Here is a 118,369-nt window from a genome sequence, read left to right as displayed (position 1 = left end):
TGCCGCCCCCTGGACGCTTTGTCTCTCAGGTGGGACAATCCCAAGTGTCCTTTGAGTTTGTCTGTCTAAATTAACAACACAACAGTTCTTTATTAATCCAGTAAAACGGCCGATCGACTGAGGATCAATTTCCTTCCATGCCTGCAGTAGGATGTGCCCACTTTATACTGTATATCAGCTGGATCCATATTTATTATGACAGGCGGAGGGGGGTTTGATTTGATCAATTTACTGTATTATGTGAAGTGTGAGAGACAAAGACATTGGCTTCACTACCAAACAGCTTGGCAGTTTAGTTTTTTTTTTTTTTTTAAATATAGTTATAGCCTACATGCAACTATAATAAAACGACACTGTTCTCATATTTAACTTACTGGCAATGCTGCATGTTGGATTTTATGAACCATTAACCAGAACCGTATAAACACATTAAACTCTGTTGGAAATAATCACATTTTATACAGCAGAAGAGATCCACAACATGTGTGGCTGCAGAGGACCACATACACTTCCAGAGGCCCCTCAGTCACACTGAGCTGCATTAGCATGAATGCCTTTTTTCCCCCTAATGTGTATGCGTGTCTCCTCCGCAGCCTAATTGTGTTCCCTAGACAGACAGTAGTCCAGGGGAGGAGGTGCAGGCAGCAGTATGTTAATGTGTCAGTGAGCCAGTGTCGCTGCAGGGCAGAGGGGGTGGATGGCTGATAATGATGAGATGTGGTGGGATGGTATGTGTGTGTGTGTGTGTGTGTGTGTGTGTGTGTGTGTGTGTGTGTGTGTGTGTGTGTGTGTGTGTGTGTGGATGGTGGTGGGGGGGGGTAGTCAACTGCTCATCCCTTACATTGTCCCAGGATCCCCCACTGGCGTCACGCAAGAGCCCAACTGGTTCATAGGACTGCGCCGCTCTTTTAAAGGTAGTCTGGAAGTAATCAGTCAGGGGAAAAGGTCTGTCAGAGGGATTGTGGAAGTGACTTCAGACACACATTGTCCCCCCCTCTCTCTCTCTCTCTCTCTCTCTCTCTCTCTCTCTCTCTCTCTCTCTCTCTACATCTTCCTGCCCTTCCCTTGTGTGTGTGTGTGTGTGTGTGTGTGTGTGTGTGTGTGTGTGTGTGTGTGTGTGTGTGTGTGTGTGTGTGTGTGTGTGTGTGTGTGTCTGAGTGACTATTCTCCAGACTCCAGGAAGTAGCCAATTTTATCTAACCGTTTTCCATTTCAGTCTGGCTGGAGGAGTCTGTCTGCAAAGTGGCCTGAATAAAGTTGCAGGACGGAGTTTTATTTGACACGGTTTGAGCCACAACCCCTACCAAGCACAAATGAAAATGATGAATTAATGAATGGTGCATTCAGCTGCATGGGCTAATTATATAGTGTTGTGTTTCTTCATCCAAAAGGGGTTGTGGACTTCTTACTTATGAGTTCTGATAGATATAGGCTATTAATATAGGGACTGTATGAAACGTATTATAGGGTGCTGAGGGGGCTGAACATCAAGTTTCATCACCTTCCACAAAACATGTGAACGTATAACATTGCTAACATGGTATTACTTGTTTAATCATGTAACCCAATTCAAACTGCTCTAAATGGACCTTCTGATTGTGCCCTTAAATAAAACTGTGATGCAGGAAGAGAGCTGAACTGCGCCCGCATGCTAGTCATTTATATGCAGTCCCTCAGAGGTGGATTCAGATTATATAAATAGTCAATGGAATGTCCATTTAATATTTCCTGTTGTAGTGGGACATTATGGGAAATGTTGCAAATCAATGAGCAACACAGCTTCATGGCTTAATTGGCTTTTTATATGATTTTTGCCTAAATGTGATGAAGTTCCTTGACTTTTCAGATATTACATTTGCTAGATTTTCTGAAAAAGGCATTACTGTCTGGTTGTTTTGTCCATAAAGTGTTTCTAAATGTATTTTTCAATAAAATGTACAAAACTGCATTAGTATACATTGTTATAACATTATAAAATTCCTAACATATTATATGATGTGTTGTTGGGACTTTTCCCATTGAATAATGTTGCATAGTTTATGGAAGGATTTACTTTCTATGAATTTGAACATTTTGAGTAAAAAATGTAATTTTGGATTCCAGCATGAAATATGTAATTGCCCTAGCTAAAGTCTATCATTAAACCCACATAGCTGATTCAAAAGAGGCCATGCAATGTGGTAAAACAGCCTTATAGCGGCAGAAGGATGATCAATATTCTAGATAGCAGTCTTGGCCTTTACTATAATTTATTGACACAGTGACTGCCTCCAGACAAGGGGTCATGCATATGCAATTAAAGAGGCTTACTCTGTCTGAACCACAGTGATCAGAATAGGCTGAAGATTGCACACAGGGATTTCCTCATTGCTAAGATAAGGACAATAAAAATAGTTTAATTAAAATGATAGTGGATAATTTAATTTTTCACCACTTTCACATCTGATATCATGTCAGGAAATCGTAAAAACGCATACATTGGTTAATGTTACTGTGTAATTGAACAAATTAAAAAGAATCTGGGGTGAAAAGCCAGAAGCTGGATGGGCCTTTGTTCTAAATATATTGTGTTTAAAGAATCTACCAATGTCTCCAGCTGTGGTTCCACCATAATGAAAGAAAGAGGGAAAGTGATGTCCTGTCCTAAAACCTATTGTGGAACTAAAAACCCAGAATCACATTATTGGTTGTAGATTTACCTGCCTAACACTCTTAATACCCGGACTTTCTGTGAATGGTTAGGGGTCAAAGGTCATGTCACATTTTAATCTCCTCTCGCTGTCGAAAAAAGATATTAAAGAGTTTTATCCTAAGTCCGAAAATGTAGTGTTATTGAACAGTCTCTACCCGAAAGTAAAAAGGAACAAAATATAATCCGACATCACAATAAACAGCTGCCATTAACAGTAAAGCCCATCTCAAGAGTCCACAAAGTGAAACATTACGATGTCAAGTGAACAGAAAAGCTCAAGAACATATTGGTCAATGACGTTACACCTCAGGGTGCAGGAAGAGATGGATACTATGGTTTCAAAATCACAGACATTATCTCAACAGCAGGAGAGGGCATTAAAAGAAAAGCAGTAGGGCAAAAGATTATAATCGATTAATCGCTTGGTCTATAAAATGTCAGATATAACAGAATAGTTTAAAAAAGCCCATTGCAATTTCCAAAAGCCTGAGGGCATGTCATAAAATTCTTTCTGCAGATGCAAGAGAAAATACTCACAATTGAGATGCAGGAAATAAGAAATGTTATGTTGAAAAATTACTTTAGCTATTATTAAAAAATCCAAATAGTTGCTGAATCGTTTTCTGTCCATCGGCTAATTGATTTCTCAGCTAATGGATTTAGCGTTTAAACAAAACAGCAGTAAAATGTATTATGAAAATGATATGTATACTATGGATGAAAAAAATAATAATAAAAAAAGCTACTCTAAATTTATGCTGAATGCAAATAAATCCTAGATCTGCTTTAATCTCTTAATTCAAAGTGTTCAAAGCACTGACAGCAATGAATCATTATTTCAGAATTAGTAATACATTCAGTCCCAATACTTCCATATAAGTTACATGATATATCCAACATGGATTCCCAGGTTTGTTATCTCTAGAAACAGTACATACGCATCACAAGGTTAGGGTGCCTTTAATGTCAAATCTAACTGCAAACATGAGGGAAATTAGCATTAGCTGTTTTACAAAAATGACATTAAGGAATATAAATGTGTGTCCTAAGGCAGTGGTTCCCAACATGGAGGCTACAACAAATATCTAAGGGGCCGTGCTATTATTAATGACATAAGCAGAAAAACTATTTTAGCTATGGAAAGTATGACTTTAAAAAAAAAATGTCCTGCCTTCATTGTAAAATACTGGATAGTTTTACATCTTCAGACCGTGAAAGTTTCAACTGTAACAATCTGAGAGGCAACGTTGTTCTTTGATTTAACTGCTCACAACTTATAGACATTATACATTCTATCTTTAAAACTAGACTATGTAATTTTTGAAGGAGAAAAAAACACATTCTTCATCTTGCAAACTATAAGCTGAATTTATGAGCTATAAAACGCACCATTCTCAGCTCAAATCACGCAGTGGTTTTGTTGTTACAGCCTTATTTGGTCTGGAATGAACAGTAGCTTGGTGGCAAATGTTAAGTTACTTTAGGAAAGTATTGCTGTGGGACTTATTTTACTGAGTGACTTCGGTGACTTTATGACCCTTCTCTGCTTGTGCTACTGTTACAATATATTTTATCAAGTCACACATAAACATTTCAAAGGGTTTATCACAAAAGTAAAACAAGAATTAAACACTCCTCATTTCCTTTTTGAGAACTTAAACCACTTAATCATACAACTTAATCCATTTCAATTTTAGAGGGAGCTCTGAATCTTTCCAACGATTCATTTTTCATTCTTAGTGAAAATATTCTTTTTAAAACGTATTGTATTTTAAGCGCGTACTTAAACCTTCCAGGTCAAAACTTCAAACAACAACACCTACGTTTGTACTTCTGTTAGGTGAAAGATGGAAACTGCACCAGAAACACATCACAGACTGCAGACGGCAGTCGATCAATAAAAAGAAATAACATAATACAATATTAATCGCTTTATATCGATCCAAACTTTTCAAATGGATCAAACTCAGACTGATGCATTGTGAAGAATCAATGTTTTTATTACACCCCTACATAACCTAATCATACATTTACGTACTTGTTAAAAATTAATATGTAGCAAACCAGCACTAGCAATTAGCCGAGTGGATATACCAACCATAGTTATATCAGAGGTATCAGGCCTTTTGCTGCTACCCTTACAGACTAAACTAGTGTTTTATTCATGTTTCCCTTCTGCAAGAACATTTCTTTACCCAGATAGATAGACTTATGCTTTATTGTTCCCATAGAGGACTTGGACTCCACGAGCACAAGCAAACAAAAGACATTAAATAGTACAGAAAAATGCAATACAGGTAATAAAAAAGGCTGCTCTCATACAGCGTTCTAAGCTAAACCTACGAAAATGAACGCGCTGTTATTTGTAGATAAGTAATCTTGAACCAGGATGTATAAAGACCGCAAAACCCCACACAGGGCAACAATAACTGGTCATTCAACCAGGAGACCGCTGTTTGTGCCCCATGTGAAAGAAAAAGTCTACGTTGAATTGTTTGTCACCTAGAGCACGCCAGTAAGTAGCAGTTATTCCATACCTGATCACATTGATAACCTGATTCAGCATGCGTATTCCAAGTTTACAGTGTTGACATCAAGATACTTATAGGACAGAACTTGTGTAAACTGGACTCTGATCACAAACTTCATTGGGATAAAAAATGATCTCCTCAGTTCTTTTGATCCCAAAGATGTCAGTGATCACAGTCCATTTTATATTCACGTTTCTTTAGTCTGGTTTTTGTTCAGGGATTCAATTTGTGACATTTTATCAACGTAGCTGGAGGCCTCGGTGACCCAGTTCTCTTTATAGGCCATTAGTGTGAAACAATTTTGATCTGCACACGTGAAATTGGTCTACATTTAAGAGAGCCGTTGCCAAATGGATGGAACAAGATGTCTCAAATATATTTTATACGTGGTCTGGATGTTTTTGTTGACCTCTTAAATATTCTCCTTCTTGTTTGAAACATCAACATACTTGGTAGATTGCCATTAGATGTAATGAGCACATTCATATTCCCCAGTGGATTAACTTTTTCCATTTTTGATACTCTTCAAAAATGTCTGCTTTGCAAAAATGACACAGTGTAACTCTATTACTGTTCAAGCTTTACAAATAAAATAAATGTTAGTCATTGTTTGTTTAGGTTTTTGGGAATACTTTGGGTTTTATATTCAGGGTTTTAAAACTTTGAGCTGGATGCTAACGTTTTCATTTTTAGTCGTGTTAACCATGTTCTTCATCTTAGCTCAGCTTGTAAGAGTGCTCCAATTTGCACTTAATAGAAAGGAAAACTGGGGCTAATGGGAAAAACAATATTTTGGCAGATATTTGACAAATAGAGTTTTAAAGATTGCGCTATATCAAAAGTTAGAGGATCACCAAAGTTATCCAGCCTTGGATCTAAGTACACAATTTGAAATCAATTTATCTAATAGTTGACCAAAGTGGTGGACAAGCTGACAAACAGACCGACATTATCTTCCATAAAGCAACACTGCTAGCACGGCAAAAAAAACAAAACCTCTTACCTTCCATCCTATATCAGCTCCTATCCTGTGATATGTTAAGACGCTCCATGTCAAAAGGTCTTCAACTTGTAACCTAGAAAAAAATGGAGCAAAGTATCGCAACAACACAAAAATAGAAAACAGTACAAAACATAGATGGGAAACGCTACAGTCGAGCTATGTGACTTTTAAAGCCTTTCCCAGGGTGCGGTGACAAGATATTAGTCACGTTCTGTAACCTGTGATGACTAAATTTAGGTTCGCCGGTATCTTTTCAGACATCAGGTGCACTATACAGCCTGTCTGTCTCTTCTTTATATCTCTTTTGTGTATTTCCATTGACGGTCCAGCCCATTGAAACTGTTTTCATTCCAATGAGGATTTGGAAGGAATGACAGTTGGTGTTATCTGTGTTTATTTTTGTCTTTATATCTAACTCTTGGTGCTGTTCTCATGCTGTGAACAAGCTTCCCCCTTCCTGTGACCTAATCCTAAAACCTTTGAGCCTCACGACCTTCCATCGTTACCGTGGTAATCTGTCATATTAATTAGTTTCGTGTCACTAGGGGCTACCAGTAGTTGGTACAGAGCCACTCCAGCAATCTGGTCTCCAGTGCCTTAGTTTTTATATCATTCAAATGACGCTGATCTGGGTGTGACCTCTGCATCTGGAGCCATGTGGCGCTGGTACACTGGAACACAATCTCACCTAGACCTTGAGAAGAATCAGCCTGAAACCAGCCTGTAAAAAAAAAAAAAGAAAAAAAAAGAATGAACTACCCATCCCAGAATCCCATGCCCCGTCCATCTTCCTGCTGTCACCTGAAACGGGAGCCCTTGGTAAGGTGACCCCTACACCATGATGGAACAAGGAGGGCCATGTCACTTTGTGAAAACCTCCCCTCAACCATCTGGCATGGCAATAATAGAGCTGGAGGCAGGTGAGCATCGGTGCAGAGAAAGAGAGTCTGGATAATTTGTCCTGGAGCGTTCAGCCTAACTGTAACCTACCAACGACCCGGGTTTAAAATGGGCCATTCTTTGCATCGAATAGCTCCCATTATATTGTCCTTGAGAATGAGAGAATTTTAGGCATGAAAATCAATACAATAGAGACGAAAAAGGCATGAAATTCTCTTGAGCAGTGGGAGCTCTGGCGACACAGTGAGTGCCATTGTGCCGTAAACTTTTCCCCCCAAAGTAGCTTCATGCCACTGATTCTGCTGCCTCTGCATCTATGACCACAACAGGCAACAATGAGACATGGGTAAAATCGAAATTCTGAGCATATCTATTGCCTTCATGGTTCTCAACATGGAGACGGCTGAGCTGGTTGCTCGCAGCTAACGGTGCTTACAGCGCAAACAACAGAAACAGTGCTGACGGAGCTAACAGTGTTTACCTAAGATGGGAACCGAGGTCGAGTCTAGATGGTAGCCTGACAGCAATAAGTTCCTTAAACTTGCATTTTCTCCAACTGCCTTCGGAGGGCAATTCCTCTAATTTCTCTGGATGCAAGAATAAGTCAGATTGTATAGAAGTCTTTTGGAAGATGAGGTTACTTCTCACTTAATTTATTTCCTCAGTAAACATTGTTAACATAGGTTTATGGTCTCAATCTCTAGTTTCAAGTGTCCTTCAATACAGCATGATGTTCATTTAGTAAATTATGGTCCATTTAGAGTCAAGTAGACGATTAAGCAGGGTATGCTGCAGGGCGTTGATATCTCGTCTTTGAAAGGTTGTTACCCCAAGTTTTAAAGGAATAGTTCAACATTCTGAGAAATACACGAATCAGATGAGAAGAATCGAATATATTCCCCTTTATGTCCATATTCTTACCTGAATGGTACAAGTAGTTGACTTTGCTTAATAACCATGTGACACTGTGGTTGTTTTGATTTCATATTTTTATTTAAACTCCTATTTCCAAAGTAATATCGCCACAAAATGACAGATGTTGTCATATTATATGTAATAATATAAAGCCAGTTTTCCACCCTGGGAAGAATCATGTAGAGTACCACCGTTTTTCTTTCATAGTAGTAGTCATTTAAGTAATACTACTATTTACATTTGGGAGGGCTGAAAATGTAAAAAAAAAAGAAAAACATATACATGAAAATAAATAATTTAATACAAAGTCTCTAGTTAAACATGCAAATAAAGTTACAAATCAAAGAGTCAAATCAACTGTAATTATGCACAACAGGACATGAGGTTCAATGACTTATCCTAGTTGGAGTACTTGCCTAGCATCAGGAGAAAAAAAGGAAACAACTAAAGACACAACAGTCACATAAACGAGATGGAAATCACATGAACAAGAGCGATGTGGACTGCTTATATTATCCAGGAACTGAACTTAAGCCTTAATTATAGTGTAATTTAAGGTGGGTTATTGGAAAGGGGCCATCAAGCAACACTGATGTACTGAAATCTGAAATCCATGCATGTTACAACAAAACAGAAGACTTTCTGTTGGTGATCACCTTCTTTCTTTTCTCTGACCCTTATCTAAATTTTATTTCACAAACACAAATATTTTATACAAACCAATTGTATCCAGAGAACAATGTTGGTCAAAATAAAAAGCAAATTCATGAGATAGTTAAAACTCAATATCATATAAGTTATTCATTAATGTATGTTGTGGGTCTTGAATATGAAGTTGATACTATTTCTTAGCGTTCAGTGCAGCAGTAAATTAACCAGAGCAGTGTAACATTTAGGTACGTGTGTTTTAATTGACCTTTTCTTTGTAAGCAAGAAAGAAAAAAAAAAAACGGATTATCCAACGCCGGTGTCCTGAGCTCCTCAGAATAACAGAACATTTTACAGAAGACTTGTAACTCTGCATGTGCTGTGGAAGCAGGTGAAGCTGCTCAGGTGTTAAATCGGTAATCCCTCCAGGACTGACCTCAGGTAAGCGGTCGCTACTGTGTGAACTGTTAACCAGTACAGATGAAGCTCCACAGTGTTGAAGCAGAGGATTCTTTTATGATATGAGAAGAGAAAAGAAGTTGTGCTGCATAAAAAGAAATACCAGTCTGTACAAGGTCGAGGCACTTTCAAAGCAGCGTGCACATACTATAAAGGGCAATGCGCACACACCCACCCACCCAAACACACACACACGCACTCACACACTCACACACATGCCGTCAGTCCTTATTTTTTTTTTCCTATACTGAACGGGGATGAAGACACAGGGAAGTCTGTTGCAGCAGGTGTTTCAGCCAGAGTCCATGCTGAACAGCTCGATGCCATGCGGGCTCCAGTTGAGGCCGACTCCGGAGTTGAAGACCAGGGACCAGACGTAAGGGATGAAGAAATCCTCCGGCTGGTCTTCCTCCACGTACTTAAACTTGAGCTCCGGAAACTTCTATTCACACAAAAAGACAAGCAAAAGATGAAAATTGGTGGGATGATGCATGATATAATATACAAAATGGGGTAAAATCAATCTGGAAACCGTGGCTCTGCAATCGAGACAGGATTTAAAAATGGAAAATAATCATGGTGATAAACATTTTATCCGCTGTTGCATTTATTGCCAGATAAAAGGTCAGATTAGCCCGTTCACGTACATCCTCTACCAGGAATGTGTATGTGCACATCTTTCATTGGAGACTAGAGTATTGCCCGTTGACGTTGCCTTGGATTGTGACAGAAGTTGAGCACGGGTCTACTTTTCTCTAACGTCTGCAGCATCTCATTGAAATGAGTGAGAGAGCTGCAGTTTTTCACACAACGCTACTGTTGTTCTGAAAAAAAAATGAGACGTCAACACCAACAAGACATTGCTTTTAACCACTTTGGATATTTATAGAGGGCTGTGGCCACCACGGCGACATCTCCACCGCTACACAGGTAGGTTAACTTGTTCAGGCCTCTCAGTAATCACTCTTCATCAGCTACAGTAGCTCGCTGGCCGATGTAATTCCATCCGTCTGTGAGGTAAAATTGCTTACAGCTGACTGCGGGACAGGTATCACTCTGCGGTCCGACCACTAATCTCTTAAAGGGACGGCTAATGTGCTAACATCGCCCTCAAGACCCGAGCGGGCGACTGGATATCGACGGCTACGGACCGACTGTCGCTCAGTGCTTGTTCAGAAACTACCCAGAGACGGATGAGAAAACAGACCTCAATACCAAACAAGTAAATACATAAAGAACAAACTAAAGGCAATCTAGTAAACTAAAACCAAACATAGGGGTGTAACATTACCGAGCAGTCTGTCAGCCATGGCGACCTTATTGTTTAGACTTGTGGGGAAGTGCTGAGTAACCTGATTACTTGGTAATAGCCACTCAGGCCTTCAAGCCTCAGCCTGTCATGACTGAAGCTTGGCTTGTCAATGGACAAAACACTCACTGAGCGGGACGAGGAGAGGTTATCAAGTTCATACTGTCGGGCCTCGGTGTTCATTATGTCCGGAGATAATCCACCAGGAAAGAAAAGAGACAACAAACACATGTGGATGTGGACTGTACGATCTTGTGCATACTTATTATGTTGTATATGAATTTCAGAGCTGAAAAAGAACGAGTTAATTGACAGGAAATTAATAATTTTCCAATTTTAAGCAAACATTACAAATAGCATAGCAGTTTTTTTTTTGTCTATGATAATTAATAAATATCTTTGGATCTTGGGAACTTTATTTTATTCTTTTCTGACAGTTCCTGGACAAAACAATTAATTGGTCTCTATAATGCTTAATAAGAATATCGTGAAAAATGCCCATTATAATTTCCGATGAAGGTAATTCTTCAGATGTCTTGTTTTATTCAACAAACAGTCCAAACCCCCAAAACTGTCATTTTCTAAACATATGGGGAAAAAAAGAGACGCAGAATATACTTACATTCATCATTCTTACTTACATTCGAAGCAAAAAAAATTGATTATGGAAATTTTTACTTGATTAACGATTGATACAGTTATATTTGATGAACTTTGATGAACAATGACTTGAAGCCAACATAAACCCACCCAACAGCAGGTAGGCAGCAAAAGCAGAGCATCAATAATACAAGCGTACCTCATTATATCCTCCTGTCTACACACGCATGTATATGCGCACACGCAGCCAGTAATCAGTCTGCGGTGAAAGACAGACGCTGAGGGCCTTTATGTGACGGTCCCTGTCCGGGTCTATTGAGCCCTGGCTGGCTCTATTCACGGCCACACTATCGGTATCATTATGACACAGACAGAGGGGCTGCGGGGTCACAGGCCATATGCCAGGCTGCTGAGGCCAGACCACACACACCACCGCCATTGTGATGGCGAGACACAATGCAGGAGCTGTATTATCTGGCTGGTATTTGTGTGTAGGTGACGGACGCGTAGGCAAGCTTACAAACTCATCAAATGTTCATACAATGTGGAGATGCTACTCAAGCCAGGCTCATTTTTACTTGCTGGCACAGAGGCTTTCATTTTTTACGATGGAAACTATTTTGTTTCATTTTATTAGCAGCTTTGTTGACTCATAAGCACAAACAAACTAAAACAGGAGGCGGTTTAGCTGATTAATGTCCTGCCATTATCATCTTGATGAATGAAACATAACTAGTTATGCTAATTATACGTTAAGATAATTAAAGCATTAATCAACAAACAATGCCATGTCGACAAACATGCGTGTGGTATTAAAATCGTTTCCATGAGCATTAAGAAATCAGAAGTTCCCCTCATTAATTTGCATATATGAAAAAAGTGCTCCAACAACATTGCAGCTTTCCTTAGTAGCAGGACATTAAAAGAACAATATCTCAGTTTATATGTTCTCTCAAACTACGACTGGATTGCAAAGGCGTATGAGAGGCACTTCATCGTGACCTCTGACAGTTCACAGTTTACAGTAAAAAGCAAAACAAATCAGAGTTTGACTTTAAGCACACAAATGGTCTTTTCTCAGCCACTATTTGAATGCTTTGTGAATACAGTAGTAATAGAACATCTTAAAAACAAGGATGTTCTTCTCACAGGCCTCTCTGGTTTATTGTGTCATGGAGAGGTTATTATTGGGAGATAAAGAAACACATAAATGATGAACCTAAACGGCAGGAATATGAATCCCCCCTTCAATGGCAAAGTATGTGAACACATACGAAGAATTTTACTTTTCATTTTCTCTCAGTGTACTCACACGGAAATCAACAAAAGGGACAACGAGACCAAAGCTGGACAAATAAAGAGGTAAAGAATAGACGGCACTGTTATGTATACAGGTATGTGACAAATATGTATGTATGAATCCGACCATTTCCTCCAGATATAGAGCACAAAATGAGAAACTTGTATCACAATGGCCAACATTTTTCCACAGACTTCTATATTGGACAGAACCATCAAGGGATTTGTTGCAACGGGAAGTCTTGGTTATCACTACATGCCTCGCAGCTAAAAAAAATCGGAGCATCTATCACAGCATCCTTTATATTATCTCTGTCTATATTGTAGCTTCCTCTCGGTACATATCTCCTCTAGCTCTTCTGTTGCCTCCTCTCCCTCCTCCTCTGCTCTGTTTTGTTCTCAGTCTGGCAGCTGTCTGGGCCCACTTGGCCCGGGCTCATATCAGTTAGTTATGGGTCCTGGCGGGTCAGGCCCTCGCCCCTGAACACAGACTGACTGGCTGGCCTCATATCTGAGCACAGGACTCGGTGTTCCCGTCCCGCCTCTGCACGCTGCTGTGCTGTGCTGTGCTGTCAGAGCTCGGTCAGACAGAGAAGAATGCGGCTAGGGAGCAAATATGAACTCACACAAACACACACGCACACGCACACGCACCCCACACACACATAGATGCAGGTACATAGACAAGAACTGAAAATACTAGTAATTTCAGCCTATGGTTCACACACTAGTGAAAAAGAAAATCCGTCCTAATATTTTCTGATAGGTTTGTTTCGGTCCACTGTCCTCATTTTTTGTCCACACCTGAAATATTATAATTTAGGAGGTTGAAGCTTCTCAAATTTGAGCATATGTTGCTTTTCCCTGCTTTCAATGAACGTTAGTGGTGTTTCTATGGGTTTTGACTGGTTGGTCCCCCACTTTGGTCCAGACTGAAAGATCTTGGTACACACAATCACATCACTGTCATGATTAACGGTAATGACATTGGCGATTCTCTGACTTTTCCTCTCGTGTCATCACCAGGTCCAAATGATTTTCAAAACTTTGCCTTATGACCAAATAGCAGCAAAACTAATGACATTCACTTCAGCTTCAGTTATAAATTGTGTTTAATTCTTATCAGAAAATGTTAATTCTAAGCATTGTAACTCAGCATGATTGCATTTTCATTGTGAGCACATTAGCATACTGACATTAGCATTTAGCTCAAAGCACAGCTGTGCCAAAGTGTAGCCTAACAAAGCTGTTAGCATGGCTGTAGACTAAGTCTTGTTAATTTATTTACATTTTATAGACAAAATTACTGATTAGTTTTGAAATTAAATAGTTACAGCCCAATACTTCATACATTGGTCTCCTTATTTGGTTAATTTATGAAATGGTAATGCAACAACTCCCAATATGAAATCATGTTCAAATATCGAAGATTGATAGGAGCAAGGCTTATGTTTAAGGAGCTAAAATGTGCCAGTATTCCCTACTATATTGTTAATAATCTTAATAATATTTCTACAGGACCATAGATCGGTTATGAAGACAAGTTTTTTGAAGTTACTCCGTGGTTCAGAAAGCAGCTTTAGAGAGACTTCAGTGTGGGAAAAAAGGCCCAGGTAGAGTGTAACAGCTGGTAAGCACCTCCCACCCCCTCCGGCCCGTCCTGAGGAGCCAGAGAGTCTGTGGGCTATCACTGCTCAATAAGGCTGATTTCAGCTGGTCAGGCTACACAACACATTCCATAGGAACAGTCCATGAGAGCCTCACACACCCTGAAACAACACACACACACACACACACACACACACACACACACACACACACACACACACACACACACACACAACACACACACACACACACACACACACACACACACACGTACACAAAGAAAGAGAGAGAGACGGTTGAGTGACGAGGCGCTGAGGGTCATCCCCTGGGGTATCAACCACCTTTTCTAACCTTTTCTTTCAGTTGACACCTAATTTACATGACTACGTATTTGTGTAAGCACTTAAAAATGCTTTAAGTAAACAAGGTTTCTTTTGTAGCCTTGTGTCTACAATGTTCCCCTCACCTAAAACAACACGGTTGGTAAAATCTAAATAATATCATTTACCTAAAAACTGTCAGCTCCTCCCGACAAACAGAATTCAAGGCAGCAAATTTAATTTATGTGTCCACACTAGGGTGAAAAAAATGCAAAAAAAGACTTGAGTCCACACCAGTACTTTGAGTTTGTGAAAACTTGAAATGCAAAAATAATAGAAAATTACTAAATGTCTTTTTCCTTATGTTTATACACCAAAACTGGTCATTACAACCATCCTCTTTTGCATAGTTTTGACTATTTTTTCAGACAACTGCAGGTTAAATCATTTGGTCAAGACCCGTGAACATCACCCGTTGTCAAAGGTTAAGTGTATGTCCAACTAAGGCAGTTAATTTAGTAAATGTGTCTTTTACTCTCATGGTCAGCCCTCTGTCCTAACTAAAATGTCTCTCTCGCCCAAAAACTGTCTCCAGAGTGTATAAATCTTAAAATGCTGACTCAGTAATTGTATGTGTACAGGGGAGACAGTGCTTTTGCAGAACGATGACATAAACTCTCCAGTGATGGCCGGGGGCCATGTGGCAGTTAAGTTGAGAAGGATTCTCTGACACCTCTAACTTTCTTTGTGATGGATCATTTTAAATGTCGAAATAACCGAGCACACGGTGCAACTGTTGTCTTTAGCCTGTATGACTTCATCATGGCAGCACAGCAGCTTGAGAACGACTGCTGGTTAACAGGTGAGACGACTTATAAGCAGCGTTTATCAATAAAAACACAAAGATATGTAAATGAGCACAACTACATTATTAATTCGGCTGTATTTAAACACAGTTTAGGTTATAACAGAGGTCAGGAGGACACTCTCTATTCACATTTGGCCAGTTGTGTTGAAGCTAAGTTAAGACATTTTCCGTTGTCTCTTTCTTTGTGATCACCAATTTTAATTGCTGATGTTTGGTAAAGCACATATGCTGTCTTCAACCTGTATCCAAGTAATATTACCAGAGGCCCTAGTCACCAATAAATAATGATTTGTTCAGCGGAGCTATTTGTTGGCTGTGATCTGAAAATCTATTTTTATGTTTCACTGTGGACTCAATTAAAACAACCTGGAAACACTAAGACGGACAGACGCAAATCATTTACACATTACTGCATGGTTATCCCGACTCTACTCAACTCGACTCGCTCTTTTTGTGGTTTTCCCATTTCAAAACACTTTTACCAAAAGTGCGTCGAGTCGAGCAGAGCTGTACCATACAGAGTAAACACGACATCAGTTCACTTGCATACCTGTCTGCAAATTTTGGAACTATTGGAGTATTTTTATCAATGTGTTGACGGAATTTTATTGCTTTTGGACTTATTTCAAATATTTGCATGTATTCATTTAACTAAATAGCTGCCTGAGCCATCCAGACTACAATGCAACATTGGCATCTTCAGACTTAGTTTCCAGCTTGATGTCGAAATGGCTTCAAACTCAGGAAGACAAAATTCAACACTATTTGGTAACTTATGCAGCATTTTTTGAAATGCACTGCGCTGCTACTACATGTGAAAGTGACCACAGTATAGAATAACTTCACTAATGAATGACAAACAACTGAATAATGTGCTCAATTTGTGTTTCTTTTTAGAGAGGGAAAGCACCCTCTCATCTCTTCCTTGTCAGCCCTCTCCATGCACACACACACACACACACACACGCACACACACACACACACACACACACACACACACACACACACCTGATTGAGACACCAATACTCCTAAGAGCCTTTACACAGTAATTACCAGCTTATCGATGATTCCACACAACATTAATCCAACTCATGGATTTTTTTTCGCGTTTGGAGCTGTACGGCGGAATGAGCTCATAAAATGAGGAGGAAGCGAGAGCTGGAGGGACAGCTGTTTGTTTGAGGGATGGTACCATGCAGCGGCAGGGACTTCTCCCCGAGGAGACATTGCCCAGATATACTCTTGGCTTCATGTCACGCTGTAGAGCTTGAAAAGCACTCAGGTGGTGGGGAGTCAATGTGAGAGTCAACAACACCGAAACAAAGACACACACACATGCACATTCTAACAACAGCTGACTACGTGTGTGTGTGTGTGTGTGTGTGTGTGTGTGTGTGTGTGTGTGCTTCAGGTACAGCCCCCATGCTGAAGGACGTGGCGGGGTTATCCACATGGCTCCATGCGTAATAATACAGCTCTTTGGTCGATCGTTACATTCAAGGTGCCCAAAGAGAGTGGAGCGTAGACAGACACCACATGGACTCTGTGGCCATGCACCATCCCTCTTCCACATCGGCCAGCGAGACAAATGCCTTGCAGCCAGCCGCCAAGTATAGAACATGAAACACATGATGAAACATGCAATTAAGAGCTTCAGCGCTGGTGAGGAGCGGCGCACGCGCGGGGGGGACGGGGGACGGGACGGACTGCTGGTTACATATTTCCTCTCTGATTAATGGAGGAGCACTGGAAAGGGCGGGGGGGGGTTAGCGAAACCCCCAGGAGTGTAGGGAGTGTTGGGTAACGAGGCACGGTGGCAGATTTATAAACCCCCGCTCGGCCCCAAATCCCTCCCCCAATTTTACGTGCCCATGACAAAGTGCCCCCGAGCCCCCCATCCCATCTCCTTGAAATGCCATTACATGTTCGCATGCAGCCGGCCAGCGGAGATGGAATGAAGATGGGCATTAATGCTAATGAGAATTGGGCTTTAGCCTTTAGTTTCATGTCCCGATGGCTCTTTCCATCTTTCCCCCTGCCTCAGTCCATATACCTATCCCATACCTCTCCCTCTCTCACCTGTCCAGACAATTTAATTCTCTTTTCCTCTCCTTCCCCAGCACCAAATCAACCATAACTGCCAGACCTTGACAACACATTGCACCCTCTACACATTGCACCTTGATGTCCAATATGTCACACTTCTTTTTTCTTTTTTTTCTCCAGCCAGTCTCATTTTTCATTGTTCCTCGTCTCAAGGCTCGTCCATTACATCCAACCCCCTGCTGTGTATCTGTGTGTGTGTTTGTGTTTGTGAGAGAGAGATTTACCTTCAGTCTGTCTGTGGGCAGGGCCTGGGCTCCTTTCATGATGACTTCCTGAACCCTCTCGACAGACAGGTCACTTCCAGCCTGCTCCAGACGCTGACTGAAGAAGCCGATCACCTACAAGGTCACACGAGAGGAAAGGGCCAATCACAACACAGAAACAAAATTTGCCAAAAAACATTTGGGCTAATAGAGATGACTTGTAAAGCATACAGTTCAACATTTATGGAAATACGTTTATTCGCTTTCTTGCATTTTGATAAGAAGACCAGTACCACTGTCAGTTAAATATGACACATCGGTTTTTAGACACCCCATGTCATCAGCAAACATTGGGTTCACGGATGCAACGGTATTAGTGTGTATGTTGCCTCATATGTAAAAAAGAAATTAAAGAGCTATTAATTACAGTAACTGAGTCTGGTGCTCCGAAAAAAAACTTGCTTTTGTCCACAGGGACCACTAAAATCAACACTAAATTACTGTTCCTCACTTATTGGAAAAAGATGGATAAAAACATGATGTCAATTTTTGATACGACTCCAACCCAAAAATATTCTGCTTCAAATCGATATTTATTGGTGTTTAGCCTTTTCAAAGAAAACATTTTCACAGCTGTCATAAAACTGTTTGTTCTCCTCTTTGCTGCACACAAAAGAGCCCCCCCCGGCGAGTTATAGTCATTAAAAAAAGCTGTTTTTTGGGCGATGAAGACATGTGAAGCTTCATGAAAAAACTTCAATAGATTTTACAATCGTTGTAAAAAATGACAGTCGGTACAGCCCTAAAGAAAACAAACCATAAAAGCCGTTATATTGTTATAATATTGCTACAATTCTCAAGTATCACGATTGGCCTAAATAATCCAGTCAGAGTAGATCTCTGGTCTAATCTAGTTTTACACCATTAGATGCTGTTTCTGTTTCTTAACACACAGGATCTCATGTCCTCTTGATCTCTTGAGGTTTAACATGAACTCTCAGTTCTGTCATGAAGCTCTTTGACTCTTCTAATGCTGCTGTTTGGGGCTGTCACATAGATGTTGCAGCAGCCACACCCTTTATGATGACACTGGGTGCAATATGGAGATTTAAGTTAGAACAAAGTAGCATCATGCTACATGTAGAGGGCTTCATTCTGTAAACAGCAGCAATGGTGAATGTTCTAACAAGGTATGTTGTTAACGTAACATGTTGACTGAAAGACAAACCGTCCGTCTGATTTGAGACTACCTTTCACATCAACAGCCATCAAGACGTATCCATGGGTTGTCATGTTTCCTAGCAACAGTATAAAAATGTGTCTATACTATACAGGGATAGGGAGCTACGTAGAGTATCATTTATATGGCAATGATATGAAAATACTGAACGAGAATCATTCTCAATATTAGCTCAGCTAACAAACTAAGAAAGCACATACATTCATAGTGTATTTCACATTTCAAATGCACTATAGGGTTTGAGCGTGTTTCATCCCACTTAAAATTAACACTTCTTTGGAGCTCAAATGATCTGATGTCTTCTGGGTTTAAGCCCAAAGAAGACATCAATGAAACTATATTTTGTGTTTCCACTGCTGTGCTAGCTTCTTCCCCCGGAGAAATGTTTGATATTTGATCATTAAAAAAACCCAAAAAACTAGGTATTACTGATTCTTTTTAAAGCTCTTATTTGTCTAACCAACAGTGGAAAAAAAACACATCTACAGGCAATGTTTTCTCTGCTCATGCTCTGAGGCTGCGTTAGAGAATTCAAACACACCAGAGCCTACATGCGCAAAGCACGTGTGTGTGCGTGTGTGTGTGTGTGTGTGTGTGTGTGTGTGTGTGTGTGTGTGTGTGTGTGTGTGTGTGTGTGTGTGTGTCTATCTAATACTAATCTCTTCATTAGCTCTGAAGGCCTCCCATATGGGGTTAATTTGGAGGAGCAAAAAAGCAGCCCCTCATCCTGAATCTCATGCTCACACACACGGATTTGCAAGCACAGGGAAGACTTCGGCGAATTGCCTCAGGGATACTGACTTAACTGAGGGATTCTAGATAGCATGCTTACCTCATACTTATGGATAACAGCAAAACCCATGGCTATGTATGCAGCAACCCCCCATCCCTCGCACATACATAACCATGTACACCAAAGCATCCTCTCCTACTCTATATGACAAATATAGCCATGAATGACAGCTTTCTCTCATGCTGTTCCTTCCTCCCCCAACACTCAATGAATATTTGACACATAGCCTCTCGACACAAGGGGACTGATTAATTCATCAATACTGCTTAAGCTTATGGGGGCTCAGCGTGACGTACAGTCCAACTGCACACCATGTTAACGATGCAGTTCACATATGTTCCAGCGCTGCCTGGCTTTTTGAAACTTTCCCTGCAGACTGAGAGGACATTCAGGGAGAATCTGTACAACCTTGATCTATGGAATAATTACCACAACTCAGCCACGAAAGTGAAGCGCTCCCTGGCTCAGGCTTCTCACTTCTGATATTCAAGTGATTATCAGGAGAAAAAAAAAGAAAAAAAAAAAGAAAAAACTTTGACTGACCGTGTCCAGGTTCATCATGATGTCCTGGAAGGACGGGTGCGTCCTGAACTGCTCAAAGAGCTCCCTCTTGTAGAGCAGCGCGTACACCAGGTTCGGGTTGTGGTGTAGAGAGCTGCACAAGCAAGAGTTGATGATTTCCAGCATCATGCGGATCACCTCCTCAATCACATTCAGGTCCTGGGCCTGGGGGGGGAGAGAGGGAGGATGTAAAGGTTAATTGGTTTCCCACAACACTGGTTCCACTTGAAATGCGTTTTTTTTTTTTTTTTTTTTTTTTTTTTTTTTTTTTTTTTTTTTTTTAATGATTGCTTCCTGATTGATCAGCGGGGGGGGGTTAGGGGCAGAGAGGTTGAAGAAACAGGGAGGAAGAGAAGGATAAAAGTTGTCAGCCAAGGTCTTAGTGAGGGACAGATAGGTGACTTTGAAAGGCACAGATCGGGTCATGTCACAGTAGGTTTCCTCTCGGGGCAAAGACAACTGTCGGTGAGTGACAGGTGACAGTATGGGACGAGAAGGGTGTGGGAACGAGAGGATGACAAGGAAGGTTGAGTGGCTGACATGATGAGTTATTTACAAAGTTCTTCACACAAAGTAGGCTTGTCAAAAAACTACAGATCACAAAGCTGTTGAAGGCAGGACCGAGAGTGTGTTACGAGAGCTCAAATCTCAAAGGCACATTAATAGGAACAGTTTAGGTAAATACACCTTTTTGTTTCTGAGATAAATGAGAGAATCAATACCACTCTCATGTCTGTACGGTAAATATGAAGCTACCATCAGCAGTCAGTTAGCTTAGCTTAGCACAGAGACTGGAAACCGCTAACCTGGCTTTTCAGCCACTGAGGGACTCAAAATAAAATAAATGCTTAGTCGCATTTGAAATTTAAGATGTGTAACAAGAAGGATCTTTGAGATTGTGTGTGTCCAAATTTCAGTTTATTCCTGCTATGAAACCTTTAACTTTTGTAGTGTACCATTAATGGTAGCTCATAAAATAGTAAACTTACAGCCTTATATCAATCCTCTCAGAAGTTTTGGTAGTTCCAAGGAAATCAGTATTCTTATAAATGTGGAAATCTAATCAGTCCATCTGCTCTACTTGGGAAATCTGCGGTTTAAGAACAGCGATTGCATCGTGCATTGTTCTGTAGCGTTCTCACAATAATGTGTCTACAGAGACAGACGGACAGATAGACAGACGCCACCATGATGAGATAACGTCCCACGCGGCTTTGTCCATTGTGGCACAAAAAAGGAAATGGCAGAGAGACTGTGGGAAAATGAATCATCTTTAAAGAGATAAAAAACCAACCCAGCAATGAATTGGTGAATACAGTTCAAGAGAAGATGTATGATTTCCCAGGGTGTGACAACTGCTGGCGCTCTGCAAAATCTATCATGTACTGATGGTATATTATAGATAAGATGCAGACAGCTTCCAAACCAATCTGAAAATACAAAACAATGTAACCTGCTTCATCCCTATGAAAACAAACACTGTTTGGTAGATTACCGTTTTTGATTTGCCAAAAAAGCAAAAAAAAACAACATTATGACTTCCTTACAAGAATTAATAACAAGTTATGTTGTGCAGAACAGAGCGGAAAGACAACAGCTAAGAAGAAGCTAACACAAAAATGCAGACTAAGAGAATGCAGAGAGTCAAGAACATCCAAAGTAGCTTACCTTAATGCCATAGTGCACTAATGAAATAAGTCAGATGGTAGAACAACCAACACTGTAACACACATTGCAAAGATTCCCCAACCCTGATCCTGGGTCTGTATGATTAGCAAGAATGGTCACTGTCACACGTAATCTAATAACGATATATAGACAAAAGGCCCCCTTTTTACATCAACAATTTTATTAGAATGTCATCGACTACTTTTTTAAGAAATTGAGACCAAGCTTTGTACAGAGCGGGACATTTTTATAATTACATTATAACCAAAACGGATAAATCTTTAATGAGCTAATATTGGTCTATTTATCTTAGTCTTTTACATTGATGGCAACGTTGCACTAGAAGTCCACTAACAAGTGGACATGATGTTTTTCTCCACGACTATATCATACAAATGTATTAAAAGATTTGTCTTCATAACTGCCGCTCTACTATATTAACACCTGTCTCTATGGCGACAGTTCAGCAGAGATGCATAACTTTCCAGCAGCTTGTGGGCATCAACTACTACAAACAAGTGCAGATGGTGTACTTTCGATCATGATGTGGAGGTTGCTGAGAACGGGAGGGTGACATTTAAAACTAGTAAAAGAAAGCAAACAAAACATTATAACTACACGACTGAATCGTTGTTATCATTGACAGGATTGTGAATTAAATAAATAACTCCTTTAAAAGCTTAATTGACCAGATCAGCTAGTTGCTCCCAAAACTTGAATTCTCATCTTTGCTTTACAGGAAGCCTCGCCTTAGACAGTACTCATCAGCAGCTTCCTCTGGGGTTACATCCTGCCTCGTATCAGGCTTTAAATGAGAGAAGCGTATTCCCCTGGAAGTATTGCAATTCCAGTAAAATACATTAGAATGAGGTGCTGACCAAGCCAGTTTAATCTTTAATGTGTATATGTATGAATCAGTAAAGCTTTTTGGTTAAAAAAAAAAAAAAAAAAAAAAAAAAAAAAAAAAAAGATGAGGCACATTTACAACCTTAGAAAGAGTCATAAAGATCATTCATAAAATCTGTTCCATTACCATGGAAAAACAACTTTCATAGAGAAGAATATGGGCCTTTATGTTCACCAAAGTCAGACTTAAACCTTAAGGATTCTTTTTCTATGACAGACATCATTGTTCTGATGACGACCCTGTTTCGACCAAGAATTTTCTAATACCAGCTAAGACCAGATTCAAAAACAGCGGCTCACTGAGGCTGCAACGGCAGGCTGATCGGAAGCAGAGATTCCACCTCCAATCTGGGCAAACCATCTGTAACAGAACTGCATGTGGTAGCATTTTATGTTCCATCTTCGGTGCCCTGCTTCGAAAACAAATCCCTATCTTATAAATAACTTTGCTTTCTGTGAGGCCTTTATTCAAATTTTTTTATAATAAGCATATGCACATGAATGAACACACACACACACACACACACACACACACACACACACACACACACACACACACACACACACACACACACACACACACACACACACACACACACACACACACACACACACACACACACACACACACACACACACACCTGAAAGTAGCCAGGGGGATTAGGATGATTGTAATAAAACTGTATGCTGTTGTTCGTGGACCATGAATCAGGCCTGCCACACTGATGCAATAATGCACTGCATTGAATATATCGCCAGGCCGGCGGAGGAGCGTGCACGGCGGTGTGTGGCGTTTTCACAGGCGGGCCTGAAGAGCCAAGTGGAAGGCAGAAGAGCCGGCTATAATGAGGATTGATTGTGTGTCTGGAAGCAGAGGTGGCTCTCTGGGCTCGACTCCACCGCCTAGCTAGACCTGCTCCGCTCTCCGCGTTCTGCTGTGGCAGCCCATAATTAGACAGAAAGCGGGGACAGATGTGGAAGACAACTGAGTGGGAGGAAGAGGAGGACGACAGCTACAAAAATGGAAACATAGAAGAAGAGAGTTGAGGTGGGGGCGGGAGCGGGAGGGGGTTTGATGGAGGAAGTGAACGCGATGAAGAGGAGACAAAAGGAGGAGAGGAAGGCGGAGTGAGAGTGAGGGTTGCTTCGTGTGTTTGTTCTCCGGCTCTGCACCCAACTTAATGAGATTAGCCTGGTAGGGAGAAGAAAAAAAAAATGCCACACTGGGGAATTCAGGTCACATGAAAATAGGCTAACTAGACGTCTGCCTGGCCCTGTGTGTATATTTGTCAAGTGGATGAGATTAGGAGGTCCATGGTCTACTTGAAACCCAGACAGGATTTAAATATATTGGCTCCTCCTCCTCCTCCCCTCTCTGTTCTCTTGCACTTGTTTTTCCCCCCAAAGAACACCTGACATGTGTTTTTTTTATGTGACTGCTATTAAAACCATCGCAGCCTTTTCTTTCCTCATTTTTTCCTTTTCTGCTCCTTCTCCTCCAGTCATGTGCTATTTTTTCAGCCTGCTGCATTGTCATTTAGTCACCGCCACTCATGCCACTATTTAAATGTCTTCTCTCCGCCCAGGAAAACACAGGCCTCAGACATGAGCTATATCATTAGTCTCAATGATCCTGCCCCCATTTCACTTGTTTCTCCATTTACACAAGCCTCACGGGAAAAGGCTGCGAACGCGCCTGTGTGTGTGTGTGTGTGTGTGTGTGTGTGTGTGTGTGTGTGTGTGTGTGTGTGTGTGTGTGTGTGTGTGTGTGTTTCCGTCTGTCTGATTCTGCTGCTATTACTTCAACATGCTGAGCACAAATGTGTTATGTCTGCAGGTATGTTTGACCTTTGCTATCTGTCTGACAAGGGAAATTATAGAATTTGCAGATGCAATCAGTGGCTGGGAAGGACATTGTCGGCACTACACAATCTGTTTGTTTGTGTGAATGTGTGTATGTCTAGGCGTCCTATCATATCCATGCGTGTTGTTTTTATGCATGTTTTTCTGTGTGTGTGACAGGGTGTTTAGAGACACAGACATGTAAATCCCTGTAAAGTAGGGGCTGGCATCATTAAACCAATAGCTTAGTGATTCCCTGGCTGGCCCCACTGCTCACTGCAGGCTGTTGCAGGGCAGACAAACCAGACATATTAAGAAAGAGGATCGACAAAGACAAGGGCATGGAGATAAACACAGACTGATACACAGAAAGACAAACAGAGAGAGAGCTAAAAGCCACACCTAAAAGACAGACGTTTCCACGCTGTCACAATATAAACCACTAATCAGAATTAGAACGAATATTTGTTAATCCTGGATGCAATGTTATAATGTGGGAGAAAAAAAAGAGGGAAGGTAATATAGATGAAGTAAAGCATGAACAGAGGGGTAATAAAAAGCACCACGCAGACAGACAGAGAGGGTCAGACTGGCTGAGTAGCAGCAGCCTCTCCAGTCTTGTGGGAGTTTTTTTTTATTTTTATAAATAGGTCATTGTCTGACCTGCATTATGGTACCATAGCCATGTCATAATCACACCATTTTGTGGAGCATTGTGCCCAGTTCAGCCTCTTATTACCACATAGCTTCACAAGAAACCCTTTGTTGCACACACACTCACAGAATTAGGCAAAAGATAGTATTTGCCTCCAGAACTTACAGCACCAACAATGCCTGTCTAGGATCTGTTTAGGAAAGATGGCTTTCGACAACTGCTGCATCACTGTCTGTGTGGAGGGGAAGTCCAGTATATTTGCAACCAGACACCTTATTATCGGTTCACACAAGCTCTCACATATTTGGCCATCAATCACAGCAGGAGGGTGGGCAAAAACAGCCCTAATGTTGACGGTGACGCAAGTGATAAGGATGAAAAGAAGATGACGCCGAGAGCTGCAACGGCACTCTTGGCAGATAGGTGGGCAGTGCTAATTGATGGGCTGCTAGCTGTGTGCTCTGTTTTGCTACGCATTGATCAGGGGAAAAGACCAAGGCACAGCAGGGCTGCCCAACCTGCCATTTGGAGACGGACAATCATTAGGACCCCCAGAACACCTGCTGCCTGCAGAGGAGATAAGTTAAGAGGCTGACGGATAAATACAGAGAGACAGGCTAACAAGTAAACTAACAACAAGGTCTAGCATCGCCTTCACTAGGCAGGTGAGGAATAAATTGGGAAGATAAGAGACTAAAACGGGTGGGGTCAGTGAGTAAGTCAGCTCTCAGCAGGATACTGACTTAATGAGACGAACACAAGGAAACAGACTCATATTGAGACTGAGAGGATAATATAATGAGCAAGGAGCATCAGTCTAAGAGCTCCTCTTTTACGTTTTATTACCTCAGGTACTGGCGAGACAATGGACAATAAAATATGATACAGGAAGTCCAGTGTGATCCCTGTGTTTGAAAAAACGATCAGACACCAAATGAGGATGAGGAAGTATTTTTTGCTCTTGTGGAAAGTTATCACAGTGGCAATCAGTTTATCTTTCATCGTGGTAATCGTGAGGTAAACGGTAGAAATATGGAGTTCGGTTACAAAAGAATCTACCAGGAATGTGCAACCTGCATGTATTTGATTGGTCAACGTGGGCAAACAAAACATCTACATTTACAGGTGCTGTTTAAAAGGCAAAAGTCTAAAAAGGCAAAATTCGAAAAGATTGAAAGATCCACACATTGTACTGACAGCTCCCATTGTCTACGAATATTTATGTTAGATAGAAGCAGTGCTGATACTAGAAAAGTGAGTAAAATGCTAGTTTGCAGGGTTGAAAGCTGCTTCGCACTACTTCTCCTACTGTAACAAGATTCATTCAGAAATACTTGATATAACAACCTAATATTCATCATGTCATACTGCTATACTTTAGACCAAGAGTCAAAATCTTCAGCTGTAGGCAAAAGCATTAAAGGTTTGAAAGTTATGAAATGATGAAAAAGTTAAATGTATAGGCACCCTTTACATTCCTCATTTCTCTTTCCATTTCTCCCCTCTGGGCATTTTCACATGAATTGAAAAGAAGCGCTCTCTTTGTGTGTGTGTGTGTGTGTGTGTGTGTGTGTGTGTGTGTGTGTGTGTGTGTGTGTGTGTGTGTGTGTGTGTGTGTGTGTGTGTGTGTGTACTGTAACTTCTGATCTCAGGGAAGCACTATGATAATGTACATCAGTCATGTGGGGGGAATTGGTTCTACATCAAAAGACTATAAAGAAATGTGACAGGATAGTTCACACTTCAATCTATCAATTCCTACTTTCAGGTGAACCATGTTTGAAGGTAAGACATTGATCACTGCCCTAGCACATACCTTTGTCCCAGAGTTCCCATCAGCACCGTAAAATTACAGGCAAAGGACATGGAAGAAAGTCAGCGTAGGGCTGGGCGATTAAACTGCAATATTTAACAATCTCAGAGACTGAGAAGGAGAAGTTGAAAATTCATGAGATTCCCATTTGTGATTGAACCATATTGAGGCTACACTGAACGTAGTCATTTCCTACAAAATATGCAGTCGGGAGAAAGATCAGGAGAGGACAGAAAAGTACGGGAAGAGACACTTTTATCAGAAACACATTACCATACATACATTAATATATTTCCATGGAACTTTTCCAGAAAACTTAAATGTAGTTCCTATAGGCAGTATATAAACTTTTAAGAAGGTTTGTAACTTACTATAAAGGAGTCGTAAGGAGTTTTTATCATTATATTTGTAAACAGATAATAAATGACAATGTGTCTTGATAAGAGAATTTATAATTGTTTATAAATATTGTACATTTATAAACACAAACAATATCCTCGTAGCTGCTTATAACTACATTATAGCGTGCTATAAACAATTTATTAAATGTTTATACACCGCTTAAAAATGCTAAATATGGGTCGTTAAAGTAAAGATCTCTGTATATTTTTTATTACTTTTTCAAAGAAAAAAAAAAATGATAATTTTCTGATGTTTGGTTGGTTGATGTTATCTGTTAACCTACATATATATAACCCAGAGACTGTATATTTATCAACTTAAAAACACAATTTTCTCGTCACCTATGTGCTATTGTAGCATTAATGGAAAAACTGTGGATTTTTCAAAACAATTTTGTAGCCTAATAAGAAAGTGGCAAATTCCTGGAAGGCCAAATGATAAACAGAAGGCATAATGTTTATTATCTGTTGAGTTATCCTCGGGCTCTGCCGTTTCCCTAAACAAAAGGAATGGTGCTACAAAGCTTAGGCATGTGTCTACTCCGGCTATTAAAAAGAGATCACAGATTGTGACTCAACCAGCGCACATAAACACATAGACAGGGTGGTCCAACATGCTTCTGGCTCTGTCTGTTGGTGTGTGTGTGTGTGTGTGTGTGTGTGTGTGTGTGTGTGTGTGTGTGTGTGTGTGTGTGTGTGTGTGTGTGTGTGCTTTTGGTCTCTTCCCAGAAATGTGCAGCAGTAAACAGACGAAGAGGCACAGATGTAACATTACCACTACCACTGGCTGGGAGCATTAACAGTGACACACAACGCAATGCAATGCAACACAGCTCATACTTCCTCTCTTTTTCATGTTTGCTTGTGTGTGCAAGCATATACTGCATGTCACTGCACATATCTCAAAGGGGCAAGGGAAAAGATGAAAAAAAGAAAAGAAAAAACATGCAATCAGAGATACAGAGGCTGCAGAGAGAGCAACCATGGGGCCCCCAGAGAGCTGGCCTGCTTGGACTGGGAGCCTCTGGTGGTCCCCCGGGGGCTCAAGGGGCCCTAACCCTTCACTCTTTCTTCCCTGACACTAACCAGACACAGCAGCACAAACACATACAACGATGGGGGGTGTGTGTGTGTGCTCTGTGTCTGTATATATGAGAGAGAGAGAGCTAGACGCAGACATCAAGAGGTGGAGAGAGGGAGGGAAATGGAGGGGGAGACAGAGGAAAAAAAAAAAAGGGAGACATTAACACATAAGCAGAATGCGCTCGGCTTAAACCCACAGATTCGAGCATTTGACGATTTTTTTTTTCTTCTTATCCTCCTCTCAGTCTCTCCCTCGTAAAAGAGAGCAATTACATGTCCAGGACAATCCCACATTAAACAAACATTAGTTCTCTCTCCAGAGCCAGACTCGGCCAAATTACATTGTTTCCAGATGCATATCGCAAGCCCACCCTCTCTCCAAACCCCCCTCACCTCCTGCTTGTTTCTCCATCTATTGTTCTTCGTCTCTCCTCGTGTTCTGCTCCTCTTTATCGCTCCCTATAGTTCCCTAAACTTCCAGAGTAAAGATGAGAGTTTGTGAATAAGACCAGAGCAGGCTGCTTTCAATTACACTGCCACATCCACTACTACCGGAGGAGGAGAGGAGGGCCAGGGATGTGGAGAAAATAAAAGGAGTCGACGCAACTTCATTAAGATGCCACATCCTCAAAACCTATAACTAACCTAGGCCAGTGACAAGCTATGCATGAGGTTTTATGTAAATCATGCTGATGACAGAGGGTAGAAACAAATGGCTTGTCCGCTAAGTCTTAGCTTCTAAATAACATTTTCAACCAATGTCTTGTATGGAATAACCTTTCATATTTGCAATTTTTATAGCTGTTTTTCTTCCATCTATGATTCCTCCATTTCTATGAACAGATGAGACGACAGATATTTGCTCAATATTTAGTCAACATGCAAAAAGACAGTTTAAGTCCTCATTGTCACATACATTCAAAAATCAACCAGCGTAACCATTGATGACAGAATCGGACTAAAGTCCACAATAGAAAATTCACCCCAGCATAAATATCTGCTCTGTTGTATATTTCAGTCTTCTTTTAAAGGATCCGATCAGTAGAGCAGAAATGATCTTCAGAAAACATAATCTGCTGCTATATTTGTAATAAATAAGTAAAAATAGCAATAGTCTATACTCTCAACTGTGAGGATGTGCTGCTTTCCTTTGGTATATGTGATGGTAAACTGAATATCTTTAAGTTTCTTGGAGTGTTTCTTGGACAAAATAAGCCATGTGAAGATGTCTCGTTTGGCTCTGGGAAGTGGTGGTTGCTATTTTCACCATTTTTTCTGACATTTTACAGAACAAACAATTAATTAATTAATTTATTAATAAAACAATGCAGATTGATGATGAAATTCTAAGCAGCATCCCTACTGATTTGAAACCCTCTGTGAATGCTGTGCTTTGAGCTTAATGCTAACTTTAGCTTTCAAAGAAGCTCACAGTGACATGCAAACATGTTTTGCAGGTTCACCATCTTAGGTAAGCCTTTTAGCTTACAAATATTTGCTTATTAAACAAAAAGTACAGCGGGGGATCATGGTAATGTCGTTTGTTTTGCTGCGATTTGGTCATAAACGAAAAGTTCACCCTCAGGTCCCCAACCTCCTGAACAGAGACCTTACCAGAACTTACCAAATACTCAAAAACACCACTGACTAAGACCAAGATGTTGTTTACAACCAAATACGTGAGAAAAGCCAATTGTGCACTCTGCTGTCCAAGACACAATTAAGCTGAATTTATGTCTCACGGTGTTTTTTATGTGTGTACTCATGCTCAGAAGGCAAACATTACAGCATGTTCCTTTTAATCCAGAGATGTCAATAAAGCGGAAAGTCGACCTCTAGCTGTGAACAATAAGCCACGGCAACCCTTGTAGACATGGGATCCAATGTCATACGAGTTAGTATAGTCTAAGCTGAAGGATAAACAGCCGTATCAGAAAAGTTGACCAGCTCTGTCTTAAAAGTCTATGACCTAGACTGGATGTCAGACAATTTTCTAGGAACAAAACACTCATTGTAAAATTCCCATGAAATAATCCTTTTGGAAATGTGCCCAGCGCCCTTGAGCAACACCCAAAGCAGGAGTAATGTTGTGTAGTCGACCTCGAACTTTGACCTCCAAGTGTGTGTTCATGTATTTGTCTTGTTATTGTTGTCACAATCGTTATATTCACAGAGTGCACACTCTTATGCAAAACAGCTGAATGGAATGATATCTTTAACAGACAGGATTTAATGAAGGCAAAGTAATCTCTCTTTATGTTTATCTTTTCCGTTTTCACTCATATATGCTGGGTGTTTATGCATGCGTGTAAATAAAACTGAGCATTAAAATAAGCCCCGAAGGCAGGAAGCATCAAAACAAAGCTGGATAATTGCATTGTATATGTTTTCATAAGTGTGTGTGTGTGTGTGTGTGTGTGTGTGTGTGTGTGTGTGTGTGTGTGTGTGTGTGTGTGTGTGTGTGTGTGTGTGCATAGATGTCTGTTTTTAAGAGGGCCTCATCAGACAGCCGCAGCATGGTTGAAGGAGCACTCAAATACACTCACGTTTCCACAACACCTAGGGGCATCTATGGGGACCTCCGAATACATCTCCATTCCCCAAACACACACACACACACACACACACACACACACACACACACACACACACACACACACACACACACACACACACACACACACACACACACACACACACACACACACACACACACACACACACACACACACACACACACAGAGAAATATGTTTACGCACACACACTTATCTAGGACCAAGCAAATCTAATGAGACAGCGAGACTGAGATGTACACAGACAAACCCGAGGCAGAAGTGCCTGAGCACAAATACAGACGGTTATACAGTCAACAGTCAACAGAGTGTACTCAGGTGTGGCGTCCTAACAAGATCCATAGATACTTCATTGCATTGGGATGTGACGCACACAAAATGTATGGTCACATTTTTGTTTATTTGATTAATATATGATGTAATGTACTGTTAGTTAAAATATTCAATGAAATAGAATAATCTATTATACTAACTTCCTCAGAAGTATATTTCAACCTATGGCCAATAGGTGGCCGTGCAGCGCTGTGGTTTAGTATGTGCGCGCGCAACGTCTTCCCATAGCCCGGGAAAACTACCAATGAAGACGCCACAGAACTGCCTGCTTCTTCATTTATTCCTGTTTTCACAGGTTAGTAATATATGTAAATACAAAATAAACACGATTTAAATAGAGACCAATGTTTATAGAACAATTGTTAAAATTTGTGTTTCATTTATTTGTTTCACGTGAGTTCGGTATTAAGACTGACTGTCGGATCACACTTGCTAAATGATATGTACATTTGGTTAAATGCTCCTGCACATAATAATATTTGTAAATAATGAAGTGATATAAATCTGTATGTTCAATGAGTTGTGTCACACTGAGTATGTTGGTTTAATGTGACCTGTTGTGCCTGTTTGTTAGCCTGTGTTAGCGTCGTTCGTCGTATTGTTAGAGCGGCGCCGCCATTGTTAAAGATCCTTGTTGTCACCTACACCACAGTAGCTGTGGGTCCATTTTTGCTGTTGTGGAACGGTTAGAGAGGGTTTTATGCCCAGTTGTCCCAGCTAAATTAACTGGATGGAGTGATTAAGTGGGATAGTGAATATATGAATGTGTGAATGTTGCTTATTTAAGTTGTTGTACATTTATGTGATTTTGTGAAAGACAATGCACTTGAAAGAAATATGTAATAAACATAGCCCGGGAAAACTACCAATGAAGACGCCACAGAACTGCCTGCTTCTTCATTTATTCCTGTTTTCACAGGCACACATCATCTGCACACAGGCTCTCTAGCACTGAGACCTGTAACAGATTTTTGGGGGCTCGTCCGGGATCGGCAGTGCTAGGTGATCCAACAACTGCTGATCCAGTGATACATGAACCTTGGGCCAGAGTGACGCCACGTTGCCAGACGAGGGGTACTACGAGTGTGCGGCTGCCAGGGTGAGGGAACCAGCAGAGTGGAATCCAAGCCAAGAGAGCGCAACTCTACAGTGTCAGGGCGTCAACAACGTGCGGCATGTCTGACAACGAGAGAAAGAGACTTGTTTGGACAATAAAGAAAGGACTCCACAGCCTGACAGCTGAAGAGATCTTCAAGCTCGCTCAAGACATTGAACCAGTTGATGAGCTTGAATCAGATAAGTTGGATGAAAATGATGAGGAGAGTTGTTTTGAATATTTGTCTGCTTATATGTCTAGCAACTCCCTATTGATGTTAGAAGATGAGGGTATGTCATGGTTACTGGACCTGAAAGATAAAGTAGACCAGATTATAAACACAGTCCACACACCTTCATACTCATCTAACTCCAGAACCGAGGAGCAGCCCACCCAAACCAGTAGGCTACACACTGATCACTCACCTCACTACATTCCTCAGTCCAGCACAGAACAGCACACACACGCAGGTGAGACTATGATAGCTTTAAGAGACCTCCCACTACTACAGCGTAGGGAATTTAAAATACATGGAGGGCAGGTAGGGGACACTGCTTCAGATATTAGCTATAACAGCATCTGCAAACAAGTAGACGAGGGACTGAGGGAGCGACACACAGAGAATGAGATCATCAGAGGAGTGCTGCGCATCATTAAACCAGGAAACTTCAGAGATATGCTCACGAACAAAGAAGAAATGACTATCACAGAGCTAAAAAGTTTCCTCCAGTCTCATATTGGCGAGAAGAGCAGCACAGAGCTTTTTCAAGAACTGATGTGTGCGAAACAACATGAACACGAGACACCTCAGCAGTTCTTATACAGAACAATTGGACTAAAGCAGAAGATAAGATTCACATCCAGACAATCCAACTCTGTGGTAAAGTATGATACCTCCACAGTACAGTGTGTGTTCCTTAACACCATCTACCAAGGTCTAGGTGAGAAACATGAGGATGTGAGGCGAGACCTAAACCTCTTCTGTCCGACTGCACCGTGTCTGATGAATCCCTACTAAGGCAAGTTATCAAGACTACAAGTGAAGAAAGTGAAAGGAAGTGCAGACTGGGTCGCAGCTCCATTCGCAGGGTGACTCAGGCCCACAGTACTCATGCTGAACCTGAAAAGACAAACAAAGGCGATAAGAATACTGAAACTGAAAGTAAGGACAAGACAATTCAGAGACTAATGGCCCAGGTCGAGGCCTTAACCCAGACCATGGACTCATTCAAACAACTTAGGACACAAACACAGGCGCCTCAACAGCCATATTCACCCATGTATAAGTATCCCACAGACAACGCTAGGTCACAGAGGAGACAAAGACCCTTTGGATGCCCTCAGTGTATAGAACAAGGTCTGCCTAACTGTAGCCATTGTTTCGCTTGTGGAGGAGAAGGTCACCGTGCTGTGGGTTGCCTGCAGAAGTCAAAGCAGTCGGGAAACGGGCCTCGGTCATGGCAGAGGGACGACCTGTGACCGCATTAAAGACCAAGTCCTATGACAGTGATGTTCTGACGTCAAAATCTGCCGATGTCAGTTCAGTCGCTTCCCCTCAGCTGTCCAACAAAACACAACCAGTCACAGAAAAAGTAGCTCCACTCATAGGACGCAGATCCCTGCTAAAATGCAGTGTGGCTGGCTATGCTGTCACAGTTCTGTTAGACACCGGAGCAAACGTGAGTATCCTTGATCGCACCTGGAAAGATAAATATTTACCCTGTCAAGATATTCGACCTCTCAGTGAGCTCATTGACCAGGAACTGGATGTGCTAGCCATCACAGGAGACGAAGTACCCTACGATGGATGGGTTGAGGTAATAGTCAACCTACAAGGCAACAACGACCCTGACCTGTCTATTCGAGTGCCTTTCCTGGTGAGTCGTTTACAGCTAGAAAGACCATTGATTGGATTTAATGTAATTCAAGAGCTGATCATGGGACAACAAAGCAGACCCAAAGTCTTGTCTATCCTCACCAATCTTCTTGCTGGGGCCATGGAAATTGACAGTGTCAAAGCTGAGGCAATAGTGAGTTTTGTACAGACCGAGAGACCAGATGATGAATATACTACTGTGAAGGTCGGTCTGAGAGGGGCCATCATCCATCCTGGAGAAATTGCCTATGTCAAATGTCAGGTCCCAGACAATTTTCATTCCACTGACTCGCTTGTGTTATTTGAACCCAAATTCAACAGCTTGCCATTAGAGAGGCTAGACATCGGTGAGGGGCTAATGGAAATTTGTCAGTCTGACAGGCCCTATGTTGAAGTGCCTATAGGAAACCACACAGAGCAGGACGTGATCCTGCCCAGCAGGACAGTTATTGGCAGTATTGAGCCTATTGAGAAAATAATAGAAGTAGCCAAGCCGGAGTGTCACAAGAAACATCAAAACCCAGTACATGGTGCTGACTATTCATCCACAACTAAGTTAAGCAATGGCAACTCAACCACACTGTGGCACCCTTCTGTTGACATAAGCCATCTAACAGAAGAACAACAGAAGGAAGTCAAACAAATGCTGTATGAAGAATCTGGAGCTTTTGCTCAGGATGATGATGACATCGGATGCATCCCCAGTCTCCAAATGGGCATCAACCTTAAGGATGATATTCCTGTCCAGCAAACCTATACATCAATTCCAAAGCCACTCTACAAGGAGGTCAAGGAATATGTACAGGATCTGCTCGCTAAAGGATGGATAGTGAAGTCAAAGTCACCATTTGCTGCTCCAGTGGTCTGTGTTAGAAAGAAAGATGGGACACTCAGACTGTGTATTGACTACAGACGACTCAATCAAAAGACTGTGCCCGACCGACACCCCTTACCTCGCATTCAAGACCTAATCGACACCCTTGGAGGTAATAGCTGGTTCACCATTCTGGACCAAGGAAAGGCCTATCATCAGGGCTACATCGCTGAGGGGTCTCGTCACATGACAGCATTTGTCACACCCTGGGGCCTATATGAATGGGTGAGGATCCCATTTGGCCTCTCCAATGCTCCAGCTGCCTTTCAGAGAAGCATGGAGGAAATGCTGGACAGTCTGCGGGATGAATGCTGTATTCCCTACCTGGACGATGTCCTTTGTTATGGCGAATCCTTTGGAGATCATGTTGAGGGGGTAAGGCGGGTCCTGAGAGCTCTGCAGCGGCATGGTGTGAAGCTCAGACCAACAAAATGTGAGCTATTTAAGCATGAAGTCAGATATGTTTGGTCTCCGCAGAGGGAGTAAGGATAGACCCGAAGGATCTGGATGCTGTCCTAGCTCTGAGGGAGAACACGGTAGGAGATGTCAGAAAGCTACTGGGATTCCTCAGTTATTATAGGACATACATCCAAGACTTCTCTCGCATTGCCAAACCCATCTATGAACTGCTGCAGGTAAAAGGGAGCACAGCAGAAAACCAACCGAGGACACAGAAAAGAGGGAAAGGTGTCCAGCTCTCTTCAGGTCCCCAGTCAAGTGGACGGTGGAGCACCAGGGTATCCTCCACCAGCTCATTAACACGCTTACCAACCCACCTGTATTAGCATACCCTGATTTTGACCTGCCCTTCACAGTACACACCGATGCCTCAGAGCAAGGTCTAGGAGCGGTGCTCTACCAGCGCCAGGAAGGAAGGCTGAGAGTCATCGCCTATGGTTCAAGGACTTTGTCTCCAGCAGAGAAGAACTACAGGCTTCACTCTGGCAAGCTTGAGTTCCTCGCTTTGAAATGGGCTGTTTGTGAGAAATTCAGGGACTACCTGTTTTATGCGCCCCACTTCACAATCTACACCGACAATAACCCACTAACATATGTCATGAGCACGGCCAAACTAAACGCTGTTGGTCACAGATGGGTAGGTGAACTTGCGGACTTCCGGTTTGATGTCAAATACCGACCAGGAAAGAGCAATGTTGATGCCGACACCCTCTCCCGTCTACTACTGGACATTGACAGATATGTGGCAGTGTGCACTGAAGAATTGTCTAAAGAAGCGGTATTTGCAACATGGGAAGGTAGCCAGGCTGCCGAGAAACAAGACATTGCTTATGTGGCAGGATAATCTTGCACAAGATCCAGAACCACATGGGATGGAACATCTTTACCATTAACCATGATGAGCTGGTCAAAGCTATCATTTTCTTCAAAAGCTGAGTATATTTCAACCTATGGCCAATAGGTGGCCGTGCAGCGCTGTGGTTTAGTCTCGCGACTCTGGAGTTGTATGTTCGCGAGCCAATTTTTCCCATAGCCCGAGGAAAACTACCAATGAAGACGCCACAGAACTGCCTGCTTCTTCATTTATTCCTGTTTTTACAGGTTAATATATATATGTAAATTAAAATAAACAATTTAAATAGAGACCAATGTTTATAGAACAATTGTTAAAATTTGTGTTTCATGTATTTGTTTAGGTGGCAACGTGAGTTGGTATTAAGACTGACTGTCGGATGCTAACGTTAGCTTAGCTAAATGATAGAATAGCAGTACATTCCCCTGGGTTTTCATTTATTCCTGCACATAATAATATTTGTAAATAATTAAGTGATATAAATCTGTATGTTCAATGAGTTGTGTCACACTGAGTATGTTGGTTAAATGTGACCGAAAGATGTATATTAGTGTTGTGCCTGTTTGTTAGCCTGTGTTAGCGCTCGTTCGTCGTATTGTTAGAGCGGCGCCGCCATTGTTAAAGATCCTTGTTGTCACCTACACCACAGTAGCTGTGGGTCCATTTTTGCTGTTGTGGAACGGTTAGAGAGGGTTTTATGCCCAGTTGTCCCAGTTATATTGACTGGATGGAGTGATTAAGTGGGATAGTGAATATATGAATGTGTGAATGTTGCTTATTTAAGTTGTTGTACATTTATGTGATTTTGTGAAAGACAATGCACTTGAAAGAAATATGTAATAAACATAGCCCGGGAAAACTACCAATGAAGACGCCACAGAACTGCCTGCTTCTTCATTTATTCCTGTTTTCACAGGCACACATCTGTATTCAGGCTCTCTAGCACTGAGACCTGTAACAGGGACAACATCATTTTCACTGTATTCATTTAAACTCTACTTCTAAGTCACTGCTGTCGTAGTGTTAAGATTTCAATTTCAGATAGAGACTGATGTTCTAGAGAAATGTTCAATATTACTTTGGCATCCAATTTTATGAAAGCTCAATACTTTCATTAAATATCATTCTACAAGTGGAGACTCTATTTCCGTACAAACTGTGTGGGATGTGAGCTGCAAAAGTAATGAGAGGAAGACAAAAGGATTGGAGTAGACGGAGCTGCAGACTGCGACTCGATGCTGGGGACTTAAATTTGAATTGAAAATGTAGAAACAGCGTCAAACTGTGCACCATATCCTCAAATGAATCCCAGTGAGTACCTAAACTGGTCGACGCTACTGGTGCCAGTAGCGACATGTGGAGTTGTCTCAGTGTGTTTTACAGCAGACTAAGAGAGACATCAAAAAACATTTCAAAATCTGTGACTGTATTGCCTATTTCTCACCTTAAATGTTTTCAGACGAACATTTTATTGAACTGTTTTGCTGTAAAATGAGAAAGTTTGCTCCTGTTAGAGGGCGATGATTGGTATTCATTCGACCGTTTTCAACATGGCAGCTGGGTCACAAACTTTCTCATTTTACAGCGAGCACACTAAAACATGTTTCTGAATACATTATACATAAAAAATGGGCAATACAGTAGCATTACCTTAAATCATATTTGATCAGTGATGCCTAGTTTGATTGGAGTTTACCGGCAGTGATTGACAGCTGTGTTAGACAATCCTCGGCTCTGATTGGTTGGTTCAGGCGTGGTGGAATCTTGCAAATTCAAGTAGTAGGCAGGGTCACCTGATTTTTTTCCCACAAATGATCTGCCTCATGTACTACTGTCAGGATTTAGTGACAATTTGAGCCAATATGATGAAAATTTATCTTTAAAGTGTATTTGTTATCTTGTGATTATCAATTTAGTTTTCTTGTGTTAAAACGTAATTATTCAATTATATGTAATCTAGCTTTGGCAAAAATACACCTGGAACATTCCTGCCAATGAAGCTTGTTTGAATCTGAATTAGAGAGAGAGAGAGAGAGAGAGAGATAGAGAGAGAGAGAGAGAGAGATACTCACATAGTCGGGCAAGGCTGTGTTGTCTCCCTGTCTGCCTCTCAGAGACTGTGTTGCCTGCTCCAAAACCTTGTTGTGCTTTTTGGAAAGCAAAGCAAACAAACTGCAGGAGAGAAACAGAGAGAGAGAAAGAGAGAGAAAGAGAGGGGAAAAGGAGTGAGAGCGTCAACCACAGATGAATGATACACTTCACAAAATAATCAAAATACACAGTCGTCATACTGCACATGCTAACCAGTAATTAATTTGCTGTAAATACTCAAACAGTGCTCTTAACTCAGTGTAACTGAAGAGAGAAGCCTTTATTTAAGACTGATCATTATTGGAGACAGATCTGTTTTGCTTTATAAATGAGGCCTTTCAAATAAATCATAATAATTAGTTCTGGAATAACAAAATAATCATGAAATTGGCAGGAGACAGCTTAAGAAATGATGTGTCAAAATAATAAACGTTAAGTTTATCATCAATTCACAATCACAACTCTGTTTTCCGACCTTGCTTTTATTTGACCTGCACAGGTCACAGGCTGGTTGGTTACTTTTTGAAAAATGTCCAGGATTTGTACCAAGTGTGTGTTTGTTTGTTGCCATTGTAGGCGACAGTCTGCCATTTGACCCACAAGTTAACTGCCTTGCCCTACCCTTATTGTGTGTGTTTGTATGCGTTTGTGTACAGTTATCTGGATGGGATTGCATGATTGAATGTGATGGCTGGACATGGACATGCAGTACATCAAGAGTCCTAGAGTATGCTTGGGCAACCTTGGGTAGCAATAAAGTGGGTCAATACACACACACACACACACGCACACACACACACACACACACACACACACCATTGTAGGCACAGTGTTGACGCCACCGTTAACTGATTCACTCAACATGTGTGATCAAGCAAGAGACTTGATAGAAATCACTTCTTTAAGGTAACTTTTTAATGCAAAAAAACAACTGGCTGTCACTTTGAGTTGTTTTTAAACTCTCAAAGCTAAAATAACAAGTTTTACTATATTGATTTGACAATTTTTTTTTATATTTTTCTTTTGTTGACCTCTTTATCACATTTCTTTTTATGGATGACAGGTTTTTTTCTCAGAGTCTCATATTGTATTCATTCGGTGTTTATCATCATAATAATTAGTGACCTTCTGTTTTAATTACAACATTTTAATAGTCTTTCCAGGCCCCCCCCAAGGCTGTTGAAAGTTTAATTTGTGTGTCAATCAAGAAATAAAATTACAGAATAAATTAAATTCAATGACAGCAAAGGGCTAAAGGAAACTCAGTTAAGCCCCTCAGAGCAACACCTGTCCATCCGTCAGCACTGGAAAACACACAAAGAAAAAGTCTCAGCATTTATTCTTTCGGGCTAATTGGCCAAATGATAGCTGAATGGAGATATCTGAGCAGCTATGAGGAGGTCTACTTGTTATCTACAGACCTAATGTCAATTAGCCACAACTACTTAATGGGACCTTTTGTACTATCTAGTCAGCTTTTTTCAATTTCAAATGAGACCACCGGCCAAGTTCCACCTGGGACATTTGCCCACAATAATGTCCCTCATCGGGGCCGAGGCAGTGACGGACGCGGCCCGGGAAACGGGGACACAAGAGGATTTCCACACTGCTGGCCTGATCCCAAAATCAGTTATGAGGCCGAAGTAACGACAGATGTGGTGTCCCCCCCCCCGACACACTGAATATGTATAGGCGCTCTGTTTCTACCAGTTCAAAGGATCCTTTTTTATCTGGAAACACACAGTGAGTGGATGTGTGCCGTACATATAAATCTGTAAGTGGACATTTGTACGTTACACATTAATGTGGAGGCTTGCATCAGTGTTCAAAATGATGTTTCCGTTATAAATGTGCTCAGATTTTGAGAGAATTTGGGATATTTCAAAAAAAGTCAATAAGAAAGTACATTTTGGTTATTTATTGTAATATATGCAAGAAGATGCACAATAAAGATTATATATTCAATACCAAAAATGGTATTTATGTCCATAAAATGAACTACTATGTCTTTTTCTTTTTTCCTTGTGTACTTGTGTGTTTGACCAGCAGCCTTAGTGATTTAGAGTGGAGGTGACATGCAACAAGGGCCCTGGTCTGGACTCAAACAAGGGGGGCTGGGTTATGTCTACCGTCAACACCCAATCTATATTTATTCTTTCATTTTTGTACGTTATACTACAGTGCAGGCATGTAATGGAGAGCAGCAACGTGGCATAAATACTTCCTCTACAGTAAAAGACAAAAGGAGGAACCACCTGTTTCTTTCAGACGGTATCACATCTGATTAAATATGCCAATGGTTGCTTTTTCATTTTACGCTTTTTTCCCCAAAACAACAAAACAACTAAAACCTTTACATATTTCAGAGATGAAATTTGCGTTCAAATAAGTTTAGGTAAGTTAACTGTGGACTAGAGCTGAAACAATTAAAAGATTCTTAAATATTATATAGTTTTTTACAAAAGGAAATGAACAGTTTACTATTTTGATATATTCTTTAATCATTCTAGTGATTTTAAAGAAAACATTTAGGCCCCAGCTTGTCCAATGTAAATAAGAAGTCACTGTTGGCCAAGAAAACTAGTAATGGAATCTTTTGCTATTTGCTGACATTTTCAGACCAAACAATTAATCTAGAGAGTCATTTGTGGATTAATCGCACAAACGAGGATGTGTGGTGACGGAGGAGACTGTGGATACGGAGCCAGGAACAATGCAGCAGAACGGGAGTATTGATTGTGGGAGGGAATGAATAGAAATCAAAAGGGAAAGATGTGAGGTGGTGGTTGTGATGGTGATGGAGGCAATAGAAACCCATTTCTGCCTGTAAATAAACAGCAACAACTGAATTAAGTAGCAGAGTTCAGCACTGCCTGGCAGACAATTGCTAAATTCCTGTCAGGAAATTCCCTTTATCTAGCCAGTTCAGCCCAGCCTGGGGCATCATAGTCATCATCATTATCATCATCATCATCAGACATGGAGTCAGTTGCTCTGTATCACTACAGGACAGACGTGTACACATTCACAGACGGTGTTCCTCTCTGACTCAAAACACCAGAGAGTCACCGATACCAATACCGAGAGAGAGAGAGAGAGAGAGAGGGAGAGAGAGAGAGAGAGAGAGAGAGAGAGAGAGAGAGAGAACCAGGCAGCGTGATAAGAGGATCCTTGAGTGTGCGTGGATGTGTGCACGTCTTCAGGGAAGGAAACATTCCTTCCTGTGTGTCTGAAGTTCACAAACAGACATGAATGACTTGATGGTTTGAACATTGTCCTCTAAAGTCTTCCGTCTCCTCATGGGCCAAATCCGTCCCCTCAGTTACATAATGTTATTCTCTACACAGGCACACCGCTCTCTCAATATTTCATTTCTTAGTCTCTTCTGCTGTACTGTGTAGTTACTATAACAATCTTTAAAATGAATAAACATTCTTGTGTGTGAACTTGAATTGTTGTCTTTGGGCAATTTCTGTCTCTCTTTTGGCGTCTTTGTTTGCCTCACAGATGAATATTGTGTCAAAGCCTGCCGCTTAACTTGAGGCAGCATTTGAAGTGATACACACAACTTAAATTGCTGATTTCTGTACGTGAATCTACACAAATGTCAGAAGGCATGTTATCTCCTGTGCTATACTCTAGATAGAGCAGACTTTATTCACATTCAAGCCCTGAGGAAGGCCTCTGGCTCAAACACATTAACTGCTTTGATGGTGTGCCAGCTTTTCCCGCCTCATCAGCTGGTTTATATATCTTAAAACACACAGTTTCTCTCTCTGAGATGCAAATTTGTTGTCTTTTTTATTCAAAATTGTCAGCCAGAAAGGAAGCACATTCTGCACAGTTAGAGTTGGGGGTCGGAGATATGACGATGCTAAGAGACTTGCCATACTTTTTATCATGTGGTAGTATTTCTTTTAGCATCCTTAGATATATAAGACCATTCCTGGAAATGTTGCAAGTCAAAGAGCAGGACTGTTTCAAGGCAATATTCTATATTTATATGCCTTTTGGCATATAAATATAGAATATTGTGATGAAGTGTGTTTTCTTGTAATCTGATTTTGTGGTATTAAATTCACTGGATTAGCCACAAACAGGCCTCCCGAAATATTTTGATATAAAAGGTGAAGATCGAGATTCTAACGTTACATTTTGTTTCAAACCACATGTGCTATTCTACCAAGGTAAAGAGTAGAACAAGAGAGAATAGGTTGGATGGACAGTGGAATAATGGAGGATAAAAGCTACCAAATAAAATTCTAGCATCCTCTTTTCTGCTCTGTTGTAAAGTTACAATATGTCCTCACCTGATGATGCGCTGGGCAGCGTACTGGTGGAGACATCGAAACTGGGCTGACATGTTGGCAAGTGCAGCAAGACAGTTGGTGTGGAGGTACTTATCCTGGGGAGGATGCACACACAAACATACATTTAACCTGATGTGACTGTTAAACCGTAAATTACTCTGTTATTTAAATCTTTACAGCAAAAGCCATATGTGGATTCATTACTCATTTTAGGTTTCTGAATGCATTGCTATTTACTTTGCAAGTGCACAAACGGTGTTAACACATGCTAAACTTACCCTTGTCCGGGTCATGTTGAACTGGATGGTGCGGATGACCACCAGGATGAGCAAACTGCCAAGCGAGATCTCTGTCAACGTTCTCTCCGAGTACCACGTGACGTTCTTCAATACCTGAGAGAGGGAGAGACCCACAGGAATGAGACATATCTGTTGAAAACATCAGCAATTATTCACAATTATCGCGAGTAAAGGAAGGCTGCAGTGGCAATGATTGAAATGTGAACATTGTGTAATAAAGTGTTTCTACCCACCACCTCATGGATGGAGCGGTTGAAGGAGTCGTCCTCTGTGAGGATGAGAAGGATAATGAGGGCCATGTAGACGTGATGAGAATTTCTGTCCTCCACGTGGTAAAGGATCTCCAGGATGGGTAACACCTGAGAGGAAGAGTGGGAGAGCAGGAGGAAGGTCTGAGCATGTTTGTAGATATAGGTGCATAAATGACATTCATTAAACCCTTGTTACCAGATTTCACAATTAAATAGCGTGAGGAGACAAAATTGCTAAGTGAACTGAAAAGCTTTGTTCTACAAAGAATAAGGTATGCACAATCAAAAGTGTGTCCTTTGTATTCTTCTTCTCAGGGAAAGGAAGCTTTTGTTGTTTTGCCAAGGGGCTTTGTTGAAGCTTAATCTAACAACTAGCTGAGTAAAATTGTATTAAGACAGTCGTACATTGAGCCTTGTTACTATAACAGTGTTTCCACCTGTGGTCCAAACTGAGTACTAAGTAAAAGGGACAACAAAAGAGTAAAAACAGCACTGCATATGCTAGTTTAAATTTACATTATTTACCAATTCATGGCTGCTACACTGTAGGTGCAGGCCGACGTTATATTCAGAAGTATCCAAGAACAGATGGTAAAAGCCACTCGCTAATGACAGCACTGTGCAAAATTGAATTTTCAGAATCATACTGTCAGAGTGAAAGCAGTAAGTAGCTAGCATGGTGAGCGATGAACCCACACGGATGCAGTGTTAGCTCATTACTCTGTCGTGCAGCGGTGCTTTATTGTGGCTAGACTCATTAGGAGCCCCCCTACATAAAAAACTCAATCTAGATCTGCTAATGATGCTATTTTACGACAGCAGCTATAAAAAAAAATAAAAAAAAAAGGGGAGTAACACAGAAAAGGTCATACTGATATATGTAAATGAATCTAATTGACCTGCAGTTTTAAAATATGACTGTAAAATAGCTACATTTCTTCCACATGTTTGGTGATTGCCATTTTCTGTTGCAATTAGTTCTGATGCCTTGTCTTTTCAAACCTGTTTAAAAGGCTAAATCAAGTATAATATAAACTGTAACTCCTATTTCCACTCCTATACAATAAAACCAAATTATTTACTGTTACGCTGTGTGAAAGAGCCTCACGTGTGACGGCCTACCCATGCTCATATGTGATACCATCTGACATGCTGAGCTTAAGATTGATTTTCATTCACTATATGCCTCAGTACGTTCACTCTGCTGTAAGGAATAACTGGCACTGTCCCACACGGACAGAATAGCACCAGCTGCCACTGCATACATCCTCGCTATTTACTGAGCCATAGCATTGGTCCTAGATGAAACGATTTCATGGCCATACCCATGTGTGTTAGGAAGGGCCGCATAATGGGCTTTAATGAGGGATTACCCAGTCACACAGTGTTCTTGCTCTCTGCCTTTGTCAATAAACTACACACAAAACGCCATTTGAGACGGGGATAATAAATGTTCACGCATGTGCGTTAATTAACGACTGTCAGCCTTGCTGTCCTGCCCACCAGATTGTCCATGTCGGTTCTGGAGAGCATGTATGTCCTCATGTTGGGGTTCTGGTGGAGGAGGGTGTACAGCAGAAGCGTGGCCTGGTCGGAGCGCTGCTGCTCACACAGCGCCGTGTACAGACTGTTGAAGTTGATCTGGAACGTGTGAGGTTGCTCCACGGACAATGACGACGTGTCTATATGAGTAAAAGTAAATATGATCAGGATTATTATTTTATCAGGTTACTTTAATACCCTCTGGTACACGTAATACACAACTTTTAAATAAGTAAAATGGATAAACAAATGTATTACCTTGTGTGTTTCTGAAACAAGTGATGGCCTGGCGGTAGGGGTTGGGCCAGTCAGGCCCATCTGTCAGATTGGCCAGGACCAGCAGTAACAGAAGGCTCTGATTGGACAACGGTAACGGGTTGTGCTCCTGGTCTATCCCTACTTTGCTGCCGGCTCCACCTAATGTGAAGACACTCCACAGCCCACCTGGAGACAGACAGACAGACACACAAATAGTACACAGTTAAAAAAATATACACACCCAGACATCTAAATATACACTAAACATGTCTTATGTTTCCTTCCCTTTCATTTTCATTTTGCTGTTTTATTATATAATTCTTTGATTTCTGGTCAGTTCATGCATTTGGGCTAACTTTGTTCATTTTTTCCAATTGTGTTACATTCAAAGAATATTTCAAAATATTCAAATATTTCCTGTTCTAAACACACCTCTCTGGCTTTAGATGTTCCCGTAATTAATCATTGACCTGTTCGGACACTGACAATTATAAATCAAATTTAAAAGACCCACCTTTTTGCGCTTTCTTTTAATTTAGTCTGAGACTTCTCTGATTGCTTTTGTCAAGTCCCCTCTTAACTTAATTCTAACATCCTCTAACGACTTATTCATCCATTTTTTTTATTTTTTTTTTATTTCTCTTAACTTCCTATTTTATTTAATCTGACTATTACTGTTTTATTGTATCTAACAGACTCTAACACATAAATATGCTTGACTTGACGTTCTCCAGGTTGAATTTCAGCAGAGAGAGTTTCAACACCGGCTGGAGAATTGCAGATCTCTGTTTCAGTTGAGCAGATGGGTGGATGTACCAAGTTATGAAGAACAGTCCGGTTGTGCAGTCAACCTTTTTATAGAAAGCACTGAAGTATTCTCACAACTTGCAGCTCTTCAGCCTCAAACCGATTTACGCTTCATAGGAAAAAACGAAGGCGAAAGCGTATTTGTGCAGTCAGACTGATGTAATCAAGGCCAAAATGAGCACAATGGAGTCCCACTCGATGCTTTCGCAGTACCTGAAATTTGAAACAACATAGACGGCGCCACAGAACAAAGAGAAACTGGAACGACAGGCCAACTGGAGTCGGGTTCGTTTTTCTTGTTGGGGGATGAGAGGGAGCTGAATTTTCCTACAGAGCCGCAGAAGTGCTGGTGCTTTCAGGCGTCATGAGAAGCACGGGAAGCATGAACACCAAGGTACACACATGACAGCCCCTGGCTCCTGCGCGTCTAGCCACACAGAATGCACGGACCAAGCTCTGGCGAGGGACAGTGTGAGTGTGTTGCAGGTCAACACTGATCAAGCTACTGAATTTGAGAAGAAAGCCCAGTAGATTTGTTGCCATCTAGTGGCTAAGGATGGAAGAGCAGATGGACTTCTCTGTCATCAAGCCATCCTGATCCATCCAACTATGACACACTCACATCATCAGTTGACTTGGTTACTGAACCAAACAAGATTTAGTCAATGAAACAAGAAGAAATAAGTTGGAGTCAGGGGTGACATGCTTCATGAACAATGACATCCTACTGCATTAAAAGATTAACTCAAGGAGAACACGGGAGGTCACGTCTCAATGTTCGCTTTGTGTTCCGTTTTAAAAAGGACACCGAACAAAGGAACAACTTGTGACTGCTTCAAACATTGATTGGTTTCAACCTCACAGACTCTTCATCGCTTATGCATGACCTGCCTTAAGGTTTCTTTTTGACAACTTGTGACTGTGTCAAATTCTTAGTGATATCTGAGGTTGACACGCTGGTTTGCCTCCAAGTTCACTAAGGGCTAGTAAAAAAAACACTGAGTCTGACTTTGCGTGGACAAATGTGTTATGTAATTCCATTCAGAAGGGGAATTAATTTGTTTATATTTGAGCAAAAAAGGGACATCAACAAACTGCGTCCACAACAGAAAGAAATCCCCTAGAGAGAAATGACATCATTAGTCTGTCTCTCTTTCTCCACAGGAGAAGTGAGTGTGAGAGAAAACAAGGTCCTGAGGGGGGGGGGCAAGTTGTGACGGAGGCCTGTTCATCTCTTCACTGGCACCACGGTGACTAGCCCAACAGTGTCAGGGAGCCCGGTCTGGCAGCCACGTTTCCTGCACTCTCGCACACACACACACACTTTATTACTCACACACACACACACACACACACACACACACACACACACACACACACACACACACACACACACACACACACACACACACACACACACACACACACACACACACACACACACACACACACACACACACACACACACACACACACACACACACACACACAGCTCTATTTTACCTAAGCGGGTGCTGTTTGTTATCCGTCTGGCACGGTTCCCTCGGCCTGTCTGCCTGCCCACCACATAAACCCAATAATGCTACGCTGCTCAGGCCTGCTATGGCCCTGGCCAGCTGCCCAGTGGAAAAAGAGAAGAAGGAGGAGGAGGAGGACACAAGGAAGGAGGCAAGGGAAGGAGAAAGTGGGGAAAAGAGAAAGTCACACGCGGACACAGAGAGGCTAGCACGCTGAAATCAGAATCTGGGCTCCAGGACTTCGGGGGCTATTAAAGGCATCCTACCATGAAACACGCAACACAACTGCACCCACAAAGTCTTATTTCACTTGAGCCTGCATTCGCAACATCTCCGGAAAATACCCGCTTCCTACAAATATCTACTGGTCTCCTTAGAATATTTACACACCGTAAATGTTTATTATAAGCCATTAAAACACATAAAATAAACTGACCATAATACAAGCTTCTGCAGCAAAAGATGAGCTTTTAATGTTTGAATAAGCCTTGGTTTGAGGACAGAAGGCTGTGTGATGTCTTACATAATGACCACCACCACGAGACACGACTGCTGGCACTAAATCAACTTTTTATATTCAAACCGAAATATCATCACACAATCAAATATATGCAGTCTTTTCAAATATTCAGACGCAGATGAACCATCCCTTCTAAATCCACATCTTCCCCCTGATATCTACCTCAGCGGACAATAACCTCGTACCAAATCCAGATTCATATCATGGGTATTATCAAACACACACACAATTTGCTCCGGTAATGCACTTTATGCTGCTGCTGTTATTACACTGTTGATTGGGTGAATATCATTAGCTTACTTTCCTTGAGAAGCGCTGCAGTACTTCTTAGTGTCAGTGTGATTTGAGCCCTTTACGTACCCCAGTAATAATTTGAGGAACATTCACACATTTTTCAGTGACATCGATTCATTCTGTAAATCTACTTACAGTCACAACACATTCACATTTGCACAAATGATCACTCCTTTATGCCTATGATTCTGATACACAGTATTACAATGATGGGTAAAAGCCCATTTCAATATGACAACCAGAACAGTCGATAAGTCTAGATGAAATAATTGGGTTTAAATATCTAAAACAAAAATGTTGTCTTAATACAGCTCAGTTATCTAAGGAGTAAACCCTAACTTTCTTTGGTGGTAAATTTAAATCCACAACACCAAGGATAAAAAACAAGACTATGTGGCTAAATGCTAACATAAACATGCTCCCAATGACAAAGCCCATATACGGATGTTAAGCAGGTATAATGTTGTACATGATCCCCATCTGAGTTTAGCGTGTTAGCATGCTAATATTTGCTCACTAGCATTAAATACAAAGTAAAACTGAGGCTGATGGGAATGCAAACGATATATTATGGATAGACACAAAAATCCATAACACATAAGACTGGAGGCAAGGGGGAAACTGCTAGCCTGGCTTAGAACAGGTCATTTTCTTCCACATCAAAAGACATTGAAAAACTGCTGATTTAAGACTTTGCAACTAAATAGTTACCATATACAGAAATACTTTCAGTCTTTTGAGCCGTTAATAACTGAGAAGGTTTGGGTTCTTTTTTAAATATATTTCTCAGGATAAGTGAAAGCCTTGACTTCTGGATGCACTGAAGGAGAAAGGCAGGGGATGACAAATGTCTTTTAAAAAACTCAGTGCAAGTCAATAGTTTGTTCATTATTGTTGATATTTCAGTCTAATCCAAAGTGGTGGAACATCTAGCATGGCGAAATAAATGTATCACCAGTATATATAAATCACCGAAATAGACTTAATCTCTGTGAAAGAGGGTTAAAATCTGCATTTTTAGTTCACTTGTGTCACAATCAACATGTGCTCTAACATCATTATGAAGATATCAGTGGCCTTTGGAGACACTTTAGCAAACGGAGCTGATTTGGGAAATATTTTCTCATAGTAACAGCTGAAAACAAACAGCAGACAGAGTGTGAACGCCTGGTGAACAGAGACGGACAGAATGTGCTACTTACTTGCATAGCAGTGAATGAAATATGACATCAAGGCTTCAGGCCAATGCCTCTGCCAAGCACACAGATACTGTACACACACACACACACACACACACACACACACACACACACACACACACACACACACACACACACACACACACACACACACACACACACACACACACACACACACACACACACACACACACACACACACTCACACACACACGCACACACGCGCACACACACACACACACACTAGATGATTATCCAAAAATGCACATGGGGAAACATGCTGTACAGACAATAAACAAACACACCATTCTGATAATCTCACTCAAATGAAAATATATGCTCAACGCATTTTCATCCAAAACCCTTCTAACAAAAACATTAAAAGCAAATGAAAACATTCCACAGACTTTGCTTTGTAACAAATGCTCAGAGTCATAATAAAAAGCTTGGGCTAAAGTGTCAAATGAATCTTCTAATACACTTGCCCAGTGTGGCGAGCCAATGTTGTGTTAAGTGTGCTATACTAATAAGGGACCTAACCCACATGCAAGATGTCTGTGTTTGTTGGGCTGTCAGCAGTAATCAATAGAGTAGATTGGGTCCAACGCCTTTTACTCTAAGAGAAGCAGAGTGACCGTTAGCTTCTTGATGGCAGCAATGTGAAACATTAGGGTTGGACAAGATTTATCTTAATTTCTTGGGTGTGTGCTTGCAGGCAGACTGACTGGCTTAAATAGTGTGTGTTTTTGTGAGAGCGAGAGAGAGCATTAACAATTACAGGAAAACACACAAAAAGTACACGGGGAGTAGAGTAAAGTAGAGGAAAATGTAGGGGAGGAAAGTAACGTAGTAACGAGTTAGGGATGCACCTATTACGATATCGGAAATCAGGCTGATGCTGACTCAAATAGCAGAATCGGATATTGGTGACAATGTGGCCGCTCTATTTAATTCAGTTCGACCTTTATTTATTATATACAGTATATAACACACATAAAATAATGATCCCAGTCTCTTGCACATAATGGAGGCATACAATTTATAGGAGGAGAGGGAGAGGAGAAAGGGAGGAGAGGACAGGAGGAAGGGAGGAGAGGACAGGACAGGAGGGGAGAGGAGGGGGAGAGGACAGGACAGGAGGGGAGAGGGAGGGGAGAGGGGAGGACAGGACAGAACAGGAGGGGAGGAGGAGGAGGAGGAGGAGACAGGACAGGACAGGACAGGAGAGGACAGGACAGGACAGGACAGGAGAGGACAGGACAGGACAGGACAGGGAGGGGAGAGGGAGGAGGGAGGACAGGACAGGACAGGGGACAGGACAGGAGGGAGGACAGGAGAGAGGGGAGGAGAGGACAGGACAGGACAGGACAGGACAGGACAGGACAGGACAGGACAGGACAGGACAGGACAGGACAGGACAGGACAGGACAGGACAGGACAGGACAGGACAGGACAGGACAGGACAGGACAGGACAGGACAGGACAGGAGAGGAGAGGAGACAGGGGGCCAAAAAGTTGCGAGTTGCCAGTCCGGGTGATAATCCTCCTGCAGACTCTCTACAGACTCAGACAGCAGAGTGTGTAAAAAGCAAGACGGGGACAGACATCCTATCCTCCCACGCAACAACATGGCGACGGAAATTAAGCACTGCTTTGCTTTGCCAACGGCCAGTGCTTGTTTCTGGGGGAAAATCCAGACCGTCTATGAATATGAGCGTGTAGGCATGAATGAATATATGTACATGCCACTAATATGAGGAACATGATTTCTATAAAAAGAAAGTTCATGTATAGAGGATTTTAAGAAGTGTGGAGCCTTCTGTTAGACCTTCACTGCTTGGTAAATGCAGTTTGTAACACAGGTTTTTCTGCCGTTATAACAAAGAGGACATTAAAACTGTTAAAAAAGGTATCATGACGTAAGATGACCTTAATAAAAAATAAAAAAAAAGCTAAGTTCCCCATTAGCTGGCTGTGAAAGAAATGTAATTGATATTTACATTTACTATATAACAACACCCCTGCATACGTCCATTTTAAACATTCAAAAGAATACGTGTACTTTGCCAATCCCTGGTGACCGTGTGCATGTACGAGACAGAGAGACGGAGAAAGAAAACAAGTGTTGTTTCTGAGCTCTGAGCATAAGAGCGCTTGTGTCTTTGTTGGTCTGTGCGTGTGTGTACAAGGGAGGCGGCTGCAGACAGACAGGCTCTAGGGGATTACAGAACGGTGCAGGGCACCATAACTCCTCGGGGCCGATCACTGGCCACAGACAGACAGGCTGGGTTGAATGCTGATGGCTCACTGATAGGAATCTGCCACCAACAACCGACAAAGACCATTTATCTGTGGGGGGGGGGGGGGGGAACCCAGCCCTATTCTCACACTCAAACAAACATGCATTCAAAACACACACACAAACACAAACACACACACACACACAGAGCATATAACCAGTCTGATACACACTTACTCGGTTCATTTTTGACTCATCACTTTCATCCACACTGCCATGGCTGTTATCCAAGCATGGCTCGCACTTTCATTTATCAGATTAATCATATATCTCACTCATTGGCTCCAGGGAAAGAAGGAAAACAAATATTTTCTTTACTGTCTGGCTCTTATTTTTTGTAATTTGAGCATCATTCCTATCATTTCTGATGATGCATCTACCCACAACATAATTTTGATTTGGGGAATGGAGCGACATCACTTCAACAAAGTGCAAAAGGGGCAACCAACAGTGATCAAATAATGAGGAAGACTTACCATTTGCACCTATTAAGGGGGTTTAAAAGAAATCTAAGGCGTCACAAGATGATTAAAAGGATGAGAAAGAAGAGCACATATTTCTAGAACACCATATTAGGTAGACTGTTTTCTATTTTCTTTGGAAAGACTGGATCATTTTGCATCTTAAAGCCTCTAAAAATCCTTTCTCATTTAAATGAAACACTCTTTAAATGCAAAATCACTCCATAACCTGTAACTGGGGGTCATGTCAGTAGACATTCCTTCTTTTGAGGATAAACCACTAAAAGCCATATAGTTTGGAAGAAAACACACATTGACTGGATCCAAAATGCCCATTACAGTAATTCAATGCAATAAAATAAACTGATGCTGGGTCTAAGTTATACCAGAATGTAGCTTTGTAAGCTGCAATACAAAGTTCAGGTAACCATTTACACTTAACTCACTTAACTTTTTACCTTCAGAAAAAAACTACAAATAAAAATGTGGGTCTCTCTACTCTCATTGTGGTGAGTCACTTTGCTCCTTTGTGTCTTTTTGTTTTAACCCTGTGTGGGTGTGTGTACACTTACTTGCCACCCCTGACGCCAGGCCATAAAGCAGGCCTCCTTCAGCTTTTGGCTCAAAGACGTGGGTTGATGGAGGCGGACATTTCTCCTGCCTGATGAAGTTATAGAGGAGGGTCTTCACCAGACGACTGGTTAAAGGCAGACTGGGGAAAAGAGAGAGAGAAAATGGAAAGACATGTTTTAAAAGACAGTCGGAGACCAGGAAATCTTAGGGCATACTTTTTTTGGCAAGAGGTTTAATATGTGAGATCTTCAACTTATAGTCATAGTGTATTAAAAAGCACAAACACAGGACTTGTTCTTCTTACAACTACATGCACCTGTGTGTGTGTGTGTGTGTGTGTGTGTGTGTGTGTGTGTGTGTGTGTGTGTGTGTGTGTGTGTGTGTGTGTGTGTGTGTGTGTGTGTGTGTGTACAGCCGGACAAACAGAGATCCTATTCTCAGTCCACCGGTGTTCATGTCAAGTGTCAAATTGAGACTCTACTCTTCCCTCATCACGTCAGCTCTGTCGAAACGAGTGACGTACACGTAGTTGGCGGTGAACTCGTTTGGGTCTTGTGCTGCGAGAGCATGAAGAGAAAATGACTTCCAATCGCTACTAGACTTCAAAATGCATTCAGGGATACAGCATTTATTTATTCAAGATTATAATGAACGAAGGAAAATGGTGTTAAAACCATTTAAGGTCCAGATCAGACTGCCACTTTTATTTTACTTTCATTTGCATTTAGTAAGTTATCTTGTCTCCAAATTAAAATTTCCTGCATTTTGAAGTTTATTGTTATTATTATATTTTTAAAAAAGAGCCTTTTCCTCAGAATCACAGACGACAAGGTCACAGTGGAGACAGAGGTCTTGTTTAACTAGATTTGTTCTTTTTTCCCCCAGTTTAGTATCAATTGAATGACACATGAAGGCATTGTTTGGAACGTGATGAGTTTGTCTGGAAGCACAGAGAGTATCAGAGTCTGGATGGATGAACAGTAGGCTGGATCAGATGGTGCCAGGAGAAGTTCCAAAAACGATCTGGGCCGGCGTTCAAAAAAAAGGCGTCGACAGATTGTGGACGACCCAGTTACAGAGGCAAGTGAGTGTAACTCGTAGATTGTTTGAAATTTTAGGACATTATTCCATCTTCATGTGTTAATTAAAAATTTTGTAGTTATATTTTTATGCAAACTTGTTGATGGTTTTGTTTAAGATGAGGGTTTAGTTTAGCCATGTAGTTTTAATAGTTACAGTTTGGTGCATTACTTTAATGGAAGGATTTAGTAGAGTATGAACTTGTGTGTGTGTTTTCTCACCATCGTCCCTTCATGATGTGCTGGTAGATTAATCCATCTCGGAGGATGTCTTTGTGGAAGAGTTGGTAGGAGAAGAACACCAGCAGCGTGGTCACTGCTTCAAATAGGATGCTATAGGTGATGTCACTACATAGGAAAAGACAGATGCAAGTAGAGTTAATGCAAATTAACAACTTCAAAAGATATAAATAAACGTGTAAGAATGGTAAATGGTAAATGGACTGTACTTGTATAGCGCTTTTCTAGTCTTCCGACCACTCAAAGCGCTTTTACATTACTAATCATTCACCCTTTCATACCCATTCATACACTGATGACAGGGGCTACCATGCAAGGTGCCACCTGCCCATCAGGGTCTCTCTAATCATTCAGACCCATTCATACACCGATGGCACAGCCTTCGGGAGCAACTCAGGGTTAAGTGTCTTGCCCAAGGACACATCGACATGGACTGCCGGAGCCAGGGATCGAACCGCCGATCCTCTGATTGGAGAACGACCCTGTGAGCAGACTACGCAAGCTATTTTAAAGAATATCTATTATTCATTCTATTTCAGAAAGCAGGTTATTTTGCAGCTTGGACATAATCAATTATTTCGCTATCTGTCTCAAGGTTAAAATAATCTTGTAAAATTAAAAAATAAAAAGTGCAATTTAAAAATATAATTCATGTGTTTTAGGTGACTGAATATCTTACCAAATAGATTTGGTATAAAAATAAGACAACTCATACAGCAAGAGCAGCTTGACTATAGGCTTAAATCATATGGCTTGGTGTAAATAGAAGACACCTACTAACTATACAGACTCTAAGAAACTGAATTGAGTAAAATGTCACAGTATGTGTGGAAAAACAAAAAGTAACTGTGATTGATTTGACTATAACCATCAACTGCATACCTGGAAATATAATTTAAAAACTACTGACATCCATCTCCCTTGTGAAATGAAGCCACAAAAAGAAAGTGAAGGAGTCTGTTAGGGATTTGTGGAAACTAAGATTCACATCCAAACCAGGAGCCCATACAGAGGAAATGAGCCGACAGCCACAAAGTGGAAGTCTTGAAGCTTGGAACAATGAATAATGTTGGAATGCTGAATGTATTTACACAGGAGTGGTTTGATGTCCCGAGAGGACAGAAGAGAGGAGAGAGAATGAAGACGGGTTGACAGAGAGAAGAGGATCAGGAATGACACAATACAGACAAGGGGAAAGAGGAAGATGCTGCGTCAAGGAAATAGCAATCGTGAGTTGTGTTTCTGTGAACTTGTTTTGACACTGCAGAGGAGGATTTTGTCCACAGAGACGTACATACTGTATCTCCGTGTCTCTGCGACAGACTGAGTGGCAGGCGGGAGATAATCCCAGCGTTGATGAGTAAACACACTGAAATATTCAGTCATTAAAGCAGAGAGTGTTAGCGTGCATGCCGCCCACAGGGAGTAAAGGATGATGCCATTTTTCAATCATTATGTTCCCTCCTCTCCCACTCATTGGCAACGCTCCTAATCAAACTCTCATTTCAAGCCTTTTTCCTCTTCTTCCGAAACAACAAACATCCCCTCCTTTCCTATTTTGTCCCTTTGCTCATCCAGTTGCCAGCTCAGAGCTCTAGGACGTCAGTCTGGCTGACGACTCGGGAAGCGAAACACACGGACATCCGGGCCAAACCTTGATCCATAATGGATTTCAGCTTCTCTTGGTTGGTGAATCGAGGAGAAAATGAGCAAGTGGTGCACGCAAAAAGAGAGCGTTACAAACTTTTCCCAGACTGTTTTTCATTAACTGCTTAATGAATAACATCCGAGACACATTAAGGAGCAAAAAAAAAGAATAAAAACGGGGAACTCTAAGATGGGCTGGGCTGGGAAACGGCACAAAATCACCAAAACTCAATGTTTTAATTTGAATATTATGCTGATAGTATAATGTCAAACAAGTGATCTTGAAATATTTGCCCCATGACTTAAAAAAATCAGTCTTTGGAGTGTAACATTTCATTTTACTGAATAAGCCTTGCATGTGTGATCGTTTTAGTGTATGTAAGACACAATAGGGTATTTAATTCAACCTTCCTTTCACATTCAAACACACACATTCTCTCTCTCTCACACACACACACACACACACACACACACACACACACACACACACACACACACACACACACACACACACACACACACACACACACACACACACACACACACACACACACACACACACACACGCACAAACAAGGGAGATACTTACAGCAGGGGCACTTCTACGATCAGGTGGATCAGGTTGGACAACAGCTCCTCCAGGAGGTCCTCGCCGCCTGTTTCTACACAAGAGGGAGTAATTATATGCAACATATACGGCTCCTTCCTGCTCCCACTGTACCAATCCCCCTCTCTATCCTACCCATCATCCATATTTCATGCTCGCTGTACAGAGAAATGGCTTTGAGAGAAATTTGTTAATTTGGACTACAGGGTTTCTGCCGGGTTTGCCAGGTTAAAATTAATTCTTTAAGAATTTTTAATACCACATAGAACGCAATTTAAGACCCTATTCACGATCACACCGGCCAAAGTATGAGAGTACGATGTAAAACCAGGAGAGACGACGAATTATTAAATCATAGTTTCATGTAGCTACTTCCCAGCAGTACAGAGCAATAATTGCTAATGATATAATTAATCAAATTAACGCAACCTGGACATGGATAAGAGGCAGAAAATGAATGGATGGTTTAAACAAATTAACATGATTAATTTATGTTAATGTTATTGCTAAAATTCATACTTTCCAATTATGGGATGATGAGCTTCCTAGTTTCAGAAGCTAGGTACTGATCTGATGGTGCTGAATTAATCTCCAAAAAAAGGATTTAACAGCCTCCTGTGAGCTAATTTAACTGTGGCAACAACTCCCCATTTATGAAATACAGGTGTTAAGGTGTGTCGCGACAGACAGCAATCAGACAATAAAACATTTCATAACTAACATTACGTCTACAGCAGGCGAGATAAACGTTGAAGATTTCTGCAAATTTCGGTTAAGACTTTTCTGCACTGTACTCAATGCATTTAAAGACTTTTCAAGACATGCAGACACCCTTGATTATCTTCACTTTACCACTTTTAACAAGCTGTAATTAGCTCTGTCTTTGTGCAGGCAAATCACAGAACAATATTTTTTTTACAACAATCGACCAAAACAGCAGATCCAACTCTGTAAGGTCTGTAGCCAGCTGCAAATCAGGGAGTGTGCTTCTGTTTGTCAGAATGAAATATCTCAGTTCGTGTTTGCGAGTGAATACTGGTAGCAGGAATAACAAAACAGCCATGGCAGGATAATTAAAATGAAAGAGTGGTATTTTAATTTTTCTCTGCATGTGAGCACCAAAAATGTGTCAAGTTATTTATGTTTACCAAGGTTGTTAAGAGGGCGCACATTTGCAGAGTGTCTGTTTGGAGGCTTACCTCAGACAGGGCTAGTGTTTGAGGCCGAAAATAAAGGTATGCAGGCGGTGGACGCAGATTCAGACTTTTATTAACAGAGTCTCTCAGAGACAGCTGATCCAGGTCAGTAGCTAGGGGTATTTGTGCTCAATTAAAAAGCCAATTTCTTATGTCTCCTTAGGTATGACGGGAAGTGTTACACATTTGACCCTTGTGGCTATATTCTAATAACTCACATCATAGGAGTCAACTGGGATCCAAGCAATTTCAAGAATGTTGCACGAAAGATTTTACAGCAGATGAGTGGATACACTAAACTGACTTATAACCCCCTTTATTTTTGTCTCAGACAATCAGGCCGCAAGTCCCTCCATATGTACAAAACAAGAGTTTTTTTTTTTTAAATATCAGTTGTTGAATCCTGTGACGTTCATTTATTTATGCAATTTGTGGCCCTACGTCAATCTCCCTGTGACACACCTTCCTTTTCCACATTAATCTGTGACGGATTGGGGCTCACCTCCACAGGAGCCTAGCGCCCTCTCCTGGTAGGAGAACTGTAGGTGCAGCTCCTCTTCGCTCATCTCCCTGATGAACACCTTGAGCAGGCAGCGAATCATGAACAGTGCATTGTGGGCCTGCCAGATAAACAGCTGACTGTGGATGAGAAACAGCAAAAAAACAAAACAAAGGAACAGCACGTTCAAGGTCAAACACAGAACTGTGACAGAAATAGATGCTATGAAGGAAATAGTTATGTGCCATCCATTGTTTATGCCCTACATTTACAGATGAAAGCTTGGCTGACCATTTATGTTCTTGATTTAATTTAATGCTTCAAATGTTAACAGTAACAGTAACACATATTCAATAGTTGCTTGGTATATTTACTTGGGATTAAAGCTGTGAATTTTGCCTAATAAATCTAGAAACTGTACCTGAAGCCCAAATATAAATTTCCTTATTGCAAATGAATAAAGCATATGGCTGTTACATTGTAATTGTCATCTCTCACTGATGGCTTCAGACTGAGCAGAACCAGTAGAGAACCAGATTGAGGGTCCCATTTAAAGAAGTGACCCTTCTTAAATAATGACACTACCCTTAACTTCACTAATGGCATCGTATGCATCTTCCGCTGTACTATTGAAAATGATAATGATGATGATGATGATGATGAACAGCTTTCTCAAAACTGCATTACAACCTTCACTTTGACAACCAAGAAAACTATGAGAATACATATGCATTTAATGATACTGAACAAGTAAACTATGTCTGCACACAAAATGGGGACAAAGTTGGGGAGAAACAAATGAGGAGGAAAACAAGAAATGATTGGAAACATCCCGTGCAAGCCAAAATGTTTCACAACCACTAAACACCAACGCGGGCGTGTCTAATCAGTTCCACAAATCGACAATTTGCACATGCCAATTTTGTTTGACGCAGAAAGCGTAGGTTTGTTTATGAGACAAAGAATTGATGGAGAATAAAGAGGTCCCACCCAAAGCATTTTGGTGAATAATGCCACATGTGTTGATGGTTAAACCTCAGCAGTGTTCTCATGGGAAACAACAACCACTTCCCTTTAAAAAATAAGTTTCCCTGACTGCCTGTGATGAAACAATAACTGGCCTGCACTCCCACACAGCGAACACTGACATGCACAGGGTTTATCATTACCTACGCACTCATCTGAATTCATTCTCCCCTCTGAGGTTCCCATACTCACTCTTGGCATTCTGTTGAGATTTTCAGCTCTTTGGTTCTTCCCAGAAAAACTCGAACAAGAGCGCCAAAGTTCCCCGTTCTGGGATTGTTATCAACTTGAAAAAAAAAAAAAAGGAGGAGAGAATTTATCAGCAGCTTTACATTATATGCAGAAACTTCTTAATCTGATAGTTTGGCATGCAAACAATAAGAAGAAACAAAGGTTTATCTCTTTTTTTTGGATTAAACAACAAGAAGTTGATATTTATGTTGATGAACGTATTGAAAAGTTCATTTATTTTCTTTATATCATAAGCAACGTACTGAAGATCTTGGCGAGAGGGATGACAGCCTCTTCCAGTAACTTGGAGTCTCCACTGGTTTAAAGGAAGAAAAAAAAAAAAACAGGGAATAAGATGGTTAGAAAGAAAAGGAGACAATACCTAAAAGATATGCAAAAGAAAAAGGATCATAGGAGCCGAGTGTTTGTATCATCTTCCCTCTGTTGTCACGCTAGAAACCAGCAGTATAACACATCACTAATAACATTTAAATAGATTGCATCTGCATTGGTATAAAAAAGACTTACGGCTGAATGAGAAATACAATATCATGTTAGGATTTACAGCGCAACTTTTAATAATATTGTTACGACCAATTATAAATATATTTACTGATTTTAATGAAATAATGCTATTTATAAGTTTTGATTAGAGTTCAGTGTGGACTCATTTCCTTTTTAACACTGTCCAATGCTGTCATGTCATGCTTGAATGCAGTATGATTCAAAGCACCATTATGTTTTGATAGGAACAAATCTCTGCCCTCGTGACAAAACCTTCTATATGAAGCAGAACTGGCAGGACAAGCTCACATTAAGACCTTTAAAGGAATACTTTTGGTATATTTGGAAATTGATTTTTCACTGTTGGTCGAAGAAGACAAGCAATCTGAATATTTCAAAACGTTGGCTCTTGGAGCTTATGATGGGCATTTAACACTATATGCACATTTTACTGACCAAACAACTACTCAAAACAATAATTTAAAGATATATCAATCATGAAAAATAACAAGGAGTTGCATCACTGACTTAAACCCCTCTAGTCGTCCTGTTTTTTGTGTTGTCAGTGCATATACTGTATGTTGACTTGGGTCTTTATGTCTTGTATTTGTGTTAAATATATAAGACAAATCTTTGATCATGCAGGGAAAGCATGGAATACTAATAATTAGAATAAATACACAGGTGCATTTGCTCTGCTATCACTCAGGTCCAGCTGCAAGAAAGAATTCAGTGTCTTTCTTTACTCCTCAACACTATTTACAAAGGAACTAAATGTCAATCTATTCTCCGCCAAGCAGGACTATAACCCTGTTAGATCATTACTGAGGTGAGGTCAGCAAACATCCTGTCTACAGTTTAATGTTTGATCCTGGTTAAGAATCTTAAAAGACTTTCTCAGGACAGGTTGTGTGCCAAACGCCTTTTGGTACAGCACGCTTTAACTCTTGAGCAGATCCTTTAGGAAATATATAAATAACTGAGACATTTTCAAGAAGCTGCTGGTAAAGTTTTTAATAGTTTGATGTCCTCTAAATTGTTAAACACACTTTCTATAGGACTGTGATGAAAACACTTCCAGGAGAAATATTTTCCACCAATGCCCCTAAGGTCGATTCAGGAAATGTTGCCACTGTATTGATCGATTTAACCTCCAATTTGTTTTCCCTCTTTGCTGGCTTCTTGTTTTGTTTTCATCTAGAATTGCAACTAACAGTTATTCTATTTACCAGTGATTTTTTTTCAGTGTTTCAATGTTAAAATGAATTTGATTATTCTTCTGATGATTTGGTCTATATGGCCTTGTTAAAGTTCTTCACCTTAGTTTCGCTATGAATCGCTTTCATAAGTTTTGCTTACTAACTCTCTCGTGAACTTTAATCATCAGTGTGCAATGCTTCCTGAAGCTCAGAAAAAAAGCAGACCTCATCTTAGTAATTATTTGTACTCACTTTATTATGATAAGAAGACAGAGAAAAATGCATGTGAAAGCTGCAACCAGGAAATGTTTGGTGCTTCAATTTGATAAATTCTTGAACTAATAATCATTGACTCTTGCAACATTCATGTATATACCTGGAAGAATGTCTAACAGAACTTTCCCGTGTGTGTGTGTGTGTGTGTGTGTGTGTGTGTGTGTGTGTGTGTGTGTGTGTGTGTGTGTGTGTGTGTGTGTGTGTGTGTTTGTGTTTGTGTACCTGCTGGTGGGACTGATGAAGGTGAAGGAGATGAGCTGGTTCCAGAAAGGATCATTCTCCGATATGGATTCGGTTCCCACCAGGGCCTTGAGGCTGGGGTTGTCGGACAGGTCACTGACCTGGCTGGTGTTTGCTCCCATCTCTCTCTACTGGCTCCGCTCAGCCAGACTCACCACTCTTCACTGCTTTTTCACCAGGCATATGCCAAATCCTGGGACAGAGGAAATGTATTAATGATTGATGCCATAACATAAAATGAAGAACTATACTACAAAAACAAAAAAAAAGGTTTGTGTAAGCCACTTCACAGAATGTAAGGATTGTAAAGCTGGATTAAGGTTTAATTATTAGCCTCTTTTTGTCCTTTATTTCAAATGTCCTGGCAAAGATTAATCATAAACTCAACACACAACACATCTGCCAATTGTTGTTTTTATCATGCTATTATGCTAAGTGAAAACCTGCAGTCACATTATCCAAGTCAATTTGATGACCATACAGCCTTCCTGTAGATTGTGATTTTGTCAATAAACAGGCACCCAGAGTTTGACTCCTCTGTTAAATATAGGGATTTTTAGTCACCAAAATGGCTAAAATTCCCAGTGTTCACATCCAGGTGCAGTCGAAAGGGCCGTAGAAGATGCAACTAGCACAGAACTGAGATTCAATATAGTACTTCATCACTTGTAAACATAATTACAACCCAGAATGACCCTCAAGTTAGTAGCAGAATTAATTATGTGTCCCTTTGAGCCATGTAGAAATCAAAGAATTTGATAAACAATATACAAAGGCATGCTAACTGGAACGGATAATGTGGATCTCTAATCTCCATCTCCTCTTATTTCTAATACAATTTTTGATTTAATTCAATGAAAGCAGAAATCCCCAAGTTCAATACATTAATTTAAAGAGAGGTCAAGTTGACTACAGGATAACACATAAAGGAACCAGGATGTTTGTTTTGTTTTCTTGAAATGGCACACCTTTAGCACACAGGTGCCAAAGCGAGCCTGCATTTGCCCAAGTAAGTTAGAGTACGCTGTAGTCAACCACAGAGAATGACAGTTAATACCTATTGTAGTATTCACAGAAATAAAAGGCACAAATCTGAGCTAATGGGATGTATATATATATATATAAGATAAGATAAAATAAAATAATCCTTTATTAATCCCGCAGCGGGGAAATTTACAGGATTACAGCAGCATAGAGGATAGTGCAAACAAGAGACATAGTAAAAAAAACAAGATCAAAAATAAGTATTATAAATAAGCAAATGAGCAATAAAAAAAACAGTAAAGAATCCACAGTAACTGAAATATTATATAAACAGACAGAAACTATTATAACTATTGTATTGCACAGTGTACTTGTACTGCAGAGGTTTTTAGTGTCATGTGGTCTACTGGGAGCAGAGCTGGTTGTGCAACCTGACATACATACATACATACATACATACATACATACATACATACATACATATATATATATATATTTATGCCACCAAAAACAAGAATTTGTAGTCATTGACCTGGTCAGATCACACATGGTTTCCATATATTCAGAGTGCTATCTCCTGTGTCTTTAGCTGTCTCTGCAAATGATGCATCTGCTTGCATGAGTTAACCAACTTGCATGACGTGAGCTAGCTCATCCTGTTTCGAGAGCAACATATTTAGTCTCGGCAATTCCGACTGTAAACACGGTGTATTGAAAGTCACACGTTTGCATGAAAGCATGGCTAGGTGAATGACTGCTTCATCACGAGTGGTGCACGGGTAAGCGGCGGTCAATGACTTACTGTGAGGAGGGCAGCTCACATGAACGCTCACGGCTGGTGTGCTATCAGCTGACCGCTTACCTGTCATAAATGCTTCTCGTAGTTTCTGTGCCTCTGTGGATTCCCAGGACTGTTCAGACGCGACTGGTTTCTACACTGACTGATGGTTTTGTCCTTAAGTGTAATTTCCAAACGCAAACCCTTGAAACTCAGGGTGATTTGAGAGTATTTAGTTTACTCTACATACTCCTTTCCTCCATGTTTTCCACGTCGCCACCCCTTGCGTAATGACGACATGTGGGCGTTGACTACGTCAGAGCAGAGCCGTAGAAAGAGAGAGTCGCGTCAAGGGTCGTTCAGACGTTTTATATATAGGTATATATATATATATATTTTATATATATATATATATATATATATATATATATTCCTTTATATAAATGAGGGTGTTGCAGGAGCTCAACTACAAAGAAACAGATATTAAATAAAACATATTATACAATAAAAAAAAAAAAAAATAAAAAATAAATAAATAAAATAAAATAAAATAAAATAAAATAAAATAAAATAAAATAAAATAAAATAAAATAAAATAAAATAAAATAAAATAAAATAAAATAAAATAAAATAAAAATAGCCCTGCGACAGACTGGCGAACTGTCCAGGGTGCACCCTGCCTTCGCCCGTTGACAGCTGAGATAGGCTCCAGCACTGGATAAGCAGGTTACGGAAAATGGATGGATGGATGGAAAATAAAAATAAAAATAAAAGTAACTGTTGTTGTACAGTCTGATGGCAGTGGGCACAAATGAGCATCAGTGGGAAACAAATGGGCGTCATAGTAACGTTTTCACGGTGGCCCTCAGGTAGGGAAAGGTATCTTTATGATTTTATTACTACAAGAAGCAACTCTTACAATGATGTTCTTTTTCATGCCTGAATTTTAAAAACAAATACATTTTGAGCAGAAATAGAAGGTATTTATAATGTAATTATAGTATAGCTTGTGTTGTAAAGTAGTCATAAAGTAGGTTACTATTATACACTAACAAGATTCCCTACATAATACAGTAATAGAAAACATGTTTGGTATGCCATTTATATAATACAGTAGTATAATACTTTTCTTCTTTTTCTTCTTATTAAGTATTATTTTCCAGTAAGTCTATTGTTTCCAAATTGCTGGCCAATGTTAACCGTACCTTGTGTTTTCAATCTCAAAAGCTCCCCCTACTCTCCTCTACATTATCCATCAATCATAAATCAGCTGAGCCGCAACACATATATATATATATATATATATATATATATATATATATATATATATATATATATATATATATATATATACATAGACAGGTGATAGTCAACAGAGTCACAAAGCCTAAAATAATTCAACCCTAAATTAAGTTTTGTGTTTAGAAGTCTTGAGTATGCAGCCTAAATTCGCACTTACTGTATTCATATTTAGCACTTACTGTATTCATATTAGTTTGTTGCACTTATTGCATTCGTATTAGTTTGTTTCTGCACTGTACTTTTGCTCTGGTTTATGCTTTTAGATGCTTGTTTAAGAAAGAAGATGCACTTATGACTTCTGGTGACTAGTAGTTCTCTTGAATACCTATGTTGAATACACTTATTGTAAGTCGCTTTGGTCTGCTAAATGACTGTAATGTAATGTAAATTCATACCAGTAGCGATGTATCACAAAATATCTCTCTTCCTTATTAATATTTGTATTCTTATGATTATTATAATTATTAGTTGTGACTCTTATTAAAGGGCTCTGGTTTTGGTATGTGTTTTTCTTTCTGTTGAAGCCAATAGACTGCATACAGTTGACGCAACGTGTACCTGCAGTACCTCCTCCACACCTCTAGGGGGCGCTCTCCTCTGCTCCATCCGCACGTGTGTTGTTTGAGTTGGATTCTAACACGAGATCCTGCGCGAGGTTTTGTGTCGTAGTACAACATGTCGGCGTTCAAGAGAAAACGTGGAAGACAGGCACTTGCTGGTAAAAAGGCAAAGAAAGCGAAATTCGTAGCAGATGGAGGCGAAGCACCGACAGGAGCCGAACAGGAGAAGAAGAATGAAGTCACCATTCCAGCACCAGTTTCGTCGGTAAGTGTGTTTTCTAAAAGTTAATTAAATCGTCTTGTTATACTAAAACTGCATAAATCCTATCTGGATGAAAAAACTGAAAAATGGTCAAAAATCCATAATAATAAGCGTGTTTTTGTTGGTATTCATCATTTCTCTAACAGGGTAAATGGACAAACAAGGAAAGGGTTCTCATTTTCTCCTCCAGAGGCATCAACTTCAGAACAAGACACTTGATGCAAGACCTGAGGACCCTGATGCCTCATTCAAAAGCAGGTTAGTGCCTTTTGTCACCTATATACAGTATCATTTCACCCCAAAACATTGTCACTTATGTTAAGCAGAGATGTACATTTAATTACTTAACTGCTATAAATAACATGTCTTTCTTTTGTCAGATACAAAAATGGACAGAAAGGACAAGCTGTTTATTGTTAATGAGGTGAGGGTTTTTGTTTTTTAATTCTAAATTTGAACACCAAGTATTATTGCATGCACGCAGCATAACTAAACATCTGTATTGTTTCAGGTTTGTGAAATCAAAAACTGCAACAAATGCCTCTTTTTTGAAGCCAAGAAAAAGCAGGACCTCTATATGTGGTAAGTGTTTGCTCTTCACTCCCTCTAAACTTCTAGTTTTCTTTTTGTAATGAGTGTGAGATAACACATCCAAAAAGTAAATTCAACAATTTTCTTTTCCTCACAGGATTTCAAACAGCCCTCATGGACCTTCTGCAAAGTTTCTGGTTCAAAATAGTGAGTAACATCCGCCCCACAGTGTTAAACTACAGTAGACAACATCTGTCATGTGCCATGGTGAAAAACGGGTCTATGTGATTATCTCCTCCACAGTTCACACACTGGCTGAACTCAAGATGACAGGAAACTGCCTCAAAGGATCCAGACCGCTGCTCTCTTTTGATCCTGTGAGTAGAACTGGCCATAATGAGAAATGCTGTTATTCTGTCAATAATATAACTTTATCAGGAGTATTGTGTTCGTAATTGGGCAGTTGTGCCCCACAAAGACTTGTAATTCCATCCAAACAACACAACAGATGATTTCAATAATCATCACTCTAATAATTGTTTGGTTTTAGGATGAATTGATCTCTAAAATGGCGTGTACAAAATACTAACTAACACACTGTGTCCAGTCTTGGTACATCATTTCCCATCAAAGATCCGAGCTTTCTAAAATATGCATTTATGTATGTTCACAGCTGGTGGATCAGTAAAGGTAAAAACTTGTCAAAACCTTACCAGGAGATGTCTCCTCTTCTTTTTGTTTTCTTCTTCAGAAATTTGACAAGGAGCCTCACTTTGCTTTACTGAAAGAACTCTTCACCCAGGTATGTATACAAAACGCATGCATTGATCCGAAACACACTTTTGGTAGTAACCTAGCAAAGTAGACCTTCTGTTAAAAAGTTTAGATGCAGCAGTGAATGTAACCATAAGCAAGGCTTACTTTGTTTGAAAGATGACTAGGTGTCACAGCTACATTTTTAAATTTAGGAAATACTTAATACTTTTTTCTGTTTCAGACATTTTCCACCCCGCGCTACCACCCGAAGAGTCAGCCTTTTGTGGACCACGTCTTCACATTCACCATCGCAGACAACAGGATATGGTTTAGAAACTACCAGGTAACTATTCTATAATTCTTCACAAAGTCATCCAGGCTCACGTCGGCATTCTTTGTAAAATTTTCATTGTTCTTCTGTTGTGGGTTCAGTGTTTGGATATTTTTGCTAAAAATTCTCTTTGCCACATTCAGATCATGGAGGAGGATGCCGCTCTAGTGGAGGTCGGCCCTCGCTTCGTTCTCAACCTCATCAAGATCTTTCAGGGGAGCTTTGGAGGGCCTACGCTCTTCGAGAACCCGGACTTCCAGTCTCCTAACATGGTAAAAATGCCAGTTTATATTGAAACCCTGTGATGTGCCTGATACATCACCATGCTACGTTATCTTATTACGTCACCTTTCTCGCCCACCCACAGCAACGGAGAGAGATCCGACTGTCTGCAGCAGCCAGAATGCGTGAGAAGCAGATGGTGAAGGAGATGCAGAAAGCAAAGAGGGATGAAGCGAAGGAGGAAGTGGGCAAAGACGTCACAGCCGACGTCTTCCTTACAATAGCTGATGAGAATCCTGTTCAGATCCAGACAGACGCACCCGAACCAAAAGAAGTGAAGAAGAACAAACATAAGGCTTTCAAAAGACAAAGGATGGCACGCAAACTCTAACTGGATGGACTCAATTATGCTGAGTGAGCGGCTTACTGCTGCCCTGATTTAATATTGTCTAAAGCAAATGTGGCAATGCAACAGTGCAGTTGGGTCTCAAGTCCAATGTTGTGAGCTTTGTTAGGTTGAAAATAGACTTGAAACTGTGCAACACGTTATTTAATTCTCACTTTTGAAAGGATTTGAGAACATTTTAAATATGCACGTGTTGTTCAACATCTGTTGCCATAGTTTGTGGAATCACACAATATATGTTTATCTCCCTCCTTCCGGAGGACTGTACCGCTTGTAGCTGGCCTTAAAGGTCTCAGCTTTCAGAATACTGCAAACAATATTTGCCAATTGTTTTTGATAAACTGAAATATTCCATCAATGTAAAAAAAACAACAACTTGTTTAATGATTTTGAGTGACCACTGTTTTTTCAATGTCATGAAAATAAAACAATTTAAACTTTGTCTGCGTCATCTGATGTATACTTGAAACAAACTGTTGTCAAAGGTGTCATTTTACACATTAAACATGTAGGACAGTTATGGTAATGCATAGAGGTCAAAGGCCTGTCAAATGCAGACACTACTGTACACAAAAACTAGACTCCTTGAGGAAATCATCAATGGCTTGAATAATTTATGGGCCATCCAGCTCACTGCATGTGTCAAGAGATAAAATGCAGAAGAAGCTCCAGAAAGTTGATAGCATTCTGTACACAGGACGATTGTGGCCTAAACTGGACTACAAACCATGACTCAAACAACTGGAACTCCATAGTACAATATATACAATCACTGTACATACAATCATTTTCCATATCTGTCTATGACATTATGTACTTATGAAAATGGTCAAACTACACACAGGTACCTAACAACACCAAGTAGAGGACATCTTTCCACAGATCTAGTGGCAATGCTCCACTCAGATGAGTGTTGGCATATTGGTGAGCCTGGATATTTTGTTAAGACACTGCAGCCTTTCCCACTGTCCATTATGCCTTTAAAGTCCAGCCTTTATTACCTGTGTGCACCCATCTGGCTGCACTGCGGCCTCTGGCAGACTTTGCCCACTCATTCCAAGTGACCGGCCCAGCCCTGAAGTTAATTCAACAGACTGTAATCACTCCTCCTCCACCTCCTCATCAGGACAACAGAAATATTCCACAAAGCAGATCTGTCCGTCGTCGTTCCTGACCAGGTACTGCAGGGACAGGAAGCCCCTGCTGTCTGTTCTCACAGAGACTTTACAGGACAAAGCCAGGGCTTTGGTGGACGGCTTCAGCAGGGACATCTTGTACCTGTCACAGTTAACAGGGAGGCCAGCACACAATGTGGAGCGTTAATAAAAGTAATTACGGGCAGATAGAGACAAGAATATTCCTCAGTGTGTGATGTGAAAAACTAAAGCTGAAGCAGCAGGACTGGCCTTTTTAATAGCAGATATTTTGACATGAAGTAGTAAAAAAAAGCACAGGTGTAATTAATAATACTACCACTTATGGTTTCATTGGTGTGGCTCAGTGAGTCAGTAATATTGAACAAAGCAATCATTAATGTTATTAGTTTCAACACTGCTTCCTGATCTGATAACATGAAATGTCTACTGTCTAAAAGTTTTAATACAAAAGTAGTTTCAGTACAGTTAATACTCAGTAATCATCAGTTGTTTTCAGCTTTCAAAGAGACAAGTCCATCACCACTTTACCACATCTCAGGACAACATGAGACAACTACTGGTTTATTTCTCGGGGCTAACCTGTTGGTTTGTGTCTTGTCGCATCGGAACAGCTCCATCATGTCGGAGTCTTTTGGATAATCATAATGGGCATTTCCAGAGTTCCCAAACGTAGACAATCTGGAGAGCAGAACAAATCCCAGAAGTATAAGACAAGAAAAGTAAAAGGAATACTTTCCAAGAGGATGCATGTATTGTAAACATACTTCTTTGGAGTTTTAGCAACATAATCATTAACCAAATGTTGAGTTAAAATTAAACTGTAGAACAAGTTTTGATGCTATAAAAAGCAGTTTCAAGTTTTGACAACACACCTAAAGTACGGCTGGCTGGGGGACATGGTGATCTGTAGCACCTCACTGGTCATGTCCAGCTCAGAGAAGGCTTCCTTCAGACTCTCTGACTGCAGGATCACCTTTGAGTAGAGCCAGAAGTAGACAAGCAGAAATCAATTATTGTTTTTAGAAAGCTTGCAGATACTGTCATATACAGTATATTCCTCGTGGGTTTAATAAATAAGCAATCATTGTTGAATCTACAGAAAAGGTGTATTTTATTGTTTGTATTTGTCAAACTGCCAAATGTATGTAGTAGTATATATAAACATTATATTAATTATATAAAATTGTGTGCGTTTACCTTGTTTGTTACATTGGTGCTGCAGAACTCAAAGTCGACTGGCTCCTCTGGTTCTTGTGTGTTGATCTTGCACACGGTCACTACCCCCCCCTCCTCCAGGAACAGGGTGAGGGGGTAACCGTACCCCCTGTAGCACATCCGCAAGGCTGTTGATACTCCTTCAACACAACAGCACAAGTGAGATAATGAAAATGGTTGAGTCATATCTGAGATGGATAAATCAGTTTTATTTATTCATTGCTTCCTTTATGTGTACCAGGCACTGTGCTTCCTCCAAAGATATTGAGGCAGTCCAGCAGAACTGTGAGGTTGACCTGGAAACCCACCGAATCTTCCCGTATGGTGAACTCTTGGAAGATCTCAGCCTGGAATAAAAAGAAGACACATCTGTTATCCCAGATTCTGATGCTTTTCAACTAAATCCCTCCCTCTCCTTGTGTGTATGCTCAATGAAAAAGGGGGACAAGGATGAGATGCATGTGAAGCAAACACACCTGGATGAAGGCATTGGCTTGCATGCACTTGGAGTCCTCCACAGTGACCTTCAGGCCGTTGGGGGTGGCGCTGAAGATGGCATGGTCTTTGAATGTGATCGCTTTCAGTATGTTGGACAGATTGCGAGCATTATCCAAGGTTGCCACCAAAACGTATTGTTCATCATCAGCTTGCGACTGCGTTGACAGGGGCATTGTGGCACTGACATGAAAACACAGAGAACTCAGTAAGATACTCACAAGAAAACTTTAAAATACTTGTGATAACGCGTCAGCTACTTACAAAGTTGTATTTCAGACTCTCATATCTCCATATAGCTGTGTTTTGAAGAAAGCGCCCCGAACCACTTCCGGTTCTCTTCTTCTTGTACGGAAGTATGTTTCTGCGCATGCGTAGAAGCATTCCAGAGACTTCGCAGCACACACATAATCAACATCCTCTCTCTACGTCGGCAGTACGTGGAAACAGTGGTTGTTTGAGAAGGTGAGAATATATAACCAAGTTAAAGTGTTGTATCTCTAAAAACATTGTTAGGACTGTCGGTTAATTATAATCCCTATTACCTATTACGTTTACCGAATGATAGCAGGGAGCTAACATGAGCTAACACGGCTGATGACGTCAGTGCTGTGAGAGCTGGTGGAGGGAGGCATGTTGCATTTTGTTATTATTGTTTTATGACGTCACAGGACATAGAAACGTGTGAAACCCTGTGACCACTGAGATAAAATCACATTATTATTAAAAAATGTTCATGTGTGTGTGTGTGTGTGTGTGTTGTTTCTCTGCTTCAGGTTATCCACTCTGTGCAGACTGTCTGAGCTGCAGTCATGGTGTGCATCCCCTGTATTGTGATTCCTCTCCTGCTGTGGGTCTACAAGAGGTTCCTGGAGCCTTTCCTCTATCCCATCATTTCACCGATTATCAATACATTCTGGACCAAAAAAGCAGTGCAGGAGACTGCGGCTAGTGACCAAAAAGTTAGCGAAAAGAGTAATGGCACTTGCAAGGTAAGTTGATGGAAAAGTAATGATATAATACCAGTAGAATATAGTAGAAGAATTCTTTCTAACAGATGTGATATTAATGTCAGCAATATTGTCCTGCTCTTGTGTAGGAATACCACACAAATGTTTCAACATCTGTATTCCCAAAACAAAATAATATAGTTTTTCCACAACTCTCCTAATATGAACCACTTAAACACAGCTGATCCAGACACTCTGAATGTATTTTTCATATTGTAACGGACTGAGTGACATATGATGTTCAACTGTTATGTTATCAGGGTTATTGTGTTACAAGAAGAAGTTGTCCAAGTTAAGAGTAAATGTCATAACTCTTACTCTTAACTTGGACAACTTCTTCTTGTAACACAATAACCCTGATAACATAACAGTTGAACATTATATGTCACTCAGTCCGTTACAATATTTAACATAATTAACAGTGATTGAAGAATATTGCGTGATAAGTTGTGTTACACTTGACTTTATCATGAGTCACACTGGTTTTAGTTTTAGAGTCTCTTTAATGATTGTATGTTGTTGATAACAACAGCTTTTTAAAATACATTTTCCTTTTCCTGTGTCTCAGCCTGAAAGCAACGGGGAGGCCACCGCCAATGGATCCACTATAGCAGCAGACAAGAAGACAGATTGACAGCTCTAAATGATTATAACGCATCTAAAGCAGTGTAAATATTCCATAAGTATAATATAGAGAAACTATGAATTAACTTATACTACTTCTTTACGTGGAATGGTTTTTAATGAACTTACATATTATCGTATCTTGTTTTAATGTCTTTTCATTTATATTAGTCATTTTGAGAAAATAGTTATTGTTGATATATTTTCCTTTTTAATCATGAATTGATGTATGCATTTACTATGTTGATTATTCACCCTCAAAAGAATAATTTTTTAAGTCAAACTTCGGTTTAGTAAATGAATAAAAGAAAAGCTTCAAATAAGAAAAAGAATGCTCATTTATTGCCCCATACTAAGCTGTGCTTCTACTTCAACTTGCTCACATCATATTGTAAGTCATTAAGGGACAATTTTGTTTGTATTTTTTATTATTTATATAATAGGTTTTAAGCACTGCTTTTTTTTATACAGTACCAGTCAAAAGTGTGGACACACCTTCTCATTCAACTACTTTGAAGAATCTAAAATATAAAACATATTCTGGTTTGTTGAGCATTTGTTTGTTTACCACATAATTCCATATGTGTTCCTTCATAGTTTGGATGTCTTCAATATTAATCTATAATGTAGAAAATAATTAAAATAATATAAAGAAAAACCATTGAATGAGAAGGTGTGTCCAAACTTTTGACTGGTACTGTATGTTGACCAAAGTACCCATTTTCTTCTGTTTTCCATAAAGTATATGAGCTGTAATTAATTACATTAATATATAATATAACCCTATTTAATCATCTACTGTTATTTTCTTAATTTATGTACTTTATTTGAATATTCTTTCTATTTCTTCTGCCCTGTGCCATATGTCACCACACTATTTAGAATATTCTAGACGGAGATACAAAATAAGGCATAAATATATGGTCTTATACAGTACCAGTCAAAAGTTTGGACACACCTTCTCATTCCAATACTTTGAAGAATCTAAAATATAAAACATATTCTGGTTTGTTGAGCATTTGTTTGTTTACCACATAATTCCATATGTGTTCCTTCATAGTTTGGATGTCTTCAATATTAATCTACAATGTAGAAAAAAATAAAAATAAAGAAAAAACCATTGAATGAGAAGGTGTGTCCAAACTTTTGACTGGTACTGTATATCAATAATATCAGCGTTCATTAATGCTGCAATTTCATTGGCTGTCACCATAGGCGACAGGCCCCGCCCCCCACATGGCAATATTGTTTAATTTGCAGAATGTGACCTCTGAAAATTATGAATATTGTTTTTCAAATGTGATGTTTGTACGGCAACAAAACTTGAGATTCGCAGCCATTAAGAGGACGTGAACAGCATTGAGCCCAAATGTTTTTACTTTTTTTTCTCCGGTAAGTTAATGTTTTATTTATTTATTTATAATTAATATTTTTTCACGCAAAATATTAATTAAAAAAACGTATTTATTGATTTAAAACGTATTTGAGATCAGAACTACGTCCATAGCAACACATAGTTGTTGTTCATAATAATGTGTAGTAATATTATATTATTAAAAACACTGTATGTTTTACCATTTTGTTTTTAAAATGCTAAAGCTAATGAAGAAGGTTGTTGCGTGCAAAACATCATGACTGCATGAAAAAGGGTTAAATGTACTGTAACATCATATTGCTCACATATTGTAAGTCATTAAGGGACACTTTTGTTTGTATTTTTTATTAATATACCTATATTAATAGGTTTTAAGCACTGCTTTTTTTAATATAATTTGATTTAACTGGGATTAACTAGTAATTCAGATGATTATACTAATCCTAATCATAATGTAACATGTATGTCATGTGATATAATGTGCTCAGGCAGTCCCAGGATTTTAGAAATAGGATTTTGGGTCTGCATATCACACAACCTACAACCCATCTGAAAAGTTTAACCAGAAAATAAATGCATGTATATTTTTTGTCAGTTTGAAGCCTTGAAATAGTCTGCTTTAAATATACTGGGTCAAAAAACAACTGCATTAGCTCATAAAATATATATACTGTGTGTATATTCAGAAGTTAGTTTAAATGTAGTTGCATGAAGAGGGGGCCTGTGAAGGAAGGTGCAATTCTCCCTGTCACCACTAGAGGGCAGCATGGTATAATAACCTGGTTACAGTATATTATTATAACTAATGGCAGTAAACCGGCATTAGTTATATTGTAATATTTTTTTTACGCATTTTTTTAATTAATTTAAATTTAATTTGAGATCAGAACTACGTCCATAGCAACACATAATTGTTGTTCATAATAATGTGTAGTAATATTATATTATTAAAAATGTTATATCATTTTGTTTTTAAAAATGCTAAAGCTGATGAAGAAGGTTGTTGCGTGCAAAACATCATGATGACTGCGTGAAAAAGGGTTAAATGTAGTGTAACAAAAAAAAAGACCGTTTTTTAACAGAATTGCGTTGCTAGGCAACCGCTTGGGAGTTTGTTTACTTCCTGTCAGCTGACGTCATTCGTCCACAAGCGTGAAATGCTGCACACACATTCATTTGGTTGGTGTTAAATTCACAGGGGCATTTTTCTGCAATGTCTGATATACTCAATACATGAATTTGTCTTGTATTGGAGTATTATTATATTGCCATTTACCCAAGTAAATAATCTGAATGCCCTCATCATATATATTTAAATAAAACAAAATAATAATATATTCCCTCAGATAACTCTAGCCATCCAGATAACTTTGCTTTTTTTTTTTTGCCGTGAGGCTTTTATTCCACATTCCTTGATATAATGGAGGTGTATGGGAATTTGTGTTGGGTGCACATATTAGTGTCAGTGTCATGGTTATGAAGGGATTATCCACAATAATGCATAATAATTACATAAACACTTTTCAGCTGTTTAGTTTCAAATATTTATCGATAATTTTCTAAAGCAGTTAAAGTTTTAATATTATAGTTTAAATTCCTAAGCTAATGAAGAAGTGCCAAACATATGATGAGCTCATAAAATACCATGAATGCACTGCTATATGAAGTAGACTACACGGCATAACAGTAAAGAAAATACTTGCCTGCTGTTTTTTTCTTCACTTTAGCCCATTCCTCTCTGCACCTCTCTCTTCTTGACCAGAGTCCCGAGTATCTATTCTGTGCTCCAACTAAATCATGACTGAGGTGACGCTCCCCATACCTGTGCAAGCAGGTCCCAGGCCGGCCTGCTTCTCCACGGAGAAGGAGCAGCTGCCGTACCCGGCTCTGGCCCCGGAGGTCTTGGGCTGGTTTAAACAGACCACAAGACCCCGCAGTTGGTGTCTTAAAATAGCCCATTGCCAATATCCTTCTCTTACTGCTGGAAGTTTAACGTTGTCCGACACCTGGCAAGCCCAAATATGTGTAAAAATAATACAAATGTGAGTAAGCTTGAGAAGATATACAATTATGTATATTTCAAAGTAAAGGCTACACTCACCTTTCGCTATTAATACTTTTAACATTGTTTAGATTAACCATTATTAGTCCCATTAAGTCTTTCTAGTATGTAATCATCTATCCTCTGTTGTTGCTAAGTTTTAGGAATGAATTAACATGTATACATTTTGACCCTTAACCTCCTTCCTCCACATGGTTGGATTATCTGTCCGTACTGATGATCCTCCTCAACTGCATGAGTCTGGGCATGTACAAGCCCGGTGCAGAGAGGAGCTACAAACTAGAGGTCAGAGTGACACCTGCACCCTTCATTAAAAAGTCTCCATCCTTTCTCTCTGTGAAAACACACGCTGCATATTTTAGTCTAAATAAAATATAACACAAAAGGCTAACAATAACCTAAAATGCTAATTTTATATACAATACATTCAATGAAATGTCCCTCTGTATTTGTGGCTTAACACAACAGTACTCATGTTGCCATTTATGTTATCATTAGCATTGTTGTTTCTACTTTGTTTAACGGTGAACTTTTATTTTATTCTGTATTGCCAGATTGTGGATTCCTTCGTCTTGGTGTATTTTGTCCTGGAAATGCTCATCAAGATGTTGGCCAAGGGAGGCTACGGCTATGAGGGGAGTTACCTCAGCAACCCCTGGAACAAATTGGACCTTTTCATTAACTCTGTAGAGTGAGTATCCCACGATGCCTTTCACTCATGCTGAAAAAAAATCACCCTGTTTTCTCTTTCGTCTGCTGATGAACAACATCAGTCACCTTAGGAGAACAGCACATTTCAATTCTCCGTTTCTCCCGGGGTTAAAGAAAACATACATGATTGTTCACTCTTAAACACAGCAGTGTTTCAAAGCAGAGAAACCAAAAAGTTTGTACAGCTTTGTTCAGACTGGCCTGATACCACCCGCTCTTGTCTTATTTATGAGCTGACTGGTTTGATATTCAGTATAAAAATGCGTGTACAGTTTTATTTTTGCATATGAAAACCAAAAACTTCTCTCCCTGTTTCTGTCCCTTCAGGATGTTTGACTACTTCCTGGTTTATCTCGGCCTCCACTTGCCAGTCTGTCAAGTACTCGCGCCGATGCGACTGATCAGCAGAGTCACAAGTAAGTCAACGTTTCAATTTGCCGTGTTCCTAGAAAACGTGTGGATGATTCTATGAGTGAGTCAATTCAAGCTTTCAGTGTTACTCTATGGGCGTCGGTTGATGTGATAAACCTCCCAAAGCAGTTTGCTTCTTTCCAGTTTTTCATTTTGAATTACATTTGAGAAGGAACAGTCATTTTTAATAAAGCAGGTCAATGCTATAATAATAATAATAAATGATAAAATGTAAACCTAATACAATAACATGCCCTCTATCTGGCAAGAACAATCTGGATGTAAACATTGAATTATCAAAAGATAATGCAATTCAAAACAACAGGCTAAACTATCTGTTTCGAAAACTTTGCCGAAGCGACTGAAAAGAACTGTGAGAAGTCCAGTAAGCCAATGCTAACTCTATAAGCACATGGTTGCTAAACCAACATTCATTTATCTGAGGAACATCGCAGAAATAAGACCATTTTTAACTCATGAAATGCTGATACCTGCTTTTATTACATTATTGCAGCTCTCTTTTAATGGTCAGACCAAAGAATCTTTAAGAAAATTACAGAATAATTAAAAGTGTCAGCTATCTATCTATAAACATGAGCGTACATGAATTTCATTTTTCTCGTGTGTGCGTGTGAGTAATGACTGACGGCATCTTTCTTGTCTCCATCTGTGCAGGTATGCGTGACGTGGTGACGGTGCTCTTGGACATCTCGCCCATGCTTGTGAACGTGCTGATACTCTACCTGTTTGTCATCCACATCTTCGCGGTAATGGGAGTCCAGCTTTGGGCGGGGCAGCTGCGCAACCGATGCTTCCTGGGAGAGAACATCACGTAAGGATGTTGATTGGCCTGCAACTTTTTGTTTCTCTCTGGCCTGCACTGACAATTATCAAATAATCTGCCCATTATTCTCTTGACTTTTTGATTCTAGTTTGGTCTATACATTGTCAAATAATTGTGGTTCAAATATCTTGTTATGGCTGACTAAAAGATATAGTATTGTATATTATATATATAGCAATATAGTAAAACAATACCATGATATTGATAAGAAAGCTTTTACTCTTTTAGTGTGTAAAAATGCTGAGGAAGACACAAAGTCCCATTTCTGTAGACGAGTGCATCAAATATTAACAATTGCCAATAGACATGATAATACATTTCACAATGTGAAAAAAACATCCTGTTTTAGGACATTAGGTTTTGATGTGTCTTCACTTTTCTCAGTTGTTCACTAACATAACCCACTTTACAACCTCTCATTCTTTTCCTCCAACCAGAAAGTACAACGTGTCCTTAGATTCATTCTACATGACCAAGTACGATGAGCAGTACCCGTTCATCTGCTCCCCCGAGGGCATGAACGGGATGCGCCGCTGCCACGACGTGCCGCCGTACAAAGAGAATGGCCGAAAGTGCTCTTTAAACCCCCCCCAGCGTGCGTCGGGTGGTGCGATCGTCCCCACAGCGGCTGGAGCCGACGCCAACGCCTGTGTCAACTGGAACCTGCTCTATAACGTCTGTCGTTCCGGGGACCACAACCCTCACAAGGGAGCCATCAACTTTGACAACATCGGCTATTCCTGGATAACCATATTCCAGGTATCTATCTATCTATCTATCTATCTATCTATCTATCTATCTATCTATCTATCTATCTATCTATCTATCTATCTATCTATCTATCTATCTATCTATCTATCTATCTATCTATCTATCTATCTATCTATCTATCTATCTATCTATCTATCTATCTATCTATCTATCTATCTATCTATCTATCTATCTATCTATCTATCTATCTATCTATCTATCTATCTATCTATCTATCTATCTATCTATCTATCTATCATCCATCCATCCATCCATCCATCCTTCTATCTATCTATCTATCTATCTATCTATCTATCTATCTATCTATCTATCTATCTATCTATCTATCTATCTATCTATCTATCTATCTATCTATCTATCTATCTATCTATCTATCTATCTATCTATCTATCTATCTATCTATCTATCTATCTATCTATCTATCTATCTATCTATCTATCTATCTATCTATCTATCTATCTATCCATCCTATCTATCTATCTATCTATCTATCTATCTATCTATCTATCTATCTATCTATCTATCTATCTATCTATCTATCTATCTATCTATCTATCTATCTATCTATCTATCCATGTCTGTTAACTAAGTGCTAATATTGTTTTTTATTTTGTCACTCTTTGTCTCTCTCCTTTTCCTGCAGGTTGTCACACTGGAAGGATGGTCGAACGTCATGTTTAATGTCATGGATGTGTATTCCTTCTGGAGTTTTCTCTTTTTCATGCTCGTCACCATTGTGAGTAGCCGCTCGTCTTTACATCCATAGCATTTAACCGTGTTCCTGTGTTCGCAAACAACAAGTTTATTTGTAGGTATTGATCGATACTTGCACATTACTTTCTGTAAACTGTAGCTTTGACTTTATGCTATGTTTAACATGAGACGGGGTCCTCACAATTGTTTTGCATGCAGTGATGTTAAAAAAGTAAATAAATAGAATAAACTACCTTATAACCACCCTAAACTTATCAATTTGGGTTGGGTCATTTCATTTAGTTGTATTACTTCTGCAAAAATCTTGAAAATCTTTGTTTGAATATAACGGCTTAAGTGTTTACAGAGTAATTCAAAATTAAATGAAGGGGCAGACAAAGCTCAAATTGCTTGTGCAATTTCCCTGAATCGGTTTTTGAAACCCCTTTTACTTCTCCGACCAGATGGGCTCCTTCATCATGATGAACGTGTGTGCGGTCGTCATCGCCACCCAATTCTCGGACAACTTGGGAAAGACGTCAGGAGACCAGAGCAGCAGGAGAGCAGCGGGCGCCGTGTTTATCACGTGGCTCTGTTCAAAGTTAACCAGCTGCCTGAAAGCAATCAAATGTAAATCCAACAGGTCGGTCTTTTTTTTACAACCTGAAAGTGTTTTAGCGTTTAAAACATGTTTGTAGTCAGATTTGTAGTTTGCAGTCTCCATCTAACCTGATTATTTACTGTTTTTCGTGTGCTTTTACTAATACATCGTAACAGGGTGCACCGTGATGGCGGCAACAGCAAGACTAATGAATCATCGGTGAGACTAGTCAACAACTTTCTGCACTTGCACCAGCAGCAGCATTGTTGCCTCGCTAACAAGAGGTCGCCTAACTTGACCTTGGTATCTTTCAGGTCGGGGGTCAAATTTGGAGACCATTCAGGGCGAGACTGGAGAGAGTCATTAAAAGTACAGTCTTTGACCGAATGATCATGTTCGCCGTTCTCCTCAGTATTCTCACCATGGCCATAGAGCACCATAAACAGGTGAGGAGCAAAGGGTTCTGTCTGCTTACTTTGTTTCAAGGGTGTGCGGTGATGATAGACGGAGGCTGGGATGCTCGAGCAAAAGATTAACTTAATCTAAGATTAGTTCTCATCAGAGTTTAGCAAAACTAGGTTTCAAATGATAGATCCAGACTTTAAATTAAGAAGAACACTGTTGCGCAATTAAAAACTAATCTCTGTTTAGTAAATCCAAGTTGAACCACTTTTAAAACAAGTTCAATCAATATGATTTATTGGTTATGATATGCTTGCTTACCCAAATTAGAGTACATTTAAAGCTTAACGTTAATGTTACTCGTGATTGCTCGACAGAGAAGCTTCAATTTCTCCTTGTTTAAGAAAAAGTTGTTGGCTGAATGGAGCAATATGAAAAAATAAAAAAAATAAAAACGTTATCATTTTTTTTTTACTTTTTTCACAATGAGGAAAAAATACTTTTGTTTCAGTCTTCCTGTTCAGCTCAAAAAAAATGATTTGCTGAACCGCTTTCATGACAGAAAATTTAGCAGCAGCAGCATAAAACTCAGTTGGATTGAAACTGTCCCTTAACTTTCTAGGAAGAACTTGATGGTTTTGCTTGATCCATCTAAAAAAAGGCAGACATTTTAAGTTAACAGTTGACACTGGATCATATTTTAAATTGGGGTTAACATTTTGGTTTAACAGAATGATATTGAATCGTGGTTTAGAGTAAAAACGTAACTGTTGTATCAAGAGAGGTTTTTTTAGATCATTTAATAATATGGTTCAACATGATGTGAAAAATAAACCATGATTTAATCAGATTTAAAAACATGACCCTTGTTGGTTCAACCCAGCCTGATATAGTTGAAATAGCAACAGTTTGATGAAAGTATGTTAAATGAGAAATTCACTGCTTTATCATTTCTTGACTTTTCTTTATTGCTCTTCCTCTCTTTGCATCATCACTCCTTGCTTTCTATTGTTCCCTCTTGCTCTCTCACTTCATCTTCTCTCCATCCTCTCCTCCTACAGCCGAAGAAGTTGACGGAAATGTTGCGGCTCACTAACAACATCTTCACCGGTATCTTTGTGGTGGAGATGGTCTTGAAGCTGATGGGGCTCAGGTGGACATACTTCAAGAGCCGGAACAACTTGTTTGACTTTTTCATCGTCATCATCAGGTAATATGATCCCATTTGGTCGGACTTTTGACCTCCACTTTTTGTCCTGTAATGTGTGCCATCCCTAATAGATTCACATAACATCCCTATGTCATCATTTTGGGTTTAACTCTCATTGTAACAACCCATTTTGTTTTTTGAACGTGGCACACAAAAACTGTTCAGGTATCGAGCAAAAGTCCATTACAAAAGTATTCATAAAGCACATTTTAAAAGCAGCAGCAGGTGACCAAAGTGCTCGACAATTACATTTAGACATTAAAACAACATAATAATAACATAAAACTATACAACGTATGAGATCTTACAGAAACTAACTCCTCATTTTTAGTTCGTTTTGCTACAAAAGCCACCAAGAAGTGACAATCTGCGCTCGTTACATGCATGCGGTCTTTTCAAAATAAACTTCCTGCTTCACAGTAAACTTCTCAGTTAGGTTTAGGCAACACAACTACATAGTTTGGTCAAGGAAAATATTTTCGTTTGAGTAATGATAACTATGGAAGTGGCGTTATTGAAGAACACAAGTCACATGACCAATAAAGCAACAGTGGCTGAAAGATTGCTGGTTGATGACCCATCCACCTCTCCAAACCTCCCGCCTTGTGTGGGGTTTTGTGTTAAGTGCTTATTTAACCACTGTGCATGTGTGTAAGTTAGTTGTTCTACTGGAGTGTAGCGGAAACAGCTGCTGTTGTTGATGTGGAGCTGAAAGTTTCAGTAAAGTCTTAAACATGTACATTTGTCGCTGGATTTATTAATCTAACATTTTGTGGTCTTTAAACTTTAATGGTAATAATTGCGTAACTAACACACACAATCATTTTGTGAGATATCTACACATTTTGCCACATTAGTTTTTGCAGGTGTAGCTGAGAATTCTGGATGAGACCAGTCCGGAACCATAAGACCATCAAAGCCCAAAATAAAACAACAAATAAAAGCAATTTGACACGAGAAGAATACGCAGTAACAGGCCTTTAACCTCAACATACATTATATCAAATAGGTTGCCATCAGCGCCTTGAGATGTGTTTGTTTGTGTTTTTTCAGCTTGTGGGAGACAATATCTAAAGCGGATGGCCGGTTGTCAGTCCTCCGAGCGTTTCGTCTGCTGCGGTTTGGGAGGCTGCTCCACTTCCTGCCTTACCTGAAGAAACAACTGCTGGTGCTGAAGAGGGCCATGGAGGACGCCGCTCCGCTCTGCTTGATAATGCTGTTTGTCATCTTCATCTACAGGCATGTACTGCACACACACAAATCCTCCCTGAGACATCTGTCTGTCACCCACCAGATGCATGCATTTAAATGATTGTCACTGCCTTTTCTTGTCTTCCCCTACAGTCTCATTGGCATGCTCCTGTTCGGTAATCGATTCGACTTCAGGACTCTGGACGGACACACTGACAGAAAAAACTTTGACACGCTGCTCTGGTCCATGGTCACTGTGTTCCAGGTCAGTTTTTTTTACTTCCTCCAATTTGTGCCATCCTTCTTGCAATTTGTGTCTCAAACTCTCTCTTTTTGTTTGATCCAGATTCTGACTGGGGAGGACTGGAATCTGGTGCTGTACAACATCATGGCAGCCACCTCTCCATGGGCAGCCATTTACTTTGTAGCACTCATTATGACTGGAAGACACGTCCTTCTTAATATCCTCGTAGGCATTGTGATTCAGGGCTTCCACAACAGGGTGAGGACCTCTGTCTTCTCCTTGAGCCATATTTTTGTGCCTTTAAAGTACGGCACACTCACAAACCTTACATTCACACTAATGCCGAACTCATTTTTTCCTGCTGATTCCAGGCCCACGACTCCTCTCAGTCCCCCAGGTCCTCTCCTCCCATCTCAGCCCCCAAGGAAGGTTCTGCACCTACAAATACCAATAATGTAAGTTCCTCAGGAAGGAAGTCTGGTTTAGGACTCACCTGAGCACATGAAGAATTTACAAGGTTTTTACAGACAATATTAAGGCCTCCATCTCTTTCTACTCTGAACCCCCCCCCCCCCCCGCAGAGATGTCTGAAGCGGATCCGGAGAGCACTCCGCTGGTGCAAAGAGCATGAAGAGTGGTCATTCTACGTGTTTTCTCCACAGAACAGGTAAGTCTCACAAACACACATAAACACAAACACATGATTTCATTGTCAATTTCTTCATTTGAGTTTCTTATTGGTTACATAGTTGATTGCTTTTGATTGGACAGTGCTACAGCTGTGTCTAATCAACCAATTTACACATTAAGTAAGTCTTTACTAGCCAAGATATTCTTTAATTTAGTAAACTAGCTTAGAGTACAAATTAAGAAGGACTATACACACTATTTTTAAATTGATTTAAACATAGCTGGTGCAATGAGGACTGTTGGCCTCCTGTCACATCTCCCTCGCCTGTAATGTTTGGGCAGGAGGCGGAAATGAGGAAGAAATTAATTAATGAGACATGAACACATTTTTCGGGTTACATTTTTTGAATGAATTTCTTAATAGCAATTAATTTCTTAAATAATTGGTTAATCAATCTATTAATTTCCTGCCTGTTAGGTCCCATTAATCTTATAATCAATCATACTTTCATAGTTAGGTCGTTTTCATCGTGAAACAACTTTATGTTTAATAGGAAGGGAAAGAGAGAAATTTGATTATGTTTTCCCCTTATGTTATGTTTTTATCTTTGTGTGTCTGTGTCTGTGTGTGTTAAGGTTCCGCATCTTTTGCCAGCGTGTGATCTCTCACAAGATGTTTGATTACACAGTTCTTCTCTTCATTCTCCTGAACTGTGTCACCATTGCTATGGAGAGACCTGGAATAGACCCTGGAAGCAAGGTGAGACACCGACAGAGTGTGGAGACACACACACACACACACACACACACACACACACACACACACACACACACACACACACACACACACACACACACACACACACACACACACACAACCCCATTCAATCTCACACACACAAGCATCATACAGTAAATAAAGACAGCTGCACACACACTCACACACACACATTGGAAGATGTGCTAGGGCCATCTTAAGTTAAAAAAATAATAATAATAGACTATTGGGAGGGGGTGTAATATAAAAAAAAAACTTCAGGGATTAAAGTTACAAAAAGAAACCTTGGAAAATTGCTTCACTTTTCAAGGTTTGATCGACCACATCATATCGCACTCAAGCCAGCCGCCACTTGCATCTTCGTGGTCGTAAAATCGTAGAGCATCCATATACGGACATTTATGTTACATGCATTCAAACCAAGATGGAGCCGCTAGGGAGGGCAAAGGGAGCGACTTGGCAAAGTAAGCGGAAAGATAAATGTGTGACTACGCTCGTTTTTTTTAAATAAGGTGTTAACAAAGGGTATATACAAAACACATATATGGCAATAAGATCGACTGGATATATGTATATTCACAAGAAGTATAAAACACGTTACCTGTGTCCCACATAAATGAATCTCACTCTTCCCCTTAGGAGAAATTGTTCCTGAAGATGTCCAGTTACGTATTCACTGCTGTCTTCCTGGTAGAGATGCTTTTTAAGGTAAACCTCAGTTTTGTTTTTTGACTCTTTTGTAAAATGGCATCATTATTATTAACTAAAAAGTTATATTTGTTTTAACAAATACAAGTACACCATGGCTTCTGAGCTGTTAAATGAATTTCAGTTAACACTTTCTATGGTGCCTATGTCTACAATGCATTAAAAACCCACTTAAAATGCTTTATAATCTGTGTATAGCACTTTATTATTGTAGTTGTAAGCATCACAGCTTTTTATAATGATTTATATGTTCAAGTATCATAATGCTTAAGTATTTCTGGTCACTCACTTAAGTTTTGTAAGGATCATAGTGTAGTATAATTCCCGTGGTTGTAATACATTATAAACTTTTTTATAATATATTATAAAGTGGTTATAGAACTGTATAATTGTGCTTATAAGCACTTGTAGTTACAGCATTATAAACTTTTTAATAATGCATTATAATGTTATATAAGTTACTCTTTAGTGGGAATTGGGTGCTTTTTTTCAACCTTAAAATCAATGTGCAGCATGTGAGGAATGTTTTCAATGATAGCAGTAATATCACATTGAAACGTTTAAATTGATGTGTTGTTGCTGCGACACCAGGTTCTGGCTCTTGGTTTGCTGTTTGGGAGCGAGAGCTACTGCCGGTCGTCCTGGAATGTCGTGGACGGTTTGTTGGTGATTCTCTCGTTCTTCCACATCTTAATCTCTCTGGCCAGTTCGGGCAACAATAAAATGCTGGGTATCGTCAAAGTGTTGCGCCTGCTGCGCACGTTTCGCCCTCTGAGGTACGGGATTTATTTGTGTGTGTGTATACAGCGCAGATGTCCATGTACTGTTGTGTGTAAGCATCCCACCTTATTTCACATTTGTAGTGTATTGGCTGGTTCTGACAAACCTCATTTCTTTTGTGTTTGTGTGTTCCAGGGTGATCAAGCGAGCTCCGAAACTGAAGCTGGCTGTGGAGGCTCTGATTGCGTCGATCAAGCCCATCGGGAACGTCCTTCTCATTTGCTGCGCCTTCTTCTTTTTCTATGCAATCCTTGGCGTGCAGGTACCGTGGGAATGCACATACACACAAACACACACACACACACACACACATGGCTTGATGTGAGAGTGTGATGCAATTCAGATGGGATCATCACAATGGTTAAAAAACTCTGTCTCTGTTTTTTTTTCTCTCACACAAACACTGTAGTTGTTCAAGGGAAAGTTCCACACCTGTGTGGGCGAGGACATTGAACTCATCATCAACAAGACGGACTGTCTGTCGGCCAACTATCGCTGGGAGCGGAAGCACTTCAACTTTGACAGCCTGTCGCAGGTACGGACAGTCGCAAGAGAACAGATCAGCATTCATCTCATGAATGTTTGTGAATAGACTGTAGTTTTTTGTGAATATAAATTTAAAACAGTTTGAACTTAGAATATCTGCCCACAAATGCCATCTGATCATCACCCAATGTGGTACATTAAACATTTAAATCATCCCCAAAATGTTGTTACTTTGTTTAGTTTTTTCATATTTAAGACCACTTTGTTGGTTACAACCCCGTTTAGAGGATAAATGCACACATCATCTCTGAATGATCGTGAAAAATTGGATTACATTTCGCACAAAGAAACAGTAACCGGTCAGCCAATCTGCATGTTTACATGATCTATCACAATGTATATTATGATGCAGTTTAAAACGTTAAACTTTAGTTTCTGTTTAAAAATATTGATATTTTCAGCTACTCTCAGACACAGCGTCACCACATTTTTTTGTTCTGCTTTGTGGAACAGCTAAAAAAGGAGGGGCTTTACTGTTTCATAAACTAAAAGCATTTCTGAGAGGTATTTTGGTCTCAGGCCATGTAGTGCCTTATACACTAATAAAATAACTCTATAATCAATATAAAAAACCAACAGGTAACCAGTGTAAAGATTTTAAATTAGGCATAATATGTGCTAAGCTAAAACTCAAGAATTTGGAATTTATTGTAGCTGGCTTATTGTATTGTTTGGTAGATCAGAAAGAAGAGCATTGAAATAGTCCAGCCTGTTCTTCGAATGTTAAACTGCTGTTTTTTGTGATATGTTTTTAGCGTTGATTAAAAAAAAAAAAAAAAAAAAAGAACCATAATCAGCTAGCTGAACACCTAACAATATAAGGACCTGGAGATTCGCTTTGTGTTGACTTAAATAAGTATGTTTCTCATTTAGGCTCTGTTGTCGCTGTTCGTAATGTACTCCATGGATGGCTGGGTGAACATCATGTATGATGGACTGGATGCTGTGGGAGTGGACAAACAGGTATCTGATTTATGTTTTTACACTTTACATGTTTTAATACAGGCTAAATGTATTCTTTTTAATTTGTTCTACACAAGAAAATACAATCTGATGTTTCCCCCCCCAGCCTGTGATGAACCACAACCAATGGATGCTCCTTTTCTTCATCCCCTTCATGATTATGAGCTTCTTTCTGCTGGACATGTTCATCGGTGTGATGGTGGAAACCTTCCACCAGTGTCAGCAGAATCAAAAGAGAGGCGATGAAGAAGAAAGAATAGTATCGCAAGGCACAGTTCAAGGTAAGGAGCGGGGGGGGGGCTCGTTGGTGGTCTTTTGGTCCGAGCATTGCATCTCAGAGACTGAAAACCAACACAGAAAGACCGGTTTGGTCACACAAACTGTGACTGATCACGAAGGTCTGATGCAAGTATCAGGTTTTAACCCGAGCTTCACCTTGAAATGACGTTGGTGAGAGCGGCGAGAGTGAATCAGAGCAGTAAAGTGCCATAAAACCTAAACAGTAAACAAGCTGAATGACGTTGAAATGCTGTTTAGACTTGAGAGAAACGACAACATTGTGTGTTATCAATACATCGATCATTGCAGCTATAAATGTATTATTTAAATGTCTTAAATATCTGCATCTTTCTGTGTGTGTGTGTGTGTGTGTGTGTGTAAAGACGCGGTTGTTCCCCAGCCTGAGCTGAGGCCGTACTACGAGTCCTACTCCCGCGTGCGTCGGTCCATCCACACTCTGTGTGTCAGCAGCTTCCTGGACCTCTTCATGGCTGTCATCATCTTCATGAGCGTCTTGGTAATGGCTGTCGAACACTACGATCAACCTCTGGTAAATGCAAACACACATGCACACTATTACAATTTACACAGACTCTGTGGGTGGACGGAGACTAACCTGTGTGTGTGTGTGTGTGTGTGTGTGTGTGTGTGTGTGTGTGTGTGTGTGTGTGTGTGTGTGTGTGTGTGTGTGTGTGTGTGTGTGTGTGTGTGTGTGTGTGTGTGTGTGTGTGTTCAGTTCATATGGAAGCTTACAGAGTATTCCCACTATGTGTTCACCATCATCCTGATCATTGAAGTCCTGCTGAAGCTCGTGGCGTTTGGCGGACTGAGGTTCATGCAAAACAGGTAACACACTAGAATGAGGAAGGATTTTATTTACCTTATTTGCATTGAGGTATCGTCAGTGCCCTAACGTGCTGCATTACTTTTGTGTGTGTATGTGTGTGTGTGTGTGTTTAGTTGGAATGTGCTGGATGTCGGTGTCGTCTTGGTTTCCCTCATGAGCATCGTTTTACACGAGATGAGGATGGCGGACGTGTTTCCCATCAATCCCAGCATCCTGAGAGTCTGCCGAGTGCTCAGACTGGCACAAGGTATGCACACTCGGGGGAAAAAAAAAAAATCAAAATATTTTGCGTTCTTTGTGTGTTAAAAAAATGTGTGTCGTGTATGCAAACGACTGTTTCTGTCTTCAGTGCTGAAGGCCAAAAAGATACGCGTTCTGCTGAAAACGGTTATCAAAACGCTGTCGCAGGTAAACGCTTTTTATATATTTATTTATTTTTGTCTGATTCCTTATAAATGTAAAGGGAGAATGGATGGTTTTGTTTGGGGATAATTGTGCTCCTGCTGCATTTGTGCTCGAGTTGAGTTTTATTTTAATGTTTGCCCACTTTACAGTTGTGCAGATTGTGATCCTGAAGTATCTATGTTTGTGCACACCAGTTGGTTTTACTCCCTAAATCTGCATACTAATAACAATCAAATACGTCAGCAATATAAATCGATCACTGTTCATTTTAAGGGGTATTTGACAGTTGTGTTGCAGCTGCAGCAGCAAACTAACACAGCATATGTGAGCAGAACAGAAATCAAAAATGCAAAAAAAGATGACATATTAGCTGTTAGTCTGTAATATTATCCTGTCTCAAATAAAGGTTTGTAGTTCAGGTTCAGAATTAAGCATCTATGTTGTAGTGTTTGTTGTGTTTGGAGGATCTAACGTGCATTTTCATTCCAGGTCGGAAACATTTGTCTCCTCTTCACCTTTTTCTTTTTCATCTACGCTGCGCTGGGAGTGGAGCTCTTGGGCAAACTGGGTCAGTCACACTACTAACAGACATACACAAAGGACTTACAGCGTGCGCTTGATTTTTTTTTTGTCGCTGACTCAAACACACATCTGACGTATTTTTAGTGGTTGAAACCAAACATGTCCAGAGTGCAGAAGTCAAGACATGATGTCTGTGTCTTCCCCCTCTGTGTCGATCAGAATGCGTGGACGAAGACCTTTGCCTGGGCATAAATGAGTACGTCAACTTCAAGCACTTTGGCATGGCCCTGCTCACGCTCTTTCAGGTGTGCACCGGGGACAACTGGAGCTTGATCATGAAGGTACGCATACACTAATACACGTAGATCCACTCCATATATATATATATATATATATATATGTATGTATACATATATCATCGCCTGACCAATGAGGAAGCAGTCACGTCCAAATTTCGCTCAACTATAGGATAGTACCAGACAATCACAAGCATTGAATGTTTTTGAGCTGTGTAGTCTACTGGGAGCAGAGTTGGTGGTGCAATTAATTAAAGTAATTGTCCGATTATTAAAGTCACCGTGGCAACTAAACAGTCAAGATCTCAAGAATCAGAGAGTATTTTTGCGACGTGACCTTGAGTCTGTTCTAGTCCCTCCTCCTTTCTGAATCTCGCTCTGTGCCTCTCCAGGACGCCCTGACGCAGTGTCGTCCCGGAGACAAGGGCTGCTTAGACTACCTCTCATGGGTCACCCCGATCTACTTCATCGCCTTTGTGGTCATGGCCCAGTTTGTGCTGGCAAACCTGGTGGTGGCGGTGATCATGCAAGCCATGGATGACAGCAACGAGGTACAGGTAATTAATAAAGCTGCAATTTACTAATATTTACTTTACAAATGTCCTCTGAAGGTTCCTTGTAAGAGCTTTGAAATATGGTACTAATTATAGGGCTTTGTCTGTATTTTACTTACATTATGCAATACATGACCATTCATTTCAATTCATTGTAGCCCAGAAATAAGCAGGTCAACTGAACATGAAAACATGTGAAATAGTTTAGCATACAGGGAGTTTGCAATAACAAAGGGATAATTAATCTATATTTACAATCAAGCTTTTCTTCCAAGGAATTTTCTCTGGAAATAAACACTTTCTTATGAAGTCAAAACAAGATCCCAGAACTTGGTCTCTAGTATTTTTAGTAGTATGTGAAACAAATCACCAACAGCGTGGTGATTTACTGTAAGATTTTACAAACGTTAGAGTTGTTCCAAACCTTTCCAGAAAAAATATTCTGAATTCTGGCCTGAATAATCCGCGGAAAGGATTCCCCATGAAAACTGTTAAATGCAAACGGTGGGTTTTTCAGAATAACTGGGATGCTGTTTCTAGATATTTCTTTTTTTTTTTTTTTTTTTTTTTTAAATGTAATTAATCAAACCTAAGCCCTAATGCAAAAAGACACACATTGTACAAAGATTGTGTTGTGGGAGGAAACCTGACAGGAACAAAATCCAAATAATAATGAAATAAACCAACTTTGAATTACTGAGTTTCAGATTGAAATACCATCAATGTTACAGAAGACTCTTTCAATATTTTAACAACCCTTCTAACTTCTGTGTTCCCCCCCTGTAGGAGGAAAATAATGCAAGACGCTGAGCCGGCCTCTGTGTCTGCGTCTGATCCAGTAAAATATTCTTCCGTCGAGAATATCCACAAGTATTCTTAAATCTAAAATTTAAAGCCAAGGTCATATAGCATTCAAGGAATCTCCACCTTAGCCCATAATACATGATGCATTGATCCACAAGTGCTGTGACATATATTTACATATATTTTTCAGATATTTTATTAATATGTAATATGCGTGAATGTTCAGCCTGAGCTGCTTGTAAATAATTTTGCTGGAGGCTGTAATGAGGTGTGTTAGCTGTAGAGAAAACTGACAACTTCGTCACCAGCATACTGCAATAAATCCAAAATGTCACAATCTGAAATCATAACTTACTTTTAGAAACGAAACTATAAGCAAAACTCTCAAGAGTTTTTTTTCTTACCACTAAATAGACACTGTTGTCATTTTCTAAGCAGTATTAACTGACTTTTGCTACAAATTCAACTTTTTTCTGTCTTCTTTTGCTCAATATATTTATGTCATGAAGGATGATTATCCATCGGTTACACATCAGAGAAGTTCACAAGTATATTTTTCAAAAAATCTTGAGGAATATACAGTTTTTGGAATAAAAAGATGTGTTTAATCTGTCTCGCTGTGTATAATTACTGAAGGTTTAAAGCTTGAAGGCCCTAAAAACCTGTTTATATCCATCAGCTTCTTAATATGAGTAAAAGGATCAGACATGAACATGCAGGTTTCTGCCAAAGGCCTAACAGTTTTGGTTAATTTACATAACATATTCCTTTCACTGGTTTTAACAGGAAATAATTGATGATTCAGCAGTTCTCTTAATTAGGAATCAATCAAGATATTTTCTTATTTTACCAATTTCAACTTTGATAGTTGCTTATTAAGACACTTTGATTCCAAGTTTTGAAAAAATATCTGGAACCTAAATGCAATTTATTGAACACACATATTTTTTCATTCCAAACCTGATTGGAAGTCTTTTTAGTTTAAAGAGGTTTGGAGTACTTTTTCAATATTTTGGTTAATTTTGTAAAGAAAAAGAGTTTAATGAACCAAAGGATGGTTTACATTTTCTATTACATTGTCATTTTGAAAGTGCCTTCATCATTTTAAGTTTTAGTTGTAAAAAACAAAATGTATTTTTTTTCACATAGTTTAATTTCGAGAGGCTGTAGTTAATCAATTAATTTATGCAGGTTAATAAGGTACTTGGGAAACTTCCTGGAAATGAAAATATGTATAAGAAATATGTGTTTTGATGGAGAAAACATCACTTGTCTGACAGCTCAGAATCAAATAGAGAAACGGGATGCATTGTGTTTGATTATTTATTGTAATTTCAATACAAACAAAATGATACAAAAGTACATATAACTCTAAAATAATTTGTTTACACTATAAAAATGCTTTAAAATACCACGGCTGAAAAAAGGACTGTGTTTGACACTTATAAATACAAATTACTGCAAAAACATATGAATGTAAGAAACTTCTATACACAAGTCTGCATCAACTGTGACAAAAATGTATCCTAAAATAAAAAACGTAACTATTTCTGATGCCTGGATTTCAAGTCATTTTCTAAATCTTGGTCCCCGGAGGAGATTTTGACCTTAGATTATTCAAAAAAGTACACAGTAAAAGTACTTTATAGTATTTGTGCAAGTAGACTAAGAAGTACTCAGTCCAAAAATATTAGTTTCATAAACTACTTATGGAAGAAAGTGTTTTTATCCCCGAACAAAGTTAGATGAAAACGACTTTTCTTGTTTTATGTAGGGGATTTTGACATTGGACTACTCAAAAAGTACACAGTAAAGGTACCTCAGAGTATTTGTGTAATCTGTCCATAAGGTACTCTGTCCACGAATATTAGATTTATAAATTACTTAGCGGTGGAAAGAACACTTTGAGGAACTCCTGAACCCGACCAACACGTCCTCTGTGGAAGAGGCAGAGTCTGAAGACTCAGGGGAAGTCTCGTCCATATGCCTGGCGGAGGTCGTTGAGGTAGTTAAAAAGCTCTTCAGCGGCAAAGCGCCAGGAGTGGATGAGATTCGACCGGAGATGCTAAAGGCTCTGGACATTGTTGGGCTGTCTTGGTTGACACGTCTCTTCACTGTCGCGTGGAAGTCGGGTACAGTGCCTGTGGAGTGGCAGACCGGGGTGGTGGTTCCCATTTTCAAAAAGGGGGACCGGAGAGTGTGCTCCAATTATAGGGGTATCACACTGCTCAGCCTCCCCGGGAAAGTTTACTCCAGGGTGCTGGAAAGGAGGCTCCGTCCGATTGTCGAACCTCAGATTCAGGAGGAGCAATGCGGATTCCGTCCTGGACGTGGAACAGCGGACCAACTCTTTACCCTTGCAGGTCTATTGGAGGGTGCATGGGAGTTTGCTCATCCAGTCTACATGTGTTTTGTGGACTTGGAGAAGGCCTTCGACCGTGTCCCTCGGGGAGTCCTGTGGGGGGTACTGCGGGAATATGGGGTACCTGGTTCGTTACTACGAGCCATTCGGTCCTTGTATGACCAAAGTGAGAGCTGTGTCCGGATACTCGGCACAAAGTCGAGCTTGTTCCCAGTGCGTGTTGGCCTCCGCCAGGGCTGCCCATTGTCACCAATCCTGTTTGTGATTTTCATGGACAGGATTTCAAGGCGCAGCCGGGGGAGGAGAGTTTCCGGTTTGGGGACCTCAGAATCGCATCCCTGCTTTTTGCAGATGATGTGGTTCTGTTGGCTTCTTCAGAACGTGACCTTCAGCACGCACTGGGGCGGTTCACAGCCGAGTGTGAAGCGGTCCGGATGAGAGTCAGTACCTCCAAGTCTGAGGCCATGGTTCTCTTCCGGAAAACGGTGGATTGCACCCTCTGGGTTGGGAGTGAGTCACTGCCCCAAGCGAGGGAGTTCAAGTATCTCGGGATCATATTCACGAGTGAGGGTAAAATGGAGCGGGAGATGGACAGGCGGTTCGGTGCAGCGTCAGCAGTGATGCGGGCGTTGTACCGGACCGGTTTGGTGAAGAAGGAGCTGAGCCGTAAGGCAAAGCTCTCGATTTACCAGTCCATCTACGTTCCAACCCTCACCTATGGTCATGAGCTTTGGGTAGTGACCGAAAGAATGAGATCGCGAATACAAGCGGCCGAAATGAGCTTCCTTCGTAGGGTGGCTGGGCTCAGCCTTAGAGATAGGGTGAGGAGCTCAGACATCCGGAGGGAGCTCGGAGTAGAGCCGCTGCTCCTTCGCGTCGAAAGGGGCCAGCTGAGGTGGCTCGGGCATCTGATCAGGATGCCTCCTGGACCCTCCCTTTAGAGGTTTTCCAGGCACGTCCAACTGGTAAGAGGCCCCGGGGTAGACCCAGAACACGCTGGAGAGATTATATATCTCGTCTGGCCTGGGAACGCCTCGGGGTTCCCCAGGAGGAGCTGGAAAGTGTTGCTGGGGAGAAGGACGTCTGGAGGACCCTCCTTAGCTTGCTGCCCCCGCGACCCGGCCCCGGATAAGCGGAAGGAAATGGATGGATGGATGGATAAATTACTTATGGAGGAAAGTTTGAGTAAAATACTGAATCTTGGTCCCCGGAAGAGACTTTGAACTTGGATTACTCAAAAAGTATACATGTACATATCCAGCATGTGTTTTCACAGAGAGAAAGGATGGAGACTTTTTAATGAAGGGTGCAGGTGTCACTCTGACCTCTAGTTTGTAGCTCCTCTCTGCACCGGGCTTGTACATGCCCAGACTCATGCAGTTGAGGAGGATCACCAGTACGGACAGATAATCCAACCACGTGGAGGAAGGAGGTTAAGGGTCAAAATGTATACATGTTAATTCATTCATAAAACTTAGCAACAACAGAGGATAGATGATTACATACTAGAAAGACTTAATGGGACCAATAATGGTTAATCTAAACAATGTTAAAAGTATTAATAGCGACAGGTGATTGAAATATACATAACGGTTTATCTTCTCAAGCTTACTCACATTTGTATTATTTTTACACATATTTGGCAAATATTTTGTGTACTGTTACGCCGTGTAGCCTACTTTATATAGCAGTGCATTCATGGTATTTTATGAGCTCATCATATGTTTTGCACTTCTTCATTAGTTTAGGAGTTTAAAACATAAAATTATAGCTTTAACTGTTTTAGAAAATTATTGATAAATATTTGACAGAAAACAGCGAAAAGGTGTTGATGTAATTATTACGCGGATAGTTGTGCATAATCCCTTCATAACCACGACACTGACACTGATATGTGCACCCCAACACAAATTCCCATACACCTCTATTATATCAAGAAATGTGGAATAAAATATATGCACGGTTAGTTATCTGAGGGAATATATTATTATTTAGTTTTATTTAACTATATGTGGAAGAACTTGAGAAAAAGTGAGTAGCAATATAATAATACTGAATTACAATGTTACCTATAATTTAGGTATAACTAAATATTGTTTTTAGAGCAGCAACAATAATGTTTTTGACAACAAAGTCACTATATAAAGTAATTAATATCTCACTGGAAACAATTCTACATTCCCGATTGAAGTTTATCAATATACAGTACCAGTCGAAAGTTTGGACACACCTTCTCCTTCAATGGTTTTTCTTTATTTTTATTTTTTTCTACATTGTAGATTAATATTGAAAACATCCAAACTATGAAGGAACACATATGGAATTATGTGGTAAACAAACAAATGCTCAACAAACCAGAATATGTTTTATATTTTACATTCTTCAAAGTAGTTAAATGAGGTGTGTCCACACTTTTGACTGGTACTGTATATCACACGTTGCATAATAAGAACTGTCGGCAGCACGTGGTTTCAGCTTCCAGTCAGTTCTCGCGAGATTTGGCGGCTCCACACATTAGACATATGGCTTATGGTGCTAGGAACCGGTCGTAAAGTAACTTAGCATTAGAAGCGTGTTGTCTGTGATCAATATCACTGTGTACATTTTAATATGTAACGTCAAACACCACACTACTGTCGCCATCACCCGAGAAGTCTGGATCATTTAGAGGATCATAGAGATGCTGCCCGGTTGCTAGCGTGCTACAGTTAGCATAGCTACATGCTAACGTTAGCATCGTGTGGGACAACGTGAAGAGCGTCTTTACTGAGTAACAGTATCCGTCGTAGGTTCACAATGAAGTGTCACTATGACATACTGGGTGTGAAACGAGACGCAGGAGACGGTGACCTGAAGAAAGCCTATCGTAAACTAGCACTGAAATGGCACCCGGGTAAGCTATGCTAGAAACCCTTAACGTCAACCTTAACGTTAAGTGTCGTAAAAACTCCAATATTTAGCCCACCCTTTGACATCTATTGAAGGGACTGTATTAATGCTGAACTAACACATGCATGATTACATAGTGTTTTTACTTATGTGACTCTGAAACTTGCCTTATGTCTTATCTGCTATGAGAAAAATATATAATAAGTGTTGATGCAGTTTTCTCCAACCTTACAGAAATAAATGTATTATTTATGTTTTTTTTTTTTTTTACTCCCTCTGAAATTTCCAGATAAAAACTTGGACAATGCAGATGATGCGGCAGAGCAGTTCAAGCTGATTCAAGCAGCTTATGATGTCCTGAGTGATCCGCAGGAGAGAGCCTGGTGCGTACAGAAGAGTCACAGTATCATACCTATTGTCTGTGCAAACCACGTGGTGTTAAGTTAGTATCTCTCAGTTTGATGAAACCGTCTCCTTCTGTGCCGCAGGTATGACAATCACAGGGATGCTCTGCTGAAAGGAGGAATCAGTGGAGATTATGAAGACGACAGCATTGACCTGCTGCAGTACTTCACGGTCACCTGCTACTCTGGCTTCGGTGATGACGAGAAGGTTAGCTCTTGTGATCATGTGTGCAAGGGTCGTGTTGCTCAGTACTGACAAGGAAAACTCACCATGTGATATTTGGACAACCCAATATCTTCCCTGCTTTGTCTATATTGCACCCCGAGGAGACAAAAAAAAAAAAAAAAAAAAAAAAAGAAAAGCTGTTACTGTAAAAGCTGTACAGTTTTTTTCCACAAGAAGCACATAGATAAGTAGGAATGACCTAGAAATATGATCACAAACTCAAAGCACATGCCACAAAACTTTGGATATCTGTTGATTTAAAAAATACAACTATGTTACCCAGGAGTTGTGGCACCACACAACTAAATAACAGGTCAGACTGTCCGTCCTTGTTGGTAGACAGTACAAGTAAGAGGAAGGAGTAATGAGATTATTAAAAGGCAGATGAAGACAATGACGACATTTAGCCCACCTGCAGGACTGTGGGCAAGCCGGGAATTGTGCCCCACTTGAAATTGAAATACTACAAGTACACCTCCTTAACGACAGGACTTGCTGTCCTGGTTGGTGGTGGAAGGTTCAGCCTTCAGGACTTTGGGGACCGAAATTCATTGTGAATCTCAGAATATTTATCTTCTCGTTAATTGTTCCCCTCTTGTTGTGATCTTCTCTCTGTCCCTCAGGGCTTTTACACAGTCTACAGGAATCTCTTTGAGTCCATTGTTAAGGAGGAGATGGAGCATGTTAAGGTGGATGAAGAGGAAGAAGACGAGGAGTTTCCTCCCTTTGGAGACTCTCAGAGCGACTATGACAGCGTAAGACAGCACCACACTTAAAACTCTCGAGGTTCTTCCTCTGTTGGAGGATATAAGAGTTCTTTATACAATTCAGTTACATTAATAAAACATGTTTTCTGTGTTACCTTCTCTGAGTAAAAACATTACTAAAGAACTTAAATATTACTAGTCAACGGGAAACCTTATTAGTCGGCTTGTGTACTTAATCTCGGTCCATTTCCAAATTACAGGTAGTGCACGTGTTTTATGGCTACTGGCAGAGCTTCTGCACTCGCAAAAACTTTGCCTGGAAGGAGGAGTACGACACGAGGCAGGCCTCCAACCGCTGGGAGAAAAGGGCCATGGAGAAGGACAACAAGAAGACCAGAGAGAAGGCTCGAAAAGAGCGCAACGAGCTTGTGCGTCAACTCGTGGCTTTTGTTCGCAAGCGCGACCGCCGCGTACTGGCCCACAGGAAGCTGGTGGAGGAGCAGAATGCTGAGAAGGTCAAGAAGGTGGAGGAGCTGAGGCGGAAGCAGAAGCTCAGCCAGGCCAAGTAAGTCGTGGATGGGTAAATGTGATTTTTATTTTTAGTTGTTTCTTTTCTTATACTCATAATACCGTGCTGTATGTACCAGACTGGCAGAGGAGTACAAGGAGCAGAGCTGGGCGGCCATGTCTGAACTGGAAAAGGAGCTGCAGCAGATAGAGGCTCAGTACGGAGAGGAGTTTGGAGATGCATCCGAGAGTGAGGAAGACGAGCTGGATTTGGAGACGAACGGTGAAGAGGGAGGAGGTCAGTGAGACGTTTGAGATTGAAGCTTTTTTTAGACTTCTGCTTTACTGGGTTTTGTCGCAGGTACATGAATCAGCTCAGTAACAACATCTTGTGTGAGAAATCCGTCATCGGAGCTAACACTTTCAGAGCCAATTGCAGTTTATATATAAGGTTACTTTTTTTTTTTATTAATCCCAAAGGCAGCAGGTAATACTCTGCTAGCCAACGATGTCAGCAGATTTGAATTGGCAAGTGATGTTTGAATAGAAGTTGATCCCCAGTGAATTATAAAGTATTTTTCTTGTTCTTTGTGTCTACATGTAAAATGTAGTGCCTTTTTAAATTATTATTTTTTTTCTTCAATGCATCAATATTCATTCACAGAGGCAGAGCAGCCTGACGGAGAAGAACTGATGATCGATGATTATTATGATGATCTGTACTGCCCGGCCTGTGACAAATCCTTCAAATCCGATAAAGCGTGAGTAACCTTCGACTCACTCCACCTACCTGCTGTCCTCTGGAGCTACAAGACAATATTTACTTTTTTTTAGCAACTTTATTACAGCGCAGGGTCCAGCGATGCAGTGTGTTATTGATTTCAGCATGGCATTAAATACAAATCGTATTTTAATACACAGTGTTAATAGTGTATATATATCAGTCTTTGTCATTGTTTACACATGTTGTTGTTTCTGCATTTTTGTTTTGTTTTGTAACTCTGTGGGAATAATTCCTTGATTTGGCAAATTGAGCTTTTCCATGGAGGAATGTCAATAATTCTTTTTAATGAAAATGTTGGTATATGTTGGTGATGATAATGCAAATCTTCAAAGGGTGTTTATGCACTTTACACACTGTTAAATTTGGTATTAATGCATTTAACATTTCTTTTAATTTTTTAATTTCCCTTCCTTTGTACAGTATGAAAAACCATGAAAAATCCAAAAAGCACCGGGAGCTGTTGGCGTTACTACGACAACAGCTGGAGAAAGAGGATGAATCATTTGGTCTTAACTTGGAAGGAAAGGTGGGAATTGAGGAGGAGGACGAGGAAGACGAAGATGATGAAGACAAGCCAAGGCAAAAGTGTGTAGCCTATTTGCTTTATTTCCCCCCCGCCTGGTTGTCAGGGTGGTCAGAATACCCTGATGATGCACTTCATATCATTTCTAACATTTTTCTTTTCACTTACAAAGGCTGTCCAAAAAGCAGAAGAGAAAAAAGAAACAGCAGAAAGTAGCACAGGTGAGTAATACCTTTTTTCTTTCTTTTAGAAGCTGTGCATGGTTAAGTGTGAAGTGCACCTTAAACGACTTCTCTATTCACGCTGTCCTCCTCTGTAGCAGAGTGCTCCTGAGGTTGGGGCGGAGGGGGAGGCGGAGGAGGAGGAGGAAGTGGAGAAACCAACGCTGACCACCTGCGCGGATGATGCCCCCGAGAAGTCAGAAAACACTGCAGAGCCTGAGAAGCAGGACGATCCCACTCCCACCGAAGTCAAGAGGTCAGTCCTTTTTCACCAGTCGGTCTAACTCTGTCAGTTGTTTGTTGCTGTGCGGGTAGTGAACAGTTAGTTTAGTGGAGCCCTTTCGCTGCAAACAAATGCCTGTTGTAAAAGAGCTTGACAGGAGCGTTTATGAGTCGTAAAAACCAAAGCAATTACGCTAAAATACTCCGTACCGCTGTGACGCACGAGCAGGAACTGACTCTACTCAGTGTGCGAAACAAGTGATTCGAGTTTTAGATGATTGCCTGGTAGTTAAGAATGTGATTTTTTTTTTTTACCTATCTGTCATCTAAATGTTCCCTCAGCAGCTCTGTGAAGACGAAAGGAAAGAAGGGAGGAGGAAAAGACAAACCGAAGAGTGTCAAGTCAGACACAGGAGGAGAACAGGTTCCTGAGGTTTGTACAGCTAAACCCAGAGTTTAAGAGGATTTATGGGAGTGGTTTGTATTTATAATTTTACATTTAATAATTTGATCATTACAAATCTCTTCTGCTTACACATGCATCCACACATTTAACAGCATCAGTTTTAACTTTGCTGTTAACTAACAAAAATAACCCCTATTACATTATTTACTGTTAGAAAAATGATCCCTGATGATTATTAAATCACATATGCACGTTCCCAGCTCCAGGAGGAAGTCAACCTCCGCTGTGTGACCTGCAACAACGAGTTCTCCACAAGAAACAAGTTGTTCGACCATCTGAAAACCAGCGGTCACTCCAGCCCGCTCTCCTCAAACGCTCCTCACAGCTCCGTGAGCAAGAGCAAAAAAGACAAGAAGAAGAACAGATAACACATCTTCATCCGGGCAAAGGGTGCGACTCAGCAGGGACACCGAAAACTCTGGGAAGTCTCAAGAGAGAGAGGGAGGAAGATAAACTAAAAGAAACCTTTGAAAGTGGACTTTTAATGGACTGGATGGCACACTCTGAGGATATAGTTTTTTGTTTTTTTTTAATTACCCAATAATCTTGTTCAGTGGGACAGTTATGTGTGTGTGAGCGACTGAGACTCTTAGTACACTTCCCAGTAACTTATAAACGTGTGTCTGCTGATAAACCAGTGGAGAACATGCCGGATATGCATATAGGATGAACCCTTTTATCAGATCCTCTACTGTTTTTGGAATCCGGTATCTTGGTTTGTCATGAAGAACTCTGTAGTGGTATTACTGCATCCTAAAAATAAAGGTGATACTGCATGTTGGTATTTATAAGACAACTCTGGAATGATTTGCATTAATACCTTTTATTAAGCATTTCTAAAAAAAACTGTATATGTTTTAATTTACAAGTTGTTGTATTGGTAACACATAAAAACAATGACTTATTTAAGCAAATATCTCAAAGCACAAATATTTTTTACATCAAACATAAGATAATTAATACATTAAGATATAAAGCCTGCAAAACAATCATGACTTGTTTCGGTGGGTCTAATCGGAGCAAAATGAATTAAAAGTCGGTCAGAAAAACGTCTGTATGTGAATAAGGATTACTGATGTTTGCTCAGTGTATTGAAAAAGTATGAGGGGAAAATATGCAACACTGACTTATAACATGCAGATTATAGTTGAGTGTTAAAGTTCCTGTTTACAAAGGTACAAACCATTCAATATTTTAGTGCTAGTGTTTTCAGTGTTTAGTCCTCGGCATCGAGTCACTCCTCTGTCCCGTTCACTTTTTGTTGTCCATGTAGCCGTGGATGGCTTTGTCAAAAACTGCTAGGAAGAAATCCACATCCTCCTTCGTGATGCACATGGGGGGTTGGATGCGGAAGGTCTGAATTCGTGAGAAAACAAAGAAAAAAAGGGGAGATTAACCAGGGCAGCTGCTTTATTCTGCGTCACACAGTAAAGGAAGACATTTCTGGCACTTGAGATAAGAGGTAGAGCTAAGAGTATTCATGGGCTGGTTAAAGGGATAAGGATTGAAATTAAGAATTGGCTCATGATAGAAGTTATTTAATGTTTATCATGTATGGAAAACTGCCATAATTGACATTGCTTTTAACAGAGGGTGATGCGTTTGTGGTCTTTCTATTTTACGATAAATAAGATGAAGTGAATGGACTTTTTTGAAGCATTTGCCTCATATTCTATTTTTTTTTCTTCTAGCATAATAATCACTCTGCAACCAAAACAATCTTACCTGCTGTATTTTATTTTTTTCACTCTCAGACTCTTTAAGAGTTGCCCTCAGACTCTATTGTAGTATTTCTACCGCATGCTGGTGACCCTTCAAAATAAAGCGACAAGGGACAGGCTACTTTTGAGGTGAGTGCTGTTACCTGTCCGTAGATTCCGCCTTTCCCTATCAGGACTCCCATGTCCTTTATGTCCTCAAAGATCTTGCTCATTGCCTCAGGAGGCAGCGGGTCTCTGCTGGCCTGTGGATGACAGAGAAAAGGTTAAAAAAAAAGGGTGGATGTGGCTGAATGTGTTTTATTGACTATATTTAATAAACTAACATTATGAACACTGTCCATCTGCAAGTTTCTAAGCAACTAACCCCTTATGCTTAATGGCCTGCAATTTCCAGGCACATAATCAAGACCTAAAAAACAGACTGTTCTAACAAGGCAGCCGAAAACTGTGTCCTCAAGGGGTAATGATTTATCTATTAGCATACTAATTTGAACTGCAATTCAAAGTACTAAATTGCAGCATTTGCTTCAGGTTCACTAAGATGTTATGACTAGTGTCAGATATGCATATTTCCAAGTAATACCGGGCCAGAATCAAAGATTTGGATAGCAATACTAATATTTTTAATGATTATACATCTGGGTTATGTTCTATCATGTTGCTTTCCACTGTGACATGCATGTTAAAACATAGGACAGTTTTTAAAAGCAAATAACAATAACAACCAGTTTTTGTTATTGTAAATTGAACATGAACAATTGCAAACATTTATTTATTGAGATAAAATTATGTTTTAAAACAAACAGCAATGAAAAGAAAGAAGAAAACGTTGTTTCTACAGACTGTTCTACTATTTGATGAAATACAAATGGGTGTAGAAGAGAGAAACTGATCCTTTTTTTGTATCAACCCTCAAATCTTCAAAATTAGACATAGGTATATATGGATATGTTTGTATGAATCTGCCAGTCTCTATTGCAAGTGAAGGATTGGATGAGCAGAGAAGTAGACAAAAACAAAGCACAGAATCTCAGGTCCAAGCATGTGAAGGGAGGTGAGTGTTACTTCTAATACAAAATAAATACCTTGTCTTTGACCATCTCCACACCAATCTGCAGGCCTTTTCCACGGACGTCACCAATTATCTCATACTTGTCTCTGAGATTTGCCAGTTCTGTCATCAGATAGGTTCCCACAATAAGACTGTTCTGCTGTGTGCCGTCTTCTTTGATAGTCTGTAACGTAAAAGTCTGTCAGTTACTGTTTAAAGTCCAACTAAAGTCACTTAATCCTCATTTTTTAAATCAGTTTATAGCCAATAGCTTTTCATTATTATTATTAAGGGCCTGGGGCACACAATAAATGGTGGCGTAATGACTGTATTAGGGCTAGTGGGCAAAGTGCTATAGTTGATGAGCTACTGCTCTGCCTGATTGAACAGGGACATGCTTTAAGCAAACATGGTTAAAAAGAGTATATGAGTTAAAATATAGTGTGCTTGAGAGTACTTTTCAACCGCAGCTGCAGTAATAAAGCTAATTTAAGGCTACATTTTTTATCAAATTGAACTCTTTTTGTGCTAAAAAACAGGAATGATGTGAAAATAGAGGATGAATTCTTACGTCAAGCACTGATGAAGCAACAGCACAAGCCAGAGGACTTCCTCCAAAGGTGTTGAAGTGGAAGGCCTTACCAAAGGAGGCAGCAATTTCTTGAAAACACATAAATAAACAAGCTTACACTTCCAGCCACTGCTGCCTCAAACAAGGTTGTGTCTGTCTTACAGTACTATCTCACCTGGTGTAGTAACAACAGCTCCCATTGGGAAACCAGTCCCGATGCCCTTCGCCATCGTAACAACATCAGGAATGACGTCATAACCTTGGAAACCCCAGAAGTGGTTTCCTGTTCGCCCAAATCCAGTCTGGACCTGTCGGATGCTAAACAAGTTAGTTTCTCTACATTCTTTTTATTTAAATTTCAAGATATATGATATTTACTAAAAGAAACCAGGCTCTGTAAAGTCTGTTCTTTCATGAGTTTTACCTTTAGAGGTAACATGATAAAAAACAATAGTGCCTGATCTTCCCTTGTTACATGGTGTTCGCTTTATGTCCTTTATTTTTGAGCATAACATAACTTTGTGTATCTAACCTCATCGGCGATGCAGATCCCTCCTCTTTCTCTTACAAGTTTGTAAGCCTCCTTGAGGTAGTTCTTAGGGTACTGAACAGCTCCTCCCATTCCCTGCACAAACAAAACACATTCACATCCAACCATCTTGAATAACACGAGCAGTCATACTGAACATGAGATAACAATGATCATCAATGGCCAAATAACAAGGTACGCAATAAGGTTATGACTTTTTCAGGTCAATACCAATTCCAGAAAAGGATTTAATACCTGAATCGGCTCTGCAAAGAAAGCAGCAATTCGACTTGGCACACTTGTAGCAAATGTTTCCTTAAGCTGTCCAATGTACTTGTCATTCGCCATGCAATGACCTGTGGGATTAAAGGAAATTGTTTTAGTGACAAAGTAGCATATAAATGCAGTATAACCAAAATAGTTCTTAACGCATTACAGCACCGAAGGGTTGAGCAATTATTCAATACATTGTTTAATGTCTTTTCATATAATACAGAAGTATTGACAAATGTCCAATTTCATAATTTGCTTTGGAAGATTAACATTATATTGTTGGAGAAATATTGAAGACGCTGTCATAAAGCAAGAGTCCCATGGACAATAGCGGTGAGTTATCCTCTTTATGAGAGCACCAAGAGTGATAACCAGAGTGTGTTGAACCATGTGTGCACGTGTTTGTGTACCTTGGGCACAGCCACATTCTCTGATGGTCTGCACAGGAGAGTCTCTGCAGTGGCTTCCTCCCCACGGACCTCTGAACACATCAGGACACATGGTCTGTTTGTTTGGGCAGAAACCTAGTCAGCTAGATCAACCCGACAGCAACAGTCACTCATAATAAAAGCAGAAGTTTTCACTACATGCACAAACGGCTCTTTCATTCAATTATTTTAGCTGAACTGACTATACTCCATCATCATCGTCACTGAATGTAGCTTTTAGCACTTAGAAGATCCTCTCATGGGTGACTGAGAGAAGAGCATGCTGGCCAAAGAGTATTGTGTTTTGTATTGCTGCGTATGACACTGCAATACGTAAATGTATACATACATTTGAGCAGCCTAAACCAGTGGCGATGGGATATTTATACGGTGAGTTGGAGGTCAGACCCATGGTCTGCTGGGTGCCACCGTGGTACGATCCTCTGGAGGATAAAAACAACACAAACAAACGAACAATCAGAAACATTTTGAAGATTTAAAGCAAGTCAACATTTTGATATAGCACATTAGGATACTAGACTTGTACCTGAAAGTGATGATGTCAAAGTTTCCTGTGTAGAGTCGAGACATCAGCATGGCCAGATCATTGGCTTCTGAGCCGCTGTTGGTCAGATATACCACCTGGACAGAGACACAAAGATCAGCAGATATTTTAATCACAGTCATTTACCCAGGCACCTGCTCTCAGCTGATCAGGGATAAAAAATAAAATAAATCACCATTGTACCTTAAGAGGATCTGGTAAGTGGGAAGCTAGTTTCTCACAGTACTCATGGATAGTAGGATGGATGTAGATGTTTGTAGTATGCCACAGTCTCTCCAACTGTCTCTGTGTGGCTGCTGTCACCTTCCTGTACCCACAGATGTCAGGTTCAGAGCAACAATGTACTCTGATTTTTGACTGATAACTGTCAGAATTAGACATGCTATCACAGCAAAGAATAAAAGGACCTTACGGGTGGCAGTGGCCCAAACTGACGGTAGCCACACCAGCAAATAGATCCAGGTACCGCTTCCCGTCCACATCCCACAGCCACTGCATGTTTCCCTGGTGGATGAACACTGGTTTCTTATAGTAGGTTATCTTCATGACCATGGGGTTGCAGTTCTGCCTGCGGATCTCCATCATCCGCTCTTTGGACATACCCTGGACAGAGACAAATACACATGAAAAATAATTTAAGTACTCATGAAAGACCTTTTAAGTTAAATGTCTGTCTCCATGAAATTTAATATAGACATTCAAGGTCCACAGAGGACCAAAGGGGTCTAAAGCTCCTCAGAGTACCTTTAAATATTATTAACATATTGCAGTGTATGTACTTTACTATTGCTGATCATTTCAATTTCACTTAAATTTGTTATGATTGTAAATGTAAATTGTAACACCTGCCATGTAAAGTTAAATATTTATGCAGCCCCGTTGCATGACTAAGTTAGATTTTATACCAAATTCATTAAAGAATCCAGCCCTGTCTGGATGCCACAACACCCTTACCTTGTATTCCTCTGGTTTGAAATTGCATGAGGGCATATCTGGGAGGTCTGCAGGTTGATATTTGAGGGCTGATTTCTGACATACTGCACCTGTGAAATGGTTTCAATTGAAATTCAGAAAGAGGTTAAGGAGATTGTTAGACCTATCGCTATCGGAGTCGCATTGAAAAACTATGAAGTGGTACAAAGCTCTGTTTCACCACTCTGTGGACATTGCCACTATAAACAGCTACATTATCCACATGGAAATGTGTGCAATGGCACACAATACTCCCATGAAACACCAGGATTTTTAGGAACTGCTCTCAGCTCAGCTCATGGGAGTACCACTTGACCATTCTTCATGGAGAGAGGCAATACAATCACACAACTTTCACAATGGCTCAAACATATCAGTCCACAAAGGTGTGTAATCTGTAAGAAAAATACTCCATTCTGGTGCATGCTTGTTGTGATTGTAGACAGGCTACCATGATTACCTGGCAGTAAAAAAATGAAAATAAAAGACAATTACAGGCAAAATTATCACACAAAACACAAAGTATGCAAAATCGGAAATGTCTTAATTTTGATTTCTTTCTAGTCAAGGCTCTATATTGTTTCACAATAATGAGATGGAACTGGCATTTCCCATTGATTTGCTAAAAAGAATTGTAGCTGTGGGAAGGCATTCATAGATTTGAAACCAGTATACATTTTATCTGCAAAAAAGGAAAGAGTGATTTTAAAATGTATAGCCTTGTTCCTTCATTCAGAATTATCTGGTCAATATTTCATCCAATTAAGACCTGGTTAATGTTGAACCACATTAACTTCACATTCTGCAACACAGGAAGAACAATGCTTCCTGTTTTTCCCAGTCTACTCATGGCTGGTAATGTCAGTTAGAACTGGTCTGCAGCACGTCTGGTGTTCAATCGCCCCAAGTTCTCCCACACAACTTCCCTTCTCCGTTCTCTACACTGGCTCCCTGTAAGAGCTCGCATCCAGTTTAAGACTCTGGTGCTAGCCTACAGGGCAGTGAAAGGAACAGCTCCTTCCTATCTCCAGGCCTTGGTCAAGCCCTACACCCCTGCCCGACCACTTCGCTCTGCTGCCTCGGGGCGATTGGTTGCCCCGTCGCTCAGAGGTCACAGCTTTTTTCTGTCCTGGTGGAATGAACTCCCCACTGACGTCAGGACAGCAGAGTCACTGCCCATCTTTCGGCGCAGGCTGAAAACTCACCTCTTCAAGAAGTACTACCCTGAGCCTTCCTCGTAGCACTTATTGCATTCGTATTAGCTGTTGCACTTACTGTATTCGTATCAGTTCGCTGCACTTATTGAATTCGTATTTGTTTACTGCACTTATCCTATTTGTAGTAGTTTGTAGCACTTATTATATTCGTATTAGTCTGTTGCAATTATTGTATTCGTAGTAATTTGCCTCTGCACTATACTTTTGCTCTGGTTTATGCTTTTAGATGCTTGTTTAAGAAAGGAGATGCACTTATGACTTCTGGTGACTGGTAGTTCTCTTGAATACCTATGTTGAATACACTTCCTGTAAGTCGCTTTGGATAAAAGCGTCTGCTAAATGACTGTAATGTAATGTAATGTAATGTCTGACAAATATATAATTGATATCATTAAATAAAATGTAATGCTGTTACTCTCTGGAGAAACATTTAAATTGAGCACAGAAAAGTGAAGATTATGAAGTCTTAGTCACTGTGTTAACTTTTCAAATAAGAAAGTATTTCCTGGCGTGTGTGCAGGATTTTATCTTTGCAACATTCTCTGCTTTAATAAAATTTGATGAAGTTGACTTAATTCTTACGTCACCGTATCAAGTCATGTTTGCAACAGTCTGTTTTTGAATAGCAGTGAGAATATATTACCTACTGTTGTGCAGCAATCTCTACTGCAGCCTTTAAAACAATATTAAACCAATTATTATCTCTGATTCCTGAGCTTCACAGAAATAAACAAATTATCTTAATTCTAAATGAATATCATTTAATTTATTCCTGAGCCAACAAGCTGATATTAATTACCATTAAATGTATTGCCACCTGATATTCTAAGTTTACTTTGTCACATCCTAAAGGCTACAGTTAATAAAATACCTCCGATCATCAGCAACAGATCATGATCAACATATTGTGTTTTTGTTCATCTCCATGGTTACTCACCACTTCCCAGGTGAAGTTTGGCCAAACCAGGTGAACAGCAAGGCTGCCCTGATAAAACCGCGCAACGGCCTCTTAGAGAGGAAACAACTTTAAACATGATGAGTAAATCAAGTACAGAGACCACACAGCTTTCCTACTCATGTCACCATCTGACACTAAGCAGCAGACTTATATCAGGCTCTTCTTTTTTTCTAAATAGTCTCATAGGATGGGTGGACAGTGAGCAGCCAATGGTACCCAGATCCCAACAAACCACAATGATTTCTCTGAAACGTCACATAAATAAATGTATAACCAGTGACACCTTGTCACCAGATTTCCACTGTACATGCTCACTGACTGGGTTTAGAAATAAAAAAAAAGATCAGATATGTCTGGTGGTGCCGGTTCTTTCCTGTTTGGGGCCAGAAAAGACGCTGACCTCACTCAGTCTCAGGTGAGTGATTGAGTGTGAGTGTGCTTGCTTTGCTGAAAACAGGCAGCTTCATGTCGCATCTGAGAAGTGGCAGTATTTGTGGCTATAAAAAGCCTGATCCCTCATACTGATCATCCTGGTCTCCACAACCCCTTAGGTGTGCTTCCTAAATAACACTTATATACATTCCTCTGCTTAACCAGACTTCCCTTACTGACTCCTTCTTTATCCCCAATCCCATCATATCATCCTTTATTGAGTAAACAAACTAAATTGGCATTTTCAACTTTTTTGTTTTGTGGACTCACTCCACGTTTGGTAGATTTAACAAGGACCAACTCGTAATGGCCTGAATATTACTTATTTGTGTCACATTTCATTTGGTGTTAATCTTAAAGTCTTAATCCATTAATTGGATGGAATGTATTTAACTCACTCTATTGTGAACTGTACAAATAATACGGCGCCGACCTTTTGGAAGCCCCAGTTCTGAAATCTGCTGAGCCACATCTCGTCAAGAATGCTAGGCAAGAAGTTATTGTGTTTGAAACTCTCACAGCCTAATGAGCCTAATGAGCCTAATGAGGGTCACCCCTCTAAGAGCCCTCATTTGTCTACAGTAGTTTTGGAAGCATACAAGTATTTGTGGTACACAGACAGATTACTGCAAAGATTAATCAAGTCCTTAAATGCCCTCGCTCTGTGTTGTTTTTTTTTACTTTGGGGCGGCTGTGGCGTAGTGGAGAGCAAGGTAGTTCTCCAATCAGAGGGCCGGTGGTTCGATACCCGGCTTCGGCAGTCGATGTGTCCTTGGGCAAGACACTTAACCCCAAGTTGCTCCCGAAGGCTTGCCATCGGTGTGGACTGGATGATGAATGTTAGTTAGAGTCTGATGGTGGCACCTTGCATGGTAGCCTGTCATCAGTGTGTGAATGGGTGAATGATATGTAATATACTACTGACTGTAAGTCGCTTTGGATAAAAGCGTCTGCTAAATGACTGTAATGTAATGTAATGTAATGATAGTTCAGTTGTTATAGTCAGGTAGTTTAGTTGCTTGCTGTTTGGGTAAAATTTTTGCATCCAGCACATTTCAATGTCTCATGGAGCGTGTGTTTGGGTACTGTACTCTTGTATTCGGACATTGTGACCCTCTTTTGTGCAGGACTGTCTAGAGCAGTTTGAGGAAGCACTCCCTTAGATGAATAAGCAAGAACTTAACAAAGAGATATCTAAGTATTAGTTTTTTAGAATGGATAAAGCATTTAATTATATGTGGTGTTTGTTTTTTGCTGGAGAGGAAGGAGATTAATTTAACACATAGGAAATGTCAAAAACTCTTTGACTGGAAGTCTTTGACTGTGTCAGGTGAGGTTAGGTAAGGTCACCCTGCACAGTGTTCACAGCTAAAAACCCATTAAGCCATTTGGACACTGCAACACCAGACGTGATCTGCTTCTGATCCAGAGCCAAAAGAAAGGTTACAGGATTTAAAAAAAAAAAAAAAAAAAAAAGGATTAAATCTTTTCAGCTTCCACGGTGGAAGACAGTAGAGCCTTTAAAATGAATACCTGCAGGGGGAGGTGTGACCAATGTGTAACACTACAAGGTTGTTCCTCAAGCTCACAGATTTTTATTATTATTATTACATTCACATCTATAATCAGCAACAAAACATGTGTTCAGAAATTACAATCATACAATCAACATTACATTCAAGCATGATTCAGCAGACAGAAACAGGCAAAGTGATCTTCAAGTCAGTTGTTATAAAGGCACTCTACAATATTATTTTTTCATTTATCTGTTGAGGTATATTAAATCTTTTGTAGGTAGAAACCAGTAAAAGAACCTGAGAATTTAAGAATTATCCAACCAAAAAACCCAGTCAGATGTTGCGAGTTCTTTGCCAACAAAGTAGCTAGCAGTACTAGCTCCAAAAGTTGCTTAAACTACACTTCTTTCCATGTAGTTGTGGATTGACTTGTTAAAAATTGCCAGGAAGAAATCTGCGTCCTCCATCGTGATGCACATCGGTGGTTTGATGCGGAAAGTCTAAAGAGGGGAGAAAAAACAGAAAACAAGAAGGGAGATTATGGGTTTGCAAATGATTTGTACCACATGCTGACTCTGCAAAAAAATTAACTGAGAGAGGGGCAGAAGGTGAGTGCTGTTACCTGTCCGTAGATTCCGCCTTTCCCTATCAGGACTCCCATGTCCTTTATGTCCTCGAAGATCTCACTCATCGCCTGGGTAGGCAGAGGGTCTCTGCTGGCCTGTGGATGAGAGAGAAAAGGTTGAAAAAAATGGTTGATGTGGCTGAATGTGTTTTATAGACTATATTTAATAAACTAACATCATAAACACTATCCATCTGCAAGTGTCCTAGCAACTTACAGCTTAATGGCTTGCAAACTTCCAGGCCAAAGCAATAACAGTAACTGCTTTAGTCTGATAATTATTCGATTGTGACTTAAGCACCTAACCTTGATTGGATCGAGAGGTTATACATCTGAATATTATCCTACATAGCAAATTAAGTAGTTTCTTTATGAGGGACACCTAAAGGGAATGGACAAATTATTTTTGTTTCGTTGCTATGAAGACTGTCAAAAGTTATTGAACCAATTTGATGCTAAGAGGCTGTAGTTTTAGTTTTAGACTGACTTGCTTTCTTGTCTTTCTTGCCATTACAGTTGTCATTTGTTTGCTATAGGTTATCATAAATTTGGATATAATTTTTCTGGCTACTTTACATAATTCTGGGGAATTCACTGCTGACACAACAGCACGCTTCCAAAGAATACTCTGAGTGTTTCCAGCTAAAATAAAAAAAAAAGAGGCAAATTATGGCATTAGAGAGGCCAGAGTCCTTAACCCTAAAATGCGTGCCCAATTAAAAATTATGCAATGTAGCAACGGAAAGTCTCTCAACCCATAATCACATATGCAAAGAACAGCAAAACATCTAACGCAAAGAGGAACATTGGTTCAAATTAAAGCCTTAACAACACTGACACAGCAGGATATATTTGGCCAAAAATCTCTGCAATTGCCTCAACAATTACTGAGTTGGTTCAAAACACAAAAACTGAACATCACACTGAAGGGAAATTAATGTTAATTGTCACAACACCACACAATTAAATATACCATCTGTATTTACCCCATCGTAGTATTAAGAGCAGTGGGTGACTACATACAGCACCCGGGGAGCAGTTTTGAAGCCCATAGTCATGCTCATGGGTACATTGGCAGTGTTCAGGAGGTGAAATGACACCACTCCAACCTCCTGATACCTGCAGGGACTTGAACATGCAACCCTCCCTCCAGTTCCCACGCAAAGTCTCCCACTGGCTGAGCTACTAATGCTGTATTTAATCCTGGACAACTTTTGAATTGTCAACTCGTAAAACTCACTCCGTTTACTCCACGCAAACGTATCCGATCTCGATAGCAGCGACAACGCTGTTGGTAGCGGTCTTCACTGTTGTGATTTACTCCTCGCTTCCGCTGCACAGCTGACAACGGCATGACACTGATTGGCTAATTGTCAGTTCACCCACCGCGTTTATTGATCCCTTTTTAATCGAGAAACCGCTGTTTCATGTCACGATGCCAGACAAACAGTCGACTTGAATACGATGGTGTTGTGCTGACTCGAAGGTCATGACCCAGGCAAGGACAGCTTTCTTAATTTATCAGTTTGCCTCTTTTCAAATACAATATTTGCCATTATAAACATATAAAAACATAACTTCAGTCAGTAGTGCATTTACTGCAGCTGAGATTGTTTTCTTCCCATTCACAAATGGTCACTGCCGCTCCAGCTAATGGTTAACTAGGGCACTGCTGAACCATGCCCCTGGGAGGCTCAGCACACACACGTTGTTCAGGCATGTGAGTTGAGGTTAGAACGTTTTATACAAAATGAATACCTTGTCTTTGACCATTTCCACACCAATCTGCAGGCCTTTTCCACGGACGTCCCCGATTATCTCATATTTGTCCCTGAGTTTGGCGAGTTCTGTCATCAGATAGGTTCCAACATTAAGACTGATCTGCTGTGCGCCGTCTTCTTTGATTGTCTGTAAAGTAAAAATACGTGAGGCATGTTTGAATTTATATTTAGTGTGGCTATGGGATTAGAAATATCTAATTATCAGATGCAGCTACAACAACATTACGCAGAAATACATGGGAAATATGGTCGATTTAAAAGTAGATGATTTCTTACATCAAGCACTGATGAAGCAACAGCACAAGCCACAGGATTTCCTCCAAAGGTGTTGAAGTGAACCCCCTTGGCGAACGAGGCAGCAATTTCTGGAAAACACATGAATAATCAAGCTTACACCTCCATTCCCTGCTGCTTCAAATAAGTAGGCTGTTTTGCGCTTGTTTAGTGGAGAGAATGCAAACTCTGAACTCTCAAAAAAGAATCACCTTGAAACATCCCTACCTTGGAAACCAGGTTGTCGTGTCTTCCCACGCATCTTGCAAATTTAATAGTGGAAATAATGGAGAACAACACACTTTGCACACTCACTCGTAACTGCATGTAATATTTTATGAATATACAAGCGGACAAGGTGCAAACAAGGTTTTTACATCTTAGGCTAATATCTCACCTGGTGTAGTAACAACAGCTCCCATTGGGAAACCATTACCAATGCCCTTCGCCATTGTAACCATATCAGGAATGATGTCATGACCTTGGAAACCCCAGAAGTGGTTTCCTGTTCGCCCAAATCCAGTCTGGACCTGTCAGGTGCAAAAAAGATGATTATGTTAAAATTCACTTCTCGATTTTTCTTAAACCTGAAATGCTCGACAGAGCAGCTAAAGAAATAAAGATATCTCTCTCATTTCAGTTAAGTGAATATTTCATTCACCAGGTGGCAGGAAGCAAACCTCCAAATCAATGAGAATGACATTTTTGTACAGACAATATTGTTTGAAGTATAAATAATAAAGAAAACCCATTATTATAAAATATGAAATGTGTATCTAACCTCATCAGCAATGCAGACCCCTCCTCTCTCTCTTACAAGTTTGTAAGCCTCCTTGAGGAAGTTTTTAGGATACTGCACAGCTCCTCCGACTCCCTGTACAAATCAAACACATTCACATCCCACAGTCCAAACACCAGCTGTCGTCACAATGAACACAAATGGCATACTAACAAAGTACTCTGTTCTTGATTTTCTGATGTCAGCTAAATTAATTCATCATTTACTTGCTATTACTGTGAAGACATACAATCCATAATGTTAATATTCATTGTGACAAAGCAACATATCAGACATACAAAAACATTAACGACACGTTGACACTAAGACTACATTTCTTGTAATTCTCGACAAAATAATTCACTACCTGAATCGGCTCTGCAAAGAAAGCAGCAATTCGACTTGGGACACTTGTAGCAAATGTCTCTTTGAGCTGTCCAATGTACTGGTCATTTGCCATGCAATGACCTGTGGGATTAAACAAAGGGTTTATTTTAAACTAATACAGACAATAGCATGTGTATACAAAGATAATGCTACTCTTTAAACAAAAGCTACAGGCAAAATATTGTTAATCATCTTTCCAGTTCATGAATGAATGAAAGTTAAAGCTTAGTCACATAGTTAGATTTTAAATTCTTGAACAAATACAAAACAACTTTGTTGTTGTTGAGATTTCACTCCTTCCATTGTATTTTAATATTTTTGAAATTGTATTGTACTTTGGGGATTGGGATGAGGGTGTTATAATCACCATGATATCAATTTTGTCCAAATTTTCTACATTTATAACAACAAATGGTGAGCTATCTAGCTGAGACACAGGCATGCCATACTATAACTTTAAAATTCCTGCAGACGGTAAAAGGTTAAAAGAGATAAATGATCAACAGTAGGAGACTTTGGACTTTTTCTGGGTTAAAACTGACCTGTTTTACCCTCATAACTTTTAAGCAGATAAGAGAAAGAACCACAATCGTGAATTGCAACTCTACAAACATACATACAGTGCACATTTCTTTAAGCTGTCACATAGATCTGTACAGAATTATAAAACTAGACAAATACTTTAAAATGTTTTTTCACCTTGGATGAAGACAAAACCCCTCTCAGAGACAAACATTCACTCTAACAAAAGATGCATTTATATGTGGATGTTGTGTTGCATGTCAAATAATTTGCAATTAAAATGAAAAAAAAAAAATACAAACGGTGTTTATCACTGTGCAGGAACACAACACAAAGACAGCAAGGTTAATGTTTTGTAGGAATATTGCAAAAGGGTAAAAATGTTTAATCTTACGGTCAACGAGAGTGTTCCTGTTTACTGTTTATGAGAGAAGCGCGAGTGTGTTGAGACATGTGTGCACGTGTTTGTGTACCTTGGGCACAGCCACATTCTCTGATGGTCTGCACAGGAGAGTCCCTGCAGTGGCTTCCTCCCCACGGACCTCTGAACACATCAGGACACATGGTCTGTTTGTTTGGGCAGAAACCTAGTCAGCTAGATCAACCCGACAGCAACAGTCACTCATAATAAAAGCAGCACAAATAAATCATCAAGAAACTTGGAATGCTGCCACAGCACTTCAGATAACTATGGCAACTAAACGAAAAACAGAAAATATATGCACGGAATAAGAGGCATTGAGAACATTATAAAAAAATTGTGCTTTTAATATGGCACTGTAATATATTAATGTATACATACATTTGAGCAGCCCAAACCATTGGCGATGGGGTATTTATATGCTGCGTTGGAGGTGAGGCCCATGGTCTGTGGGCTGCCACCGTGGTACGATCCTCTGGAAGAGAAAAATCAGAAACCTTTCAGTCATTTAGATGAGAAGTTTTCTGCAATTTCATATACTTTTAATCTAATTATGACTCACATGAGTATGTCATAACCCCTAAAAAGACTTTTACCTGAAAGTGATGATGTCAAAGTTTCCTGTGTGAAGTCGAGCCATCAGCATGGCCAGGTCATTGGCTTCTGAGCCGCTGTTGGTCAGATATACCACCTGGACAGAGACACCAGGAGACATTTTAATTTAGTCCACATATTTATCCAGGATCCTGGTCTCAGATGATAGGATAAAAACCACCAACGTACCTTAAGAGGATCTGGTAAGTAGGAAGCTAGTTTCTCACAGTACTCATGGAGAGGAGGATAGACGTAGATGTTTGTAGTATGCCACAGTCTCTTCAACTGCTGCTCTGCGGCTGCTATTACTTTCCTGTACTCACAGATGTCAGAAATCAGATATAAGAATGATTGAATTAATACATTTTTATTAGGAACTGTATATCTAGTCAGCAACACAGTAAAGAAAAAAAGGACCTTACGGGTGGCAGTGGCCCACACTGACAGTAGCCACACCAGCAAATAGATCCAGGTACCGCTTCCCGTCCACATCCCACAGCCACTGCATGTATCCCTGGTGGATGAACACTGGTTTCTTAAAGTAGGTAACCTTCATGATCATGGGGTTGCAGTTCTTCCTGCGGATCTCCATCATCCGCTCTTTGGACATACCCTGGACAGAGACAAAGACAGAGTGCAGGAGTTACAGTCAATGTCAGTATCAGCATATAAATATCTACCATTTTATATTAATAACTTGGTGATTACTGAATACAAGGCCCAACAGTGTGAGACAGAGACACTGTATTCCTGGAGGAAATTGTTCTTTATTACCGTGTATTCCTCTGGTTTGAAATTGCATGGGGGCATATCTGGGACGTCTGTGAGGGCTGATTCCTGACATAATGCACCTGTGAAACAATTGTGATAGAGGTTCAGACAGTGAGGTAAAAAGAGACATGTTTTCTTTGAGGAGCAACATGAGACGACAGTGTTAATTGGCTGATTTTGTGTGGCTTTTGAGTCACAAAACACCTGTCAGTGACATTTTACTGACATTTGAGAGTTCTCTCTCAAATATTTCCCCCTTATTATCTACAGACCGACAGATGAACAATTTAAATTAGTGTTGATGCTGTGATTGTTTACATGAAGTTCAGACTTTTGGTATGAAATACCAGAGCTTACACTCTAACCACATGCGTTCACCCTGACCCTGCATTGTGTAACACAGGATAAAGTCCTGCCTGTTAACCCTTCAATGTAAAATGTAAGATTGAATGAGCTCTGGTCTGGTTGGGTCCAGTCTGGTGACCAAATTTGACTGAAATATTATATCCAAGTGACTAACAGTCTTAAAATAAATCCTTTTTTATCCACCGTCCATACAGGTTTTCAACTGTATGGACTGTATTGGAATAAATTGATATAAATGGGGTAGACAAAACAATAGAAACATTATGCAAATGCATGGCTTAATACAATAACAAGGTTTAAGCCTAACTACCACTTGTGAAAGTTAACTAGTTAACTTCCGTGGATTTATTCACGTCAGGCTTTGCTAATAGGAAGAATTAATGTTATTAAAGTTAGAACAAATGTGCTGTTTCAACCTAATTATATATATATAGCTCACGCTGCATTCAAGACAGCTCGGAGATTTCCCAAGTTTAAGTTTTCCCAAATAACTTTTGTGGTGAGAATATAACTTTTAGAGATTCTTTACAGTAACCATCTACCATCTATTAACATTTGCATATAACATCATTTGATATCAATTTACATGCACAACAGATTTTAGAATATGATTAATATGTATATTTTTGATTAAATAAATGTACTTTATGTTGTATTTTAGTTCATGGTTTCCCATAATATAAGTGCTTCTTTGTAATGTGTTCAGAGTTTTCTGGAACGCAGCTTAATTAATATTCACCCCATGTTTTTGTTGTACAAGAAGCAATAACAGACCATAATAAACCAACTAACTCACCACTTGCCAAGTGGAATTTGACCGAACCGGACCGAGAGCAGGGCTGCCCTCTTAAAACACAGCGGCCACTTAGAGAGGAAACGACTTTGAACATGTTGACCACCTTAAGGGAGCAGCACAGCGACCCGACTCACTCTGCCGTCCGACACTCATCTGCAGAAGACCCTGTGAACTCTACCACGTCACAGGATGCGTGCGCACCTACACGAGTTGCATTTGTAAACAAAATGTCAAGTAAATGATTACTCTGCAAATGATAAGGAACTTTTTTTTTTTTTTTTTTTGTTCTCCCAATATCTTACATATTTCCCAGTGACTCAATATTCGTAATACCAAAATGTATCAATAGACTGGACACACAGGGCAAGACATGAATAAATATACATAAATAATAAATATTACTGAATATTATTTAACTTTACACTTCTATTATCAACTTGTCGTGATTGGCCTTTAATGCCTTTTGTGAATATGAATGAAACTAAATCTGACACTGGAAGTTATTGAAAAGAAAAATCATGAATTTATTTATGCACAGTACCAGTCAAAGGTTTGGACACACCTTCTCATTCAACTACTTTGAAGAATCTAAAATA

The 118,369-nt window shown here is 40.1% G+C and overlaps 8 protein-coding genes across 11 annotated transcripts; 4 read left to right on the top strand and 4 right to left on the bottom strand.

The window, feature by feature from the left end:
- Positions 1-8,107: 8,107 nt before the first annotated feature.
- Positions 8,108-63,708, bottom strand: dym (dymeclin). 2 transcript variants are annotated; one of them, XM_054611930.1, is made up of 17 exons: positions 63,501-63,708; positions 61,637-61,847; positions 59,699-59,751; positions 59,397-59,490; positions 58,182-58,318; positions 56,466-56,538; positions 54,212-54,337; positions 52,910-53,049; positions 45,241-45,426; positions 44,944-45,122; positions 43,423-43,548; positions 43,169-43,282; positions 42,891-42,985; positions 38,562-38,661; positions 20,039-20,221; positions 17,484-17,597; positions 8,108-9,590 (listed from the first exon to the last, which is right to left on the bottom strand). In XM_054611930.1, the coding sequence occupies exons 2-17, from the start codon at positions 61,774-61,776 to the stop codon at positions 9,441-9,443; spliced, it is 2,010 nt and encodes a 669-aa protein (XP_054467905.1). In that variant the 5' UTR covers positions 61,777-61,847; positions 63,501-63,708; the 3' UTR covers positions 8,108-9,440. The 2 variants fall into 2 exon arrangements, with proteins under 2 accessions (XP_054467905.1, XP_054467906.1); XM_054611931.1 differs by having other exon boundaries at positions 56,466-56,532.
- A 1,607-nt stretch (positions 63,709-65,315) lies between these two features.
- On the top strand, positions 65,316-68,227 carry bxdc2 (brix domain containing 2). The gene is made up of 10 exons (XM_054612465.1): positions 65,316-65,543; positions 65,687-65,798; positions 65,921-65,964; positions 66,052-66,122; positions 66,229-66,278; positions 66,375-66,448; positions 66,823-66,873; positions 67,069-67,170; positions 67,302-67,430; positions 67,526-68,227. Exons 1-10 carry the CDS (start codon positions 65,394-65,396, stop codon positions 67,769-67,771), a joined length of 1,029 nt encoding a protein of 342 aa, XP_054468440.1. The 5' UTR covers positions 65,316-65,393; the 3' UTR covers positions 67,772-68,227.
- Positions 68,228-68,321: 94 nt separating this feature from the next.
- Positions 68,322-71,014, bottom strand: rad1 (RAD1 homolog (S. pombe)). The gene is made up of 7 exons (XM_054612466.1): positions 70,918-71,014; positions 70,635-70,836; positions 70,397-70,505; positions 70,141-70,298; positions 69,816-69,916; positions 69,523-69,621; positions 68,322-69,064 (listed from the first exon to the last, which is right to left on the bottom strand). Exons 2-7 carry the CDS (start codon positions 70,827-70,829, stop codon positions 68,887-68,889), a joined length of 840 nt encoding a protein of 279 aa, XP_054468441.1. The 5' UTR covers positions 70,830-70,836; positions 70,918-71,014; the 3' UTR covers positions 68,322-68,886.
- A 2-nt stretch (positions 71,015-71,016) lies between these two features.
- LOC129102354 (UPF0729 protein C18orf32 homolog) lies at positions 71,017-72,620 on the top strand. The gene is made up of 3 exons (XM_054612467.1): positions 71,017-71,118; positions 71,430-71,645; positions 72,232-72,620. Exons 2-3 carry the CDS (start codon positions 71,466-71,468, stop codon positions 72,295-72,297), a joined length of 246 nt encoding a protein of 81 aa, XP_054468442.1. The 5' UTR covers positions 71,017-71,118; positions 71,430-71,465; the 3' UTR covers positions 72,298-72,620.
- Positions 72,621-75,459: 2,839 nt separating this feature from the next.
- On the top strand, positions 75,460-90,920 carry LOC129102796 (voltage-dependent T-type calcium channel subunit alpha-1I-like). Its single transcript, XM_054613065.1, is given in 30 exon segments — positions 75,460-75,561; positions 76,279-76,415; positions 76,763-76,851; positions 77,522-77,678; positions 78,128-78,449; positions 79,105-79,197; positions 79,619-79,687; positions 79,689-79,748; positions 80,070-80,201; positions 81,219-81,367; positions 82,421-82,606; positions 82,712-82,823; positions 82,905-83,060; positions 83,174-83,257; positions 83,384-83,469; positions 84,069-84,192; positions 84,850-84,918; positions 85,510-85,694; positions 85,834-85,960; positions 86,108-86,233; positions 87,118-87,207; positions 87,314-87,514; positions 87,893-88,036; positions 88,223-88,332; positions 88,447-88,580; positions 88,683-88,741; positions 89,228-89,306; positions 89,480-89,601; positions 89,949-90,113; positions 90,897-90,920. Coding segments are annotated over 30 exon segments (3,693 nt in total).
- A 4,826-nt stretch (positions 90,921-95,746) lies between these two features.
- On the top strand, positions 95,747-101,007 carry dnajc21 (DnaJ heat shock protein family (Hsp40) member C21). Of its 3 annotated transcripts, none has more exons than XM_054612229.1 (12): positions 95,747-96,169; positions 96,455-96,548; positions 96,654-96,777; positions 97,419-97,550; positions 97,763-98,067; positions 98,150-98,307; positions 98,674-98,770; positions 99,214-99,378; positions 99,489-99,537; positions 99,639-99,793; positions 100,102-100,192; positions 100,426-101,007. In XM_054612229.1, exons 1-12 carry the CDS (start codon positions 96,073-96,075, stop codon positions 100,591-100,593), a joined length of 1,635 nt encoding a protein of 544 aa, XP_054468204.1. In that variant the 5' UTR covers positions 95,747-96,072; the 3' UTR covers positions 100,594-101,007. The 3 variants fall into 3 exon arrangements, with proteins under 3 accessions (XP_054468204.1, XP_054468203.1, XP_054468205.1); XM_054612228.1 differs by having other exon boundaries at positions 99,636-99,793; positions 100,426-101,006; XM_054612230.1 differs by having other exon boundaries at positions 99,636-99,793; positions 100,105-100,192; positions 100,426-101,004.
- Positions 101,008-101,035: 28 nt separating this feature from the next.
- On the bottom strand, positions 101,036-108,662 carry LOC129102201 (alanine--glyoxylate aminotransferase 2, mitochondrial-like). The gene is made up of 14 exons (XM_054612232.1): positions 108,490-108,662; positions 106,318-106,406; positions 105,776-105,966; positions 105,547-105,670; positions 105,346-105,440; positions 105,148-105,241; positions 104,781-104,874; positions 104,353-104,453; positions 104,101-104,193; positions 103,744-103,876; positions 103,569-103,657; positions 103,032-103,181; positions 102,090-102,188; positions 101,036-101,581 (listed from the first exon to the last, which is right to left on the bottom strand). Exons 1-14 carry the CDS (start codon positions 108,584-108,586, stop codon positions 101,477-101,479), a joined length of 1,554 nt encoding a protein of 517 aa, XP_054468207.1. The 5' UTR covers positions 108,587-108,662; the 3' UTR covers positions 101,036-101,476.
- A 1,852-nt stretch (positions 108,663-110,514) lies between these two features.
- LOC129102107 (alanine--glyoxylate aminotransferase 2, mitochondrial-like) lies at positions 110,515-117,945 on the bottom strand. The gene is made up of 14 exons (XM_054612083.1): positions 117,774-117,945; positions 116,615-116,691; positions 116,263-116,453; positions 116,030-116,153; positions 115,843-115,937; positions 115,628-115,721; positions 115,299-115,392; positions 114,284-114,384; positions 113,920-114,012; positions 113,536-113,668; positions 113,142-113,230; positions 112,843-112,992; positions 111,082-111,180; positions 110,515-110,959 (listed from the first exon to the last, which is right to left on the bottom strand). Exons 1-14 carry the CDS (start codon positions 117,865-117,867, stop codon positions 110,852-110,854), a joined length of 1,542 nt encoding a protein of 513 aa, XP_054468058.1. The 5' UTR covers positions 117,868-117,945; the 3' UTR covers positions 110,515-110,851.
- Positions 117,946-118,369: the final 424 nt, after the last annotated feature.

Source organism: Anoplopoma fimbria, chromosome 14, assembly GCF_027596085.1.
Source record: "Anoplopoma fimbria isolate UVic2021 breed Golden Eagle Sablefish chromosome 14, Afim_UVic_2022, whole genome shotgun sequence".
Taxonomy (NCBI): Eukaryota; Metazoa; Chordata; class Actinopteri; order Perciformes; family Anoplopomatidae; genus Anoplopoma; species Anoplopoma fimbria.
This window is presented reverse-complemented; position numbering and strand designations above follow the sequence as displayed.

Bases quoted from the DNA above. Each gene is read 5' to 3' on its own strand.
- dym (XM_054611930.1), bottom strand. From the start codon at position 61,776: ATGGGAGCAAACACCAGCCAGGTCAGTGACCTGTCCGACAACCCCAGC. The intron at 59,491-59,698 runs GTACGTTGCTTA...TTTTTTTTCAAG, and splicing joins CCCTCTCGCCAAGATCTTCA to TTGATAACAATCCCAGAACG. The intron at 17,598-20,038 runs GTCAGTCAAAGT...GTGACCTTGTAG, and splicing joins TCATGATGAACCTGGACACG to GTGATCGGCTTCTTCAGTCA.
- bxdc2 (XM_054612465.1), top strand. From the start codon at position 65,394: ATGTCGGCGTTCAAGAGAAAACGTGGAAGACAGGCACTTGCTGGTAAA. The intron at 65,544-65,686 runs GTAAGTGTGTTT...TTTCTCTAACAG, and splicing joins TTCCAGCACCAGTTTCGTCG to GGTAAATGGACAAACAAGGA. The intron at 67,171-67,301 runs GTAACTATTCTA...TGCCACATTCAG, and splicing joins TATGGTTTAGAAACTACCAG to ATCATGGAGGAGGATGCCGC.
- rad1 (XM_054612466.1), bottom strand. From the start codon at position 70,829: ATGCCCCTGTCAACGCAGTCGCAAGCTGATGATGAACAATACGTTTTG. The intron at 70,299-70,396 runs GTACACATAAAG...GTTGTGTTGAAG, and splicing joins TGGAGGAAGCACAGTGCCTG to GAGTATCAACAGCCTTGCGG. The intron at 69,622-69,815 runs GTGTGTTGTCAA...TCTGCTCTCCAG, and splicing joins CCCAGCCAGCCGTACTTTAG to ATTGTCTACGTTTGGGAACT.
- LOC129102354 (XM_054612467.1), top strand. From the start codon at position 71,466: ATGGTGTGCATCCCCTGTATTGTGATTCCTCTCCTGCTGTGGGTCTAC. The intron at 71,646-72,231 runs GTAAGTTGATGG...CCTGTGTCTCAG, and splicing joins AGAGTAATGGCACTTGCAAG to CCTGAAAGCAACGGGGAGGC.
- dnajc21 (XM_054612228.1), top strand. From the start codon at position 96,073: ATGAAGTGTCACTATGACATACTGGGTGTGAAACGAGACGCAGGAGAC. The intron at 96,549-96,653 runs GTGCGTACAGAA...TCTGTGCCGCAG, and splicing joins GATCCGCAGGAGAGAGCCTG to GTATGACAATCACAGGGATG. The intron at 98,771-99,213 runs GTGAGTAACCTT...TCCTTTGTACAG, and splicing joins TCCTTCAAATCCGATAAAGC to TATGAAAAACCATGAAAAAT.
- LOC129102201 (XM_054612232.1), bottom strand. From the start codon at position 108,586: ATGTTTAAAGTTGTTTCCTCTCTAAGAGGCCGTTGCGCGGTTTTATCA. The intron at 105,242-105,345 runs GTACAAGTCTAG...TTTATCCTCCAG, and splicing joins TTTGACATCATCACTTTCAG to AGGATCGTACCACGGTGGCA. The intron at 103,877-104,100 runs GTTAGATACACA...AGCATCCGACAG, and splicing joins GGATCTGCATCGCCGATGAG to GTCCAGACTGGATTTGGGCG.
- LOC129102107 (XM_054612083.1), bottom strand. From the start codon at position 117,867: ATGTTCAAAGTCGTTTCCTCTCTAAGTGGCCGCTGTGTTTTAAGAGGG. The intron at 113,669-113,919 runs GTTAGATACACA...TGCACCTGACAG, and splicing joins GGGTCTGCATTGCTGATGAG to GTCCAGACTGGATTTGGGCG. The intron at 112,993-113,141 runs GTAAGAAATCAT...TTTACTTTACAG, and splicing joins TTGCTTCATCAGTGCTTGAT to ACAATCAAAGAAGACGGCGC.